The sequence below is a fragment of the Cynocephalus volans genome, chromosome 6 (assembly GCF_027409185.1).
Source record: "Cynocephalus volans isolate mCynVol1 chromosome 6, mCynVol1.pri, whole genome shotgun sequence".
Taxonomy (NCBI): Eukaryota; Metazoa; Chordata; class Mammalia; order Dermoptera; family Cynocephalidae; genus Cynocephalus; species Cynocephalus volans.
In genome coordinates, this window is record NC_084465.1 from 40,473,395 (window position 1) to 40,617,573 (window position 144,179).

Sequence of the window (144,179 nt, forward strand, 5' to 3'; positions counted from 1 at the left end):
TACCTTATAATCAGTACTTTACATGCAAGGAAAGTGTGAATTCCACTTTTTGAACAAAAAGGCTGTAATTTGGTATTTTCAGGCAATTATATCCTTTATTAGTTAGAGTTAGGCTCAATCTTTCAGAGAAGTTTACCATTAGAAGAAAAAAGGACTGCAGATAAGCAACTTCCCACGTGAATAAGTTAAAGTGGCTTGGAAAGGGATTATGTTTTAAATATCCTTATACTTTCATGTAAATTGAGTGTGCTAGACTCCTTGCTGTGATGCTGATAAACTCCTTGTATCACCCACAGTCAACAATATCTTTTCTTCAGCTGGCCTGATTAAATGAGTGACATTCACTATTGGTAAATCCCCCATGGAGTAACTTGAGCTCGCATGTGCCTAGCCACAATACCAGTAATGACATGATTCTGAGGGGATTTGAAACCCTACCTCAACAAATTTATTTCTGTTTTTCAACATATATTCAAAGCAATACTTTGGCATTGTAATGTGATTCTTGACAGGGCTAAGGTAAATTCATCATGCTAAACTGAAATGTTTCTGGCAGATGTCTACTCTGTAACAATCAAATTGTGTGTACTGTAATATATGACAACCACAGTGCTACTTCCAGTTGTAAAACTTACAAGTATAATACTTTATTAATGCAAACCTGGAATGTAATTATGCAATGTATTATCCAGCCATATTTTTTCATTAGGAAAACTTTTAAGACAGTCTGCCAACATACAAATAGTGGGAATTTTTTAATGAATAGAGAAAAAAATGTAACTTTCCGTCACAAAGATTTTCAGGCATTTTTGATACTTTTCAAAATTATATACTTGTTGAAATTTAAGAAAGCATAAAAATGAAATGTTTTATTAAATATTAACTTGGCTCCCCATGAAAATAGTCATTTGTACTAGGAAGATACTCTTCTTTAGAGAATAAATCATTAAAATGCCAACATTAACCATTGAGATATTTTTTAAATGTATAGGTATTGTAATAACCTCTCCCTAAATATCTGTAACATATATATATATATATGCACATATATATGTGTGTGTGTATATATATATATCGGTACAGTTTATCATATTTTAGGTCTAAGGGCCTAAAAACAGTTTTGCTTAAAAGAAAATGTAATCCCAGTGAATTTTACTTTATAGCAAATGGAAAGCATCAGCATGTGACTCCTATTCTGTGACATGCTCAGTCAAAACAGAACACTCATGGAATCAGAATATAAAACCTTTTAAAAATCTGGCAGGTTTAAGTTTTTATATTATGGTTTTGATCCCATGGCCTTGTCTCTCATACTTTCAACAGTTATTTCAAAATAAATATTTGCATGAACCGATAAAAGCCCTCAGCTCCTATTTGATGATCCAGTTGCCAGATAGAAATTGAACTTCTGCCTTGGGAGCTGTGTTGTGATTCACTGAAAGTACCAGCTTTTTCTACTAGGGACAAAAATAATCCAAGTGGCTTGCTTTTGACCTGGTGTCTCCCCTTTTCCCTTATTATTCTTAGTAAGCACCTATATTTTAAAGACCTTCTTGAAATTTCATTGGTATTTGCAATGTAAAGTTATATGTTTACGTTTTAACGTAATTATTTTTTTAAATAACAGAATGTTACTTTATGATCCTTTTGTAATTTACTGTGAAAATAGAATAATTAAAGCAGGTTTAATCATTTTATTAGAACTAAGAAACATAATCTGTGACGTACAAAATTTAAGACAAATTCGACAACCTCTCAGGACCAGTAAACACCCTCTCAGACTAACACAAAAATTGGAACATGCCCAATCGAGAATTTGAATCAGGTTGTGCAAAAAGACAAAGCGTGGCAAGAATATAACTTTAGAAGATTTACTCACTAATTATAGAACTGCTAGAGGCAGACCAAAGGGATTAAGGTTATACAGTACCTAAGACTTAGACTTACTCATTAAGCCAGTTAAGAAATGATTCATTTAACCAATCACTTAGTAAACAGTAACTGGTTAGTGATCTGTTGATTTCATTAAAAACAGTCAAGCCAGAATGTATATACAGCCCAGTGGAAATTTTTCTTCTCTTTCATTTATTATGCTCATAATTGTCATCCAGTTTGCTTCTTAGTACTATGTATTGGATTCTGCACATTATTTAAGTTATTCATAGCATACACATGCATACATATTCATTCATTCATTCATTCACTTAAAGATCAACAAATATATAATTGAATACCTTTTACATGCCAGGAACAGTGGATGTCCTTTGTCTATGTCTCCTTGCTAATTGTCTTCACCTCACTTCTCCTCTGCCCCCCAATAATTCCTCCCACCCCATTATCCCCCCTGGCTTACATACAACATTAGCTACCAAGGAACTGGAAGATTTTACTCTGGCATTTATCTCACTAGTTCACCCACCTGAGCACCACATATATTATTACCATTGCCACCACATAAACCCAAATAGAAATTATGATGAAGGTTCCTAAAATTGGTGAAACTGCTTACATAGCACTTTCAAATCCATTATCCTGCTTAAGGAAAACATGACTTATATGATCTGAAACATGAGTGTACTTTAAAACTACTATGAACTTGACTTTTATTTAACATTCATACAGTTGGCTTTGTAACATGAAAACACTGACCACATTTAACATGTCCATTTACTTGAGATAGTCTTCCAATTCTCTTCCAGATGTGTGTCTAATTCTGTTCCCTCTCATCCACCTATACCCAGAGCCAACACCGTAGTTCAGGCCCTCACCATCTTTGATGTATGTAAATGATTGCACAGTCTCTCAGCTGCCTACCCAAGTTCATTCTTCATTTCCTCTAGGCCATCATCGTACTGTTGTCCTAATAAAAATGTAATCAAAATATAAATTCGATCCCTGATTAAAATTTTCAGAAAGCCTCACATTGCTTACAGGACAGACTTCAGAAGCCTTCAGGGAGGCATTTAAGGTGCTGCCTTGGGCTCAGCTCTGCTTCTTCCCATCACCCCCTATTTTCCCTCCTGGTGTAACTGAACTGCAACTTCAGAATGCAATGTTGAATATTTACTTTTTCCAAATCCCAGTTTACATGTTTCCTCTCCTGGGAAAGCTTCCTGACTCTCCTAGGGAGCCTTAGTCACTCACACCAATCTACTCTCATAACAATTATACTTGTCTCTATCCTATCTCTTTAATTCTATCAAATTAATGTACATCTTCTCCTTCTAAATTCTCATTCTAAATGAGACTGTGTTGATGGACACCTTGCTATCATTACTCCCTACACAGGGTCTGGACCACACAGGTGTAAATGACCCTTGGCTAACTGGGTGAATATATAAGATGTCAATTAAAATGTTGTGAGTTTACTAACTTGGAGTTGAAGTGGGTGTATAAGGCTTGATACTATACCTACTTTAGCTTAGAAGTATTAGAAGCTGAAGGCATATAGATTGTCATATTAACTTGTTATATTACCATTGGTTACATTTATATGGAATCCCCAAACAGGACATCTCTTGAGGCATTAATTTTCAGGCTAGGATTTCTGCTGTGTTCTGCTTACACTGATAATGATGTTGAGTCATTTCAGGCTGTGGGGGGAAAAGGAAAACTGCACTACCCCTAGGAATCCTAAAATCTGTAAACTTACTTGTAAACTTTGGATCACTCATGGTAATGATACCCTCTCTCTTTCCCTCCCCTACCCCCAGCTTTTATAGTGTCAAATGTTAGAATGCAGGACTTGTGATCATTGAACCAAAATTGTTGAGTAAATTTCTGGAGTGTCTAGTGTAGTTCTTGCAATATTATATTTGACTAACTACTCATGTCAAAGAGCCACAAACACCCAAGAGACCTCCAGGATTTACATTATTTTAATAAATCTTAAAAATGCATGATAGCAAGATTGGACTCAGACAACATGTGCATATGCACACACACAAACTCACTCTTCCTCACAACCTCATCATTCAGAGTACTGGCAGGAAACAGAAGTCTCACTCAAAGGGTTTCACTGAAGAGAGTTTAATAAAACACTGTTTGCAGATCAGCTGTAAGGGAACCAACAAGGGAGTCTGAAGTTCCAGGCACTAGCAAGAGTGGGAAACCTCTACTTCCTCATGCCTGAAAGGGCAAGGAGAGGGAGCTGTAGCTAAGGGAGAGGAGCCACTGCACAGGAACCCCCAATGTGGAAGAACAGATCCACTATCAGATCACTGCCTTGCAGGATGGGAGCCAAAGGGTGGGGAGGGAATTAATACCTTGACCTCTCTCCTCTCACCTGCTGATTTCCCACGAGGGCCTCCCATCAGCTAAGGCCAATTGGAAACCAGAAAGCAAAGGAGCCTGGCATAAAAACAGGCAGAGACAGAAAACTAATATGGAGGGGTAAATAGAGAAAGAGGGACACATAATCTTATAAAGAATATCTAACTCTTGACTCATCATCTGTCTAGGAAAAATAGACATTGTTGATAAGTAGGCATGGGGCAGTAGCATATTGTGGGTTCATTGGCATTTGGGTCAGTGCATGCAATGAGGGATAAATGGCAGAATAGCTATGATTTTCGGTCTCCCTTAGAGCCAGAGCCAGTATATCCACTCAAAGTAGGGAAGATGGGAGACAAGAAACAAGGCAGGCAAGACTTCAGATCCCCATGTCCCATCCAGAGCACTTGTGATTGAATCTATTTTTTATATTAAGTAATATATGTAAGATTTTATAAGAAATATGCCAATTTAATAGAAAGATCCAAGAATAGAAATTAGGTTTCCTAGGTCTATCAGTAATTAACAATGTCACTTTAGAAAGTAAATTTAAGCAATCTGTCCCAGATTTTTCATCTGTAAAATGGAAGTAAAAATGTATATATCCTAGAAGAATTGTAGTGTTTTAAAGACCCAATGAGAAAATGGATGTAGTTTCCTTTTGAAAAGTTAAACAAACTCTACAGATGTCAAACCCTATCACTTTTGGATGCTATCTTATAAAGCTGGTCCCTGGGTGTAAGCTTGCCAATCATGACTTCCTCTCTTTTTGACTATCTTTCCTCTACACATGGAGCACTTCACTCAACTCCAACTTAAACATCACATACATAGGAAAGATAAGCAGTAAGAAAATCCAAATGTGTTGGCAATACCACTGCATGCTAAAAAGAAAGAACTAGGCTCAGGTTGAAGTTCGTTTTCGTGGTGTATAACTTCCCTTTCCATAGGTCCTATTAACTTCAAAGGGAGCTCTGTGCATGTAAATGATTATATTTATTGGATGCGCCAACTCCTTCCTATCCTCCGGGCACAATTAGAAATATCATAGAAAAATGAATGTCAGAGACTTGGATTCATATTTGATATTCTACGGGATTTTCCCATAGTTACAGATATTAAAAATCCTGCCCAATGGTCTAGTTATGAATTTGTCATTATTCCTCTTCTGTATTTTTGGAATTATTTTTCCCTGATTTTAGAATATTCTTTTTACATTAAAGAAAAAATATTCTCTTTAGGTCCAGATAAACTAGTGATAAAATCTTGGTTTGCTGTACAACTTGGCATATTAATAAAAATTGACTGCATAACTCCTCCAAGAAACTCTTAGTGTTTCCCTGAGATTATCTCATTAATACTTACAGCAACCTTGTTCCTACTTCAAGCTCACTCTGGGAGTCAGTGTCTAGGAACTAAATTCCCGGATTCTGTTTAATATTATATCTACTAAACCACAATGTAATTTCAGTGTGCATTGTAAATACAGGCCATTATCAATATTCTTGTTAGGTAGCTATAAACTCAGGTTTCTTCATTTGAAGTAGCCACAATAAGTGAAAACAGATGGTAGGTGTTTGGAGCCCTGAACTTTACACACCAATCCATTGTTTTTACTTTAATATCAGTAGTCTCATGGCTCATGGTGGAAGTGTCTCTAGTACTGACTCTTACAAACAACTTCATGTCCCCACTCTGTCCTATCGGTGAAAATATAGACCTTGCACGTGTTATAGATATGGCTCCTCAGCAGTGTTATATATATTACATCTAAGAGGCCAGGTTAACTCTTTAACTGCACTTTCTTTTAGACAAAATCAAGGAGAGAAGAAAAAAAGAAGCCTCTCGAATATTTAGAACTACTGTGAAATAGAAAATGTTACTGTGAAATGATGAAAACCTTTACTGGAAATGTACCAACACGTGTGATGGAAGGATTGAAAGGTACAAATACTTTTTTCATAATGTTTTGATGAGCAATATGACTTACAAAAGATTCATTCTAACTAGCCTATAGACAAACAAATAAACACATATCAAAGTAATTTGGATCCATTTTGAATTATTCGTAAGAAATAAGTAAGCAAGGACAGTCTAATTTTAGTAAATATTTATAGAGCAAAACAATCCAAAGTATACATAACAATCAGATTTCTAGTGAAAATGTGTGTAAGTAGGTTTATTTTGAAAGGAAACGTCCTGCTCCCAGTGTCATAACCAATTAAATTCTCCAGGTAATGACCCCATTTGCATAGTGAGCGGAACCCACAAGTGGGAATTTTAATGGGTACACCACCTGAGTACAGTAATTGAGAGTGACACAACTTGAACTAGTTTTGTGCTTACCCCACTGAAAATTCTACTCATATTATTTTTAATGTCAAGCTACAAGTCAAATTTCAAGATGATGGATTTGTTCTTTTTTAAGCACTGAGTCTGAATAAAAGAAATGCTTTAATTCCGTTATGCATTGCATATCGTTGCTTTAACTAATCTGCAGTTCTGATTCTCACCATTGCTTCATTTTCTTCAGTGATTGGAATTTATTCATTAATTTGTGAATAATTAGATAAAAAAAAATAACATCAACTGCTAAATTGCTTTTGGATTGCCACTTAATGTACTTTTACCAGAATACGTATTATAGTGAAGTTGTCATAATAGTTTACTAAAATGTAATTGTGTAAATATGCCCAGTTATTCTTTTTGATGATCTAACAAAAATCTAATATAATAAGTTTTCATGGGTATTTCACATCTCCTTCACCTCAACACCAATAAAGCGCAGTTTCTGCAGAGCTGATCAGAGATGCCTTGTCATCTGAAAGTGTTACTTTTAAAAGATATCCTCCTTATCTCTCAGGCGCTATTCATGTCCTTGAAAGAATTGTGCATTCTGATCGAGGGATCATATGATGTCCATGTTAAATTATATAATAAAGGTGATTTCAAGAGTCTAAGAGTCAGACACACATGACAAACTGTGCTTTCTAGGTTTTAAGGTGACAGTGTAAAATTTCCTTTGTTTCACTCTAAGATTGCTTGCCACACTAACTATTTGTAGGTGCTTGACACCACTCCACCACATCTGTAATTGGCATAGCATCCAGCAGACAGGCTCTGTACAGCTTTACACTGCAACCTACCAAGTTAAGAAATGTATTGGTTCAATATAAAACAGCAGGCTGTTTTTAGACATAGTTACTAGTGCACAAGCTTTAATATGGCTTGGCTTCATCCTATAATGAGATCTTTTGGTTCCCTGCTCAACAGGCTTTTATTCCTTTGCAAAAGGCTATGAACTATGTCAAGTGGATCAGCTGCTTTTGTACACCCTCTTTCTTGGCTTTGGAACGTAATTCCTTTGCTTCTGTCGCTTTATGCATCAGACAGAACTTAAGAACCTTTTCGATTTTTCAAGCTAAACTTAGAAAGAATTTGTTTGAATTTGCTTTTCACCGTTTTCTTAATAATTAGATTCTCAACTAAGTGTCACACAAAGACCTGCCTGAAAGTGAACACCTAATTGCAGAGCTACATTTTGTCTTTAACACATATATCTATACCCCACGTTGGTAACATATCAAAGTATAGTTATTTAAAATGATTTTTCACAGTCACCTCCCAACTAAATTAATGATTCCCATTTAGCGAGCACTAAATGGAATAAAGGGAGGGATCGAGGGCATAAATAATGAACAAACAAACAATGGAACTAGAACTACTATCCACAGTTCAGTTGGAAGGCAGGAAACTACTCAGATTGCCATCTGGCTGTTTAAGAGCTATAGTTGTTGCCTTAGTGAAAAATGTCATGCTATTGCCCCAGCTTGATGAAGAATGGAGTGGTGCATATTTCTGCTTGCCTAGATACCCTGCTTCTCAGGTGGGAGTTGGCCGTGGCTTTGTTTATAATCCTTTTCACCTCCAGATTGCCTACTGACTTCATTAAATTTGATCATACCACATTTTGGTCACAGTCTCTTAATGTAAAGAGAAGTCAATGGTCACTGGGAACTCTGCAATGTGAAAATAGATGGTGGATTTCATTCCCAGTGATAGTATTGGCAAAATCCACCCTCCACATTAGGGCTGCATCACAGTGTTATCCCCTCTCCACGACCCCTTCCATTTTAACCAAAGCCTCTAAAAGTAATCTTAAATAGGTAAGTAAATACTGGTAGCCTCACTGTCGGAACTAACATTTTTCTCATGAGAGGTGTCAAACTTCTTCCCTGAGTTTTAACTTCCTAAGGGTTACGTGACTTCCTTGAGGTACCTAGTACCAGTTCAAACACAGAGAAAGCATCCACTATACATTTATTGGTTATAGCGTGCATGGAGATAAAGGGTTGAAAGGACTCCCTTGCAATACCCAATCCTTGATTAAACATATAAATAGTAAGTGTGGAATAAACCCTACCAATATATTAACCATTGTAAAAACAAAAATGGTATGCTCTATTTTATTCATGTAATCCATCGAAAAATTGGTATTATAGTATTTGATGAAATTTTATCTTGCCTGCCAGATTAGATGCAGCATTCCTACAGGCCTACAAGTCATAGGTAATTGGAAAGGGCATAAAGGTCTTGAATGATTTGAAAAATAATCTTATTAATAAATAAACTCATTCACTAGGCAATTGGGTAAATCTAAGCATTTTAGCTGGCTTTTAAGAAGGCAAGCCACAGAGTCTCTGACTCATCTTATTTATGTTAGGCAGTGATGTTTGATGGTTATAACATCAGAATCTAGGACACTGATAGAGTTTGTATGGATAAAGAACAGAAAGTTATTACATAAAGTTGCCTTGGTTACTCCTTGAACTGCTCAGGTAACACTGACTATTCAGGTGAGGAAAATGGATACAGTTGATAGACTGTAAGAATACAAAAATAATTATTTTTCTAAATAAAAAGACGTTTCCTAAATAAAGTCATACTGTATTATTTTAAACACTAACTGAAAAAGATTTACAAAAATTGTGCCACTAAAAACCCTAAGTGGAAATACTCCCGATGACTTACTTTTGTGTGAAATTCATTAAACTTAATACTTAATTTCATAGATCTTTGAGTATTTTTGACTTGGTGTTCAGTTCTGCACATATAAAAATATTCTTAGTTTTTGTAAGTTGAGATATAATTCCAAGTAATAAATGAAATCAATCTACTGAAGAAAAATGTACTGAACTTGTATTTTGACATACTGTGAATTTTAAAAAGAAATCTTTGTTTTGAAATCATACATCAATTATAATTTACACTATAAATTCATCTGCATTTTCTTAGCTCTTTTATGGACATGAATCATGCATTTACATAAGGAGACTAGAAAATCTTCAGGAAGAGATATAAAAGTATAAAGAAAAACCTCAGGTTTTAAATTATAATTGAATTCATTTGAATGTAAATCAATTAATATATCAATTAGATTTGTATAAAAGTATGCTAAAGCACAATGAAGTCATTTTTTTTTTATTTCAAAATAGTGTATTCAGGATAATACAAGTCCAGTTTTCAAATCATTAAGATTAAGTTTCCACATTTAAAAAGAGAACAAATTTATAACTGTAAATTATAACACTTCGTCATGTTGGCCATATATTTCAACAAAACATTTTACATACAGAAATTCTAAAATATATTGAAACTATTTTCACATTTGCCTACTTTTTTTTAACTATACAAGATGCTTTATGGAATGATTGCCTGGAGCGGACCACAGAGGAAAAGTACAACGAATATAAATATGAAAATAAAATTCTGGTATCCATTTATGTTCTCTGTTACAGAGAAACATTATTTCATATGTGCTAATATTTTCATTGCAAATAGTGCAGGATATCTTTAAATATTAGACAAATCACTCGGTTAAAAATTTTTGCAGGATAAAATGCCAAATATTCTAACAATTCCAGGTCATTAGGAGGCTTTATATGACTATAAACAGATGGCATTCTTATATCCTAATACATAAGAATAAGTTAACTTTGGGTTTATGTAAATATTCCGATTCTGGTTACTGTGAAATAGTACAAAGATTTCCTTGCATTTTATGTAAAAATGAAAAACACTCTTTAGAGGAGGAAGAGGAAGACAGCCGTTTACTAGAATTCTATTTAAAACCAACAATTTAAAGGGTGTGTGTGTGAGTATGTAAATAGCACTGAAAGGGGGATTCAAGAGTTTGTTCACTGTTTTTCATTTTTAACTCTTTAAACAATGGTATAACTAGAAACTAGTTTTCATCTCAAAGGAAAAACCATAGGTGACATTCCGATGCTTCAGTTTAAAAACCTGTCATAGAAGGGTAGGTTTGCTAAAAGCTTCCTAAAAATATGCTTTTGTTGTTACTATCAATTTGATATTCAGCCAGAAGAACTGAAAATAACTATTCATCCCAATGTATACTTTCAAGGTTCTACAACGCTCACTACATTAAATCAAAACAAACCACAATTTTGGAGAGATCCAACTCAGGAGAGCACACAGTATGAAAATTTGCTCTCCCTTTCGTCTTAGCTCCACAAAGTCTCTATGTCTCAATAACTATATAATTAGCCTTGTAAGTGACTCGTTTCTTTACACTTAAGAATCTTTATAACCTGCCATATTAGTTTAATTTAACATAAAGTTGCAATAATGAAATTTAGTCACAGTATTAGATGTCTAGATACCCACAGCACTGGAAAAAATAGTTTAACTGTGTCATAAGATAACATTGGTTACGAAACAAACCAAAACCATCTCCCCCCCAAGAGAGAGTTAAAGCTCTAAAAATAAAAGAAAGCCTTTGAATGAATCAAAATCAGAATACTGGGAATTTAATATAAAAAACCTCCTAATTTAAATGCAATTTCTCAAAAGTATTTCATATTCCTTACAAAATATATTTTGTAAGGAATATATTCCATATTCCTTACAAAACACAACTATTTTAATAAAGCATCATGTTTCATCAAAAACTTTATCGTAACATTTAAATTACATAAAAGAAAATGCATATTTTTAGTTAATTTAAATTTTATAGTTTTTTTTTTTTGTTTTAAGCTGTATTCCTATAACTAAACATAAGGGTGCTGAAGGCACTTTTCTTTTAACTGGCGAAGGGCACGTGCAGTTCAGATTGTCCACTTAAAATTTTGTCCTTAATCTAAATACCCATTGAAGCAGCAGATGAATTGGTCATCTTAACAGGCCTTCTTAAATGCCCCATCCCCCTTGAAGTCTTCCTGAATATTCTGGCAGCTCTTTTCTTTGTATTCCTATGGCCTTTTGATTTTATCTCTTGTATAATCCTCACTTCAGTATGCCTTGTGGTAGGATTCATTTTTACAGGTCTTTCCTCTGCTAAACTGCACATTTTTGTGGATGGCAGCGGAATGATAACCATTTCCGCGGTCTGGGCAAGAGAATGTACACAGTAGGCACTCGTCTGCTGAACAAGTGGGGAAGGTGGAGGAGAAAGTATGCATAAACACTGGGTACCCAACTATGGTGTGGGTTCGTTCCCCAAAATTTACTTTAAAATAAAGAATGCTTGCTTTTAACCACTAGTAGATAAACATCAAAAATGAGTTGTCTGGTTTAAATACCCACTGAGAAATAATATATTTGGAGTAAGAGGCTCCTGAGAATGGTTAGAAGAAACAGAAATATAGATAAAAAGAGGAGACATTTAACATTTTGGGGGCTGGGTGTCAAAATGTCCCTCATTTTTTGTAACCTATTAAGTTTAAAAAACTAGTTGAAGTAGCTAAAATTTCACATATTAAACCATGTAGATTTGGTTAGAGAAAAAAGGCTGTCAGAGATTACTTAAAATAATGAGTTAACAGTGCAAATACTACATTGCTTCATGAGAATCTTACCATGTGCTTTTCTCCCCCCTAAAAGAAAAATTTTGAAACACTCTCCAGTTTTAACACAAACTGAAGATAAATATTTATGAAGGAAAACAAATTCCACAGCATTCCATACAGATTTCCAAACAGTCTGATGATTCACAACAGGCATCCATGATGCCACAGTCCATGTCACAAGGGCAGTTACAGTCCTCCCCCATGTCATCTCCACAGCAACAGCAGCAGGCTTCTGAGGTGCAGATGCCACATGAAGCTTGTCCCAGCACAATATTGCAGAGAGTCAGGAATTCACAGAACAAGCATGCCAGGATACAGTGGACACAACAATCTTCATTTTCAGTTGTGGGGAGACCATAGAGTGCGAAAAAAAAGGAACACAAAACATATAAATCATCAATAAACTGCGTAAGAATTGATCAAAATAATTAAATAATCTGCAACCCAAATGATATGCAGTCCTAGAGATTTGCTGTGAGCTGGAAGCTCAAAAAGGAGCTTAAGTTAAATTCTAGATGAGTGGATCGTTAGAAGTCAATACTGCATTTTAAAAAATTATAGGTGTACATACGTGTGCATGCACGTGTGTTAGTCTATTACTCTGACACACTCTGCAATGGCCCTTGTTCCTAGGTACCACTTCTGAATGCTTCTTAACCGGCTTCCCTATCTCCTATTGTTCTCTATAACACTGGGCTAAAACAATTCTATGACATTTATTAAAGTCCTACAGAAGCAGAAATTGCCTTCGAACTGCTCCACCTACATGCTCAAAATTAGAAAGAAAAAATATTAAATGTGAAATATTTGGTGTATTACTGAATAATTGATTCAATAGTTAAAACGGGATCCATTAAACTGGGATACACATATTTTACTTTCCAATTGACTCAATTTTATGGTTTCAAAGTTTTTGATTTCACAAGAATTTGAAGAAAAACAGTGAAAAAAAAAAGAACCTTAAGTAGGTATATAACATTTTCATTAATCAGAAGGTATTAATCATGAAAAGACACTAAATGTTTGACTAACATTACTGTTTTGTGTTTAAGACATCATTCTCTAATAACAAACAAATTTTCAAAAAAAGATTGGGAGAAAAAAAAAAGAAAGAAAGTTAAACAGTGAGACTCTCTGGTTGGGTCCAAACAATGTTTCTGGAATAGTTCTTCTGCGTATTTCTAATAAAGGGATTTGCACCTTAGCAAATATGAATAGTGACATGGTAACATTGCTTTCCTACTTCCTTTGGTGGCAGAGTATTTTACATCTCTATGATTTCCTGAAGCATCTCAAATAATGTCTTTCTAAACAACAATATTTACCAAACTTCATTAACAAATAAAAAGGTGAGAAATCAAACAAATTATAATCTAGTAAATTTAGTATACCATATGTCAGAGTTCTTTCCTTTAGAATTTTGGGGCAAGTGGGAGAACAATTTAAGGAAATTTCTATTTTTGGAGGACTTTAACACATGTAATAAAATCATTTAAGAACAAAGTTTAAGAGATTTGCCCAATATCAGAAATATTTGTGAATTTTCAAAAGGATTATGTCTGTTTTTTTCCCTTGTATTTTATACAATGCAAGTTTTAATATGGGGATTCCACTTCTTACAACAGCAACAAGACACAATAACAATCCCCGTCATCCTACTGCCACATGCCCTCTGTGTTTCTGTATTTGGCATTAAAATTGCACCTTAGATGGAGTTTCGGCAAACTGTGCAAAACCAAAGATGAAGGAAAGAAAAAACAGCTTGCTGTTTGGCAGCCCTGCTGTAATAGAGAAGAATACTCCTCTCTCTATAATGCCACAGAACTCTGCACGTAAACATGAACTGACAAAATTCCAGCAGCATCACTTTTATAAATGCTTCACGTAAGGAAAACAAACATCAAGTACCTGGAACAATCTCACAACTGTACAGGCCTAACTTTGTAGAGAATTCAGACTGAAAGGAGGAAATGTGGAAATCAAAGTCATGGAGGATGGTGAAAAGGGGGAGGGTCAGAAAAGAACTCAAAAGGGAAACATAAGAGTTGTTTGTAGAATTAAAGGCCAAAAGAACCAATCTTTCCTTTCTTCTTCTTGCCAAGCCCACTCTCACATACCATGGTCCATGCAGCAATTGGAAAAAGATATGGACTTGTGAAAGTAACCGGGTCTCTCCACCTTCCCCTAATGTTGATTTTTGGTAGTATCCAGTCATTCCAAGAGAACCCTGAAATCAACTTACATGAACCCAAATCCATAGCCTTGCAGTTCTGGGTTTCTAGAATGTCTGTGGTTTCCCTCTACCTACATTCTCCCTATAAACTTTCACCTCACAGTCTCTCATATATAATTCTGTTCATTTGAGCTTTTCCAGGACTATAATACCATGATTTGTAAAATATTTGTAATATTATGAAGAGCAAGCTAGCTTTCTAATTAAGAAATAATGCTTAACTGGCAGCAAGCCAGTTCTTTTCAATGTGCCTTCAAATGAATACTCATATTAACTAATTCCAGCAATACTTCATTGAGACTTTAACTTTCTATTCCACTGTGGAATGCTTAAATTTCTAAACAAATAGAGGGTGTCTGCAAAAACCTTCTTGGAGGTTTTTGAAGAACCTTTAACTGAGCGTTCTTAAAACCCTAGAAATAATTACTGAGCATGTAGATTCTTTATATACTAATCATAAAATACATCACACATAGAACTATATGTAATGGATCTGTCAATTTTATAAGGGAAAAAAAATGTTTATTCTACCCAGCTTTAGAAATACAGGGTTATAATATCTTTGAAGCCACCCTTGGTTCCTTGCTATGTATATCTTCCCCTCTGGAGAGATAATCACTTTTTTTGGATATTGAGCGGATCTTTCCCTTGCATTCCATTGTATGTTTTTTCACAACAGTCATGTGCAAACATCCCTACACAATCTATCATTCATACTGTATGAATTTCCTGTGAGTAGCATTTTTTGCTCAACATCATGTGTTTAAGATTTGCCCATACTGATTCATGTAGTTGTAGTTCACTCATTATCCGGGTGGATAGTATTCCATTGGATTTATATACCATAATCAATGTATCCATTCTATTATTCATGTATATACATATACATATATATATATACATATATATATATATATATATATATATTTTTTTTTTTTTTTTTTTTTTTTTTTTTTGTCTTTTTCATGACCGGCACTCAGCCAGTGAGTGCACCGGCCATTCCCATATAGGATCCGAACCCACGGCAGGAGCGTCGCCGCGCTCCCAGTGCCACACTCTCCCGAGTGCACCATGAGCTCGGCCCGTATTCATGTATATTTTGATTGTTTCCAGTGTTGTTGCTGTTCTGAACACTGCTGTTTGAAACAATTTTGTGAAAATCTCCTAGAAGCCACCTGCTAAATAACTAGCAGTAGAATTTTGGGGTCACGGGATTGCATATGTTTGATCTTATTGGGTAAAAACAAATTTATTCCCAAAGTGATTGCTCCAAAATGTACTCCCACCAACCAACTATGAGAGTGCTCATTGCTCCACATTCTCACCAATCTTTCAACTGTCACACTTGTATGCCAGTTAGTTGAGTGTGAAATGGCATCTGCTGGTCATTTTTCTTTGCATTTCCTTGCTTACTAATAAGTTTGGACATTGTTTCGTGTTCATTGTCCATTAATGTTTCCTCTTCTTTAAAAAGAATGTTCAGTGTGTTTATGTTTTCCCCTGGCTTTTCTGTTGAGTTCCCTCTTTTTTCTTATTGATATGTAGAAGTTTTTCCTATATTCAAGATACTAGTCTTTTCTCAAATATGATTGTCTTCTCACATATGTGACAAATCTTATTTAAAATAAAAGACTGATGAGTTAATTTTTCCACCTTCAGAGTTTCAGGTGATAACTAAAATCTAAGTGAAGTCTTGTAGTTAGATGGAGATATGGGATTACATGGCTGAGGAAGTGAAGTGGCACATAGACAAATCTGACAAATTAATCAGTGAAAAGAAGAGGAAGCATTAACAAGAGCTAGTAGCAGAATGAAACTAAAAGTTTTATTGTCTGATTCAAAACAAGGGAGTCCAGCCATGCCTATATACAGAAAAGGGGAGGGAACCAATAAGCAATCAGGAGAAAGAGGCTGAATGTGGTCGGCATGAAATCAACAGCCCTCAGGATGGAAAGAGAGGGGCGTGACATTCCAAACTAAACAACTCGCGGCTGCTCATAGGATATATGCATTTGAAAATTAATACCTCTTCCAGATCTTAGACTACAATGACAGATGTCATGCCAAAATTAAAAGCCCTAAGCCAAGAAATGAATTTCTCCAAACTCCTACTTTTAGCCAACAAGAGTTACAGATTAAATCTGTTAAAACGTTGTATTATTTTTAGTAGACAAAGAAATTGAAAAAAAATAATTCTTAGCTCTAAGGAGATCAAACTTTCCTTTTCTAACCTATCTTCTTCAACATAACCTGATTGCTATAACTAACAGTTATAAGTGGCTGTTTTACATACAGTGGAAAATCTAGTATTAATTCAGGAAAAGTATTTACTGGCTGTTTTCAAAATTAAGAAACGTGTTATTTTAGGGAAAGAGAAGTTTCAGCACTCTTTCATTTATTAAAAACATATTTAAGAACCTTACTTCATACTAAACTCATCTTAAACTCTTTATAAATATTGATTCATTTAATCCTAATAATATTAATAAGAAGTAGTTCTGGTATTATCCTCGTTTTACCAATGCAGAGACTGACTTACAGAAAATGTGGGAATTTTTTCTCAGGGTCATAGAGGTGCTAAGTAGCAGAACCAAGATCAGAACCAGGCAATTCACCTCCTGGGTCCACGCTCTAATCCGGCCACTACAAGGCTGGGTCATTTCTGATACTTGGTTGATCTTTCCTGGAAGATCAAATATAACTCCAAAACTTTCTGCTGATTAGTTTTGTTCATCTGTCTGTTTTTAGCCTTAACTCACTTAACTTCCTTTTCTTTTCTAAAGATTATTCTAAATTACAGTTTTAATGAAGAGTTGATAGTAAATGTTAACCTTCAACATGTAAGAACAAAGTCATTGCTGAGTTGAGAGAACTAGAGAACTGTCAGTCACATTATATTGAAATGAACATAAGACGGTAGGCAGCCTAGAGAGAGATGATGTCTCCATCAGAAGAAACAAATCTGTAAATTTAAAACATAAAAATTAAGGTCCACAGTTATATGAACAAGAGCAATGTAGATATTACATAGGCTCTCTAGTGGTAAAACATATGGTAGAGACAGAGACCTCAAAATATTAAGCTTTTTTAGAAATCATCTTAAAACATAGTCCTAAACAATTTACTAGAAAAGCACTTTGGACTTCTCCAAAAAACCAAATCTATTAACAGGCCCCTAAAGAAACCACAAACCACAATGCATTTTAGAGAGTTTAGAGATATTAAACAAGTTATATCTACAGAAACATCTACCAGAAACACATTCATTTTTTATGCTTTATAAGTAGAGAAATAACCAGAAATCACAACAAAAAACAAGCAAAAAAAATCCCTAAATTCTATCAAATCAATTAAATAATCTGATTTTTATTCTTTGCCAAAAAAAAATTCGTTTTTAAGTTGTGTTCTATAATGAGTAATTTGTTGTGACTCAGGGTAATGAAAAGGTGAAAATAAACTAGGAAACAGTTGTTTTAGTTGCTATCCCTACCAAGGAGAATCAAGAGTCATAAAAGACATTAAGATTGGTGGTTTTAGGGCCGGCCCTGTGGCTCACTCGGGAGAGTGCAGCGCTGGTAGTGCCGAGGCCATGGGCTCGGATCCATATAGGGATGGCCAGTGCGCTCGCTGGCTGAGTGTGGTGCGGACCACACCGAGCCAAGGGTTGCGATCCCCTTACCGGTCACACACACACACACACACACAAAAAAAAGATTGGTAGTTTTATTTGAGGCAAAGAGAAAATTATAAAAATTATCAAACTCAAAAAGACTTGAATAAAGAAACAAGCTTTAAAAAAGATGGTTCCTCTCCATCCATGTGGTTCACTGTCCAAAATAATTTTTCCCCCTGTTCTTCAGGTTTTCAGTTTTTATGGTTTATTCAGTCATTATTTGCAGTTTTTGCCAAAAGTGTTTAACCTTTGAGAAGCCAACTGGGTTCTGGGAAGGATGCCTGTCCTAGGCTGGGCCAAGCAAGAACTGCACAACTCATTACACTAGAGAACTCAGCACAAGACTGACAGATACTGCAAATTTAGGAAAATGAAGGAATATAAGAGCAATCAAGTAGCTAAAAAGAAAGCATACAAGGTAATCTTTAGCATATGTTTGATTTAAGAAGCAAAACCAAAACAACAACAAGAACACACCCTGTAATGAATGACTCCAGATACAGCCCCAAACGAAATCTCTGAGTCCTGTGAAAGGTCATCAGTGTCAGGCCCACACAGCTGGCACATCTGCAGAGCTTCTAGCTCCTCAATGCCATTAAGGTAACAACTGAAACCGGCTTAAAGAGCATCTTGGATGACTGGTAAAAATATCTGTGACTAATCCAAGGTTTGATACCCAATTAGTGTGCAGCCAAAAATACACTGGGAAATCTGAGGAGGGTAGTTTGCTAGAGTGAAAGGAACCCTGATTAAGAATCATCAAAAAACTATGTGCAATAAGTTCAGCTCTACTCTGAACAAGTCTCTCATATTTCTTTAGTTTCCTTCTTTTAAGATGTGGTAGGACAGGTGTTCTAAAATTTCTTGGAACAAAGATACCAAACAGCTGAAGTAGAATACAGGAAAGGACAAAGAGTGGTGAATTCTGAGAATTACCCACAACCCATTTTTGAGCGAATGCAGATCTGTATGTGTCTTATCGTGACTAATCTCTAATACAGTTTCCTATGACTTAAAAGGCTTGAAAATACTTTCTTAATCGGGTCCTCATCATGTAAACTATATACTGAGAAATGGAGGTTCATTAGCATTTAAAAGGCCAACAATATGCCAAAAAGCAATTGCAGACAAGATAGAACACGAGCAGTCAGAGTTATGTGTAATTAGCAACTTAGGAAATTGATTTGACATCAAACCTGACTCTGTACCTTTACCAGCAAAGCTACAGAGCATTCACATTTGTTCCCCACTCCTTAGCTGCCGAGGCACATCTGCTCAGTGGTGGTACCATGTGGCTTGTACAGGTGCCCCATTGGGTGGAGGCATTCCTCTTCCCAGATACTGTTTTACTGCGACTGTTGTTTCTCAATACAGAATCAAAGAGCAGGCCAGAAGTGGGCTGTGATTATCCTGAATCACAGCCGAGATGGCTGAGTATCCAGCCTCTGCGAAAATCCAGCTGTGAGGGACGAGACACAGACATCTCTGGGGAGTTCTGTCCTTAAGTGTGTGGGGGGGCGGGAAATGTTTACTCATACCGCACAGTAGCTCAGCTCCAAGGAGCTCTATGTCTCCAAGACAGAGGACGCACAGTGATTCTGGCCAACAGCCCTAGACTGACCTGCTGCCTGAACAAATTGGCCTGAATTGTGCCTCCTACACAGAACTCTTTGGCACATGGCTGTCCCGAGGGGCCACATGTCTTAGCCAGAATACAGTCAACATTTTCCTAGTGGAGAAGAAAGTGAGATAGGTCAGGAGGTAAAAAGAAAGTTAGAGCAGAGCTACATTTTCCACTGGAGCACAAAGAAGGAGACCACACTTTGAGCAACTGAATACTAATCTTTACCATTATCTTTCTTCTCAACAAACTCAAAAGGACCTTGGGAAAAAACCAGCACCATCCTCCCACACCCCACAAAAGGACCCCTCAATAACTTTACCGCCACATGTTCAAATCCTGGAATCCATCCCTGTCCTGCGAGAGGGGTGTACATATTTTAAATTACAGCAAGTGGATAGCAAAGGTTTTTTCTGCTTCTCTTTTTCATGTATCCTGTTGCCTGATCTGTGGTTGATTCATTACAAATTCCAAACTCAAAGAAATTTGATCCAGTAATTGTTCGTCATGATTTAACTGCGGCACGGGTTCAAGCAGTCCTTTCTCAAGAGCTGCATTTTACAAAGTCTAGGAAGATACCCTAATATATCAGAAGACCTTTTGTTTCCCAGATGCTTAACACAGAAATCCGAAGAGGAGTGAAAGTCTAGTTATTAGAAGTATTTATTTAAAACATTTTACATGTAAAGTTAGTATTGGAGCAGAGAGGAGATAGAGAAAAGCTAAAAAAAATTCGTGGTACAAATAATATTTACATTTGTTTACTGAATCTCTACAACATTTTAAGATCATGGCTTTGATAGCTGTTAATGATGTGACTGTCCTCACAGGGTTTTGATGAAGATTAAAAGAGATAACGCATATAAAATGCTCAATAAAGAATTAAACATGTAAGTGCCTATTCAATATTGTTACTGTGATAGCAGTGGACAATGACAGCAGAATCCATATTCTCAGAAGGCTACACTTCTGCATCTACCTATGTTTCATTCACCCTGATTACCACAGCAACATAGGGTCCTCTCTGTTCACAGTGCAAACACTTGAAAAGAGAGAAAGAACCAAGAAGGCGACTCCAAGAGACAATTTGCAGAAGAGTGAGAGAAATCTGCCCAGAAAGAATTAGTACTCTTGTGCTTGGCTACAGCAAAAGTTTAAAAATAATAATCTACTTTTTCTATATTTCAATTATTATCCATTTATTTTCCCCAGAATCTAGAAAGCAAAAACAGAGTAAGACTACACTTTACTTGAACCTATTCAGTGCTATTTTAAATTGGCCAGGTGGAACATCTCTAATACGAGTTTAATTAATAACAAGGTTGAATATAATTTTTGGATAGTAAACTCTACTTTAGATCTTAACAGTACTGTCCTAGAAAGAGTCAATGTCTAACAGTCTGCTCACATTGGTAGAAATACCATTTTGGGCTGGGACAAAATATATGAAAGTAAACAGTCTAGTTTTAATAAAAATGTATATTTGGGCCGGCCCCGTGGCGCACTCGGGAGGGTGCAGCGCTTGGGAGCGCAGCAGCGCTCCGGCCGCAGGTTCGGATCCTATATAGGAATGGCCGGTGCGCTCACTGGCTGAGCGCGGTGCGGGCGACACCACGCCAAGGGTTGCGATCCCCTTACCGGTCACAAAAAGACAAAAATAAATAAATAAATAAATAAATAAATAAATAAATAAATAAAAATAAATAAAAAATAAAAATGTATATTTGTATAACAATGATCTGAACAATCTCTCCCAAATGCTTAATTTAATATTTTTTGCAATTTTATTTTCCCATCAGTGTTCATTTCACAATTCACATTTTGGCTAAGGTCTTCATATTTGTCCTTAGTTCAAATACTGTGCGAGGCATACTATAAAAAGAAATCAGTTTTGCTTCATTTTTTTTTAAACCATAAGGTACGCATTGGGTGATTTTGTAAAAGGTTACAATGATGATGATGATGATGAGTAAATAACATCCTGGCCATATCTGATGCTTTAGTCATTAATATTAGCCTGTTGCAGAGACGCAGGAGGTTGGCCAGGTCACCCACCACACTACATGAGGTCTTCATGGCAGCGTAGGAATAAACAAACACAGGAAGAGGAGGCTGACGATATTCACAAGACTGGGATCATGCACAGTTCTCCAGGCACTTGGCCATCACTCAGCCAGAGTCCAAAGGGCACCTTTGCCATCCAAAGGGCTGCGAGGTTCCCGGCTGTGACTGTTCCTGCAGGCCCCCTTAGAGGCAGGGGCAGCATTCCCAGCAGTAGGTACAGGCCGCAGGCAGGAGGAGCCTCGCCTGGAGAAGGCCAGGAAGAGCTGCCCAGCCCGGACAGAAGGGACAGGACTCAACCAAAGAGGCACAGCGGTCTAACAGACGTGCCAGGCAAGATGAAGAGAAGCAAGCGGGGAGAAATGTTACAGCAAAAGGAGCCGCCAAAGCACATTTCAAAGCAGTGCACGGGAGGTAAATCCTATTATTTATGGAACTAATTTGTGAATCAATGATGGCATTGTTACTCTTTCCACATCCCTCCCTCTCCACCCACATTATCTATTAATCCCATTTGATTTTTTAAGGCACTATCACAAGCCTTAGATGAACAGGACAGCAAGACATTGAAATTATAAAGTACGAATACCTCCACCTTAATGCAGTGTACAATTCTGGAGCCAAGAAAATTTATGAAACATGTTGTTGTAAGTACGCTTAAACTGATGAAACAGATAAGCCTGGTTTTCTCATACAATAAAATCTTATAGCCTGTGTATGATTTTAAATTGTGGAAAAGATGATAAAAATAAAAAGCCTTTTACTTGAGCTGCTTCCCACTCCCTGGAACTTCATCCGGGCCACCCCCCAACTGAGTTTTTCCTGAGTCACAGCTTATTACCTACTATTACCATTTGGATAGGGAAACGCCAGAGCTACAAAAAGAATGCTATAAGCGTCTGTGGTTGTAGTGCTGTTTGTATGTTTTGTTTAAATGAGGCTGTTAGCAACAGGGAAATAAGATACTTCGGGACACAAAAACAAAGGTATTTCAATTAATGATCACCCTTCCATCTTCATGAGAGGCACAGACAGCCAAGTATTACCCTATTTACGAGGACTGTGATAATGGAAAATTAAACCCAGCTTTCTAGTCTTGGCTCTGTCACCTATTGGCTGAGTAATCTTGAAGGAGTTATTTCACTTGGTGTCAATATGCATCCTAGGAATGAGAAAATGATCTCTAAGTTCTTTTCAAGCACTAAGAGTCTAGGATGATATAACCTACCATTATCTATAACCAGTAGATTTTTAAATCTACCCGAGGGTCTTTTCTTGACCTTGAACAAGGTCATTACTGGGCTTAATGCAATATTCAAAGCACAATGGAAAGTTAATTAATGCTGAATACAAGCTGACTGTAAGTTGGCCAAGCCCCAGGAGCACCTGACCGTACTGTGCAGGAACCATGAAGGCAGGGGCAGATGGCCCCGGTGCAGAGACTGAATGTAGGCCCAGAAAGTGGGACTCAAATAAATAAAGGCCAAAGGTCAAAGCATAAACTATGTACAGTGGTCCTAGAAGACGTTAAGAGTCACATGGTGTTAGCCACAGAAGACTTGCTGAAAGTGGTGAGTTTAGAGGAAGTGTAAAAAAAATGAAAGGGATAAATAAAGTCTTCATTCCTGACCAGCACAGAAACTCGGAGACAATGTCTTGGTGGTTAAATGTTCATTCAACAAAACTTCATTGAGCATTTGGCTACATGCCAGATGCTGCCCTAACTGCACAGAGGCAAATCTCAAAGAATCCAATGTGTAGTTAAATTTTTTTTTAAAAAAGGTACAATGCAGTGTGGTAACTGTTGTGATTCAGATAAACCCACAGGGCTAGGGGAGCAAGTGATAGCAGGAGAGCTAACACGGTGAGCACCTCATAGGTACTAACTCTTCATCAGAGACTCTCATGAGGTGGGCATTGTGCTCACTTAACAGATGACGAAACTGAGGCTAAAAAAGTTTATGTAACTGTCCTGAGGTGCAAGAATACTAAGGGGAAGGTCCAGGATTCAAATGTAGGTCTATGTGATTCCAAAGGCTATTCTCATCACCAAGTATATTGTCTTCATGTTTTATTTTATTAATTTTTATTTTCATTTAGCAACCTTTTATATAATGGTTACTATGTTCCAGGCACTGCAGTAAGCAATTTACAAATATTTATTCATTTTAAACAATTTTATAAGGTAGATGCTGTTATTAGCCCCATTTTACAGATGAGGAGATGGAAGCACAATGGATGGGATACTCAATACCCAATTCAGACTTGTGAGATGGAGCTCTGAAGGGTGGGAGGAGTGAGCACAGGGTGAAGGGAGGAAGTCAGGGTGATTCCTGAGCTATGTCTTGAAGCAGAAGCTTACCTTAGCTGAAAAAAAAGTGAAGGTTGTTCCAGCCAGTGGAAAAGTTATGCAAAGGCATGGAGGCAAGAATATGATAGTTTTAGAGATGTACGTGGCTCCATGTTGTTGGAGCTGGAGAAACCAGGTACAACACCTTCAATTTTCCATGTGAGAAATGAGAAAAACAAGGACAGCATAGAGTGATAATGCAGTGTCAGTGGGGTCAGGCTGGGTGACTTTGAGAAATCTATAGGAAATAAGATTAGCATGAGTTGATGAGACTCTGGACAAGGCACTGACGGGAAGGGAAGAGTTAAGTGTGACTCCCTAGTTTCTGGAGCCATTAACCAAGGAAGACATCCAGAAAGAAAAATTAGTTTGGGTTAAAATATATTGACTGTGAGACATGTTAAGCATGAGGATACTCTAATGGAAACGTTCAGGAGGTAGCAGGAGACACGGGTAGTTAGATCTGGGCTACAGAGTTGGAGTGGCTGAGACTCTCAAGAGAAATAAAGTCATTCAGTTGCCCAGAGAGGATGTACTAAGTGAAAAGAGTAGAGAAGCAAGCAAACACAGCATTTAAGGAAAGAGATGAAGAAAAAGAGCAGGCGGGGGAACACTAAGGAGTTAACAAGGGAGCAGAAACTGGGAAAGGGAGGTGCCGGGGAAGCAGAGGAGAGAAGTACTTCAAGGAGGTTGTGTCAGATATTCTGTTTGTCCTCGGACATTCTGGCAATATGTTAGGGATGGAAATGAATAACAGAGAGGTGAGGAGTGATTGACAAGTGGGGACACAGAGACCACGACGCAGATGTCCTTTCATGAAATCTATCTGAAAGAGGAAGAAAAAACGTGAGGAAAAACTACCAAGGGATGCACAATCCAGAAAGAGATACACACACGCTTACACTCAGGACACATCATTTTGGGATGGGAAAGACTTGCATATGTTTACCGTTCTCTGGAAGTGGTTCAAAGAGAGTATGAAAGGCCTACTCAATGGAGAGTCTGCAGCAGGATCTGCAGTCACAGGATGAGAGATATGACGGGGAGAGGGGCATCTCCTACTTGGAAATGGGAGAGAAAACCAGGTACAGGTTTAGGTAACTTCACGTGGGGGGCTGAGAGTGGAGACCCCGAGGAAAGCCTGGATGGCCTCTTCTTCCCCTGGAGAGTGAGAGAAAGTTGCAGAGAGCTTCTTTAAAGAAAGTAACAACAAAATGAGGTAACCCTTGTGGAAAAAGGGAGAAGGCAGGGGTGCGTGTCTCCGTGGTCCTCTGCAGTATCCCAGTACGTGGAAGAGCACCTGCCACAGAGCAAGTGCCGGGGATGATCTGCTGAATGAATCTGGAACATACTGAAGATCTGCTGAGGGATTCTGAGAATCTAGATGAGACCACATGTGTGTAGTGATAGCGATTTTTATGGTCGCCAAGGTTTCCTCTGTAGTGTTCAGCTCCTTGGTATAGACAGAAGTTGAAAAGACAGACAATTTATATTTTGGGTTCTGGAAGGCAGATATGCCAGAATGACAGGGTCACAAGCAAGTTAGGACTTCCACCAAGAGATTCAAATCTAGATTAGGAAAAAAAAAATGTAAGGGAGGCCAGTTTAAAATACGTATTCATACATTTGTTCATGATCAATTAGTGTTCAAGAGCTGGTAGGTTCATATGTATTTCTAAATAAGCGTATTTTTTTAAAGCAACAGAAAAAAAAAATGCGATCTTCTACAGACTCTAGCACACAGGCCTGGGCATATGGCAGACCCTTAATAATTACCTGTTGACTTGATGTGATTCATTTGTATGGCCTCGGGTAAAGATGACTTTCAGTTTTACTGTAACTTCTCCTGTCACTCCACAGAACACATTTTCTAAAAGATATCTACCATAGATGTTGAAGTGTTCTTTCTAAAATAACTACTCTTCTGTCATTCCAAAATGCAATTTCTGCATCCCTCACTGAGCATAATTACTAGGAAAAAAATAAACTTCAACCTCTACTGTCAACTTTAAATTATGTTATGTTATGGGGATATTATTCCCCAAGAGGTCCAGTTCCTCCAGTTTGATTTCCCAAGAGAAGACAGAGTAGAAATTTAGGCAGGTTTAATATGTCTTTGGAAAACTAGTATATTAATCCACTTTGCTCTTTTCTTTCAATTATCTTCACATTTCCCCCAAACTCCTGGATTTTTCAGTCTTCTAAGAGACAACTACAATTTATTTGTACGAACATTTTTTCTCCTTCAAAATGCAGTATGATTAATTTCCCTGAGCAAACTGTTTTATAATTATTCAATTTTATTCTTCTAATTGCCTCCTACATCCACTTGAGAGGATGCCTACCTACTACCTTCAATCTTCCCTTTGGTCAAGCGTAGGAAAGGAAGGGAAGCCAGTACAAATTACCAGCGTCCTGTGCTTGGAAGGGGGCCTGAGGCCACACTAGGTTACACATCAATTCAAATCCCATCAGAAGATTTGCCTGAGAATCCTAAAAAAAAAATGTGTCACCAGGTTGTTAACTTCGAAAGAATTTCCTCTTTCTCCAGTACTTATTTATGGAGAGTTAAATTAAGATTACCCAAACTGTAGCATACAATAACCATGAAGTTAATTTTCTCTGTTCTGTATCCTGGCTTTGCAGACTATGCATTGGTAAAAGTATGGTATTAAAATGTAAACATAAAAACGGTTATTTAGGAATTTACCGATTAGCATATTTTTTAAGGTGGAAACCTGGATATGTTTTTTATTATCATTTCCATTTAATGGGAGCAAAAAAAAAGCTACTCAAAAATAAAAAATAAAAACAATCTGTGTTCTCTGCATTGTGAAAACTGCACACAGAAATGAAAATTTACAAAACAAGAATGTTACAAAAGAAATTATTTTTACTACAAACAATGCTTAGGATGCAAAAGGGCTAGAGCGGGTATTTTTTATTTATTTATTTTTTGGTGCACCGTGGGCACAAAATATTTTTAAATCTGTAAAATAAAATATACAGGATTTTGAACGAAACCAATTGCCAAAACAGTTATAATACTAAAACTTGAGGTATAAATTGAGAATAAATATGTGCTTTTTAAAAACACATTAATAACAAGATCTAGTGGCAATCTGATTACTAGAGTTTTAAGACAGTGATTAGCATAAAAAACAACTTCTGCAACAACTGTAATATGGTATGAAAATATCAGGGACAAAGTCATAGGTACTATTGACGCTACTGCAATTGAGGGAAATACTAAATTTCATTGAAAGTTTAGAGGCTAGTGAAATTAAGTTGATTATTTTTCTTCATCCAAGGCATGGACTCCCCAAAGCTAAGGACCCCTGAGCTGAAGGGTCATAAATGAATCTTTCAAATAGCTTCCTAGTGTATTCAACTTATTAAACCGTCTATCTAAAAAATTTCACCTTGGCAAGAGTTTTTCAGAAAAAATGACAATTTTATACCATGAGCTCTCCTTTATCTTATTTCACATTGTACTAGTTGAGAATTATACATATTAATTATAAAAGGTTCTCAAAACTGTAATAGCTTAACACTATAAAAGAGGTCTTCAAAAAGTTCATGAGAGAATTTGTATTATCTTTTAATTCTATTTTTCCACTAACTTTTGAAGTGCCTGTGCATGTAAGTATTTTTAAAAGAGAAAACATTTCTAAGAGAAACTAGTATTTCTATGTTACTTCAATTAGTTTTGGGACTCAGGCAGGGTCATTTAAGAATGTAATTTTTTAAAAAAGAACTCTATGTATTCTGAAAGACTAGAAATAAATTTAAATACCATGAGAATCTAATTCAATCTAGAAAAAAAGTCATTATTGAAAAAGTCTTGGGGCTGACCCCTTGGCGCACTCGGGAGAGTGCGGCGCTGGGAGCGCAGCAGTGCTCCGGCCGCGGGTTCGGATCCTATATAAGGATGGCCAGTGCGCTCACTGGCTGAGCGTGGTGCGGCCGGTCACAAAAAGACAAAAAAAAAAAAAAAAAAGAAAAGAAAAGAAAAAGTCTTGGATCTTAGATATTTTTGGAGCTATTTCTTTTAAGCTATGCATCCATACTCACAAACATACAAGTTAAGAATAAAACTATCTGAAAAAAGTATTAAAATGTTATTATTGAAAACATCATGAATCACTGCCATACGGATTCCTATGAATTGTAGTAAATAATCAAATAAAATCATGCAAAATTTTCAACTGAAACAGGTAATGAGAGGGGAGAGAGAGAAAGTAAGAAAAAGAGGGAAATAAGGGGAAAGAGGAAGAAGAGACAAGAGAGACAGAAGTAGAGATGCGGAAGGTGTACTTTGGAGTAACAACCTAAATCAGACAACCAAAACTCTGGACTTGGCAGGCCAGATCTTCAAAGATGGAAGCTTCTCTTACTAGAGCACAGAACAGACATACTCCTTGTCATGAATGGCGCCCTTTCGTTCACGTTCCTTCAGAATCTTCTCTTCTTTTTTTAAAACTCTACGTTCAAAGTTAATTTTTTGTAATATTAAAATTATCTGTTCTTAAACATATCAGTGTTTATTTAGCCAGGAAAACAATTGATCTTTTGTGCATATAAAGATAGAGATGGTGGCACACATTTAAAAAAGGAATTGAAAGAATGTAGTAATTAAACACTGGGGGGGGGGACAGGAAACTTATGAAGACACTGGAGACAATAATAAACAATAACAAATACCACATCATTAATGTTACAGTTAAAGACAAAGGAACATGAATATAATCCAGTTAGGTTTAAGATTTAGAATATCCTTTTTCCTGTAGATTTCCAATATGCAGACTACATGGGATATGGACATGATTTAAGGCATGGATTACACATCAATATATTTTTTCAGTTCAATAGCTGATTTAAATAATTTTCTCTTCTACACTCAAAAATGCAACTCATTTTTTAAAAGGTAAAATACTTTAGCTAAAGTGGTAAAATTCAGGCTACACTGAAACACAAAACATAAAGAAAATGTTTTGATTTATCATCAGCATCTGAGATAAAGTTTTACAATAGGTGGTTACCTCAAATATTAGAAGACAAAAATTATACTCATTGAACATTATAGTGACACCATCTTTCTCTATGTACACTCTTTATGAACTACAAGACACTCATTAGTCATCAGCCAGGTTTTGTCAAAAGATTCGGAAAATCCAGCACATTCTGTATCTTTTCCAAAGACTTCCTCCTTTGAATTGTATTATGCAGTGTCTAGTGCTATTACTGCAACTAAGAAATAAGGATTTTTGAAATCCTTCTAAAATGGATGGAAACTTTTAGCATATTTAACATCATTCAAATGATAAAATATTTTCTTAGGTGGAAGGTCTCCAAAACCGTAAATATGCCAAATTCTACAGGTCATTTGAAAGACCTCCAGTTAAATAAGTAGAACATGCCTCATATGTAGAAGGCAGTGTACTAAAGAAGGCCCTGTAAGAGATAATGTTCTCAAAGAGTGGCGCCTTTCTTCTGATGATCTAAAATCTATGAGGGATAAGACACACACACACACACACACACACGCACACGCACACGCACACGCACACGCGCACACACACACACACACACGCACACGCACACACACACACATGCACACAACCAAAACACAAGGTATTTTGTAATGGATCTCCTCCCCTCTTGCCTACTTGAAGACATCATTTTCCTACCTGTCTCCCCTCTACCAGCTTATTACCAACAGCACTCAACCAATATACCCCATTTCTAAAAACATTTCTCTTTATCTCCCAGCCCTTTTCCTATTCCCCTTTTAGCAAAACTCCTTGAACAGAGTAACCTAGACTTGTAATCTTCAATTTTTCTTTTTCTCATTCTCTCTAGAGCCCACTTCAAACAGACTCTGTCCCCATCACAACACCAAAAGTATGAAGCTCACCAATGGCCTTCACATGACAATTTCAGTGGTCACTTTTAATTCATCTCATTGGACTTCCCAGTTGCTTTGACACATGGTCACTCTCTCCATTTAAAAAAAATTTTTTTTCATTGAAATTTATTGATTGTACATATTTATGGGGTACAAAGTTCTACTTTAATACATGCATCCAATATGTGATGATCTAATCAGAGTAATTAGCATAATCATCACTGGAAAACTTACTCATTTATTTCTGATGTGAACATTTGATCTCCTCTCCTCTAGTTGTTTGATCACATGCAGTAAATCATTGTAAATTATGGATGCCTGGGTCAACTGTGTAGCAATAGGACTTATTTTTCCTATCTAGTTGTCATTTTGTGTACATTAACCAGCTTCTCACTAACCCCACCTCTCCTCCCCTTCCCGTCTCTAGTAACCACAGATCTTCTCTTTCCTTACAACGGTTCACCTTGTTATTATTGTTTTGTTTTGTTTTCACTCCCTCCACTTTAAAACACTTTCTTCATTTGATTTTATTCTCCATCACTGGCTACTCATCCTCACTTTTCTCATGGTTCCTCTTCATTTTCTGACCTTTACATAATGGAGTGGCCCAGGGCTCAGTGTTTGGAATACTTCTGCACTTTATCTACTTTCTAGGCAATAGCTCCTAGCATTCATATTAGAAGTACATTGGGGGCTTGTAAAAGATGCTTTTGTCTTGGACTCACTCCATTCCAAGTGAATCATAATCTCTGAGGGAAAAGCCCAGAGTTGTATTTCACTTCCTGTTCCCTTTGCCCTGAAGCTCTTACTCCAAATACCCAGACGCCAGGGCTGAGAAGACTAGCCCTAGGTGATCGCATCCACCATACATTCTGTACCCTGATGACTCACAAAACATATCCCAGGCTGCAGACCTTTCCTCTGAACTCCAACCTCCCTTATCCAACCACCTGTTCCACATCACCACTTAAACAGATAATGGGCATCTCAAATCCAGCATGTTCAAAACCAAACCTGATCTTCCAAGAACCAAACTTTATTCTTCCCATAGTCTTCTTATCTCAGTTAATAGCAACTCCATACTTTAAACTGCTCAGAACAAAAAACTTGGAGTCATCCTTAATCCCTATTGTTGTCTCACACTGAAACCCCATTCTTCAGCAAATTTTGTTCCACCTTCAAAATACATCCATATGCAACATCTCACCACCTTCACCTCTGCCATCCTGATCCAACCCCATCATCTCCCATCTGAATCACTGCAATAGTCTCACAGCACGTCTCCCTTCTTTGGCACTTGTGCACTGTAGTCTACTCTCAGCACAAAATAAAAATGGCAAGTTGGATCCTGCTCAAAACCTGCCACAGGCTTCTTACCTCAAAATCAAAAACTTTACCACGGCTCATTAGGGTCCCACTATCTGTCCAGTTCTTAGAGACATTTGATTTCAATATTCAATATCTGAAAGTATCCAATCTCTTTGGTTACCTCTAAGAATAACGTAAGTGCTAACAGGATTTTGTTATCTTTCTTAAAAACCTGCGGGAGAAATCGTAACTTTTGTCAGATTCTCAAAGAAAGCCACGAATCCAAAAATGATCAGAATCACTTTATAAGTGACTATCACAATTAATCAAAACTCCAATTTATTACAGGTTAAGTTTTAACCTTTCAAGTTTTTGTTTGTGATAGTAATTCAGTGAAGAGTAGGCCACGCTAAAACATAAATTTACTTAAATATATTTTAAAATTGACCTAATATCTCCCATTTGTCTGGATTATGCAGTGGTTTCCTTACTCATCTTTCTTACACTTTTTTTCTAACTCTTTAACTGTTTGTTTATCTATTTATGTTTTGTTTTATTTCTTATACTACATTATGTATAAAAGCTATGATTAAATTCAATCAAGGGCCTTATCAATCTAAAGTATAAGAAGCTATCAACTTCTATCAATTTGTGGTCCAAAACACAAGTCAGAAATTTATAAGTCAGAACCATAAGGTCCTTTCAGTTCCTTCCATTCAAATGCAATTAATTCTCATGGAAAAGAGATAGGATTGGGACTTGAGATAAGCTTTTTAATCACCAAAGGTTTTAGTTGCTCATTTGCTCACACCAAGTCATTCCATAGGAGATACTCAGAAGTCTTCTAAGATCAATCAACCACACAACCCATGAGGAGCAGGCCCATGGAAGTTAACAATTCAGTAAATACTTTCCCATTACTCAATTCTCTTGCTTTGATAATGTATGTGTATTCACTTAGTTCAGTGTATTGAACTCTAGATTTAAATTCTAAAGAAACTATAGGCTGTTCAAGAAGGAACCATTATTACCTTCTTATGTCCTTAAACTTTCCCTCTCTCCTGGATCCTTCCCATCCAAATGTAAGCATACTCGAATATTTCCCATCTTAAAATATAACAAACCAAACAAAACAACCTCCCTGAGCCTACACTTCTGCCTAGGGCTTTGCCCTTTCTGGAACTTCTGTCATCAGTGTGTTCCCTCACACTCCACAACACAGGTCATTCTTGCTTCTCCATGAAAATGGCCCTTAATAAGGTCACCAAATGACATCCACGTTGTTCAATCCTACAGAATTATTTCAGTACTCGTCTAACTGAACCCATCAACAATATCTGGTGCAATTTGGTACCATCCTCTTCTTCTTACAACATTCTCTCCCTGGCCTCTGTGACACCCCCCTCTCCAGTTTGTGTCTCCTCACATCTTTCTTATTGTTTCCTGTCAGCCAGATAACCTCCATCTTCTCTTTGCCCTGTGACCTCTTTCCTAGGCTTTCTTATCAATGTGCCTTACTCTGACTTACTGTCTGTCTAACCGACATCACCTCTGGAGAAAAATCTGAATGCTCCATGGGGCTGTCTCCCAAGCACTCAAGATGAACATACACTCCCATCCTACCAAACTGGCCAGACTCCAGTGATCCCTGAGTCACTCAGTTCTCAGCAATGTGACCTTTTCTCTTAGGTCTCAACTTAAAAAAAAATAATAATTCGTCCAGATTCAGGGTTTCAAATATCTCCTCTAAGAGAACAAATATAAATAAGGACACTTGGTTCTAACTCCTTCTCTCAAGCACCAGTTGTATATTTCCAAGTGCATCTTGGAATTCCCCTGTTGGATTGTGCATCATCATTTGAAATTAAGCAGGCCTAAAACTCAATTCATGATCATCCCCAAACTACAGTCAGCTATTGCTCCTGATTTCCTAACTTCTATTCATTTTCACAACTAATTGAAGTAAAAAATTAATGATAATACTGCTCAGAATGTATGTCTGACTGTTTGTTGCTCCAATTCTACCACCGATTTAGCCCTAAAGAAAAAGCCCTAAAGGAAACCTTCAGGTTCTCCACTGTCCACTTTTGGCACCACTCTTGGGGTTGAAAACAAACTTTCATCTACAGCCTGGGTGTTGTGCCTACATATTGTTGTTTGACCTAAAAAAAAATCATCTAAATTTTTCATCACAGTATTAAAAATAAATAAATAAATTAAAACCTTGGCACGTTATAACATTTATTCAGTTTTTTCCATTTCGCTTATTATTCTGAAGTCCGGTTTCTAAACAGTCTCTTCACCCAACCACCCACACCCCAAAGCTTCCTGGCCGATCTATCCATATCTCCATTGTTTTATTTCCTCCCCACCCATCTCCCTAGTGAATGTTAAGCTAATTTAAATTGCTAGAGCAGTGGCCTAAGATAGCTTGTCTAAAAAATAAAAAAAAAATTAAAAAAATTAAAAAAAACCTTTTTTTTAAAGTGGCCTACAAAACTGTTGGTTATCATAAAGAAGAGCCATAAGATATGAGGCATATTTTAAGTTCTTTCTCTGTTTCAATGTCACACACACACACACACACACACACACACACACACACACACACACACACACACACACACACACACCTACCTCTGTTATTACTGTTGTTCCATTTAGTGTGTTGGCTGAGCAGCGAAATTTGCTAAATCCTATTTTCCAAAGGACTGGCAAATATTGCATTGGAAAGCAGAATTCTAAACCTTTCTCCCACACTGTTATTCTGACATAAAATGGAAGGCACTGTGCCTAAGAAAACACAGCAAAACAAAACAAAATACCATCCAAGCAAATTAAGTATTTTGAGGAATGCAGTGACATACTTGCCAAAGTCACAGAAAATGTGTTTCTGGAAGCTCTGGTTTTAACATTATGGTCATATCATGAAGTCCCATTATTATCCTTCTACTAAAATACTAGTACTTCTACAATTATAGGCAAAACTGAGAATTTTATTATGGGAAAAAAATGAATATAAGATTTTAATGGACCCACGTACTGGCCACCCACAGGAAAAAAAAAAAAAAAGAAAGAAAGAAAACGATTTAAAAATACTGCTCAAGCTAAGTACAAACGACTCAATTTCAATTTTAACTTTCTAATATTTTTTTCAAGTTTTTGGATTTGGGAATGTGTAACTGTCTGAATACCATATGGAATAATGAGAAAACTTCATGGAGTCAGGAGGCAGGAGTTCTGAGTTCCAATCCTACCTCTGCTGGATCCCTTTCTGCATTTCTTTTAGTTCAAATATTTGCACTCCTTTTTTATCTTCACATTCTTTCCCCTTGAGGATTTCAGCTATTCCTGTGGTTCCAACAACAATATCTACAGAACGTTAAAGAATAAGAACCTGTGTCCTCCAGTTTATACTCCTCACCCGATTCAACTATTATCAATCACTAAAAAGCCAACCACTAGGCTTTGTGCTGGAAATTAAAAGATGCATAGGACAGAGTCTTTGCCTTCCATGAGATTACATTCTAGCACAGGAAGACAAGTGGGAAAACAGAGAAACTTCAGTATAATTTTGTACAACCAGGGTGCTGCAGAGACCCAAAGAAGAGGCAATTAGCCCAAGATGGAACATCAGAAGATGATGCCTGAGGTAAGTTCTGAAAAAAAAAAAAAAATGTGGAGAGATTAAGAAGGCAAAGAACAGCATGAGAACATTCCAGGCTGAGGGGAGAGAAGAAGCAAAGGCATCAGCAGTGCCACCTAACCATGTGTACAGAGACTTTTAAGCATTGTCATGAAGGCACAATCCCAAGTGCAATGAGTTGGATGGGCGTTTGAAGATGATGGTGAGGGAGGCGGAAGTAGCAAGGTCAAAGAAGATATTTTTACCATTTTACCAGTGATTCTCAAGGAAGAAGGAGGCAAGCCAACTCTGAGTCACCTAGTGGGCTTTTCAAACTGTCCTCCTCAATTTTGCTGCATCCCTTTCGAAAGCTGTGTGCCCCACTCAGACTATCTCCAGAGAATCCTGGTGGTACTTCTCCTACTGATGGAAGTATGCTCTATCCCTCTGACATATTGTGAAAACCTACTACACCACAAATACAAGGGAAAATGCACTGAAAGAGGGAGAGAGAGGAGACACAAAAAGGTCATAAAGATCAGAAGCTAATAGAATAGTTTACCGAAAAGGAAGCAGAAGGAACCAGTAGAATAAGGACCGGGGCTTCAGTCCATCCACAGGCACAAATGCCTCCTGGAGAGATTGTTAAGCATCCCAAGCTCAAACAATCTAAAACCAACTCATTATTTTGCTTATAGTAATGGTTCATTATTAAAGCACAGAAAGATTGTAAAGGCAATCAGAGTGTAGGTGCTTAACGTATGGCAGTATTTGCTACAAGTAAGAAGGCACCTTGGTTCTACATAATTGCAACCATAGAATTTTTGTATTATGGAGAGAAAAGAAAACATGATTTTTCAAAGCAGTATATACGGGATATAAAATGATGTCCTTCAGAGAAGTCACATAGGTCTGAGCTATAGCTTTAGAAGAACAGGGCTTCCCAGGCTGCCTATGGACTCATCCCTTCCTGTCCTTCCAGTCTCATCTCTCCTAATTCAGCTTCTCAGCAACAACAAACTGTTTATGATTCTCTGAACAAAACACATTAATTCATAAAGCTCATCCAGACTTCAACACCTGCTTCTGTCCTCAACTCCCTAGCCTAACTCTACCTGACTCCAGGTCTCCATCCAAGCACTGCCTTTTCCAGGAAGCTAATATTCCTTACCCTCTGTGCTCCTTAATAATGATGACCATAACAGCAGCTAACACCTATCAAATATTTCATTTAGGCCATGCTGTGTTCTAAGCACTAAGCAGTATCAACACATCTCTTCTCCATAAAAATCTTAAGTAGGTACTGATAATATTATTAGGTACTCGTAATATTCCCATTTTACAGATAAGACACTGATGCATAAAGAGGTTAAGTAACCTGCCCAAGGACACATCATTGGTCAGTGGTAAAGCCAATATTTGAATCCAAGCAGACTAGTTCCAGAGTCTGTGTTCTAATCACTAAACCATACTGCCTTCTCTATGTGATTAAAAATGAAACAATCCTGGCTACTGCAGTGTACACAACGCTCTTCCTGCCTTGTTCAGCGTTTATGTTCAATGATATGCTAGGATTGGAGATATTTCTGTCTATAAGTACTAAATCTAAACTATCAAGTATTGAGTATAAATTAACTATCAAATATTCCTGAAAATATGAAATTTCTTTAAAAGTATTTTTGTTGAAACTTAATTTTTGCAAAAATATATAGCTTTAACAGACACACCTACAACACATTAGGATTTATCATTCCTATGATAAGAAAAGTGTCTTAGAGTCTAATGAAAACCTTTGGCAATCTGAATACTATATGATACTAAATTATACTATAATTATCTCAAAGGTCAAGAATCTTAAACATTTAGTCTTAAAACTCTCCACCTGGGTGATACAATCAGAAAATTAAAGTATGTATGAAAATATTTAATTATACAAAAATAAGTAGAAATCTTCTAATTTAATAACCTTTTAATAAAATGTACAATATTTTCCCACACGGGTGTTTTTTTCCTCTATTGCAAAAATGTTCTTAAAAGAACATTTTTTAGTGAATATAAGCATGCATTTTATTTTTTAGTGCTAGTTTCAAGGAAGAGTAGGATAAAGTGGTTTGGAATAAAGCATTGTATCACTTATTAGCTCATGGAAAACTGTGAAGCTGTTATGCTGGGCACCACCGTAAATTAAAAAAAAAAAAAATTAACTCATACTCATTCCAGCCTTTTCAAAAATTTACAGTCTAGAAGGGAAGAAAAATGAACAGAGAGCACAGTTGTGAGAGTTCTTTTTAAAATTGTTGTGTGAAGGGCTTCAAGAAGGCAAATGTAAACTCAGAAGAAGATCCCTGCCTGATTGATAGCTGCAACACCATCGACATCTCATGTGATGTTAGAATGGCCAGTATATTATCTTTTTCTCAGAAAACTTTACTGAGGTCAAATAGCATAGTGGTTTGCACCATGGACTGTGGAATCGGAATGTCTGGTTTTGAATCTCAGTTTTACCATATACCAGTTGACTGCGGCAGCTTCATTTAACTTCTCTGTGCCTCAGTTTCTTCATTTATAATTAGATAATTGCATATTCATAGAATTGCAATGTTGTTGTGAGGATTAAATAAATTCCCATGAAAGTACTCTGTAACTGCATGAATCAACAGAGCTTAAAACGAGTCTGATGAAGTTCACACCTATATACTCTCAGGTCTCAGGTAACCCACAGTTAAAGGCATATTAAAACATCTTGCCAACCCACACTCTCAATTACATGGCTGGTTCAGTCTTCATCTCTGTATAAGCATTGGGCCCACAACTTAGCAACGTTTTTCAAACTTGGTCGGCAAAGAGGTCCTTAGTGCTCTTAATGAAATACTATGAAATAGTTAAATGTTTAATTCCGTCATCTGAACCAGAAAAATGTCAACATTTACATGCAATATGAAAATCACAACCACAAGCACCATGTACCCAGAAATAATACACATTGTCAAAGTGGATGTGATCAGCTGCTTTCGAGGTTTTCAGTTAATAATATTTTGCTACTTTCTCAGTTGCTATCGAAGAGTAGGTGTAGATGATGAAGTCTTAAGAAATATGTGAGACAGAAAAACATAAAACTGAGAAAAGCCTAGTGCTGTGATTTGAATGCATCCCTTCCAAAACTCAGGTGTTGAAACTTAGTGGGCAATATGATGCTATTAAGAGGTGGGACCTTTAAGAGGTGATGTGGCCATGAGGGCTCCTCCCTGGTCAGTGGGATTAAGGCCCTTATAAGAGAGCTTCACCCACCTCTAAGTCTCTTGCCCTTATGCCTCCTGCCATGTGAGGACACAGCCTTCCTCCCCTGCAGGAGATGCAGCAACTAAGGCAACATCTTAAAAGCAGAGAGAAGACAACCAAACCTGCCAGCACCTTGATCTTGGGTTTCCCAGACACCAGAACTGTGAGAAAATAAATTTCTCTTCTTTATCAGTTCCCCAGACTCAGGTGTTTTGTTATGGCAGCACTAATGGACTAAGACACCTACCCATTAAATCCTCCCATTGTTATTGCTGTTTTAAAAAATAATTTCTACCCATTTTTATTTGTACAACAAATCAATCCTGATCAAGGCCTCCTGTTCTGACATATAGGCCTCTTGAAACCTGGGTACTACTGCTATTCACCAATACTCTTTCTGCCATTGCCCTGTTCTGCTCAGAGCAGTAGGTTTGAGATCTCACTTCTCAACATACTCTGCAGAGCAAGAGACCTGTCCTGAGAATGAAGCTGCTTTGCTGTAAAAAGGGGATCACAGAATCTTGACACTAATTTAATTTTAAAAATTACCTAATCCAAATGATTCATTTTAGAAAAAAAGCAGGCCCACAGAAACTCAAGTCCCCCAGCTAGCTGGTGGTGAGTTGAGAGTATTTTTCCTTTTAATTTGCCATCTACCAGTTCAGTATTGGCTTTTTAAAATTATTATTTCAGCACACTGCCAGGGAATAAGCCTTCAAAATTAAAAGTCAGAAGAAACAGAAAAATTTGGGGGCATAGTCTTAAATAGTGGCAAAAATCATGAAGATACCAAAATTACCAACAAATCAGAAAATAAAATTTTAATCTAAATTCAAGCAATAACAATAAAAGGGACCTACAATTAGCTAAATTCTCTCACCTAACAGTGAAGATATAGATAGAACTCTGTACATATATTTAGACATTTTCATTAGTACTTCATAATTTTCATGTCCCTAACCCAATCTGGAGCATCTGTTGTCATAACAGTTGACTACAAAGGACTTCCTTTATCCAGATCTTTGTGGCTAGTTCTAAGTGTGAGTATGCATCAGAGGGGGAGGGGAACAGGGGGAAAGGAGAGGAGGAGCAGGAGGTGGAGAGGGCGAGGAAGAGGAAGAGTAGAACCTTGTTTCATTCATAGGCTGCTGACTTTCCTCCTCCTTCACATGTTACTGATGAAGCTTCATTCTTACATTAGAAATAAATTCAGACATGGTATTAAAAGCAAGCAATAATGAAAAGTTTTATAAAAATTCCATAAGCTATTTTAAATTGGATTGATATGCAAATGTTCCCATTCTTTAATACTAAATAAGTAAATATCAAATGGAAAATAAGAGGTTAGGGATGTAATAATAAGTACATTCAAATATATAAAACAAGGAGATTTCAATCTCATTCAATTATTTCACTCAATCACCTAGAAGCGAAGATCTTCTAAAGAAAATTACATTGCCTTCCCAACTCCTTGGAGAGCCAGTTTAGTTAACAGCCTACCTATGCTTCCGAGATGACCATGCAGCTTATGTGTCAAACTCATTTTAAAGTGTCAATCATGTCCCTTTCAATCTAATTAGTTTGGAAAGTAGTGTCACTGACCTGGAACTATGCAGACCACTTATTATCATATCATTTGATCAACCTAACACTTTACCTCAGTTGAGTTTGAGACACCTGTAGCCAAAATGTAATATCCTCTTTCCCACTCATTACTGGTAACTCTCAATATAATTTCCTATTTACAACTCAATTTATCTCTATGAAAAAGCATGGCCAACATCACAGAGGCATTTCATTGAATTTCCCTTACTTAAAATTTTATGGTCAAATAGAAAGGCAAAGGGAATAAGAAAATGTGTGTGTGTGTGTGTGTGTGTGTGTGTGTGTGTGTGTGTGTGTGTGTGTGTGTGTGTGTGTGTGTGTGTGTGTGTGTGTGTGTGTGTGTGTGTGTGTGTGTGTGTGTGTGTGTGTGTGTGTGTGTGTGTGTGTGTGTGTGTGTGTGTGTGTGTGTGTGTGTGTGTGTGTGTGTGTGTGTGTGTGTATCATATTTATAGAACAGATTTGAGGGTTTGGATGACCAAGAACTGCTAAAGGGGCAAAGGAGGAACAGCAAAGGACCAGGGATATTCTGGAAATGTAAATATGGGGGTAGATTTTTCTTTGTTATCACATGGGTTTATTTCATAATAAAGAAAAACTTTCTCAGGTTCTTAATATTTAACCCAACTTTACCCTGGCCAAGAGCAGGATGAGGTAGAACTGAAGAGGTATTACCTCTGGGTAATAGTTGCCCAGAGGTCAGAGGACACAGCCAAATGCCTCTGCAGGAGGAGCTAAGACCGGACCACAGTGAGGTTGGAAAAGGGCAGGCAGAGGGGAGTGGGAGTGGGTGGGGTGGTGGCAGCATGGTGGCCGGAAGATGCTGGCCAGTCAAGCAACAGAGATCACCCATCACATTCCCTGGCAAGAGCATAAAAATTATCACACCTTTTTCTCATTTTAGCTTTGCATATTTAAGAACTGATTTGCAAGACAAAAATACAAGCAGGTAATTTTATCTTGGAACTATATAGGATAACATATTGCATCAGAGAGGGATAAAACAGTCACACGCACACTTATATATGCCACCAAAATGTTGTGTTCAAAAAAAGTATAGCAGCTATCTTTAAAGTATTGACTCTAGAAGACGCTAATCGAAAAGCAGGGTGTCAGCTGCCAATGCTTCTTTTTCTGTCCTGTGCTTTCCTTTGGAGAAGTTAAACTGCATTTGACCAAAATTTCTGTTTGTCTGAAGGATAAGCAAGATTCTTCAGTTATGTATGCTTGATCAAATAAACAAAAACATACCTAATAGTGAATATGATTTTATATCTGGTCAAATGAATTATGCATGTATCTCAAACTTACCTTCAGGTGAAGAGCCTGTCTTTTGGGAAAAGACAGCATTTACTTTATTCTTCTTACTGATATCGCTGTTTACAGACAAGCTGGACTGAATTTTTCTATGCATTTTTTGAGAAACAGGTGCCGAAAGTTTGTGATTGTCTGCAGATACATGCTTGGTCCCGTGGTGAATTCCACTGCCGTTGCTCAGACTTGTGTGGCCGTTCTTTATCTTGCCGATTTCCTCCTCACTCGGCTCCTGCACTGAAGTCTGAAGCTGAGGCAAGCGCTGAGGTTGGGCTAAATTTAAAAAACAGGAAAAATGTATCCAGTTAAGAAACAAAAATGACTATTTTTAAATAATGAAAATGCATTCAGGAACAGAGATTTGGGGTTTTACCCATGATATTAAAACCGAAGAAGCAAAGAAGAAAAAAAAAAATGAAAATACTAACAAACATGGACTCAGAGAAAGCATAATTATGAAAAGGGAAAATGGAAGCAAGGTCATCAAAAGTGACTTTATACGATGATATAAAAAACAGAGCAGAGAAATACAGTTTTGGATATTTTCAAAGTTAAGTAACAAATCTGAAAAAGTAATTCAAAATTTATTCAGCAAATGTTGATTGTTTTCTATGTGCTGGAACCTCTTTTGAGTACGACAGACACAACAGGATTATCTCAATACCCCTAGTAATGATAAACTACTCAATCATCTTTTGAAATAAATGGAAAGTAACAATGAATTCAGATATCCAAAGCTGGACAATATCAATACAGAGGGCAATAGTTTTTCTTTTTTAAATTCCATTTTGAATCCTGGAGAAGAAAATCTTTTCTACATTCATTTCTTAATTTGATTTTTTTTTTTTTTTTTTTTTTTGTCTTTTTCGTGACCGGTACTCAGCCAGTGAGTGCACCGGCCATTCCTATATAGGATCCGAATCCGCGGCGGGAGTGTCGCCGCGCTCCCAGCGCCGCACTCTCCCGAGTGTGCCACAGGCTCAGCCCCTTTAATTTGATTTTTAAATAAACCACTTATGAAAAGTTAGGAATACAAGAGCACTTTCTTAATGTGATAAAACATGTCTACCAAAATTAGACATCAGCACTTTAGAAGTACTCTCATTTGGGTCAGGACCAAGCAAAGAATGTCCACCTTCACCTCTTTTATGCAACATTAAACTGGAGGTCTTGAGGAAAGCAATAAACAAGAAAAAGAAATACTCTAGGTTTGAATTCTGGAAAGGAAGAAACAAAAGTTTTGAGATGTGCATAGATTTGAATGTTCTGGGTTAATCTAAGAGACTAGAAAAACTAAGAAATCAGGAAGATTTATATCAACCATATAAAAATCAACAATGTTCCTATATGCCAACCATAATCAATAAACAAATATACAAGAAAAAATTAACTCTTTGCAATAGCAAAAAACAAGCAAAACAAACCAACCAACCAACAAACAAAAAAACCCCTATAGGCATCTAGGAATTAATTAAGAAAAAATGGACAGATATTGTGTGGGGAAAATTACAAAACATTACTGAAGGGCATAAAAGAAACCCAAATAAATGGAGAGAAATACGTTAACATGTTCATTCTCCCCAATTTACTTAGTTAAGGTAATTTCCATAACATTCCCAACAAGATTGTTAATGGAACTTCACAAGTTGATCCAAAAATTTATAAGGAAGCGTAATCAAGAGCCATCAAGGACATTTTAAGAAAGAAAAAGAGGGTTGTGCAACTTGACTTACTAGATATGAAATCATATTATAAAATTATAGTAACTAAAACAGTATGGTGTTGGACCAGGTGTAGACATATAAGCCAATGGAACAGTAGAGTCCCAAATATGTTCAGGTGTGCACATGTATATGCATAAAAAAAAATTCCAGATCTATTAAATGCCTACATATGAAAACAAAACTTTTTAAAGTAAAAATATAAAAGACTATTTTAATAGCATGATACTAAGAAAGCACAAACAAATTAGATCCTTTAGAAAATGAATCATATAACAAGCAGGGTGAAAATTAATCATCTGTGTTGCCCAACATTTCTAAACAAACAGATTTTGGTAAATTCCCCTATTCCATCCCTTGACTCCTTGGCAGCTAGTGAACAGGAATGTGACCTAAGTTCTGCCAAGCAGAAGTAAGGCTTGCATTCTGAAGTGCCCAATACCAGGTGTCAGCCACATCAGGGAGGTGGAACTGCTCAGTACAGATGGCATAAAGGTGTTTGTTGGTCTCGGCAGTGGAGTGCAGCTTCTGGTGTCCACTTCCTGGCAGTACAGCAGTCCAGTGGTGTAACAGTGGAGTTTTTATCAGAGAGGCCCTACTGAATGGATGAACATGTTCCTTGGCTATGTAGATATGGGAGAGTCTATGTGCAGCTAGTAAATTTATTTTCTGTTTAAATCAGCCAAGATGGATTCTGGTTTTTACAGCTAAAAGCCCTGATCCCCGCAAAAAGGTATCTGTTTACATTGCTTAAGTAATGAGGCTATTATTAAAATCAACATTTACCTTGTTTGTGTAAATCTTAAGCAAAGCTATAATTCATACCTTTTTAACGAAAATACCAGAAACATTCACTGTGAAAATTTTACTATTGTATACTTTCCTGGAATTTCAAAATCTAAAACTATTGTTTTAATTAGTCATCTTTTCTGTTTATGATTATGAACAATAATGAAATATAAATTAAATATGACTCTAAACTTAGAAAAAGTATTGCACGCAAAGCTGTATAACAGTTATACGTGGGGTTGAAAAATGTCTATAAGGGTCTGATTATCTGTAGTCTGGGGGATAGCTAAGACTTGTCATATTTTTGACAAAAAAAGAGAGTTTGTACCTGAGTAAGTCTTCAACATACCATTGCTTACTTTAGTTCTTGTTCACATATCTTAAGTATCATGAAAAAAAAAAATCTTAACATATCAAAATATTCTCCTGAATGTACATATTTCAAGAAAAAGGACAGATTCACTTTTTACTTAATAAACATAAGTATGCTTTTATACCAAGTCTATTAACATTAATTTACAAATTAATTATAAATTTATAAAACTGATTTATAAAACTATAACATTTTCTTACAGTTTTTCAGTTATTTGGTGCTAAATAAAAGGCAATAATTGTCTAAAAAGTAAGTATCTGTTTAGCAGCTGTATATGCTCTTCTCATAACTAAAATCTACAATCAAAGCATCTATAAAAGAAGATCTGTTTCTTCTGGGTGTGCAATCATTTGACTTAGAGATTAATTTACGGCTCCTGCAACTTCCTGTATCAACTAGACTGACATTCTAATGACTGCTATTGAACATAAAGCTAGTTATGCATATGTATTTAAAAGGATGCCAAAGAAGACAGTTAAACCTAATTTGGGTTTCTTTTCAGAGCACTTTCCAGTAATCTCACCAAATAAATGGAATATTTTGGGCCACTTTTTCTCTGAAAAGAATAATTCAAGTAAGCTAAAAGCTTGGTGAAGTCAAAATGTCATTGACCACTGCTGGGGAGACTCCTTATCAATCAAAAATGTCCTGTCATATTCCATAACCCAAGATTAATTTAGAATTAGTATGTAATAGATAAACAGTCTCAATAAATAAAAATACAGGTGGGTAAAAGACAACTGTGTACTGCCATCAAATTTTTAAATTGATAGATTTGACTTTTTTCTACTATCAAAAATGACTATCTGCAAATTACTGGGTATGGCTGGAGCGATATTCTAACATATCCTTAATGATTTATCTACATTCATTCTTCAAAATGATATCTATTTCTATTGGCAGATAAATGATAGTACATCATTTTTGTTTCACTCTCACCTAATTATTTTTACTTTAGTTTGTATTATGGTCAGGTAAGCAAGTATTATCTCTTCACTCCAGTTTTTTAACATTAAAACAATTTCTTATTTGAATGATTTTGCCAGATACATGTAGTAATTCAAATCAAAACTGGATAGACCCTAGATATATTAGTTATCAAAACAGACATTAAATTTAACTTTGTTGAGAATTTTTTATGGATATGGCTTAAATCTTATGGTAAAATTACAATGAAAACCAAGTAGGAGACATAATTTTATTTTCCAATAAGGAACAAAAATGCCTGACCGATTAAACCACGACTACTTGGCTTTAAACAGATTCTTTTGCTTATTGTGTAAAAGTTGTCTGCGGCTTTAAAAAAAGGGGGGGCACGCTAATATGGGAACGACACAATGCTTCTTAAAACACAAGTGATGCCTAGGGACTCTCACTTTCCCTTTAATGATCCACTGCTCTCATTCAGCTGTCTTTCTTTTTTCAAATCTTTACATATGTGACAGCTCTCAAAAGTAGACCATAGACCATCTGGCATTTTCAGAGGTGTAACTTGTGCAAATTCAGCTCTATTGGGAGCACACTGCTATCTTCCGCCTGCGTTATAAAAGGACAATAGAATGTAGAACTTATGAGTTGTTTTGAATTATTCATTTTTTTGCCTGTATATTCAAGAAATTTTACAAACTCTGCATTTTGTACTACATAATCACATGCGTTAAAGGTACAAAGAAACTTTTTGACACCTCTTTTCTACAAAAAGCTGGCATTTTGTTTGATAGGTGAACATTCAGCATCTGTTATATCATTCTAAACAGGATGGGTGCTGCTACAAAAGATCCCATTTTAAATTTACTCTATATGAGCAAAAAAATGTATTCTTGATATTCAGTAACAAATGCAATACACATCAAAATTTCAAATACCAGTTATAAGAACATTCAGCATCTCCAAACCTGGATAGCTTTGGTCACCCGCTCACCACATGTGTAAAGATTTTTTTTTTTAATCATTGCTTACACAATGCAGCATGATTGTAATTTTAATATCCATGATGAATAGTTACAAATGTCTTAAGAAATTCTGTGCTTTCTAGGTTCAGATGTTTTCAATCAGGAAGGAAACCAATAGAATTAGGTCTAGTGATTTTCAATAAGAATAATAAATATGGGAGTAAATGAGTCAATAGCATGAACTTCTTTTGATAACTTTAAAAAAAAACTGGGTGATATTGCTGCTAGTAATAACTATACTTGAAACTGCAGCTGCTGGAACAGTAATATACAGAAACATTTTGTTATAGCATATAATCTATTATCATGTGCAAATCATCTTCAGTCACTGGTATCTTTACACAAGTCAGTTTTAATAAAATTACAAAAGAATTCTCGTGCCACTTAGTTTAAATGGTTGTTGTACACATAAAAAATCAGATTAAATGCTTAGGATTTAAAATTGCCAGTAACAAAATGATCAATAGAGAATATGGAAGGGGAAAAAATGACTCGGTGTAAATCTAAATTACTTTTCCCAGGGATAGTTACAAAGCTTTTACTGGTGTCCAGTATTATGCTAGTCCATGGTCACTATGGGACATACACACACACATACATATACACACATGCACACATACACAAATAGTAGTGTAGTGTATATATATATCAACATATATATATTATACTCACATATTAAATGATTTATATTAAAATATGCATCTACATACAAAAATAGCTTTAAAAGGGAGATGAAAAGTTATTTCAATATGCTCAAATATGATAAAAGTATATTACTTTTTTATTGGTATATAATGTGAATTTAGGCTAAAATCAACTAAAATAAACCTGCTAATACCCTGCTTTTTTCATGAACTTGATCCAAACCTTTCTCAATATGCAGACCCTGATTGGACTCTGTATCCTAATACTTAATGCAGTCTGAAAGATCCTGGCATTTTCTGTATCTGTTTCCTTAGTTCCTCTCTAAGGGCCTTCTGAAATTTTTATTTACCTCTTGAGCTTCTGGACTCTTTGGTTACATATCATATTTTTCATCTTCACTTCATTTAATGTATATATTAAATATATTGAAATCTATTTTGGAATTCTGACATTTCTTGGAAGGCGGGTCAATTTGAAGATCCTAATCACATTCTGTGACTACATGACTGGGAATTCACAGAGTGGAGGGATTGTTTTATATTTACATCGCATCTAGCAGCACTTTTAACATTAACTCAATTTTAATTATTGCAAAATAAATCACCAGATGGCAATGAGAGGTACTACTACCCAAAAGAAAAGGATAAAACTTAAGAAGTTGTTTGGAGAGGCAATCACTTTTCTGCATTTCATAAAGAACATTTAGAAAGTACTTAAACATATTTAAATCATGCCTGGAGGGGGAGACTGCTAGCTTTCCCCCAAATCCATTGTCTCCACTGTCCTGGGCACAAGTCTAAATCTCCTTTCCCAGCCTTCCTTGCAGTTAGGTTCCTGTTTTCTGAAGGAATGGGAGTAGAAATTTTTTTTGCCATTTCTGGGCCTGGGCCTTAAGACTTGGGCGTGCTCTCTCTATATTTTCTTTTTTGCACTTGGCAGCAACCCAGCTTTGACCACAGCTGAAGGAAATATCTTAAGGGATGTTGGAGAAACCAAACAGAAGGAATCTGCACAGCAGCAGGGAGCAGAACCTCTCACTGACCTGGAATGTTCACATCCTACTGTTACATAAGAAATTAACTTTGATCCTATTGAAGCCACAGAATTAATGCTGGAACTCGTTATAAAACATTAATAGCTTCTATCAAGTCCTGTTAACAACTTTGTACAGTGAATATACATATAATATACATAAACTGCCCTTAACCCTAATGACTCAAGTGACACCAAATTTCACAAGAAAGAAATGTTTAAGTGATGGTCTGATACTAATATAAACAACCTATTAGTCACAGTAGAAAGACTGCTGCCAAATCCACAGCCTGTGGTGGATATTATTTTTATCATTTTTTATTTTTTTATTTTTGGCAGCTGGCCGGTACAGGGATCCAACCCTGGACTTCCGTGTTATAAGCACCACGCTCTGACCAACTGAGCTAACCAGCCACCCCAAATGTTAGAAGAAATATAGGAGAATGTTTTTATGTATGTATTTATTTATTTATTTGGCATTGTGGTGGATCTTAGAAAGCAATCTTTACAATGCAAGATCTGGTTATTATTTAGGTAAAATAATAGTATCATGTAGTTTGTAGGAAAAGTATCTATCCCAGCCTTACTTCACCATCAAAAAACAATTATGTAAAATTCTCACAAATTTCCATTCTTACCATGCGTAGAAGGATATCAGATAGGGTGACCAACCGTGTTTGCTCAGGACTAAAGGGGGTCCTGGGATAAGGAACTTTTGGTTTTGGAAACAGGTCAGTCCCAGGCAAACCAAGATGAGGTGGTCACGTTTATATCAGGAGCAATTTGTGCATAACTGCAACAGCTTCCCTCAAACAAGATATTGGTAACAAATGGTGGAAAGTATGTAGACTCTGAACAAGACAAACGAGGGTTTGAATTCTAAAGTCAGTATTTTCTAGTTCTTTGGTCTTGAGAAAGTTACGTCACCTCCCCTTGGCATTAGGACCTTCTCTTGCAAAATGAAGAGGAAATGACAGATCTTCACAGGTACTGACAGTCCCACACCCTTGTCTTTCCTTTTCCTTACTCTCCCCTACATAATTTTTCCCCATTCCTTTCTGATTTACTATTTGGCTTTCATTTTTATTTTACGCTGTTACTAGTTTTTTCTTCTATAAATCAACCTTTTTATAAATAAACAGGTTTCAAATGAAACTGTAAATATTTTCTTTCATTTTTCAGAAAAATTGCAACTTGATAGAAAAATAAATTCAAAAGTAAAGATTTTTAAGAAAAACAAATGGCATTGTCTTTTAAGATCTGCATGTATTACTACAAAGTCCCCAGACAGGAAATCAATGAAAAACAAAAACCTCTTTTATATTCCCTCGAAGTGTAGCTTTTCTCTAATGCTTGTTTTTATCCTCAAATGAATGATAAATTTGGCCTTACATTATGTCAGCTATTTTACATCATAGTTTCTAGTTAACTTATCTGGATAATATGAGTTCAGCATTCATGTATTTGATAACAGAATATTTTCAGATTAAGTGAACAGGGTTCATTATGGATTGCTGTCTACAAGCTTTATTTATGTACTAAAATATCATATTATCTTCACATCTAATACCATAGCAAAATGATATTTATGTTTGCTGTGGTATCTTTTTGTTCTCCGACTCAATATGTGTATCCATCATATGAATCAACTGGTAAAGTTGTCTCTGCCTGTAATTATCTTTAATTGTATAATAAATAGATCTAAATAAATAAAAGCACATGTATTTATAAACATTTTGCAAAAAATAAGTAGACTAAACAGCATTGTATGATAGAAAACATTAATTCAATAAAAAAGCTAGCATGAGGCATGCTCTTTCTAAAATCTATTTTACATTCTGAAATTCGTATAATATAGTAACTTTACAAGAAATAATGCCTTCATGTTTTCTTTAAGAATCACTCCTTAGTTTTCTAACAGGTAATACTTATAATGGGCATATTCAGGACAAATCCATCTGTGAGTTTAAAAAAATATATAAAAGGCAATTTCTGTTTTTTAAAGAATCAATTAATGGGCAAGCATAAGTTTGAAAAGCCCTACTGTTACTATATTATTACGTTTCAGCAAATAGCAGCTTTCCTCACAATTCTCAAAATAGCAAGGCAATACATATCATATGGCAACTACTTGTACTTCAAGCTCCAGACCATCAGTTAAACAATTCTTGGACTTGCTGATGTTTCACTATAAAGTTTATAGGAAATGATTTTGAAAAATTGTTTTGTATTTGTTCTAAATAAATAATCACTTAAAGAGTATCTGGTAGTTTATCCCAATGGGATAGGATATCTTCAAATATTATCTTTTTAAATAACATTTCAGAAATACTTCACTTAACCAAGTTCAATATCTACAAACATTGAGCAATGCGTACTACAGTAAAATTAGGGGGGATAATAAATAACATAAGTGGATAATAATAAAGCACACACCAAAGTCCCCATATGTTTGAAACTTCAGAATTTACACAGAGGCTTTATACACTGATTACAGCATTCAAGGACCACAAAGCATGTAAGACCTCCCATTAAGAAGTATATGTAGCCCTGTTAGGTTTTAACTTAATAGATATGCTAACACACTTAGATAGATGCAGAATTGCTTTCTGATGTCTTATGGATTGGTCCTAGCCCCAGCCCTACTTTTGGGTCCCCTTAGCCTCTTCTGTGTGATACAGGCTCTCTGATAAGGCAAGGATACAAGTCAAAAAGCCTGAAACCAAGCTAGTTGAAACTAATTTAATATAAAAACCTTCAACAGGAGTAGAGATTATTGAAATGTGAAACTACCTAAGTAAAGACAAAAATGGGGGCAATGAGATCACTCCATCCTAGCCTGGAAAATCAGCCGTCAATATTAAACAGCACAGTAGTGAGTTAACACAAGTTGCCAACAGGGTACACTAAGATTGGAACTTTAGTATACTCTGCAGAAAACTGCCCATGTATTGGTATATTGGACTTCTTCTGGCCTTCAGTAGTTACTACAACAATACGACAAACTCCATTCTTACTAGCCAACTAGAAAAAGCAGGTAGCTTTACTAAAAGCTGTTTTTACCTGCAACACAACCATAGCCAGCAACATGCAAATAAATTTGCTATTGGGTAAATCCAAAATGGTGTTCCCCTCTGTGCAGACAAATGTCAAAAAGCCAACCTTGCCAGAGTGCAAGCCTGAATGAGGAGAGGAAGGGCTGGAGTGGAGCTTGCACTTGACTTTGTACCATGTGCAGATACAAAACCATAAGCGACAGCCCTGATAGGCAAGGCAAGGGCCCAGAGTCAAAGATTATTTGACACAATTTTTTTGGTGCCAGTTACCAGAAAATGAAGGCCTCCACCACCACTTCCCAAAAAGGATACTGATAAGCAACCAACAAAAACATTAAAGAAACTGTATTACTAGAAAAATCCCTAGCCTAGAAAATAAAGGCTAGTGACTGTTCCACCCTAAGGCAATCCCTGAATCTAAGTCCTTGTTACAAGAAAAGAGCTGCTCAGGCTCCTCCAAGGGAATCCTCCCTGAAGCTCTTCTCAGAGATGGCCATGAAGGACACCAAAGAAGGCAAGTCTTGTTTGTGATCCTGTGGTAAACAAATCCACTAGCATGGAACCCAGGCCAAGGTCAGGGAAGAAACTCTACAACGAGATGCTTATGATAGTCCCTGGCCATATCATCTTCTGTGCCATACCTAACCAGGGGAATACGTATATTCCCTAGACCAAGACCATACTTCAGAGTTCACACTGCAGTTATCCTATGCTTACATCAGATGTTGCAGATATGTTTTAAACTGTAAGTTGCAGGATCATGAGGACCTACATCCAAATTTCATTTAGTTCATATTTCTGAATCATTTCAGAGGAGGAATAAACATCACCTAGTGGAGTGTAGGACAACAATACACTAGCTCTAGATGCATCATCTGGATGGAACTTTGATTTGTCTCTCACTGGGGACAGGAGAAGTACATATATGTTTGTGTAAGAGATAACTGGATATCATTAAGTAGAAATATTGTAAAAATATATGTACAGAAACAAAAAGTATCTGAGTATATACACACATATAAATGCATTCTGGTTGGCCAAGGACAGAACCATAGTAGACACCTATTCCTGGTCTATCCAACATTACCTCTTTCTTCTGGTAGCAGTATAGACATTAATGAGACTTGGATTTCAATTTACTGACATGAACCCTTCACAAAAATAAAGTATTTTTAGTCATCTACGTTTTGTACACAGAGTTTGACAACATTGGACATTTGCTGACTTGCCTTGATTAGACAGAGAGTTCCTAAAGGACAAGATACCATAATTCTTAGAATTCCATCAACCTTATCAAGCACATACATGCTGACAAAGAGCCTTGTACGATGTTCAGCACCCAGTAGACACCCAGGGAAAATTAACTGATGATGATGAATTATACCAGCTTTTAAGCTGTCACTTGATCCCAGCATATAACAACCTTTCTGAATAAATCAAGCAACAGTTTGGTATTCAATACCATTATAAACTTCATCCTTTGCCTTCACGAGTCTAGGGAATTGCTGTAAAAGCATAATATAAGGATGGTGGAACTGCTGCAAGGATTTAAGAAATTCTCTTAAGGGAATTAAAGATTCAGTTACAGATATCACACTATGTGCAGAGAAATGCATCAAAAATACTGGGTAAGTAACCTCTTTGAAAACAGCATAAGAAAAGTCAGCTATATATCTAAAAATTGTTTTTTTTCCTCCCTGTAATAAAAGCAAACCCAACTTAATGTACGAGTGGTACTAGTATCTCCTTGAGATTAGGGCAGTGGAAATGCAAATTAAGTTTCAGTTACGAGATATGGAATTAGGTAGAGGAACTTATAAATTGCTAACTAAACATTTAAAAAGTAAATTTATTTCTGGTAGCTTATATAAGGTAAGTCTCGGAAGAAAAGCAAATTCCATTATTATGAAGTCCCCAGAGTTTTAATAGAGCTGATAACCCTGAAAGTTCAATGGTAAGTGGTTGTTACTAGGAGGGCTTCAATAAATTCCTTCAAAATATGGCCTGAGACAAGGAAATCTTTGGTTCTAATAATAGTTCTCTTTATAGATTACACTTTCTCTGATATAATTTGAAAATTTAGGACTATAAGCAAAGTTCTAAGAATTGACTCAAAGACTAGGATGGTCCTAATTATCATCTCATACCCCTATAGAAGATCCTGGTTACTTTTCTTTATAAAGAAGTAATGGACAAGCTGCTTATCCCACTTAGCAATGTTCAGAAAAATGATGAAATAAAGTTTTTCAAACCCACAAAAGCAAATTCACATATATGACTTTTAAATTATTTTATATACGAACAATAGATTATAGTTGAACATAATGGAAATTTTTCAATATGTAAATAAGTAAAAATTACACTTATTTTCTCATTGTTCTCCTGAGATTAAAATCCTGCCCCTCTTATAGTGCTCCTATAGTTTTTTGGAGACTGATTTGGAGAATGAAAGTTTTAGATTCTCGAATTCATCAAAGTATCAAGAAAATTTTGGTATTTCTGGGAATAAAAAGTTATCCAAAACATTGATGGATCTTGGACGTGACTTGTACCATCTTGGATATGACTAGTGCCATTTTACACACACTGAGCACAAAATGGCCACCAGCCTTTTCCTTACGAGAAACCTCATGGTTTCTGAGAAATAGAAACTCCTCTACTTCCACATGGGTGCAACCTTCCACCTGATTGCATCAGCCAGCCTTATTTTCCACACCAGCACCAAACCCCTCCCTGATTACGTCAGCCTTCCTTACAGCCTATGTGAGCTCTCCTACCCCGACACTGACTGCTGCTCTCCATTTTGAGTGCAGCCCAGCAGATTCCTTTCTTTTAATCAAGCTTGATTGGTACCCAGGGTTTCAGCTCACTTTCTTTCATTTTGGTGCCAAAACCTGAGAAGAGTCCTGGCCAGGACCTTTGGAGGATCCCCTCTCTTGGGTTGACTGGCCCCGGCCGCTGTTCCCAGACGGGCCAAACCGGGTACCTCCGGGACTCTCTCCTTTTGCCATTTCAGACCAACACATCCACCATCAGCCTCAATTCAGGGTGAGACAGTGGGTCTGTCCTACTTCTATGGGTTCTCCCGACTACTTTCTATGACTACAGTCTACTTCCAGAAGACCAGGCACCTGGTCAAGCGAACCCCTCTCATGCCCACCAGCTATTAGAGGATGCTCCTCTAGCCAGTCAGTGGCTCCTCTCTCGAAAAGAAAGTGCACACCAATGAGGATGCTCCTTGGTGTTACCCTTCTTCTGCTGGGACTGATCACCTCCTTTCTCACCCTCTAAATCGGATCCTCACAATCCAAACCTCCATGCTCTACACCTCTGGGCTGTTTCCTGGCCAACCTCTTGGCCTCCAGGGAGACATTAAGCACAAACGCCTCATTTTCTACTGCAGTCAGGTTTGGCCTAAATAATGGATCCCAGTGACCAGAAAATGGCACTTTTAATTTGGATACTCTCAGAGATCTAGACAACTTTTGTCACTGAAATGGCAAAGCTGGAGAGATTCCTTATGTTCAAGCTTCTATCTCCAATCACATCCTTCTCTCTGTCAAACTGTCCTACGTCTCAAATTTTCCTAGCTCATCCCCGACCTCCCCTTCTGGACTCAGATCAATCTTTTGATCTGTCAAACCACTCTGCTCCCTGACCACCTCCTTACTCCAGATCCTCCACCAGCCCCTTCACCTTTTCCCTCTCTTCCCCATAACTGGTCTTGAGATGTTTGTCTTCAGCCACCCAACCCTTCTCCTTCTTCCCCTTTGTCAGGTGGCAACCCTGCCTCAGCTCCAGCTCCATTATACCCCCTCTGTAAAGTGGCTGGGACAGAGGGAATTGTCTGGGTCCATATCCCCTTTTCTCTTTCCAATCTCTCCCAAATCAAAAAATGACTGGGATCTTTCCAGTCTGACCCAGACACATATCTTAAGGAATTCAGATATCTCACCCAGTCTTATGATCTCACCTGGCATGATATTTTTATGATTCTCACTACTACTTTGTCCCCTGAGGACAGGGAGCAGGTCTGGATAACTGCCTAACAACAAGCAGATGAGGTACATGCCCAAAATAATAGGCAGCCTGGGGGAGCCATTGCTGTCCCTCACACGGACCCAAATTGGGACCACCAGGCTGGCCACGGATACTGAGATCTTTGGGAAAATATGATCACACACCTACTTCATGGCCTCCAAAAAGCTACTCACAAGTTGGTCAATTATGACAAGCTTAGAGAAATCACACGGAGATCCACCAAAAATCCCAGCGAGTTCCTAACTCGCCTCTCTTGGGCTTTCCATAAATACACACGTATAGACCCAAACTCCCCAAACTCCCCTGCAGGCATGACCCTCTTACACTCTCATTTCATTACCCAATCAGCCCCTGATATTTGAAAAAAACTAAAAAAACTTGAGGATGGTCCAAATACAACCCAATGAGAACTCCTCAATGCAGCTTTCAAAGTTCTTAACAATAGGAAGGAGGAGGAGAAGAAGGATCAATACAAAAGAGACCAGGCCAAATACCAACTCCTGGCTAATGCTATCTGAGGCTCACACATCCCTAAGCCAGTTGCCCCCAGGGGCAAGCCACCTGGGAACTGCTTCAAATGCGGTCAACTGGGCCACTGGGAAAGGGTTTGTCCTAACCCTGGACCCCCTCCCAGGCACTGTCCTCATTGCAAACAGCCAGGTCACTGGGGGCTTGACTGTTCCACTCACCAGAGAGGGCGTGGCCCAGTCCCTAATCCACAACCTTTAGTTCCATAGCCATCCCTACCAGAGCTTCTCAGCTTTGCCCAGGAGAAGGACTGACAATGCCCAGGACCCAAGGCCTCCACAGAGATCACCACACGTGAGCCCAGGGTAACTCTCCTCATAGCAGTTAAGCTGATCTCTCTTGTCATCAGTACAGGGGCCACTTACTCTATCCTTCCTGAGTATGCAGGACCAACAACCCCATCCTCTATCACAATGGTAGGGGTCATGGGATCAGAATACCACCCACAGATCACTCAACCCCTTTCCTGCACCCTACATCACACCCAATTCACACACAAATTTTTTTTTGAAGATTATCGTTAAATTTATTAGTATGTAAATAGTCAATTATTTATTTATTTATTTATTTATTTTAATTTTTTTTTTTTTAAGTTTTATTTTGTCGATATACATTGTGGCTGATTATTGCTCCCCATCACCAAAACCTCCCTCCCTTCTCCCTCCCCCCCTCCCCCCCAACAATGTCCTTTCTGTTTGCTTGTCATATCAACTTCAAGTAGTTGTGGTTGTTATATCATCTTCCCCCTCCCCGGTTTGTGTGTTTGTGTGTGTGTGTGTGTGTGTGTGTGTGTGTGTGTGTGTGTATGTGTGTGTGTGTGAATTTATATATTAATTTTTAGCTCCCACCAATAAGTGAGAACATGTGGTATTTCTCTTTCTGTGCCTGACTTGTTTCACTTAATATAATTCTCTCAAGGTCCATCCATGTTGTTGCAAATGGCAGTATTTCATTCGTTTTTATAGCTGAGTAGTATTCCATTGTGTAGATGTACCACATTTTCCGTATCCACTCATCTGATGATGGACATTTGGGCTGGTTCCAACTCTTGGCTATTGTAAAGAGTGCTGCGATGAACATTGGGGAACAGGTATACCTTCGACTTGATGATTTCCATTCCTCTGGGTATATTCCCAAGATATCACACACAAATTTTTAATAATGCCTCAATGCCCAGCCCTCTTACTGGGACGGGACATTCTTTCCAAATTCAAAGCTTCCTTCACCCTAAACACTTTAACTCCAGCTACAATACTCTTGTTACAGGCCTCCCCAGACCTGGCCCCTGAGGCTTCCACCTTCCCCTTCCCCTCAGACAACATTAATCCCACAGTATGGGACACTTCTTCTCCCTCCATTGCTACGCACCATTCCCCTATCCTTGTTAAGTTGCAGAACCCCTCTTTGTTCCCTAATGTTCCCAGATTACATAACTCACAGCACAGGCCTTACATATCAAATGGGACTTACCTATACCACACTGGCCTCAGTCATCAGGCAAAGTAGAAAAAGCCAATCTCCTCATAAAAATACACCTCACCAAGCTGTCCGTGGAACTTCACCTCCCTTGGACCCAATTTCTCCCTCTAGCACACACTCGCTTGCAAGCTGCCCCCTGCAAACCCACTGGCCTCAGCCCCTTTGAATCTCCCTACTCTTTCACTCATTAGGGATCTTCTTTGGGAACAGGCCAGCCCTCTACTACCTCATCCTTTCCCCACCACTCCCTCAGACTTTAAACTGAGCCCAGGACAGCAAGTGTATATTAAAACCCAAATCCCAAAGCCCCTCTCACCATGCTGGGAAGGGCCTTATACAGTACTTCTATTCTTGGTAAAACTAGCACCTGAGACTTAACCCAAAGAATCTGTTCACACGAAGTCAGAGGGGTCACTCTGCTCAATCCCCAACCCAACATCTCCTTACACTTCATCCATTTTAGTACCCACAAAACTGAAAATCTCCAGGACCTCCACTCTTCCCCCAATCCCAGGAGAAGGATGATCTTTCTCCTGGCGATTATCCTCTCACTCTTGCAGGCCCGCTTCACGTCCTTCGCACGGGAGCTGCTCCAAGACTGGTCCTGATCCGCCACCTCCAGTGTTGAAGACATCCCTGAGTGGGTAACTGAATTAGCCTGGCAGGGCGCCCTCTGTGATTACACCCTCAACAAGGTTACCCTCTACTCCTTTTTCCTACTATGCACCCTCTCAACCTCTCAGCTCCTGAACACTTGCCTTTTCTCTTCCTCTTGCTTCTTTTCCTAACGGAGACATATGCCACACCCTGTTCACAATGTATAAGCAAGGTCTTGGTGGGTGGAAGGACACTTTCCAACCTCCTGGGTCAGCCACCCAGCATCTTCAGGGGAATCCTATAGAACATATTCACATCACTGACATACGTTCCCACAACATGCCACGACCAGACAACTGCCACATCATGTTCTTATGGGGATAAAAACTACTGGATAGCTCTTTCCAAAGGGGACTCTGCTGGAGTTCAATGCCCCCCCCACTCCCGACAAAAACATTTCTGCTTCACCCAAACCACTCACCTAGCAATGGGGGAGGACTTCAGGACAAAACACATTGGACCCCTAACCATGATGGGACTTATCCTTATTCTTGGTCCCTGCCTCTTTTGGTGTTTCTCTAACTTAGTACAGGAACTGATGCAGGTTTTCACCAACCAAAATGTCACCGAATTGTTCCTGGGAGGAGGATATCAGCCCCTGAGAACCGTTGACCCTTCCCCAGAAGAATACAGCCTCCCCACACGAAACCAATACCCTGCCACCTAATTGTTTAATTTTTTTCATATCTTCGCCCATCTCCAGCAGGAAGTAGCTTCAGAAGAATGAGACCTTTGCCCTTTTTCTCTTCTCCCTATACTTAAAAGGTGGGAATGATGGATCTTGGACATGACTGGAGCCATCTTGGACATGACCGGCACCATTTTACACATACTGAGCACAAAATGGCCACCAGCCTTTCTCTTATGAGAAACCTCATGGCTTCTGAGCAGTAGAAACTCCCCTACTTCTGCACAGGTGCAACCTTCCACCTGATTGCATCAGCCAATCTTATCTTCCACACCAGCACTAAACTCCTCCCTGATTACATCAGCCTTCCTTACAGCCTATATGAGCTCTCCCACCCCAACGCTGGCTGCTGCTCTCCATTTTGATTCTTTTCCTTTTATAAAGCTTGATCAGTACTCAGCATTTGGGCTCACTTTCTTTCAAAGATAAGCATCAGAAAATGGCTAAACACAAAGGAACACACTCATTAACCACATTTAAAGATTAACATGGTTGAGACCATTTATACAAATGTGTCTTTCACTCATTTTGCCATTAAAACCCACTAAATCTGTCAAGGTAACTTTGGCTGCAAACTTGCATAAGTCATTAAAAATACTTGTTATTTTATACTGTGGTGTCAGGCATGGTTCTAGTGATAAGGGATATTACAGTGAACAAATTTACAAAGACCTTGCCCTCACAGGGCTTATGGTTATTTATCATTTTGCATAAGAACTCCAAAGATAGGGCACCTGTAGAATTATTTATTTCACAACTAATATCATTAAAAAACAAAGGTTCTATATTTTCCCAGTCATCTCCGGCATGTCAACCTTCCCATCTGACTGTTCCCCTCATAGTTAAAAGATTCTTTGATGCAGCTTTAGGCATCTCATCCAGGGAGGACATCAACCCTTGAAAAAAGAGGACACTCTTTTTTACTGTCTCTTTTTAAGAATATTTTTAAGACCCTTTCCCAGAAACCTGTCAGGAGATGCCCTCTCACATCTCATTGGTCAGCACTGGGTCACATGCTTACCACAAAGCCAATCACTTTCAAGGGGAATAGAATGGCCGTGATTGGCTGAGACTAATCAGAATTTTCCCCTTGACTTCAGACATCTGAACAAAATCTGTGATCTGTTAAGAAGGTGGATGTTCAGAAGGTAACAGTTTCCTTTTAAAAAAAATTAAACAAAAAAAGTACTACTAATAATAAATAAGCACCCAGCTATCCACCAGCATTTTAAAAAGTTGACTTTTTTTATATATTTGCTTTAGGTAGTTGTTTTTAATTTAAAAAAAAGAGCCTATGCACTTTCTTGAATGACTGGACATTAACCTTCTCCTTTTAACTTTACTAAGAAGCTAAAATTCTGTTCTTTAATCTCCTAGATTCTGTCTGTCCTGCAAATCATCCTAACTATTGTTACTAACGCTGCCTCCCAGACAAAACTACTACGTAGACTCCAGTGGCCCACCCCTGCCCCACTGCATCGAAATCTTCCAGAAAGTGGATTCCAGAAACAGTATCTGAGAAAAGCTTTCCAGGAGATCCTGATAATCAACCAGATTTTGAAACTATTGCTCTAAAGTAAGTTGTTATACTGTGAATATTCTCTTTTACTATTTCATTATAGTGTTTAGTGACATAAACAACCTGTTCTTTTAGATATATTGTTTGGTGGGGAGCTGTAATCATATGAATTTGAATTGTAAAATTCCATGATAAAAGCTTCATCAGCCTCAAGTGCATGTGGGTGCTTCAAAAATGTCGCCTTGCTAGTTTAATCCCAAAGATATGGAAAGTAACCAGATTAAAATGATATCACCCAGTTTGGTATTTTTCCCCCCTGCTAAGATATCAGAGTAAGCACAATGACAGCAAACACTCCCAATCATAAACCATAAGCAAGGGCACGCTCATAATTTCAGCACAGTCAAGCCCAGTGGCCTTCACTCCTTTGGGGAATTCACTTCAATAACATGGAACACTAACTTCTATCTTTGATGTTTTGAAAAACTAACTTTGTTACAAAAAAAGAAAATCATATATACCAGTACAACAGAATTTTTTCTCTAAATTTACTCAAAATTTGCTTTTATTTATGAAATTATGAAATTTAGTCTATCCTTATTTTCAACGATGATAACATCTAGTGAATATGTAAAACACACAAGTTAATTTAAATAAATCCATAGATTTTGGTTTTAAACATTCTCTTTAGAAAGAGCATCCTTTCCAAGTATACATATAGAGAGAAATTATAAACTGAAGCAACATTGGACAGAGGTATGTTATTCTTTTATTCCGTATGATACATTTTAATCAAAGTATTCTTCTGGAAGGGGGAAACAAAAACAAAACTAAGAAACTGTCAGGAAACAAGGATAACATGGAAGTAAAAAATGAAACAGTAAAGTAGGGAAATATACAACAGAATGAGAGATAAGAAAAGATGATTCATTCTCATGCAATAAACTTTTAGTGAGCATTTAATAATATCCAGAAGACTGTGCTACAGGCTCAAGGTCAGAGAGAGAAGGGACACATCTGGAAGACAGTCCCTGATTACAAAACTGGCCCTTCTCTAAACCAGTAAGCCCTTTAGCTATGTGGTTTGCACACAAATATTTCTCAAATGTCACCTGTGCCCTAAAATCCATCCTTTCCCCTCCATCTTCCACACCTCCATCTTGCCAACATCAGTTTAAGTCCTTATCATCTCTTTCTAGGTTATTTTGGCCTCCTAACCAGGGCTGCCTGCCTCCATGTATTCTCCCCACCCCCCGCCACTCCATCTTCCACACCTCTACTAAAATATATTTCTAAAATATATAACAAAAACAAAACAAAATCTATTTATATTAATGTCCTAGTTGAAAGTTCCAATATTTGCTTATTACCTCCTGGATAAAATCACAACTTAGTAGACTTTACCAAACCCTTCACAATATTGTATCAATCTCATATTCCATCATTTTTTCTTATTTTCCCATGCTCTAGCTGCAATGAATTTCTCCTAATTTTCAAACATATCATAAACTTTTCATGCCCCCATGCCTTACACTTACTAGACTCCTCTCCTCAGAATGCCCCCCAGTACCTCTTACTCTTACATCAAACCTAAGTCAAATGTCATCTATTCTCCATCTTTGCTAAATGGTTCCCATGAGTATCTTCTGGCTCCCTCCTCTCTACCCCCAGAACAAAATTGGTGTAAAAAAAAGGTCTCCCCTCTCCACTAAACTGCTAGTTCCTCCGTAGCAAACAACATGTCATTCATTCACTCATATAGTCACCAACAAGTGTTTATTAAATGCCACATGCAAGTGCCATGTACATACAATGTTATTCTTCTGATTATCTGCTCCAGCACCTGGAACAGTGGCCACTTAGAAAAATCACACAAAGGAAAGATAAAAACAATAATGTTCTTCTTTCTGCAGCTCTCAATTTCAATTGTTTGAATAAAATCTTAAGTACATATTGCTTACCTAGAAAAATAAGGAAAACATAAGCATGATTTCTTTCCCCACACCTCCCTGATAGAATCTGATTTTTTTTTTTTAACCCTGATGGTTTTTACAACCTATAGCAAGTATCTGCATCCTCTGATCTCCTACAACCATCCCATACATATTCTGTAATTCATAAGGCCAATTACTATTTTTAATTCAAATGAATGGAAAAGTAAAAATCTCCAATTTATTCATCATTGTAAACCTCATATTAATTCCATCAATATTTAGAAAAATATTATTCTGTATTCCAACGGTAGACAAAAACCAATAAATAATAACCAAAGCTAATAAAAAAATAAAACAAAAAGATTTTAGCACTTGAAAATAAACAGTGGATAGAAGTACCTATTATATATAAAATTATGTTTTCTTTATGTTATACATTCTCTTCCCAAATATTACTGAGCATCTACTATATACCAAACACAGTGCTAAGACTAGCTACATAAAATGAAAATACATTAAACATGTAAATAAACAAGGAAGAAACAGAATATATAATTTTAAATTATGGTAATTGGTATAAAAGAAAAGTACTATTGGCAGAGACAATAATAAGGGAAAATATTCTAGTTTGGAGAGCTAGAAATGGCATTTCAGCAGAGACCTGAAGGGGAAGGGGCTTCCCACAGAAGGAGGAACAGGGTTTCAGGTCAGAATAGAGCTCAGCACATTTGCTGACCTGGTGGAAAACCAGTGTGGCTAGAGAATACACACACTGTCCTTCAGACTGTGTATGTGCTGCCTAATTCAAATTATAAACATTAACAGATATATTAGAAAAATCATAGAATGTGCTTCCATAACCCTTCCTGGCAGTATTCTTCCAGATATTGTGTTTCTTTACCATATAAGCCATTACCATAATAAATTATTCATTTACAAGACCACTGTTGGTTTAAATATTTACTGTGAATCAAGACACTTCCAATAAAAGTGTTCTTAGGAAGTTACATAAAGGGACCATCAACTGTATATAAATGTAAAATACAACCTCAATTTGGAATATTAGGAATCATTTATAGAAATCTTATACTTTAATTGCTTTCTGGGAAAGAAACATACATCCATTTCTCTAAAATGTACAAACCTATTTACATTGAAATTGAGTGAAAATTGTTCTTAGGCTACAGAAGAGCATGAATGATTTGATGCTCTTTAAGTAACGAAGGGGATATTTGTGAGGAAATCATGCTGTTGTTCTTACAAATCTGCTCAGATTTCAGAAATGAAACTATTACTCTGAGGTGTATTTAACTTCACTTTTTATTCCAATTTCCTAAGTCAGATTACTATACTCAATTAAATACATAATTCTCTAGCAGTAGCTCTCGACCCTTTTCCAAGTCCACAGAGTTTATTTGAGCAACATACACCCTTTAGTAATAACTTATGTGGCTCAAAAAAAACAGCCTCCTCCTCCAGGGATTCTCTATTCTTTTGCCTTGTACACTCCACTGGAGAATCATAATTCTAACCTGGAACCCTGGATGCTGACCAAGGGCGATTTTTTATCATAAACTCAAACTCTTAGGGGAGAACAAAATGGGCAATTCAACAGTGAACTGAATAAGTTTATCTACCTGGGGCCTTAAAAATTCCTATTAATTTCTAGTAATTATTTTCTATTAATATAGCCTTTCAAATCCCACATTGTGGTTTACAAATTGCATGTGGTTACTACATATTTCTTGTTGATAATAAAGTTCTGCCACTGACTACCTGGGTATCCTTGGGCAAAACTGCTTACCCTACATCCTCAATTTGTCAACTGAGGAACACGGAGGTTGAACACATTGACTTCTAAGGCACCTTCCCTATCTTTACTATAAGGGTATAGGTCCATGATTTATTGTCAACATGTAAAAAAATAATGCGTATATGACATCACATCTAGAAAACAATCTGGAAACAATGTAAGGACTCACTTTGTTAGGGCCTTGCAATTTAAAATCTAAGTTATCTAAATAATATTATTAACATTATTATTAAAATTTTCCTTTTTCTAGAGAGTGTGGAGGGTAGGATACCTCAAATAGAAACATTCATGGGAGTAAGATTAACCTATAGGAGAGACATTAGTACTTTTTTGTCTACCTACAGCCAACAGTTATTAACTGAGCAAGTGTCTTATTCTCTGCTCTCAGCCAGGTGTCAGGGGCTCAAGGCTGCTACTAGTGATGATGGTAACCAGCAGGAGGTAAATATTAAATCTCTTCCATTTTTTTTTTAATTGGAAAACTAGTGAATAAAAGAGAACATGAAAATAAACACTTTCTCTGATTTATAATATCTGGTTCATGAACATCAATGTTTAAGAGGGCAGGAGGTTAGGACTGTGATTATGTCATAGTGGGAAGGAATGTGTCTTATCATTTATGTTGTCGATTTCACTGCCCTGTACTCACTATGACACCTGGAGTCCTGTGCTCTGCTTTGCCGAGGGCAGAGTGGGAAGGGATAGCGCAGAGGACACCTGGTGGCCGAAATCTTGGGTATCTTCTCCTCAAGTCCAAATTACATCCCAGGTTCCAGGAGCCCTGGTACTGCTGAATCTTGTCTTTTGGGGTAGGTAGTACCATGTTGTGTCATGGTACTGGTTCTGGCTTCTCAGTGCTACAAAATCAGTTATGATTTCTCCATCTACTTACCATCTTCCAGAAAATTCTTGATAGATCTCATCCATCATTGTTTCCTTGTCTGTTCTCTCTCTCTTTAAATGTATGCTTTTTAAATAAAATATTATTAATTTGCTATCATTTAAGTGGGATTTTGAAAAAGAATAGAATATATATGTTCAACCAGCCATGTTGAACAAAACATGCTCTGTCTTAATAAACAAACAAAAAAACTCAAGAAAATTTAGCAAATTGTGAACACTCGTTAAATGAGTGGTTGGTACCTTGGTGCTTGTAATATTCTTTTATATTTTTTTCTATCTAATTGAGATATTTCATTATATTTAAAATTGAAAATTAATTTTTAAATAAAGAGAACTCTATTCACTGTGGTGGCTCATTTCCTCACCTTGGTGTGGGAAACCCTGGTGATAGGCTTTTGTGGGCTTCTTTAGGATCAGATAAAAGAGGCTGTGGTATGCTGACTGACTCTTCCCCCTAACTCCTGGGTAATCAGTGAGAGGATCCAGGGGCTCACACTGCACTCTTCCCTCTGGGTTCTCTGCTTACTATCTCTGGATCAGTCTGAAAGTGCACTGATGAAGAGGTTCTCGCTGTATTTCTTCCTTTAACCCAAGTGTTGGTTATTCTCATCGTTCTGTGCAACTAATATCCATCTAGAGACTTACAGTCTGAACAACATATTTCCATTTAGATTTTCATGTTTCACCAACTGCATGAGGTAGTGAAGGAAGGGATTACTTCCAAGTGTATTTCAAAGATGCAGAAGGTGCAGCTGAAAGACCAAGTGACCTGCCCAATGTCCCATAGCCAATGACTTTTAGTCAGAATTTGAATCCAAATCACAGGACTCCACACCTCCCCTACCTTGAGGACATACAGTCTTTCTCTATGTCCTGGTGTTATGTGCTACCTACCATTTACCAAGTCTAATTGGGAGCCTTACTCCTAACAAAACTGGAGCTGGCTGACAAGTCAAGCTTTTGGTCATTATTTCATTTTCGCTTTTTCTCCAGATGCTTTATTATTATTGTCTTTTGTCTATTTAGAATATGGGAGTCAAGCTATACCACATGTGTACCTTCTCCTATTTTAAAAAAGTACCGTGTTTCATTTGTATCTGTCGTCAGTGACACCTCCAGTTCTTCCAAAGTCTTCATGCATAATCATTAACGGCATGCAAGTTCTCAGCAGTTAGTTCCCAAGGCATGACAGAGTGGACTGCAGCAGACATGGCTGACTGGAAGCTCTTTAAGTTGAAGCAGCCCGTAGGAAAACTTGGAAAAATTAAGTTCTCTGAATAATAAAACTTCTTTATGACATTTTCCAAAGGACTGAATTTTACTGTTTTATGCCAAAATAATATTGCAGGGATATGAGAAGGGTGGAGATGCACATGATAATGAGCCTCTCCTCCAAAGAGACCATCCACAAATATTTTCGCATTTGTATTAACATGCAAAGAAGTAAAAAACAATACTGTACCTTCAATTAAGAGGGAGAAGAATAAAACCATCCCCAAACAATTGAACGTTGTCTTTGCCCCTGAGAAATGCTATTCTAGGACTATAAACTACCCATTTTTCAATTCACTGTAATTTAGTGTTTCATACACTAAAATGGACAATAAAATCTGTCATTATTACTGACCAAGCTGTAATTGCACCTACTCGGCCACGCCAGAGCTAAAGATCCTGACTCTGAGAGCTTAGTTATCCAATTTTGTTTTTTAGACCCAAGAAGTGGTGGTTGGGCTTTGTTTGTTTGTTTTTAGTGAAAAAAAAAAAAATTAAATGCAGAAAATGAACACTCCCACACATTTTTGCTTTTTACATGTTAAGTATGTACTCTGTGAACTGTACCGTTGAAATATTTTTACTTTAACAATGTAGATGTCATCAGGAAAGAAACTAAATTAAAGACTTCTTCCCAGTGAGTGTTATAAACAAACCCCTCATTTTCTTTAGGCTTAATGAGGACAGGGAACTGATGATGAACCCAATGTTTAGCAAAATAAGCAAACCTGAGAAAGATGATGACTGAAGAGTGATGCATTCTCGGCTGAGCAGTGGGCTCCATTTCTCAGGAAGAAAAGTTTTGAACATATTTAAGATAACGATGATAACCTGCACCAATTTCAAAGTACAGATTTCAAAGTGCTGTGCAAAAAATGAGAATGGACAATATTTTGTTTGTGTGTCTCAAAAAAATCAGGAGGAAATGGTAAACTGTGCTTGCAAACGGTCTTATACTACATATACTGTGCAGATTGTAGCCGAATGAGTTTCCATAGCAAAACTGAACCTGGGAAGGAAGTAACTGCCTCAAGGTGAGAGTGATTAGCTATTCCACTATGCAAGAACAGTTTAGTTTAGAATATTTATTCCTGATAGCAAAGTAGTTTCCTCCACAGATGCAGTTCCTTCACTTTTACTTCATAAAATCAACTTATTCCAAGTTCTGTTCCACCTTCTCTCACTAAACTCTAAATCTTTTTACTCTGTGAGTACTAATTTTTCTGGACTAGGCCCAATATTAAGTGTTTTATAAAAGAGCAATTCTTAATAACTAAATGACTAAGCCCTATTAAATGCTTAAATATTGTGATGCAGATTATTTTTATACAAGAAAATGATTATTATTGGTTTATTTGCTACAAACAATGGTGCCAGAATTTGCATAGGAGTAATGTTTTCCCAGCAGGCCTATAAACATTTGCTATTTTCCTTGTTTTAGTAACTACTCCTAAATGAACAAACTATGAACTTTTATACAGTAAGAATGGTTTAAAACTGCCCCTAATAAATCTTCTCAGTCTTAAGCTATATTTCCATACCATTGAAAGAAATAGCTGATATTGCACAAAGTTTTGAAATACACTGTTCTCCAAAGTATATGCTTCATCAGCAATTTATTTTAACATCCACATCTCTCTCTCAAAGGGAATTGAACCTAATTATGTATTGTCCCTTATGCCTAGATACCACTGGTATCATATGAATTCATATATTATTAAAAAAGCTGATCTTTTTTTTACTTATTAATATGACTCTTAAGTAAACTGTATCTCTATTATAAGACACTTTGCTTTACTCTAAGAAACTCTAGCTATAATAGTTAGGGAGATATTCTTTCCAATATATCTACAAACACTTAATTGGAAGGCTCAATATGCAGAAATTTGTAACTGAAAGGGACAGCTTACTCCAATTCAGGGCTCCAATCAACTAAAGGAAGATGAAAGAACTCGGTATTTGTCTTCATAAAAATAGTAAAAAGAGTTTCATCCTTAAAAATTTTACTCATATATAACAGAAACCTAAATTTTGGTTTAACCCATCAAGAATCCTAAAATAATCAAATAATTCCTTATGACTACATTAAAAGGATTTTGAAGCTACATGTACAAATTATAATAGTTCTTTTCCAATATTATAAAACTTAGATTAAAGTGCTCCACAGTGAAACTAAAAGTAAAAAACACATTCTGAACAATGTTAACATCTCTTGATGTTGAGAAAACAACTTCCCAAAAAGTCTAAGCACTAAAAGAAGAAGCCAGTACAGGGGCCCTCCCAAACAGGCAGCCATACCTAACAGTTCCTACGGGTTATCAGTCATAACTATAAGAATCCACTTTCCAACAACAACAAAAATATTCAAATAAATGACTAATATTCTGCTCATTTTACAAACTTAACTGCTCTAGGGCAATATATTTGATCAAAAACCTTATTGGTTCTCCATCTGTGCTGCCCATCAGAATTAACTGGGGACCTTACAGATAAATACCTAGACCCTATGCCCAAATGATTCTGAGTTAATTGGTCTGGAGTGGGGCTGGACATCAATATTCTTTCAAACTAATGTGAAGAGTGAGACTCACTGCTTTGCACAAAGGGACATGACTACAGAATCATATTCCTGCCCCACCCTGTATCTTTAGCTTTAGTGATCAAGATTTCTTCTTGCTGCAGAAGAAAATGTGTATCTTCACATTACCAAAAGAATAGCAGATGCGAGGACTCTTTATCCATCCCTTGGAATGAGACCAAGTTCTCCCGAAGGCAATGAGTAAATAGCTCTGAAAACTAAAGAAGCCACTTTCTAAAATGTCAACTATATAGTCAGCCCAGGAATTGTCTTGAATTTATCACAACAACAAAGAAAAAATTCTGAAAGAGTGTATTGTAATTTCTCCAACTGTTTTCTAACCCAACACAAAAGTAGAATAGAGTCTCATTAGTAACAGTGGCAAAATACAGCAGTAATTTTCAACCAAGAAAGTGGACTAGAACTTGGGGCTTAGAATAAGATTATAATATGGAAAAAAATGCCCCTTCCTCTGTGATTTTAATGCAACCTCTAGAGGACCACAAACATCACAAAATCCCTACTATTGCCTGCACTCCACCCCCATTTGAGACTCATTCTAGGGTTAACAGCTGTGTGCTGGAAACCAGAATATTAGCTGTGTAGCCCTAGGCAAGCTGCTTGACTTTCCTGAGCTCAGTCTTATCTATAGATAATAATACTTATCCCACCAGTCTGATAGAATTGCTGATAGGCCAAGTTAGATCATCAATATGAAAAACTTCATCAACTATAAAAAGCTGTAGTAATAACATTGTTAATATTCCTAATAAAAAAAAAATCCTTTAATATGCATGAACTGTAGACTGAGAAAATTAGCTCCTTAAAAGAAGCAAAGATAGTCAATTAACATTTTAAGACAAATTCCTACAGCTTAACTAATTCAAAGCTGTCAGTCTCCTACAGAGAAGCTAAATGTAGTCAAAAGGTAAAGACTTTCATTTATTCAAAAATAAGCATAGAGGTATTGGAAGTAAACTCTGTGCATAGCCCTGAGCTAACCACTGTGAGGGCTACAAAGCTGAATAAGACCCCAATACTGCCTTTAAGAAGCCTTCAGTCCAGTGATGGAGAAGAGGGTCATGAAAACATGTGCTACAATTATGAAATTAGTGTTTCTTTTAGAAGAAATGAAGATAAACATTGCAAGTCCAGAGGAGGGGGAAATCACACAAGGCCTTGCTTGCTGAGCTGAAGATGTCAGGAGACAGGTCACATGAGTGAAGTATGGGAGAAGGAAAACACTAGACATGCAGCGAGAAGAGCAAGTAACTTTTGGCTATGGCAAAAGTTCACGACAGGAAGTGTGGGGGGGAGCAAAATTTATTTTATTCCTAGAATCAATCATCCAAAATCGTTTACTAAAAGTTAATTGTGGTCCTGGAATTATCATTTACTGAAAGTTTGTGGTGGTCTAATTATGCTAATTGCTGGGGATGCAACTTGGAGCCAGCAGACATTAGCCATGCAATTGCACAAATAAACTACAAATTGTAGCAAAGGCTAAAAAGGAAAGGTGCTGTAAGAGATAGGAAAAAGCAATTTAGATTATTTTAGATGGGTAGGTCTGGGAAGGCCTCTCTTCAGAAGTGACAATTAAGCCTGAAGGAAGACCTGGTATACTAAACCCAAAGGCCTCTGAGAGACTGAAAGGAAGCCAGTTTAACTAGACACAGAAAGTGCGGGAAGAGCAGCAGAAAAGGAGGATATGGTCTGTTGAATGCTACAGTTAGAATAAGGACTGAGAAGAGGCCACATGACTAATTGAGAAAAGTGACCTATCAGTACCAAAGGACCATTTTAGTAGCCAAGATGGGCTGAGGAATCAGCCACATTGACTAGAACTGGGTTTGAATACCAGCAACTGGTATTTAAATATAACCTAAAATGACCCAATGATGAACTACAATATAATCTGAGTCTTTATAGAACAGTAGGTGTCATAAAATCAAAAGGCAAGAATGAACCAAAAATGGAAATCAACTAAAAATTGAGAAGCAGTGACCTATCAACTGAGATTAGAAAACACACGTCTATACTAGAACTAATCCTTCCACTACAAAACACTTTTCTTCTATGATCCACAGCCCTTGGAACCTGAAGTAAGAAGACTGATGGTGTGGTCTGTTACCATAGTTTCAGTATAAGCATGGTAGATGTGACACAAAGTCATGGAATTTAGGGAGATAATGACTATTTGCAAGTTCCAGTTGTCCATGAAAAAAGTCTTAATATCAGTTGATATTAAGAAGGAGATGAGATACTTTGGAAGAAAAAGACACAGTTAGCAGATTAGGCATAATTATTATTAAGGTAAAGAGCAGGGAGAAACGAGAAACTAAATTTCTGACTTCAAAATCTTACAATGGAGCGGATCTCAGTGATAATAAGGTCCAAAGTGTGTCCATATGTGGAAGGCAACTAAAGTTAAATAGATAAGGTCATTAGAGCTAAAGAAGAATCAACATTAATTCAAAGAAATGAAAAGAAGCTCTACATCAGTAAAACTGTGGAAAGTCTTCATTTAGAAGGTCAAATATCATACTAGTTAGGGATCACACAGGTTAAGCTAGAAAGCAGACCAGAAGACCTGGATAGAGTCGTAGCCATGTCACACTCAAATGGCTTCATGCAATGACTTTAACTGATTTAAGGTTCTGCCATTGTTTTTCAGTGTCACCTGAGAATTAATGCACTATCAACATTTCTTCACATCAACTTGTTCAGGTACCAGATTAGCAACTAGACTCAAATTTGATGTTGAAATAATCAGAAGATCTTGTAGCCTGAAACTGTTTCCCCTGCCTTGAATTAGTCCAAACAAATTTGGACTCTATTGCAAAAATCAGAATTACTCGAATCCTCTATAAAAAAGATTTTTATGAAATATATTTTTTATTGCATTGGCCTATAATCGTTGAAATTTAATAAATTTAAAAGAAATCATTTTATTAAAAAAATTAAAAGGCAAGTTATGTACATTTAAGTAAAATAATACTGAATGGCTTTTGTGCTGTTTCTTTAAAATATATAAAGCCAGACCAAAAATCAACTACCTTGAACTGGCTGAAATATTGAAAACCTAAATTTGTAAGAAATATCATTTTACATTTTCAGTAGTACACAGAACTATTTGGTAAGACTTTTAAGAATATACTGGATATGACTGACGTGCAGTAATAAGAAGCTAACCCACAAGCAATAGGAGGAAAATGATAATTACTCATAACCACACCATTCATTGGGTGTGTTGTTGCTGCCACCGCTGCCTACATTATCACTCACCTTCGTGACGATGACAGCACCTTTGTAATGCTGAAGGAATATTGTGAAGATAACCTGCAAAGACAGGCCTCCACATAAATGATACATTAATTTCTTTTCATAAAGACAAGGAATGTTGGGCAGCCTCCGAAGTTGAGACGTATGGTCTGCTGATGGTCACACTGGCATGAATCAATTATTCGTGGTAATTTGATGTGGTGGGAATTTTTTTTTTCCCCTTTAATTTTCCAATCCAAGTTCTCACAAGTTCTCAGGAACCTTGGAAAAAACATTTAATTAAATAACGTTCCAAATCAGAATAAATCTCTCCACCCCGTTCTCTTCTGTGGTTTATTTAATGTAATTTTCACCATCAGATACCAGCATCTGAGCATTTTAAAAGAGATTTCCCCTGACTTTTGTGTATCTTGCTGCAGAACCCAGGGACCTGGGAAGAATCCAGCTTTTGATGGAGAACTGTGGAACATGGATTTATTGCCAACTCCTGAAGGACTAGTTGAAGGAAACATGGGCCAGGTTACAGTACTGACTCTCAGCTTTTCTGAGAAGAGGAAACAGAGCTCCTGAAAGCGGCAGAGAGGGATTTCTACCAACCCCCTTCATTCTGAGACACCCCTCACCCTCTGTACGAAGCCTCAGCTAAAGCTGGAGGCAGGTCTCACCCCTTCTGTAGATAAGGCTGGATGTAAGCTGAGAACCTCTGCCTTATAGAGTTTGCCAGTGGCAGTTGTTCCACGGAGCTGTACGAGCTACTCATGTTTGTGACTAACACACCAACTGATTTGCTCAAGCCCAGAAAAACTCCCCCATTCATGAAATTCAGGGACTTACTGAGAAAAAAATATATAAAAATAGGTAGAGAGTATTATTTTATGTTTACCAGAACCGAAGCCCCACACTTCAATGCCTCCAGCCAGGCCCAGCCTTGTGCGCATGCGACCTGGATAGTCTCAGAGAGCCCCGCACCAGAAGGGCCCCACGCTTGGTTTAATGCTGGACTGTCGCTGTCTTGAAATTCCTAATAGTTTTTGAACAAGAGATCCTACATTCTCATTTTGCACTGCCCTCCGTCTCCCAAATTATGGAGCTAGTCCTGTCTCCTGCAGAAGCTGAAGCAAGCTGAATCTCTTGGCCTGCCTGTAACCAGACGCATCTCCCACCTCCTACAGGGGACCGGGCTCTAATGAGGCTTTGGGAAGGTGGGCCCTCACCCTGATTTTTTTGCTATTATGGAAGAATTTTCTTTTTAAAATATTATTGCTTTTCACATCATAAAATAATTCACTTCACGGGAAAAAGTCAACAATACAGAAGAGAGTATACTAAATATTCAGTGCAAGTCCTCTTCACCATATGTCCCCACTTGGTTTCATATAACTCCCTAGATATAACAACTGTGAAGAGACGAATTTATAACTTGCATTAAGGAAAAAAAATACACATATAATTTGATATTATTTGTCCTTCCTATACATATAGGTATATATGTATATATGTAAACACACACACATACTGACATCTATCTTTTTTTTTTAATCCCAGTGTTGGCTATCTATTGGATTAGATGGAGAAGACCTTTTAGAGTGTTACAGTAATGAAGACCGCAGCTCCAAACAATCTGTATTTTTTTTTTTCAAGAGCCTTAGCTTAGAGAATATCAAACTACTATTCCATTCACCCACAAGTGATGGAACTTAGGGCAAGGCAGCAAAGAACCATTGTCCTAAACCACAAAGGTTCAACGAAGAATCTGAGAGATTGAGACTCAACAAACATAAAAGCCCAGCTTTGCCTCTTACCAGATATGTTGATTGGAACATATGTTGATTGCTTCACCGCCTGCTAAATATGGCAATTTTGATGAAGCCTACAAAAGTCCTTCCAAATCTAGCACACTGGGTTTGGGAGGAACTATTTCAGCCACCCGTCCTCATGACCATACTTTGGGCCTTGACCTCCTCTGGGACCTTAAATTCTTATTTCCCATTCTTATGCTCCATCTTCTCTTTCCATATTTCCTATTCACTTACTACATCTATATCTGTTTTGTTTCATTTGGTTTCTTAAACGATAGAAACTTTATGGACGATGAAACCCTCTGTTTTTCTCTCATTTGTAAGGCCCTTGAGTCTTTACTTTCTTCCCTATCCATCTTATATCCTAGCCCATCATTTCGAACCCTCTTTGAACAATGTCCTTAAATCCTTTGCCCCATTGTCCTTTTACCACAACCATCATTTGTCCAACCTAAAACCCTGGCCTCATTCCCAGAACATGTCATCCCCTTAACCCCATATGTCTTAGTGATTGCACCCCATAAAAAGCTGAATCCAACTCCTTGCAATTCTACCTGCCTTTACCCGAGTCCAAGACACCTTCCTTTCTCACTGGATTAATACAAGTCTTCCAATTGATTTCTCAATGTCTTCAGTTCTTCCCATTCTTATTCTTTTCTAACTATTGCAAGAAGAATCATCCTAAAATATAGCCAAATTAAAATACAAACACGATGAGGTCATTAATGCCTTCAATCCCTTCCATCTTCCCTTAACCCTTTAACAGATTCTTTTGCTCTCATCTCTCTCCACCCTTCTTCTAACATATTACATCTCAGCTGACACAAAATTTCTCCAACTGTCCTCAAGCTGGCCATGCCCTCTCTTACCTCTAGACTGGTAGGTGTGTTGTGCTTTGGGCTCGGAACACTCCAACCTCACCTCCTCTATGCCCTGTTTCAGTTGGCTAACTCCTTTCAGTATCATCACAGACACTTCCTCCAGGAAACTCACTCTGACCCCATCTCCATGTAAGCATTTGGGCTTCTCCCCCATGAACATACTGCAGCCTGCACTTCCCACTGGAATACTCATTACGCACTACAATTTCAAGATAAATTGTCTGTCTCTCCCACAAGATTGTAAACTTTGAATGCAGAGACCATATCTGTGTTGTTCATCACTGAATCTCCAACATAGCACAGTGTAGATAAACTGTAAGTGCTCAATTTTAATGTGTTGATTTTATTCAGTTTTCAATTATATTTTGACTCCTAATCCTGAAAGTCCAATATAACAACAAGCTACAAAATATAATTTATGTGTAATTTCAGAGAGTGTTCAGATCCAGGAAGTTTGAGGTTTGAAGACTAAAATTATCTAGACCACAGCATTTGTGGTCTTGATCATTAAATGTTATTTATTTCTTCAGTGGTTAGCATTTTCAGGACAATCTGTAAGCTAGTTCACCTCTGCTCCTCCCTGAGGTTCAAAGAACTTCGAAATGGGAAAGGAATAAATCTGGTTCCCTCACTGAGCCCTTGTCCACCACTTGCACATCAAATCCATTTCATTTTTCCCTATAAAGACCAAAAGAGTTTAGGAAGATCAGGAAAAAAATGAAACCCTTTGGCCAAAAAGAAGTATGATATAGATTAAAAATCAAATGTCATGGTATATGACAAGAGTGAATGGTAAAGCAATAGAACGATAATATTAATAGTAGTGATAAGAACAACAATAACAGCAACATACATTGTGCTAAACCATATACAAAGCACTTTAAAAATATTCTTATACAATCTTCACAAAAACAAATCTGATGGCTTACCTAGGCATTATGGAAAAGATCTAGAAAAAAAAAAGAAAAAGCTTCTGTATGGGGAAAAGACAAAGAGGTATATATAGAAACATCTTCTTCTGTAAGTTGCAAAGCAGTCTCTTTCTCTTTTACATTCTGCAAGTTAGTTTGTATACAACTTGTCACTTCACAACCAATTAAAATCCACAAGAAAATTCAAGTTTATAAATCCAGACAAGCAGAGGTAAATATGAGAAGAAATTCATTACCAATAACAACCTCTAAACAATAATGAACTTCATTATACATGCATCTATACAGATGAATAACAGCTATGTATGCAGTAGGATTACACATATCTATTAGAAAGCCAGAGATAGATATGGGAAAGAAGGGAAAAGGGGGAGAGAGGAGAAGAGGGGGAAGAGAAGAAAGGATGGGAGAGAGAGAAGAAAGCAGGGAAGAAAAGTAGAGAGTGAGCAAGGGAGGGATGAAAAAGGGAGGGAAAAAACTAAAGTAGGCTCAAATTTTTTTCTTATAGGCAGGCAAACAAAAAAAAAAAAAAAAAAGGAAATGAGGACAAAAAAAGGCCAAAATAAAGTGTCATTCTTACCCATGACCACAGAAAATAATGTAATGAAGAGCACTGCCACAAAAACTTCACCGTAAACTCTTCATAGTAGCCTTATCAGTGAACAGTAATCAAATTTAAGACTGATTGCTTTAATATCATGAGAGTCATCTATAGTACATGGAACTTGACACAAATAAACAATGTGTGGCTTAGGAGTAAAAAACGGGCTAGAAGGAATATAAGAAAAAACGTAGTCATTTAGAATATTCATCACATGACCTTAAAGTCTGAAATGATAGAAGCAAGATGAGTAAAGCATCTCTTCCTTCCTCTCGCTAATTCAATACACTTAAGTCATCACACATTTATTAAGCATAATCCATGTAGCATCCAATGTGTTCATTATTGTCATGCACATGAATATCAAGGGTCTCAGAAAGACGTGGTCTGTGCATCCTGCCTGTCTAGGCACGTAACCCAATGGAGCCATGACGAATAAGATAAGCAAGGCCTTAAAACTGATACTTGGGCTCAAGGATAATAATAACGAAAATGGATAAATTCATTAAGCATTTACTCATTTAGCTCTGTGCTAATTACGATTGTAATTTGCATTTTCTTGTACAATTCTCAAAATAACATAATGGGGTATTATAGTGTTAGCACCTCCATTTTAAAAATGAGGAATTAGAGCTCACAGAGGTTAGGTGACTTGCCCAACACCACTAGGAATGAGGCGATCAGGATCTGAACCTGGCAGTTTGTTTCCATTGGCTTCCTGGCCCCTGAATTTAAGATGCTCAAAAAAAAAGAAAAAGAAAAAAAGAAAAACATGGCACCAATGGTTCTCCCCGGATTCTGGGCAAAACCCAGATAAGCATGGAACATGCACCCCGAGGAAGAAGTGCGTCAGGGAGCTTGATCTCCATTCTAGAACACCACCTAATGGTTGCCATATACCAGTAAGATAAATACAGTAACCCATCAAAAATGACTCACGATTATCCAACCTATCCTGAAACCAAACAATTAGTTTGATTTTGGAATAACTGATGGCTAAAGATTCCTCTCTAGAACAATAATCAAAGCATCTGACTACAGCCACATAACCATTTGGTTAGCATATGGAAAAACAGAGAATTCTTCTGGGAGCCAAATGGGGGAGGAAAAGACACTGAGCAAGGCAAAGGTCAGAAGGACTTGCTCCCAGTACATGCTCCCAAACATGAAATGAGCATGAAATATTAAGGAAAAAAAATCCTAGATGTAACACAGCATGAAAGCTATGCCCCCTAGTCTTAACTGGGTGGTACTTATCTGGGGGCTTGTTTATGGCCTCTTTTTAAACAAAGTAAATTCAAAAGAAATCAAATAATACTGAAACACGCGTTAAATAGGACAGCCCTGAAAGAAATTTAAATCCAAACCTCTCGACACTCTTTCCTTACCATCAAAGTAAGCAATGTTCTAATTATATAAATAGCACACCTGAATATCTGCTGTTCTTTCAGTGTTTTACATAAAGGAGGCATTCCCTAAAGTGATGAAATGGTGGCCTTTATTAAGGGGTGATCAGAGGTAAGTTGACAAAGGCTAGGAAAAGAAATAATAGAGTTCCTAATGACAGAGCCTGTTGATGTTGAGAGGAAATTCAGATGATGCCAAAAGGAAGGCTTCAAGTAGTAGAATGAGAGAAATGGCGTGATACTGCAGCTCCACAAGGGTGGGCAAGCATGCATCAGAGAAGGGCTTGCATTCTACTGCCAATTAAGTGCTTACTATTGTGGGAGCTAAAAACTCTTCAAAATGAATAAATGGGTTAAATAGAATGGGGGATTACCATTTAAGTAGAGCATTCTAACTTTGCTTCAGATCATGGGAATTCTACGAAATCACAAAGGAGAGAATTAGCTGAGCAAAATAGTTTAACTTAATGGGAAATTTATTTCAGAAGGGAAGCTAAGAAAAATTTCTGGAGTTAACTAATGGCATTTAGAATTAGAAGACGTTGATGTAAAAGCAATGTCCAAGAATAAAGTTAAGTAATAAGAATTTTCAGAAAGACCTAGAAAAATCTGAGATAGAGACCTGAGGCATTTTATAAAGAGTAACAAAGAAAAATGTAAGCTCACTATAGGAAATAATTGGAAGAGTAAAATGTGACCTAAATTAAAAGAAAATATTACACATGACTGAGTGTAAGCACAGGAATGAACACACATACACACACACGTTCCTTTCTACCTTAGAAATCCCCTCAAAGACTGAGATCAAAATGTTACTTCTTCTCCTTTTCTAGTCTAATTAAAACATGAAATGTTGTCTATTGCCCATTATCAGTTTATGCATATCATGGGTTAAATAGAAAAATTAATATTAAGGATGTCACTTCGCTGCAACATTTATTTTACTATAAGTCAGAGACATAGTGATTATTAACACAAGGCAGAGCTCCAAATTATATACTATACCATATACACTAATTCGAGGGGAAAAACCAGTCTTCGCTGGTGCTCTCATAAAAAGGCACTCTTATAAACTCCAAAATTTAAGCCCCATTCCAGAAATTAAATTATACACTCAAATATTTTATCAGAATATAAAAGCCTTTTAAACTGTAAAGAGAATTTTAAAAAATCATAAAATAAAGGCACTTTCCAATTATAAAATTTCCTCACAAAACCTCCATTGTTTTTATTTCTTTACGAATTTGATTTAGATTTTTTTTTTTTTTAAACTTAAGTGGCTGGAATCATCTTTCTAAATTTAAATTTCATAAGAAAGAGAATCACAGTGCTCATTCCTTGACCAGACTGTGCGCAGCCTATTTATTCTAAATGTTTGATTCCATACGGATTTCTTCTCTTTTATTTATTACTTCCAAAAAGAATTCTCTCTACTAAGTTAGCAACTCAAGGGAAACCCAAGCCCTGAAAGACCACAGTACCCTAGGTCTGCCACCTGCAATGTTTTCTAGAAGGACCAGGGAAGCAGACAAAAGTGCAAACTTCTGCACGGGGTGTGAAGCGTGAGCCACCAGTGGGTGGTCTACTGGAGTCAGGGTGAGAGTTCACAGAATAATTTGGAAATTATTCTCAGCTTGGATCTCGTTTATGAGGCCCAAGAATACACCCTTTAATTAGAATACAATTTCCAAAGCAGCCACTCCCTGCACTTTCCAGAGCTCAGTTATTCTCAGCAAAGTAAAAACAGCCTCATCACACTGACAGCTAACGGTCCCCTATAAATTACACTTTAAATGTCCAACCCAGAAGGCAGGAGGCATCCAGGACAATGCAGATGTGAGCTGCCAGCCCTCACTAACCACTCCCAAGAACAGATAAAGAAAAAGAAGTCCTGTTTAACAGAGTCACCCTCCTCCACTTCTTGCTATGCAGCTGAGCCATCCCATGGAAGCTTGGAAAAAAGAGTGGGTTGTGCATTCGAGAATGTTCCCACACCCCAGCCAGCCTCATTTTTCTGATAATCCCTCCATCTAGCCAACTTCGCAGTACGGTGGGAAGAGTAGCATCAATTCCATGAGAGCCAGCTGTCTGCCTCTTCCACGGTGCTCAGGGAGCCACACAGGACTCCTGGATCGGGAGCCAGCCCAGTCCTGACTCACCACAGATGCTCTCCTCCTCCCCCATGGAGCTCTGAGCCAGAGACTCCCTGTTCAGAGGCCTACTGTTATTACAAAAGATTTACGGGGTCCCCAAAAATGGGCTTGATGCTGAAGCAAGAGGAAAAATAGGAAAACACACATCTCCCTAACTTCAAGGTTAAGAGAGACAGACATTAAATTATGCAGAGCTGCTAACAACTTTATGGAGACCAAAGAGAAATATCAGGCAGCTATACAGAGTTTAGTATCAGGGAGTTGGAATAGCAGAATCCAAACTTTGAAATGCTGTCCAGAATGGAGACAGTTATAAAGATGATAAAAAATGCTCTACTTCTGCAAATCCAGATATCAACTTGTTTTCTGTAGATCCAAATAAGTAGCTTTTGTCCAGAAAAGTGTGACCAGAAAAATAACAAAAATAGAATTTTTGAAATTTCTAATCAGAATTCAGGATCAGATGTCACCCACAAATATTCAGAAACACTTGCCAGCTTATGCTTTTGGCAGGAGTGGCATTACTGCCTTTCGCCATTAGCTTTTGTATATCCATTTGTCTGTCAGTTTTCCTAGCAGCACTCTCAGAGGGGGAGAGGGGGCTGTAAATCTCTCTCTCTCTCTCTCTCTCTCTCTCTCTCTCTCTCTCTCTCTCTCTCTCTGTGCATTCCTTCAGTGCACAGTAGTAGGAAACTAGACAGTTGTTCCCAAATGCTCCTGTGTCCCATGGCACAGGTTGCATCATTATCTCAATAAAGTCATGCAATTTGTAATATTTTCAATCACTGGTCATTGAACCAGTATAGACAATAGAGAGAGTAATTCCTTTTAAATCCATTTTTTTTATAGCAGTATGAATTCTTTGACTAAAATGAGCTTCATCAAATAGCACAAATTTAACATATTAACATGACTTTCCATATCCTTATGCAACAGGGTTTGTTGTTTTTCGTTCTAAGAGATCTTATCCACGTTCCTGGTGCAGGCCTTGGGAAAGGAAAAATATTTAAGTGAAATAAATCAATTAAATGAAACACACACACATGTAAAATTCTGTTATTATGAAAAAAATATATCTATGTAAACAATCATGCTTCCCAACAAGTGGAGGTAAAATTGCCTCTAAGACCTTTTCTAGCACTCACTCACTCTCTGGTTGCTAGGAAATCACACATAAAATATGCCCATAGCTCACAAAACGGTAAGCCTCACAACAGCAGAGTCAACATTAGATAAAAGACAACAAATATATATTTTGGGATAAATGTTTACTTGAAATAATGTTTATTCGATTCTAGGAGAAAGCTATATAAATCCTGCTCGTCACTAATTTCTGAGTCTCATTTCCTTCCTTCCTACTCCCTTCTCCAAGACCAAAGTGTACAAAAACCAAAATGGTTCTAAAATTAAACTAAAACATTCATTGTTGGAGCATTTGTTTAAAACAGGAAATTTCCTTCAATAGTGGTTTTATCATTATTGTTTATTTTCTGCTAAGTTGGTCTTTATCCTCTTGTTTTTTTCCTGCTATATCTGTTTGGTTTTCAGTTATGGTCAGATACTGGGCATTCTAGAAAGGTAAGGAATGTTCCAAGTTCTAAAGTACATGTAACAAAAAGAAAGCGTCTTTTATTATGAAGTTGTCCTAAAGAAATAAATTAAAAACAGCAACGACCACACTTGATTCCTAGAAATGAATTCTTCTCTGTCTGCTCTAGGAAAACAGAGAAAGAGAAATGGTAATGTAGTTACCATGAATGAGAATTTCAAAAGATTTATTTTTATGTTCTTCCAAGTGTGGCCTTTTCACCTACATGTTGGCTACATAGATAACTCATTATGTAGCAAATTCATCATGACAAGAACATAAGCTCTGGAAGGTCGAGAGTAGAACCTGACATGGAATCAGATTCAGAACAGCATCCAAAAGATAAACAGTATTTCAGGGCATTCCTAAAGTAAAACAAAAATACACCAAAGCTTTTGTAAATATTCTACAGAGCAATTTTAGAAAGAAGGAGAGTATAAAACAAACAAACAAATAGTGACAAAATGTTAATTGTGAAAAAGAGTTTGGAATCATTTGGCTAGAAGAACAGGGACCACAATAGCATTATCAAGATCCTATTTGATGCCCTTTAGCTCCATTTTTCTCTTCTTTACTATCACAGTCCACATATACTTAGAGTAGCCTGACTTCCACTTAATTGCTGCCCAAGAAGATACTAAGTTTTGACTAAATCTCTCTGAGAACAGAGTCCAAAATTTACAGGACAATTCTTGCTTCCTAAAGAATGGATGAAAGCTAACAGACATTATTTGCATCCTAGTTTTAGCTCTATAATTTCAAATACTAATGAAAACACTTTCTGATAAATTCTACTTATTTGTAAATTTGCAGCAGAATTATATGGGACAATTAACTGAGAGCATACGATACCCAAATCACTCGAATATTCAAATTACAAATTTTCTTTTAAAATACTTACTTCTGATGAGTTCACCATCTTCAGGATTTCCCCAAATGGACTGGTCTTGCATCTCTTCATGTGTGAAGTGGCTGTTGGTAGCTTGAGTTGTAGCTTTCTCAGTATTGTCTTTATCACATTTTTCTAAATAAGAAAGAATATATACATTTATTATCATTGAATGTTCCATGTTTTATCTTTCTTTTTTCTTTTTAGTTTACAGACTTTTCTAAATGATTCTAAGTCTGCCATCATTTAAGGAAATGGGAGAGGTACACCTCTGTTGACTGTGGCACATGTCATTTATTGGCTCAATAACCGATATTTTTGAGCACCTACTATCTGCCTAGCATTAAATAAAAAGAAATGTTCACAGTAAAAATAATCTGTTAAAATTATAGTAAAAAAATAATAATTTTACACAGCAAGTGATCTGCCGTGACAGAGAAATGTGGAACGGTTACATCATCTAGGATGAAACTCAGTGAATCCATACAAGTGCGGTAGGAGGGAGACGGATGGGGTGAGGGGAGGTGGAGAAGTGGCCAGGAAAGCACAAAAGAGAAGAGACTCCCATGAGTATTGGAGAAGCAAGTCAGACTTCAGGTGAATGACAAGTAACTGATAGAAAGAAGGTATAGAAAGTAAGGTCAGAGTACTCTCTGTAGAAACCTAGGAAAAGGTCAAGGATTGTGTGATGCATCCCTAGAGAAGGAGGTAGTCTAGGATGAAGATTGATGTGTGGGTTTATGAGTTCTCAGGGAGAAAGTCAATAGTAAGGAAATATAAAGTCTTGTTGGGAATGTAAGTCAAACAAAAATCAAATTATAACACAAGGTGAAATGCATGCTATGAGAGGTCCAGTGCACTAAGGAGGTTCAAAGGAAGAAACAAAAATCTTATCAGGATTCAGAGATCAAGAAAGGCACTACAGAAAAAGGTGCATGTTGGATTGTCTTTAAAAGGTTTGAGGATTTCAAAAAGTACATATGGGAGAAAGATGGAAGAACAGCCTGGACACATTCCAAAAGCAGACACTTGGGCAAAGGTTCCAACTCTCTGAACTGTCAAGTACTTTATGGGGGACATTAGAAAATAAGACTGTAAAGCTCAAAGACACAGTATAGATATTTGAATGCCAAGGTGAGAAGTCTACCTAACTCAAAAGCAAGATAAGTAAGTCAAAGTTGCCATTGAAAATATATGAACTGCCTAATCAGAACCATGCATTAGGAAGATTATTAAACTGTGCACACCAGTGGTTCCCAATCCTGGCTGCACCTTAATTCACTCGGAGAGTTTAAAAAAAAAAACAACACAGAGATCAGGGCCACACCACCAAAGACTCTATTTCAATATTTCAGTTGGAGGAGGAGGAGTTGTACTCAAATGATCCCACTGCACTTTTGTCCTTGAGAATCAGTGGAGTATGGGTACATCTAGTAGGGAATATAGAGGAAGGGAAACTAAAAGGGAGATTTAGCAAAGCCCATATAGAATTTGATGAGAGTTTAATTAACTGGATAAGACGATGGAAAAGGGGGTAAATGTGAGAAACAAACTAGAAGTTGGTTATTCCCGGAATCAAGGAAAGTGGGGTTGGAGATGACTGAGTTCTCAGTCTGGATGTGACTGGGAAAACCTGGAGAACAGGAGAATAATTTATTCTTTAAAAAAATATATATTTGTATATAGTAAATGTTTAGGCATTGTGCTAGGCTATGGAGATACACTGAATTATGAGATGCAGCCCAGGCTTTCGTGGAATTTACAGTCTAGTGGATGGGTTCAGTATTGGACATTTGAATTTGCAAGCCAGAAAAAAGTTACAGCTAGAAACAGTCATCTTCCTAAACTTGACTGCTAAACCCATTTAAATTAATGAGCTCATCGAAAGAGTGAACATATTAAAAGGAGAGTACCAAGAAGAGTCTGTACAGTTAGGAAGAAGTTAGAGAAGAGAAACTGGATGATGTCAAGCCATGGAAGCCAAGAAAGGAAAGAGATTCAAACAGAAGTTGTTAGTCAACCATGTTAACATTTCCAGTGGAAGGAAAAATTTTCTGCACATGCAAAAATTTCTCATGAGCCATGGGGATTTCACAATGATTGAAAAGTTCTGTCATGAAACATATTTCAACACACAAAAGTAAGTGAACACCCACTTAGGACTAAGTCCAGAGGCTAATATGAGATCTCTGGAAGAAAAGGATCTTCTAAGTACTGCTTCCTAAAAATTCTGAGTATTTTTAGAAAGCAAAATCATATTCAAACAGCAGTAAAATATAAATTTTAAAAAAACGCTAAACCAGTATGTTCTAGATTTATGCAGCATTTACTCAGCATTATCATAGAGAAAATGTAATCTTCATGAGATGTGTTAGTTTCAATTAACATCTTTACTTTTTTAAACAACTCCAGAAGTCCTTCCACTGCTATAGTCAACTCAAGGCCTGAGATTATCAATAAAAGAGATTTTTATATAAACTCACCAGTGCACATGAGCTAGCTCGTCAGCTAAGTCCTTCATACTTGCTGCTACTGTTATGTAGCTGACTGCCGCCAGGTGTCATGCTAGTAGGCTTCATTCAATTAGTAACTTTAATTGAAGCTGAATGAAATTAATTATATAATTTTGAGCTGTTCAAGTTTAATTCCATTAAAATTAATTCATGAAACTAAGGCATTATGGAGCATTGCTGACTAAAAGAAAAAAGGTATGAATAAAGCCTCTAGACACACTTGACTCCTATTTGAATCATATCCAATAGTATTCGAGTGCTAAATACAGACCCTCTTAACCTTCCCGTGAATAAATCAAAATGCCATGTGGTCCATATACACATGGGTTTACAATTATGAAATCCACTACAAGGGAAAATACAGTTCTTCTGCTCTAAATGTTTATGAAGGGATGATTTATGACACTTTTTTTTTTTTAAGATTCCTTATCTAGAAATTCCAGAATTAGAAGATCCTGCTCAGGTCAAAAAAGGCAAGAAAAACTATCATTCTCTGACTTATTATATTCAAGAAATAATAAATAATGTACAATTACTACTAAATCACAATCATTAGTCTATCCAACTTTGCCTCCTTTGAAAACTAAATGTCTTGACTGAAAAGTTGGCCTCAGGCTCTTGCTATGAATCGTAGCACCCAGACCAAAACAAGGCTCAGAAAAGGTTCCAAGCAAATAATTTAAACTGACTTTTGCCAGTTTTCTGCTTGTATAAACTAAACTTCTGTGACCACTTGACTGTTCTACAACTTTCTAATGTGCGCACATATTTTATTAATACCTCCTTATTCTTTACTCGGTGTAATGGGATACCCACACAACAGCCTCATAAATGGTGGTCAGTTACACATACACTGAAGAAGTGCACTGAAGAGAGAACAGGATTTAACTGATAGACGATTGTAATATGGGCAACGTGATGCCTAAACACAGAACCAACCTTCCTACCACTTTCAATTGGTTGGGTCATTAAGATAACAAATGGCAGTTTCTAACAACAGATTTCTGTTTTCAATGTAGGTTCGCTGTGTCACTTCTGAATCGAGAATTGAGAAGTAGAAAGCTCACTCCTGGTTTAATCAATTCCATTCTGGATATATGAAGGTTTGTAGCTGTGATTCAACTACTATGTAGGCCAGAAGGACATAGCCCACAAGCAATCAGGTGATTTCAGTAATGCATGAAACCAGTGTGTACCTTCCTACAAGATTTCTATATAAGAGGGGACTTCAAAAACCCATGGAAAGATTCGTACTATCTTTTAATTCCATTTTTCCACCAATTCTTTGAAGGACTCTCCTACATATCCAACAGGTGCTCCTCCCCAATATAGCAATTTTCTCTTAAAGGGGGCCTTCATCATCTGAATGATGCCCTTCTTCTAAGCTTCTCGTGGAGCTCTTTAAACATACAGATGCACAGGCCCCAACCTCAGAGGTCCCAATTCAGATGGTGGTGGTGGGAGGAGGTGATGGCATATCATGATATATGGCCAGGTTTCAGAGGCACTGTTCTAAGTAAGCTCTTCTCCTGAACTACATAACTCTTTTGTAAAAAATATAGAAGGGCATATCAAATATTGAGATACAGATTGCTACTTATCACCTTGCAACTAAATATGCCAAGTAATCAGGAAATAGAATTGTATTTAATCATCTAATTAATACAGAGGTATTTAGTTCTGTCTCCATGTCAGGACAACTATCAAAATACAAAACCTGAATAATACAGAATGCTAATCAGTTTTGCTAATAGATGGGATAAAAGAAATATGCTGTAGATATGAAAATAAAAATTGGAGACGCTTTAAAAATAGTACTAAAGCAAAGGATAGCTGTACGCCACTGGCATCCGTTTCCAACAGGCCAGCTCCCAAGCATTCCAGTGTGCCTACTCTGGACATGAAAGTGAGGAAGAATCCTTGGATGGTGGAAAAAGGCTAGGTTCCTGACAACAAATCTTCTAGCTGGAAAACCAAACACACACACACATGCACACACACACGCGCGCACACACACACGCGCGCACACACACATATGAAGCAACCAAGCAACTACAAAACAGAAGGTTATGAAGCGCCCTGGGTCATAATTCTGGCTCAGAGGCTGACCAGCTGTGTAACCAGGACCTGGCTCATTCTCTTCATCCTCTTCATCAGGAAATGAGGGCACTGAGCTGGCTGAGTGCAGAGGCCTTTTTGGCTCTAACATTCCGTAAATCTGACTCTGCACAAAGGCTAAACAATAGAGCCAAAATCTCCTATGTACACTGAAGGGTGTTTAGAATGGAGTAGAGGAAATCATAGAAAAGCTTTTGTAAGGCATTGGATTTAAGTTAATTCTCAAAGAAAGTGACAAGCATGAATTAAGCAAAAGAAAGAATCAAAGAAAAAAAAAACAAGGGTTCTGAAGGACCAATTTAAATACAATATGTCCTACTCAGAGCTGACTATCTATCTTACAGAAGCAATACTCTTTATTTTTTGCTATTTTTCTATAGAAGGGCATGAATGTTGAGAAGCAATCTCTCTAATCTTGATTATTCCTGTTGAAGGAAAATGGAAAAGACTCAGGTAAACAGAATTTTCATTTAACTTAAAATTCTATAATATTTTACCTAGTTAGCATTATCCAAATTTAAAACTAATAATTTTATTTATCTCACTTAGAGAATAAAATAATTGAGTGGTGATTAACAAGAGAGAAAAATCTAAGAGCATTAAAAATAAATAAATTGGATAATAACTTATATAAAATATTATGTATGCCATATAATAGCCACTAGGCTGGTATGTGGTCGTTAAACAAGTTTAAAAAAAGAAGAAAAAATTGAAAATGCTTCCTTTTGTTGAAAGAATAAATTAATGACTTTTTGCAATTATAGTATTAGCAATTTTCAAAGGACTTGAATATGTATTTTTTGATCTTCAGAACCATTAACAGTGTAAGAAAGAAGAAAACATTTGCTCAATTTTACTGATGAGAAAACAGTGAATCTCAGAGATAAATACTCAGTTGGAAATAAGATGATAAAATGCGGAGTTGGAAAGGATCTTGCAGCTCAGCTAATTTCATATCCCATCCAATGTGGAAAGCTCTAGTGTAATACTCAGCCCTTCTCCGAAATTTCAAGGAATGGTATCTTATCAGAGAATCCATCGTATTCTTGGTCAGTTTGGGGCATTAGCAAATTATTCTTCATTTTGAACCTAAATCTGCCATCAGATAATCTATAACTAGTCCTAGTTCTGTCTTTTGCAGGTAGAAATAGTAAGCTTAACCTTTTCCTTAAGACAACCGTTCAAACTATTGAAGAGAGATATTTTCTCCACTAGCTTGTAATCAAGTAAATGTCTTATCTCAATAGCTGAATGCTTTTAACAAATAGTAACAGAAGGACCTAGAAATGTTGCTTCAGGATGAAATAAGCTTGCCCAAGTTACTACAGATATATGTTTAATGGAACTTTAAAATATATAAAGTTCTGTATATGTTACAGTTTTCTAAGAAATAGGGACAATATTACCATTTAAAAGTCCAGATACTTGAATCCTTGATGAATAAAAAAAATCTCGTCGGGGTCTTTGGGATGCAAATACTATCCCTACATGGTACTCTGCACTAAAGTGATTAAGAGCACAGGATCTGAAATCAAGGTACCTGGATCTACCACTAATGACATGGATCCTGGACAGATTAACCTTAATCAAATTCATCATCTTTAAAATGACAATAACACCAGTACCTACTTCAAAGGATAGATGAAGAAATAAATGGAATCATGCCCAGAAAGCATAGTATTTGGTATATAATAAGGGCTTATTCACACTGGTTGCTATTATTAGATTAAGTTTTATTACCATAAGCACCTTTTAAAACCTGCTATAAACATATCATAGGTAGGCCATTGAGGGAAGTATCCATTCAGTAATCCCTACATGAAAAGTCATGCAAGAAATCTATTGCCAGACTGAATACAAGGAAAAATATCACTTCCTCTAAGAAGCCATATGGGGTTTTTTTTTTCGTTATGGACTTTAAAATGTTTTGTTTTTAACTCAATTTTACAGACAAAATTGAATAGCTGGATTTGACCCTAGTCTATATTTATATATTCTGCTTATACCCTGGGTTTAGATCTCCTAGGCTACCTATATTTTCCATTATTATGTTTTAATTGTTTTTTAAATGTACTCTTATAAGCCACCTCATATATTCTGCTGAACTAGGCAGAGATTTGTGTAAATTCACAAGTCAATCATCAAATACATTTTCTACTTGTTTATATCTTTGTGCTTAAATTTTAGGATTTTTGCATGTTATGTCTCATACGCTTCAATTAAATATTTGGATGATAATCTAAGATAGATCATTTATAATCTGCATAATATGTATATTGTTACTGTTACGCAATCTACATTTATATCTCCTTTATCTTTAAATAAAATCACTCTAAACAATTTCATTTTTACTCTCCCATTAAAAAACCAGCATTATTACAGATCATCTACGGGCATTCCAGTTTCTAAAATCTCAAGTAATTCAAGACTAAAATCTCTGGGAAACGTAAAAAATCTGGGTCTGTATTTTTCCCAGAGGCTCAGAACAATGTGGAAATTCTACAAATGCTTCCCAAATGTAACCTTTAAAAAACCAAAGATAAGGCAGCTTTCAGGAAGACCTGAGGCTCTGGAATTTTACTTCTTCACCGATCCAAAAGAAAAAAAAATAAAATAAAAACCCTCAAGCCTAATGACCTTTACGGAACATTACAAAACCAACCTGCTTTGCCTAACATTGTAAAATGGATTAAAATCTCATTGTTCAAAAAAAAGTTAAGATAACCAACGCATTTTTAGCATATGAATGAACATATGCATAAAATTTCATAATTTTGTAAACACAAGAAAGTTGTTATATAATCACAGATACACTAAATGTTTGTTGGATGAATTGAATGCTTAAATCAACTTAATTAATTCATTGTTATTATCAGTGTTTTGAGAAATCATAGACTTCTAAGCAATATCTAAAAAGCATTCCTTCAAAGGCCTTCTTATGTATTTAGAAGCTTATGGTCTGTTAAGATTCAAAAGAATAAAAAAAAGACACTGATTCAATCAGTCCACAGGCTTGGGGTGGGTAGAGAAGAGTGTGTGATACACACAGCAAAGTGGAAAATGATTATAAATTTACACATGTATGCAATTGAGTATAAATATGCAAGTAAACAGGTACAAAATGTAGCAACAGTTTAAAATATATCTCAATAAATCAGAGCTCTAAATAAATGGGGAGAGGAGAAGGAATTCTGCACTTTCCATTTTTAAAAAAGGTGGGAAAGGTTAGAGAACAGCAATCTGATATGGGGGACCAGGATCTTAATCTCCCACACCTTTTACAGCTAAACCTACAGTTTCATACCCTAAGAATATATTTTCAGAATGACTCTCCCTGAGACACATTAAACTCATACTTCCTCAAATACAGATTCATGTTTATTCAACCAGTAAGTATATTCATGATAGAGTCAAACATTCACAGACTCATGGAATTTGGAGTTAGACAAGCTCTTACAGGTCCTTCTGATAACCTGATAATATGAATTCAGATGAAAACATTCAATATCCAACACCCCCCAGAACAGCTCAAAGACTGTAGGCAAAAATACTTCAAGGGATAGGCAAACAGCCTCAGAAAATAGCTTACTCCAGTTTGGGACTGCTTTATTTACTCAAAGACCTTCTTCACATGTGGCTAAAACCTATTTCCCTATAATTTTCACTGATTCATCATATTTCTCTTTTTGCAAAATCAAAGTAAACAAATCAAACAAAGCAAAGTCTAATCCTCCCTCTATATGATAATGTTTGATTAGAAAACATCTCATGTTCTTCTATCTTCTCTGTGCTAAATACCCTCAGTTCATCAATGGTTTTTCAGAGGCTTCACATTCTATTCACTCTTATAGGCACAACCATCTTCTTAATCTTGTCTAGAAAGCTATCATGGAAGAGTCTGTGTAACCAATTGCTGAAATCCAGAGAAGCCATATCTATAAGAGTTCCCTTCATTAGCAGTCCATTAACCCTATTAGAAAAAGGAATTGAGATGGACAAAGGAGCTGAATAGACATTTTTCAAAGGAAAACATACAAATGGCCAACAGGTACATGATAAAATACTCAACATCACTAATCATCAGGGAAATACAAGTCAAAACCACATTGAGATATCATCTCACCCCCGTTAGACTGGCTATTATCAAAAAGACTGAGAATAACAAATGCGGGTGAGGATGGGGAGAAAGGGGAACTCTTCTACACTGTTGGCAGGACTGTAAAATAGTACAGCCATTATGGATAACAGTATAGAGGTTCCTCAAACAACTACAGACAGAACTACCATACAATCCAGCAATCCCACTTCTGGGTATATACCCAAAGGAATGGAAATCATCATATTGAAGGGATACCTGCACTCCCATGTTCACTGCAGCTCTATTTACAATATCCAAGATATGAAACCAACCTAAATGTCCATCTACAGATGACTAGATAAGGAAAACGTAGTATATACACACAATGGAATACTACTCAGCCATGAAAAGAATGAAATCCTGCTATTTGAAGCAATATGGATAAGCCTGGAGAAAATTATGTGAAGCAAAATAAGCCAGGCACAGTAAGAGAAATACCACATGTCCTCACTCGTAAGTGGAAACTAAGAAGGAAGGAAAGAAAGAAAGAAGGAGAGAGAGAAAGAAAGACAGACGACAACAAAATGTTGAACTTTCAGTAGGAGAGAACAGACCTATAGTTACTAGAGGTGGGAAAGGGGCAGGGCAAAGGGGATCAGGGAGAAACTGGATAAGGGACACAAAGAATAACTATGATTTGTAATAATGAACATGCTAATAATATTTACTTGATTATCACATATTGTACACAAATACTGATATTCAACATGGTACCCCCCAAAATGTGTAATCAATTATGCTTCAATTAATAAAAAAAAAAAATTGTTGATGCTGAAGAAAAAAAAGGAAAAGGAATTGACTATCATCTTTCCCTTTTTAAAAATGATGGTACATACCCGTCTTTAGTCTTTCAGCATGATTACTCTTATAAAGTGCCACAGTTTTAAAAACTTTCTGTTAACTCTCAGTTGGTTATTTTATCAACAACATTTTCTTTCTCAAGCTCTCTGGTTAGGTGATAAACCCTTATTTGGCACAATTATGCAAATGCATGCCAATGGAAATCAAAAGTGAACCAAAGGAGGTTGTTTGAACTGTAAAGGAAATTCGAAGTTACAATTTGAGTCTGCTCTTGAAGTCAATATATGAGAGGATTAAGAAGAGCATTTCAAATGTAGTGAAGGCACAAACAAGATAAGTGAATTAGAAGGATATTGAAATTGATATCTTGTACTTCAGAAAGAGGGACATGGACTCAAAGTCAGGAAGTGTGTCTTCTCTGTTAATTCTCATAAAGGCTCAAACCCAGAACCTCTCATGTGATTCACTTGCCCAGCCTCTCACCGTCTGGACTCTCTCATCCCTAGCTCTGGGACACTGTGTTCTTTGGGTTCTCCTTGAAACCCACCAGTCCATTCTCTTCTGACTCTATTATTTTTACAATCATTAACTTCCACAGTTTTGGTCACCTCCAAGAGGATAACTTGTGGATCTATTGTCCTAGCCTTGATCCCTGTTTTGAGCTATAGTTTTGAAGTTTCAACTTCACATGGATTTAAACTCAAACTCAACATTTCCCAAATTCATCACCACTTTTATTGTCTCCCTGCCTGTTTCTCCTCCTGTGGTCTGTATCTTGGTCAACAGTAGCCATAGAACCATCTTCAACTCTTTATTTTCCCCTTATTTCCCCTGTCCCAGCAAAATCAATTACCAGATCCTGCTAGTTACAACCCCCCAGTTTCTCTCAAATTTATACTTTCTTTTCCACACCCACTACAGTGCCTCAATCTCTTTCCCCTCCAACCAGAAATACTTTCCTAACAGAGACTGAGATGGAATATGTTACTCTGGTACTCAAGTAAGAATCACACTCATCTTGCACACTGATGAAAAACTGATACAGTTATGTTAACATTGTACATGTCTTAACATTGCAGACACCTATACTTTTCCCATTCTTGATGATTTCATCTCATATCTCAGTGAGAAATAAACAGTAAAATGCCTCAAAAAGTCTTACTAAAGATCCTGCTTATTGCTTAGATGATGAAAAAAATAAGAACAGAGTAGATCTATGTTTGTAGAGACCTAAAAGATCAGTGGCTGATCCATTATGAAAAAGAGTTAGGAGGACTATGCCTAGGAGAAGAGAAAGTAACAAGAGGAAGTTGATTCCTTTGTACTCTGCCACCAAGCTTCAGAATGCCTGTCACCTGCTCAACCACAAGTTTTCTTATTTTTAGTGCTCAGCTCTGTATAATTCAAACCAAAAAACAAACAAAAAACCCCTACAATCTGCATATTCCTCAGCTGGAGTCATTAGCAGCCCAACCCAGTCAAAACTGACTCCCTGCCATCCTGAGATTCTCTCAGTCTCTAAATTTATATGTTCCAGAACTTTACCAATAAATTGGCACTGGCCATAAACTAATCTGTCACATGGTTCTTGCCGTAATCTTGAATTGATATTTAAACAAAGAATTGCAATTTAATTTGGTATACTTTTATATCTCATTCTCTCTCATCTAGTTTATTAATTCCTTGTAGGCAAAACTATGTGCTATACATTCTTAATCTACACAGGACCTTCTACATCGCACATAAAAAATATTTGTTTAGAGAGTTTTCCCCTTCAAATGTTTCAATAGTAAAATATACGTGATAGCATAAAAATTAATTTCAGGCTTTATTTCTGGAACTACTAAAAAACCAGGCATAAAGGCACATGTATATGAATCATCTTATTTCAGATCATGTGGGTGTGAATCTGAAAACAGAAGTGGATTGCAAAGAGAAACCACAAACAAAATTAAATTATCATTAAAACAACTCTTTTCCTAGTTCTTACTTCGTGAACCCTAAGTGATTAAAAGTAGAATCTATAAAATATAACTCGATTTAAAAAACTTAAGGTTAAAAAGCCTTCCTCCTTCAAGATATGTTTGCTAATGTAAAAAGAAGATATTAAAAGTTTAAGTAACTTCAATAAAATGTTACTGGAGAGGGAGAGAGACAAGGAGGCGGAAAAGGAGAAAGTGAAGAGAGCAAAAGCGGGGGGGGGAGAGAGAGAGAAAATCCAAAATACTGATGCACGTACATAGCACTGATTAAGATAGAAGGGCTGCAGCATTTCTGATCTACTCCAATGAAGCACCAAAGTTAAACAATCCAAAATCCAGAATCTAGCCAGTCCTGAATCAATCTTGCCTTTACAAAAACTGAATAAAGACTTTTAGAAGTAGAAACATACAAATCACTTGATTTGTCCTCTGCCTTTATTCAGGAGAATACTTACATTATCTCAGACAGACAATTTGGTTCAAATTTTGTTTATCTCTTTTGTTTGTTGTTGTTTTCCATTCGCAATGGCACACTTCAAATTGTGTCAATTTATGTCTCCTTATTTTCCCCAAATCTTTTATCATTATAAAAATATAGCACTAGTAAATAATTGCACACCGTTATTAGGCCCTCTTTCCATGAAATCACCTCAACAGGATTCAGGAAATAAGGTCCAAAGAAACAGGAAAAGCCCTTACACACCCAGAAATTCCATAGCTTCCCTCCTAGCCCTGTAAAGGTCACTCGATCATATGGATTAAATCCTTGAACATGAAACTGACCAAACAAAGCAAGGAGGCACAATCTTTGCTTGCCAGAAGTCTTAGCTGCCAACTGCATTTCTGGTCTTTCTGGCCTCCCTACCCAGCCTGGAATGCAAGGTCAGTTAGTACAAACACACTCTTCCCACGCATGAGTGATACATGTCCTTTGTCTTCCCATTGCTTCAACCCTGCCAACCTCCAACCCTGTGCTAATTCCAAAATCCATTCTATCTGCTTCTATTCCCAAGCTCCTTGCTGGGAAAGGCAATCAACCATGCTGATCGTGTCCACTGGAACTCATGCCATTCATTCTTAGTTAAGCCCTCAGTGTTAATGAGCAGCCCTTTTGTTTGTGCCACATTGACTCCCTCTGGAATTCTTCACTCTTGCCAAACTTTTCCACACCTCTCAAATTTCTTGACTCATCCTAACCTCCCTTGATCTCAGCAAATGTTATCATCTACTTTACTGAGAAGATTTAGACCTTCAATATTCTCTTTTTCATATCAAACTTTCTCGAGATTATCATTCATCCTTTTCTCCCACCCGTCTCAAAGAGGAGCATTCCCAACATTCCTAAGAGTAGTCTCTTCATCTCATTGTTTTCCCAAATTTTACTCCTTTAATTACAAACACCCATCTCCTTTCACTTTCACCCTCTCTCTATCCCCTGGCATTCTTCCCATTCGTACATGGTGAGCACACTCAACCCCGTCCAAGAGAGGTCCTGGAGGACCTTATTCCTCCTTCAACAAACCACTACTCTTCCCATCTTTTGTAACCACCAAATATCCAATGCTTCTGTGACCAATCACTATTGAACTCTTTTTCTGTATCCTTTTTCTTCTTCTCCCTAAAGTATAGCCATTCCCCAAAATTTGGTCCTCAGTCCTTTCTCTCACTCTCATGCCCACCCATCCACTCCCTGGTAGTAAATTCTTCGTCCGTAAGCCCGGCCCTCCCACTCTCCTAGTTGCAAATTCGGTTTTGCTGCTGCCTATTGGCTATCACGGTGAGGGATAAGTAACCTGGAATCATAACCTGGACTCGACAGCTCCTCCTATGTTTCCAGTCAGGCAAACCTATGGACCACTGTAAATGTTTACCTTTCCACCATCTCCCACATTAAATATTTTACCCAACTGTATCAATTCAGTTCATCAAAATGTGAACATTGCACTTGGTCATGGGAGATTCAGAGATGAACAGTCAAAATTGATGCCTTCCAGTGGCTCTCACGGCCATGCAGAGCTCTACCCTACTTTTGCCATTGTTCTTAAATCCACTTCTTCAATTCCTGTCCCACTGGTGCTGCCCTAGGTCCTCTACTCTTTTGTCAGGTTATTGCAATGGCCTCCTGGATAAACGCTGCCTCCACTCTTGCTCCTCCAGTCACTTGAACTGCTACCACATTGGTTTTCCCAAAAACACCAATTTGGACCTGTCCTTCCCCCTTCTCAAGAACCTTCAATGGCTCACCACTGCCTACAGACAGGATATACAAATACAAGCTCCTCAGCAGGAGAATCAGGGCTCTCTTGAAACTGACGTCAGCCTGTCTTTACAACTTTACCTCATTCCTTGCTCCTTCCTATGGTCTTAGTGAAGTTCCCAGCATTCTGTGATCATCCCTCCAAGTCTTGCTTTCTGCCACTCATCTCCACAGAGCTGAGTCCTATGACCACACTTCTTGGTGCAACTCGAACCAAAACTCTTCCCTGAAGCTTTTCCAGATCCCCCACTAGAGTCGCTTTCTCTCCCCTATGTTCTGCCTTCACACTTTTTCATTCCTCTATCACGATGCCTGTTTCCTTAACGTGCCCGCCACACATTCAGCTCACACCACGCTATCCCTTAGAACTTTTTTCCCACAGTTCTCAACTCAAAGTTCAGTCTCTTCAAATGCTTTCGTAAGTGTACAGACCTATCTGCTTTAAATACCTCCTTCCTCCTTCCTCCCTTCTTAGTTTTCTCCCACTTACATCCTTCTCTTGCTCATTTTATTCTTTTTCTTAGCAAAGGGAAAATGAATATGCCCAGAAGATAAGACACACACTTTTGTAACTCAACTTATAAAATAAACATTAGTTCCTTTAGACATAAAAAACTAGGAGTATAAGTTTAAGGTGCTTGAAAATGACCCCAAATGCTTTTCCAAGTCTAGACACGTCTCCCTACATTTTTCTAATTAAGTCTGTTCTTCCTCAAGCACCTATATTCAAAAAGTGTTTTAAACTTGTTTCTATTCAGTTTAACTTCGCTCTTAGTTATTTATATTTGGCTGCCAGTATTATAATAGTATGTTCTCTGCAATTTATCATTGTAAACATGAAAAATTTAATAAAATTTAATTCCAGCAATCATGTCAGATTTCTTATGGAACTAAATAGAATTTATCACTCTGTTTCTATGAGAAAGTATAGTTCAGGTTCCAAAAGTACAACTTACAAATGAACACATCTCATGTGAAAACTGAGGACTCCTTTCCTTGTTTTGCCATATGCTGGGGTCTCCAAAGAAAAGTGTAAGGTAGCAAGACAAAAATACTGAGCTGGTTAAAGAAAGTCCTAAAATTCTATGTATTCATTATCTCGTACTTTTCAATTATTATTTTTATATTTCTTTTATGATATTCAAAATATACTTGTATTATGGTACATATAATTTTGAAAAGAAACTTTTTTGAGAATCAATACTCAGGAGTATTTTGAGGATGAATTGGGGTATACGATAAAAATTTTGGAAAGCAACAGGAGAGACCACACGATTTAAATTTTGGAACTTGAAAAAGACTTTTTAAAGCTTTTTGAAGCCTTTCCCCTCCAAAAAGAAAAAGAAAAAAGCACTGTTTTTAAACATTTATCAACATTACATGTCTTTTTACAGAGAAAAGCCCCTAAAACAGGGATTTACAACTAGCATTAAGGAGCACTTGGAGCTTGTTTAAAACACAGATTCTCGGGTCTTAGAGGTTCTGATTCTACAAGTCTCGGGTGAAGCCAAAAACAACAGTCACCTTGAGAGATTAGGACAGCAGTTTCTTCATCTCAACACTTCTGACACTTTGGGCCTGATCATTCTTTGTTGTGGGCATTGTCCTAACCCCGGCATTACATGACATCTAGCTAATCTGGCCTTCACCCCATAGATGCCTGTCGCATACACGGCAATCCCTGTTGTGACCACCAAACATGTCTCCAGATATTGCCAAATGTCTCCTAGAGGGCAACTGAGAAACATGGCAGAGGATGTCTAAAGATGACACATTTTAAGCAATGTCATCCTTAATCAAAAGGATAAAACAATATGACAAAATTAGAAAAATATAGATTTGTATGAGTATCCATTATTCAAATAAACATGCTTCCCAAAAAGGAAGTCTGATTAGCCACTATAAACTCCTGACAACTCAGCTAAGCTTTTGAGTCAAAGCTCTTCTTACGTAATTTTAACTTGAAGATTCTCTTCCTAGCTTCTATTTTAGATTATTTTTAATTAACTTCACTGGCATTTTGCATCCTGCTATGAAAAGTCCGCCTAATAGTCTCAGAGGACTCTCCCAAGAGAGAAGAGTGCATTAAATCACACATTATCACATTAAAGTATATTCTAGCACTCAGCATCCAATGGTCTACATCTTGGCAAATGCAATAGAGTGGGGGTTGGGGGAATAATATGGGGACAAGAACAGGCGCAAGTGATTCACAATATCTAAAGCCTATTATCTTCAATGCATCCACTCCGATGAAAAAGTTGTATTGATTCTCTACTTTAACCACATTTGTCACAATGACATATAATATATTTTACAATTTGTGCTTCCACCCTGATTTCTTGCCACTGACTGTGGGTGAGACCTTGGACATGTCATTTAAGTTCTTTGGATGTCCTTTCCTCATCTAAAAACCGAGCAGTTTGGACTACATTATTTCTAAAGATCCCACTAGTTACAAATCGCAAACTTACAAATAAAGCACTCAATTCAAAGGCTCTCTCGATTATATATATTCTAGTAACTATGGCACAAAAGAGCAAATATCTACATTTTCAATGTTGCTTGCTGAAGCGATGAATTTTAAAATGCTTAATCAGAAAAGAAAAAATGACAATGAGGAGAACCACATACGAAAGACCTACTCTTTCTTAAAACAAAAACAGGTATGGCCCAAGTCGGCCTTCACCTATCAAGACAATTATACAGGTACTTTTCATGAGAAACTTTCAGGTTAGTCATAAAAAGTGAAATAGTTTTAAATTCCATATTTACTCTTTTTTTTTTTTTTTTTTTGGCAGCTGGCCAGCACAGGGATTGAACCCTGGACCTTTGTGTTATCAGCACAATGCTCCAACCGAGTAACTGGTCAGCCCTACTTTCTATTTTCTAATAAAGATCACAAATTTGCTGCTCAGAGGTCACATCTAGCCTGCGTCTGTGGTTTGTTCTGTTTTGGCCTGGACAAAAATTATATTTATAGTTGCCAACATTTATAAATGGAGACATGATACATAAAAATCCAAATTCCCAGTATCTCTTGAAATATTGTAAGAGATTAACCCACATGGCAACAATTAGCTAGAATGGAGGAATGTTGTTTCCTGGCTCCTGGGCTCTCCACTTCCCCAAACTCCCCACTGCTCCTTATTGTCTGACACCCACCCTGGTTCCTTCTTACATCCTAGAGCATGTAAGCTTATGTCCCTACTCTGTAACAATTTTCAAAATACATAGAAAAGATCTGTAATGCTTTTTAATGCTTTCAAAGCAATAGTAAAGCTTGCAGAATCACAACAAAAAGTTAGAAGTTTTAAGGAGGCACAGCTATGCTCTCAGTAAGGAAAACCTTCCTAACTCTTAATGCTGATACATGGAGTGGGTTATGCTCTAGGTTTCTAACCAACCACCTAAAAGGAGATAGGATGGAATCCCAGATGTGACAGGGAGTTCAAACTAAGGAATCACTAAAATTACTTTGAACTTTAAGTTCATCACAACATAGTAATATGAGTATGTGTACAGATTATATGTCTTTATGCACATACACATCTATGCTTAATTTTGTTTGCAGGGGAAGATATGATCATATCATTCCTCTTCATGAAATGATATTTTCTGTTAATTTTCATAAACCATTCAGTTTTTCTCACTGAGTTTAATATACAGAATTTTAAAATTAAGTTTCAATTAACTAAGCGCCACATCTCACAGAGAATTATTAAACTATTCTTCAGAAAGGATAATAAAGAATCCAAGGGCAAAAGGAAAAGGACAAAAGAACTTGAGGAAGGGCTTAAGGGTAGAGTGACCTTCAAGCAAAGCTTCTTCACAAATGTCTTTACCAATAAAACCAACCTAACCGTGGCAAGCTACATCTTGAAGCTTTTTCCTTCCCACTTACTCCAAAAATTTTTTTTCTTTAAATACAGCTTATAAAATCAACCCATCTGAAATACAATATTTTAACAAGATTCTGAAAATTTCTTTTTAAAAACTCAACTTTAATAACATTTATAATTAAATTGATCCCCACTTAAAGAATGTTTTGAGTCAAAGTTAAACTCATAAAATAGCAATGTCCAATTAAGTCGCTGAAGAAACTAAAGCAATTTTCAGGTACATTATAAGCCAAGAATTTCCACACTGACAATGTAAGTGTTGTACACAGCAAACATGATACTCCAGGCCATTCTAGATGCCCTGCTCCTTAAGGTCAGACCACCACGTGAGGCCATACTGCAGGTGCATCAAGTACCACTGCAGGTTCTTCCAGCCGAGTTTAAAAATGCATAGTATTGAAGTGGAATATTGTAGATAGTCACTATTTCTAAATAAAATTGTTTTCCTTGGGTGCTTGATGTTGATTTTTGACATAGGCATTGTTTAACCATAGTGATTAACAGCTCAAGAGTGAGCATAAACAGCCCATCAATGAGTCGATATGACTAGTGAGGGCGTGCTTAATGACAGGAAAATGATCGTGTTGACAATACAATGTGTAGAACATGGGCTGCTTCTGGGAAAACATATGTTTATCATTCTAGTTCTCTGATTTTTTTTTTGCAGCTAATCTTTTTTCTCTGTTTAGAGAAAAGAAATGAGTCACTCTTTAGAAGCAAAAAACAATGATGAACATAATTCAATTTAACAGTCCTGGATGCCAGAACATTTTAATTTAACCATGGATGTTTTCTGTTTTTACCTATTGTGACTTGAATGTTAACTTCTTCTTTTCCACTTTTTGCTTCCTTCAAAAAATCCCAAGAAGCTCACTACATTATCATTACGGAGGGGGGGTGGGGGAACTATCAGATATGCTTAAAATCAAGAGTATAAAGTAGGTTTTTGAGCCCTGGAAAATTATTCAGTTTATATTGGTGTCAGAACTTTTTAAAATTAGAACCGTCCTCATAGAAAAATACATGTGAAGTGTAAGCCCCTTGTTCTCTGTCACTAATGAAAATCTGAAGTATATTACCCTCAAGAGAAGAAAGATTGTCTAACTTGTTTATCAGCTTGTTATGGAAGTTTCCCAGAAACCAGAGTATTTTCTTTTATAGGCTGTATGTGTTTACACTTTGGAAGTACACAAAGGAGCTAATTCATTCTTGGAAAGTGTTTCTTTTAAAGCATGTTTATTTCAAAATAAAAGTTATTGAAAACATATGCATGAGCCATTCCAAAGCAATTGGTCACAGAAACCTGGATTATCAACCGGGTTGCAGGGGAGCCTGCAAGAAACAGAAAGATGGAACGAAGAGTGCATGCTTGTTCAGAGAGTAGCAACAGTCCTGGATCTCATGAAGACACAAAAACTGGACAGACCTAGAGCAGAAGCGTTTCAGAACCCACACATTTGCGACTCAGGCCCAGAAATGCATACGCTTGATAAAGAAGCAATCCTGTCATCCAGTTTCTCCGCAACCAAAGAAAGGGGGAGTGGAGGGACCAACGGATCCCTCCCTCTTATCCGGTTGTTGATCTAGGGCAGGAATCCTGGAGAACTTGCTCAAGTAACGCAAAGCGTGCAAAAGTTCACAACGACACTACGAGGGGGAAATCAGTCCTCATGGCCCCGAATCACCAACCCCACCAGTACCACCAGTACCTGTGCCAGCAAATTTAGGAAGGCGACCACGACAAAGAAGCTTGCAACTTGCAAGCGCGCACTCACCCTGGGCCGGGGAGCCGGGTCGGCCGCAGCCGTCCTCGGCCGCGCGCTGCGGCCCCGCGGGCCCGGGAGCGAGGGCTTCGCCCGCGCCGGACATGGGCCGCGCCGCCGCCTAGCTGGCCGCCCCGCGGGGCGCACGCAGGAAGGGCCGCTGGGTATACGGTGCAGGGAACTGACTGCTTCTGGCGGGAAAAAAAAAAAAAAAAAAAAAAAAGATGGTTTTCGATAAGAGCGCGCCACCCCAGCGGGACATTCCCTCCGCCTCCGCGTCCTTCCCCCAAACTCCACCCCGGGGAAGTTTTGATTTGAAACCAGCGAGGAAAACTGTGCCAGCGCAAGCGGACAGCGGCGGAGTCCCGGGGTCGGAGGGGGTAACGGAGCGGGGAGCGGCTGGGAGCGGAGATCGGGCTGGGGAGCCGCTCGGGGAGGGGACCCAACCGTCCACGTCCCGGCCCGGGGACCCCACCTACCTCGGCATACCCCACTCGCTCCAAGCCCCTTTCTCCTCCTCCTCTTCCGCCCCAGAAAGTTAGCGGGGCTCGGGCAGCGGCCGCATCTCGCCCCGGTGGCCTGACGCCGGCCGCCCCTGCGCGGCCTCCCCGGCTCCCTCCGGCTCAGCCCAGACGCCGCAGTGGCGGCAACGGCGGCTCCGGTGACTCCGCGCACTCCGCCCCCTCTTTCCAGCCAGCTCCCTCCGGCCGGCTCCCCTCCGCAGGGGACTTGTCCCCGCTCTGCCTCTGTTCCTCCTTCCACCACTCCTAGGCGCCTGAAACACTTCTCCCTCTGTGGCTCCTTTTCATCACATCCGGATCGCGGAGGCCTCGAACTCCTGGCGGGCGGCCCGGAGGCAAGGGGCGGCGCGACCCGGGCTCGGCCGCGCGCCCCCTCGCGCCCCCTCGCGCCCCGCGCCGTCTGGGTCAGGAGGCCAAAGCCCGGGCGCTCTGTCCTCCCGGGCTGCCCACGAGCAGGGAGTGGGCTGGTCCCCCGCGGCCCAGACGCCCCCCACCCCGCCCCGAAAGTCACCCCATCCCCTCTCTCCCAACTCCTCGTTCCAGTCCTGCCCCCAGACCAACTGAAGCTCTGGGAATGCAGAATCCTTTAGGGTGGACAAGGAAAAACGAAATAAACATGACGTATGACAGCTAGCTTTCCTGGTGGGACAGAGAAAGAGCGCACTTGAAACCTTGACACACACACACACACACCCATCCCCCCAGTTGGATATTTAATCTCTTAATCTCTAACTCCAGCATGACTTTCATTCTATTTTTCGGTTGCTTATTTCGGTCAAACAGGATCCCTGACCAAGTAAAACCGGTTGCAGCTGCATGAATCCACCTGAGGCATCCGGACAAGCAAGGTTGACACCCTTGAAGATGCCCTGGCTCAGGTCCCTCCTAGACCGGCCTGTCGCAGGCTGGATGCTCACTGGGACAGTGGCATCTGTGGGGAGATAAACTTGTGGTCGGAAGTAAAAAGCTGATCAACTCTGTTTCTAAATGAGTCGTTCTGATCATAGCTTAATCTAATGAGCCAAGAATAAAAGAGTAATTTGCAGATATAAAATACTTTAATAATATATTCAGATAACTTTTGCTCTTTATTGTGAATGAAATGCAAAATTCATCTGTAGAAAGCTAAAAGGAACTCACTCTTCTACTCTCTAGGACAAGACAGGAATCAGAGCGATGTTATCAAAATTGAAGAAAATGAACATTGGATTCACCTTCTCTCTGTGAAGTATCAATAATATCCCAGAAATTTAATTTCTTCAAAAAGCCCATTGGAATTGATTCCAACTGATGGGAACGATCCATTTCTTACCTTTAAAGAGTCAACACATTCAAACTTGATTTCAATTGTCCTGAAAAAAAACCAGCCTTCGCAGTTTCTGATGACAGTCATTCAGACCATACTCCCCAAAAGACAAATGACGTTTTGCCCAATGACCTATAACTAACAAATGCCTTTTTTCTTTTTGAAATTCGGAGATTTCAGAAATACTAGGTATAAAAGTACCTTAACTCTTCTGAACACTTGTCTAGGGGCCTGGACTATTTGGAATCTACTTGATGGAGGCAGATCAGTTCTGAGGATGACTGCATTTACATTCCAGACCAAACATTTAGGGAGGCTTACTGTCTACTGCAGCATAATCTCTACTCAGAGTAGTTGGTTAGAAAGCAGCTGCTCTAGAAAATTCTGTTTTATCTCCTTTATCATATATTTCCCTGCCCTGTTTTTAAAACTTTCTCACAAAGATGTTAAGGTCCATGATATCAAGAAGTTATAGTACTCAGCTAGGAAGTCATAGTCAGGGATAAATATTTGTTCATTTAATTCCACACAGTATTTAATGTTGCGCAAATGGTGGGTGATTCAATAAATATTCCTTGAATGAAGTGTAAACATCTTACTCTTCAATGGGGAAGAAATAAAATTCAAATAAAAATATTAGAAACAAATGAGAGGCTGTGTCGTAGAATTACCAAGATGGTCGAAAGCCGTATCTTGTTCATCTGTGTGACTTCAGGCAAGTGAGTCAACCTCCCTATGCCTTGATTTCCTCATAAAATAAGAATAAGAGAAACTCTTCATAGAGTTTTCTTATGAGGACTAAATATGATAAGTCTCCTATAGCATTTGGAAGAAAGTCAGATATGGGGAAAAGTGCTAAAAATATTAACTATTATTACTATTGCACAGCAGAAGCATTTTGATGGGTAAAGTTGAGCATGACATAATGACTATATCACAAGAGCCATATCATGATACCAGGTAATCATGCCATGCACTTTACATAAATTATCTCAATGATTTCTTACATCAATACTATTAGTTTGCCAGGATTGCACCTCTAGGATTAGAGAGCAGGGCCATCTGATTGCAAGGCTATACTGCTTTTTTAGGTAAACTCAGGCCTTCTCTCTGGGGGCACCTAGGAGTGGTCTTAGGGCCATAAGCCCAGTATCTGATAAGCCAGGAGTTGAGTGTGGGCTCCTGAGTGTTCCCCAAGCCACCCGTTTGCCCATCTCTTGCTGCACTTGCTCATTCTGTCACTCTGATGGGCTTAGCTTGGTTCCTGATGAGCACTCTGGTACCCTCAATCTCTCTTTCTCTCACTCAGTGTCTTAGACTAAATGTTTGTCCCCCTCCCCCAATTCCTATCTTGAAATCCTAGCCCCCAAGGTGATGGTATTAGGAAGTGAAGCCTTTGGGAGGTAATTAGGGTCATGAGAGTGGAGCCCTCATGAATGGCATTAGTGCCCTTATAAAAAGACAGAGGGCTTGCTTTTCTGCTTTCTGCCATGTGAGGACCTAATCACCTCCCAAAGGCCCTACCTTCTAATACTGTCACCTTGGTGATTAGGATTCAACATATGAACTTTGGTAAATCATAAACATTCAGACCATAGCCGGGGGTATATATTACTGTTTATAAAAGCCACTGTATTATAATGTGTAAATAATTTGGAGGCACTGACATTGGACGTAGGGAGTCCAATTAAGAGGCAAGGGATGGTACTGGCCATGCAAATGGAGCCAAATACCTAGGCATAAAAGATAGAGGACCTTCTGTGTCCAGGTGGATGGTGGTAGTGCCACCTACAGAGATGCAAACATTCAAGAGAAGTAGGTTTTGTGGTAAGCCACTAAGTTAATTATGTCAATAATGAGGTACCTGTGAGATGGCTAATTGGAACTCCCCAGTAGGCTGCTGGATATGTGTCTGGAATACAGGCCCATAAATGGTTCTTTACTAGCTAGCAGGCTATAAGAGAGCCAAAGGTGAGTGTGCAGAGTAAAGGCAGAGGGCCTGAGACATAGCTAGGCCCTGAAACTCAATCCAAATTGTTCTCATTAGCCCCTCTCTCTTTCTGCACATCCTCTCCAGTGTCCATAATACTGCCTGGCTGGGAGAATCATCTTTTTTTTAGGTACTAATATTGCCAGTGCCACTTACTATCCCAGATACCTGTGGATGGGTTTCATCAAGTGAGATTTTGCCGTATCTCATACTACAGTAATTTGGATGGGTAGAAACTTTCCATGGGAACCAGCCTTCTAAGTGGAGCTACATGTCCTAGTCTTGGATCAAAGTCCCCTGCCTTTGAAATCCCAGTGTGCTTTACAACTATTCCTGCCTAGTGATATGCACACAAATGATGACATAATAATATGCGACCATGTTGTGGAAGAGGTCTGACATGAGCAAAGCAAATAAAATAAAGTATTTATTAAAAGAGTTCATCAAGCATCCCTATGGACTACTTAATTTTCATCATTCATTCATTAAACATTCATCAAACATTTATTGTGCACCTACTATATGCTAGGCCACATGTTAGGCCCTGGAGATAAAGAAATTTTGTTTGATGTCTTGAAAAGTAGCTAAATTAGTTTCCACTTGGGCAGAGGCTTATCTGCCTAGCTAAAGTCAAAGTTAATAATACCCTTACATAAATGCTCTAAGCCAGAGGTCTGTAAGTGGAGTGTGTAATGGTGCGTGCACTCCAGGGACAAAGACAATCCTCTGGAATGTGGGCAGAAAATATTAGAATGAGCATTCATATTTGCTTTTATATTATTATTTTTAATTTCTATCTTTTGAGTATATTTTATAAGGTAAACAACATATCAATACAAAAGTACTTGTGTATAATTTATAAGTAAACATGCATTAGGAGTTCAAACTCAAATATTTTATCAGTTGCTTTGTTTTCAAAAAAATGGCTTAAATGCTTTAAATCATTTAAGATACATTCATTCAGTCATTCCCAGATTGAACCAAGGGTAGTTTTTCCAGAAAACACATATACTGCATTTATTTAGAAGCACAACTTTAGCAATCCCGAAACCCAAGGACCTAGAAATCAGGAAATAACACCAACCTACTAAATACCTAAAATAACCCTTACAAACTTCGCAAAGTGCTAACAAAAAGCCATCAACTTTCTCAAATCCTACTTTTTTGCTTGTGAACACACACTTTTAAATAAACTTCATGTTCTATTGTTTTAGCTCACAGTATACCAGGAGAAGAAAATTTAGGGCACAGGGGCTGTGAGGAGATGAGATTAGCTAAGGGAGCTATTAGGTCAGGAAAAATGACAGCAGGAAAAATGACAGCTGACAGACAAGGAAGATACAGGAAAATAAACATGTCATAACAACACCTTTGTGAATTCAGCTCAGTGAAATAGTCAATGTTCCTAATGAGGGCCTGAGTCATTAAGGAATGAGTCAGTTATGTGACTGTTTTAGGGAGCCAGGTCAATATTTTACATTTTAGAAAAAATTCCATCAAAAATGTTCAAATAAAAAGTGTTACTACTTGAAAGAGTAAATTTCACAGAATGACAATTTTATAGCTGCAATGGAAATTAGCCAACACGATTCTGGGCCAAGTTATTTTAATGGTATTTCTCCACCACCTAGTACTGTGTTCTAAGAGGAGAAGTCAAATGAACAGGTTTCTGGAGTCCCATTCTTATTTCAAATAGAACACTTTCTTCTTTTTGTCCATAATGTGTTGGTCCTTCTCTTAAATTTTTAACAAAGAAAACTGGTTCTTCCATTTTTTAAAAGTTTGAAAATTACCGATCTTGCCCAACTCCTTTATATGAAATATAGAGAAACATAAAAACATAAAATTCATTCATTAAGTTCAACAAAAATGTGTTGAGTGTTTACTATATGTCAAACCACAAGAAACCATACCACAGTTTCAAAAATAGAGGAAATACTGTTTCAGTCTGCTGGTAGCCACAGTCTATTTGGTGAGGGTCAGGGGAAGGCAGCAGAGTAGGATAGGGACTGGCACATAAATAACTACCAAACGACAGGAGCACAAAGAAAGTAGCACCTAACTCTGCTCAGGCGTGGGTGGGGGGGGTCAAGGGATGTTTCAGAGAGATGATACCAAGTAGAGTATTGCTGATGAGTCAAAGTTTGCCTGGCAAAGAGGTTAGGGAATTCCAGATAGAAGAAATAACACCTGCAACGGCACAGAAATGTGAAAGCCCCAGAGAAGTTAAATGACTTGGCAAAGGTCATTTAGTTGGTTAATTACAGAACCAGCACTAGGAGACTACATTTCCTGACATTCAGGCTTCTTGCTCCATTATCTGGACAATGCATGTAAATGAATCCATCACATCTAAGTGGTAGAGAAACAAGGGCACACCTGATGTATATTTAGGAGTTCCAAAGATTTTCTGTTGTGAATGTGTGACCTAAGAACTGGACACAAAATCTCCTGTTGCTGAATTAGCTTGACTTGTCCTTCCCCTCCAACCTCTCAGTTAGTGTCCCTTTCAGTTGACTGACTTCTCTGGCCTGGGGCATTGGCCTTCAGGGTCTCTCCTTGCTGTCACTGTACTTTCCTGCTTGTGATTTGAAGGAAGGGAGGGAGATGTGCACAGTGGCATATGTCAGGTAAGAACAATATGACTGAAGACAAGAATGAACATGGACATAACATAGGCAGTAGACAATAAGATTTTTACTTCTTACTTAGAAAGTGAACCTAGATATAGCAGGGGAGTAAGAATTGTGGAAAAGAAGTAAATAGAGGAGGCCCTTGAAAATGATTGGTCTGCTGAAACTGCGACTGGAAATAATCTTAGCATGATGATCACGACAAAAAAATGATGTAAAAGATGAGGATTCTTTTGTTATTGTCACCCCTAAATGGTTTTTGATTCTTAGGAAAAGAGAGATTTCAACTCTGACATTTAAATCAGTGTCTAGATTTCTCCAAATTTTGTACTAAAAAATATATACTAAATAAAAAATGCAGGCTTGTAACTTAACCATATAGTTCACCTAGTCATGGGACCTTTAATCAATTCTGGGAAAAAGGCACCATTTTCTTCAATATCCTACTACCTCCTGTAATTCTTATCTTTCCTACTTTGAACAGCCCTGTCTGTCCCCAGGCACCTGAAGCTTCATACTCTTCTCCTGCTACCCCAGGTTCCCAGCTTTTGAGTCTGTGTGAATATATGCCAGGCTTTATAAGGAACGAATCCAATTTTACACATTAAACACAAAGATAGAAATAATTCGTAGTCTTCCTAACTCCAGGAGTAAAACTTTTAAAAATGTATCCAGTTCTAAAAGGAGACATAAAGATGTTATTGACACATTATTTGTGTGTCAGGGAGTTGAAGTCATCGTGGGCAGCCATCCCTGGGAGAATAGGGAGTTAATCAGGTGGATGCAGAGCATGGGGTACTGTGTAGCTTTTAGAAGGAACAGATTACATGCACATGGAGAAACAAAATGGATCTTAAAAACATGGAATTTAGTGAAAAGAGTAAGAAACAGAATGTAATTTTAGTGCAGCACCAATTAATAATTAAAGGTAAGTGCACACAAAACTACAGAACACATTTTATAAGAACACACACAAGCAAGGACGTACATGAACATCTTAGAATGGTAACCCATGAGGAGACGAGAAGAAAGTAGAGAAGGGAAATCAGAGAGAACAAATAAATACCTGCAGACAAATACGGGAGTAAGGAAGGGGCTTTGCACAGACCAATGATGACAATGTGCCATAGACCAAGGTACTGATTAACTCAACTCTTTGCTGTAGGTGTCCAAAACAATGGCAATGACTACGATGACAACAACTACAGCTCCTACTACCACCATCATCAATAGTAATAATAATAACAAAAGTCTTACCTGAATTTGTATTGAAAGATCATCAGGCAGTGAAATGAAGATATTGTTGGGATGTACATTGGGTGAAGAGTACCTTACATATATCCCTAAATTCACTACAGAATTGACTGCCTAATTTGTCTTTATGTAAGATCAGCCACACCTGAACACTTGGTTAAAACAGCCAACCTGTACAAAGGCATGTTTTCTTTGCCTAAGCACATATAGACTGTTGTAGTCAGCTGAATGGTGGCCCCTTAAAAAACACGTCCATGGCCTAATCCCTGAAAACTGTGAATGTTACCTTATGTGGGTAAAGAGTCTCTGCAGATACAGTTAAGTTAAATATTTTGAGATGAAGAGATGGTCTTGGATTATCCAGGTAGGCCCTAATTTTAGTGGCAAGTGTTCCTTTAAAACACACACAGAAGAGAAGACATACATAGAGGAGAAGGCGCTTATAAAGATGGAGGCAGAGGTTGGAGTTGAATGGCCACAACCACTGGGAACCAGAAGAGACAAGGAGCAGATTCTCCCCTACGGCCTCCAGATGGAGTGTGGCCCTGTCAATTTATTTGATTTTAGACTTCTGCCCTCTAAAATTGTGAGAGTAAATTTTTGTTGTTTTAAGTCACCAATTTTGGGGTAGTTTGTTACAACAAGTGTAGGAAACCAATACAATTATCTTTAGGAGTAGTAAAATTAAGGCTACTTAGGCCTAGTGTTAAAAAATTAATTTTTTAATTTTGCTAATCTCTCATTATCAAGGGGAAAAGCAATCTACTCTGAATCCCTTAAGACACTCAATCCTTTCATTGAAAGCCTTTCTCTAGGCTGATATTTGTCCATCCCAATACCTCCATGGCTATAGCCCATCTTTTAGCATTAATTATAATGACTATCATATACAAAGTCCTTTAAAATATATACATTCTTTATCACTCACTCCTCGATTTTAACCTTGGGATAACTCCGTGTGAATAGGTATTGAACGGATTGTAATCCCCTACTCTGTAATTTGAAAAGCTTGGACTTTAACTAAAATTAACAACTATTTATTCATCAGATATTTTTTGAGTGCTTACTGTATACCAGACCTCCTATTAGGTCTTGGCAAGACAGAATTCATTTGTTCAACTACAAGATGCCAGGTACTTTACTAAACACTGGAATAAAATGGAAAACAAAGCAAATGTGTCCTGGCCCTATATAATTTAGAGTCTTAAGGCAGACAGACATTAATCAAGTAATCACACATATAAACATATGAGTAGAAATAGTGGTTAGTGGTGAAAAATGATGGAAAGCTGTGAGAGTATGTACGAGAGGTATAGAATTAAAGATAAAGTCCCTGCTCTGAAAGAATTTAACAGTAGAGTAGGGTCAAGCAAGGAGAAAATAAAAATATAGTATGATTCATACTGTAAGGTAGGAATTAGGTCCTGTGACAGAAGAAGCAGTCAAAACCCAATCTGAAGAGAATGAAATTTGAACAATAAAATGGGTTTGGAGAAGACACCTGGACGAGAAGGAGTTAACCACAGGAAGAAGGAAAGGACAGACAAAGGCAGACGAAAGTACAGAGATACAGGAGAAGGTGGAAGCGGATGCATTCAGAGAACTCCAAACCTTGTGCCTGGTCTATTATATTTCTTACCACATGTACGCCTGTATCAAAATAGGACCTCATTTATACATTACAGAAGTTTTTAATTCATCTCAGAATTCTATTAAAGAACTTTCTATACTAAAATTTTTAGTCTCTAACAATGAGATTGTTCATTCAATTTCTCCCAAGTCATCAGACAAAAGCCATTTGAAGTATGCCCAAGATACTATTGGCTATATGGTGTTTGAAAAAATCCACCTGATAGCAAAAAAAAAAAAAAAAAAAAAAAAAATGAAGAAAGGAAGGGTGTATGCTTAGAAGGGTCACTTGTATTTATACCATAAACTGCACCACCAATATTAGAATGATGTTGCTTCATTTCATAGGCTCCATAGTGTTGCCGGAGAGTGACATAACATTGGTTAGAGGACCTTGGTGTCATCTGTCTCTTTTTATCCTAAACTCCTTACCTTTTAGTCTTTAAAGAGCAGAAAATTTCTCCTGGATTTCTCTGTAATCAAGAAGCTGTTATTTGGAACACCCACTAGTGAGTAAAAGATAATTTTTTAAACAAAAGAAAGAGAATGGTGCTTATAAAGATATAATTATTAACCTATGTCAAAAGATGATCTTTAAGTCATATTAAACATAACCATTAATGCCAAAGATTATTTTAAAAGGTAAGGTTGAAACAAACCATTACAAAATGAAACCATGCCATTTAAAATTGCTGAAATGACTTTTGAATATTCCATTTAGACTGCACTAAGACCCAGAGTGATCTTCTCTTAGATACTGGCTGACAGACATTGTCTGTGATCACTCAGCATTACAGACACTAAACCTCTTTCACACAGGGCATGAATGCCTTCAAAACCAAACAGAGGCAACTTCTTAGGGTCACCCAGGTTGTTGTTGTTGTTGTTTTCATGATAAATCAAACCTTGCAGAGAGTGGGATTCTCTTAGCATCACTTTTTAGAATCCAGTTTTAAAATTTAGTGTAATTCCCAAAATAAGTATAACTATCTTCAAAACAAAGCAATGAAAAGTTCCTAAATAATTCAAATTATGATTCTGAATTTTAGTTCAGCCTAAGGAACAAAAATCATTTCCTTTCTTCAGCTGTGCTAAAGTCATGCTTTCTAAGACTCAGTGGTTCTTAATTCAAGGAGCTACATCCATCGCCCAATTCCTCTTCCCAGGTGGGGTGGACAGTGGAGCAACAGGGAATAGGAGGACTTTTAATTAATTAGAGAATCCTAAACCTTAATTCAAGAGAAGGCTGAAATACTGTAACAAAACAACCAGCAGTTTGAAATATTTCCCAAGTGGCCTTTGACCTAAGGCAACAGATACATAAAAAGTTGCACATTTCAAATAAGGTAAAAATGAAGGAAACTCGTTTTTCGGTCTCTGATGAGTTAAACATCAATCCTTTGTTTTGTTAAGATTCCTCCAAAAAGTGATAACCTCTATTATAAGAATCTTACTTTTATGATCATGGATGATACAGAGCTTGACTAATAAATATATTAATGAAAATGTTTTCTTATGTGCATGTAGTTTAGTGTATTCAGTAGAAGCCCAATGGTAATTTAAAATATTGAATAAAAGAGATACACTTTAGTCTCATGTTAGAAATATTATCAAACCATTTTGTTTCCCTAGATATTTTAAGTGTATAATAATAAAACTGTGCTTAATAAATTTTTTAAAAATCAATACTTTACAAAACCAACTTTACGATTACATTGCATAACGTTGAATATACTAAGTATCTGATGTGAGCATCACATGTTGTACACAGGTATTGATAGTCAACTCTGTACCCCACAGAAATGTACGAATGACTACATTACAATAAAAATAAAGTGAAATAGTGATTTCTGATGTTTTGAGTTGAGTTCTTTCATTGAAATATCAAGCGAATAAGTAATCAAGTGTTCATATGATCGTTATATCTACTACATTATACAAACTATTAAAATGCACCATGTACAAATTTATATTTCTAAAAATATTCTAAGCTAAAAAAACAAATTAACTTTAGGTAGATCATATTCCCTTTAGTATTTAACTTTACAAATTGTAATTCAAATTTCATAATTTGTAATTCTAAAAAATTACTTTGTTTTCCTGTTGATTAACATTCATATTATACATACGAGTATATGACTATGCATACTATATGTAATATAGTATAGTATATGTAATATTATACATATTATACATCTTATTAGATACTAATACATCTTAGTATGTATTATACTTGTATGTATTATACTTATATGTATTAACTATACATTATGAAGGTATATTTAAAGATTGTTATATTTTCTCTATGGCATCATGTGAATTCCTCAACATATGAGGTAAAAGAACTTACACATACTGAAGACCAGAAAATATAATTTCCCTTAAAATAGCAACTTACACTTAGTATTTCCTGACATAGACACATTATAAGTGTCTTGCCCAGTAGCATTTTAAGTCAATCTTTACTGATCCTCATGTCTGTGTAGACGGTTCCTTCCCTTGAAGACAGGCTGGATATAGTTTTGCCTTTTATGAATAAATTTACTGTGAATATTTGAGTACAAGTGTTTGTGTAAACATGAACTTTTTGAAGTTCCCTCATATATAGATAACTTTATGGAAAATTGCCAGAGTTTTTCAAAGGCATTATATCATGTTACAATTCTATTAGAAATTTTAGAGAGTTCCAGTTGCTTAACATCTTTGGTAACATTTTGTCTTGCCAGCAGTTTTTTCATCTTAGCCATTGTAGTAAGTAAAAGTGATATCTCATTAAGGTATTAATTTGAATTTCCTGATAACTAATGAAGTTGTACATTTTGTCATGTGTTTATTGATCATTTATATATATATCTTACTGCTTTTTATATTGAATTGCTTAAATTTTTACTGTCATTTATGTTTATTTGTAAAATATTATATACTATACAATACATTATATATTTATTCTGTATTTATTCTGTATATTATTCTGTCCTTTGTTAGATATATGCGTTGTGAATATTTTTCCTCAGAGAGTGTGTAGTCTATTGATAGTCTCAATAGAGTCTTTTCATGTTAAGTTTGACAATGTCCGATTTATCTTTTTTTGACCATTATGGCTTGCGCGTATTGTGACCTGTCTAAGAAATCTTTGCTGACTTTGAGGTTATGAAGATAGTCTTCTACGTTTTCTTTGAGAGGTTTTATGGTTCTGAGTTTTAAATTTAGGTCTATGATCTATCTCAAATTGTTCTTTCTGTGTATGGAGTTCTGTTTCATCAGTTTATTTTTTCTGACATATCATGGATATCACACTGTAGCTGCAATTTTATTGTATGTCCCAAAATCATATAGCATAAGTCCCCCAATGTTTTTTTTTTTTTTTTTTAATTTGATTTGGGCTGAACCCATGGCTCACTCGGAAGAGTGTGGCACTGGGAGCGTAGCAGCGCTGGTAGCGCCAAGGCCGCGGGTTCGGATCCTATATAGGGATCACCGGTGTGCTCACTAGCTGAGCGTGGTGCGGACGACACCAAGCCAAGGGTTGCAATCCCCTTACCGGTCACAAAAAAAAAAAAAAAAAAAAATTGATTTGACTGTTCTGAATATTCTGAATTTTTATACACATTTTAGGATAATCTTGCCTATTTCTTTAAACTATCCTGCTGGAATTTTGGAAAGGATTACATTGAACCTACATACTAATATAGGAAGAATGGACCTCTTAGCAATATTGAGCCTCTCAATCAATAATAATATTATATATTTTCATTTATTTATGTTTTCCTTAATATCAGTAATATTTATAATCTTGAATGCAAGCATCACATGTATTTTCTGTTAGATTTATCCCTAAGTATTTTTGTCAAGAACTATGAAGGATCTGAGATTTTAACCTACTTGAAAGCTAACAAGTTAGTCTGCCACAGTTTCATGAATTTTGGTGGAAGACAGGCGACTCCTGGGTCAGAGACAAAGGATAGTTTATTACTCACAGCAGTAGACAAAGTGTCAGCATTTGCACCATTTCTCCAAGCTACAATTGCATGAGATGATGCAAAAAAGGCCACATGATAACTGTACACACTTAGGGACCAAGTATTTTCTAATGAGCAATATGCTTGCCTACACTATGCTCTGTAGAGAGACACTATCATCTCTGTCTTTTCTTGTTTTTTGTGACACAAACATCCTTGAAAAGATGGTTTGGAACACAGTCAATGCCTGAACTGGTTAGATAAGCAGAAATGAGAGAAGTGCATAGAGAATTGTCTCCCAACAATGCCATGTGTTTTGATGCTATTTTAATTATGAGACTAGGACATTTAATTCCATGCATGTAATTCCTCTAGTTTTTTAAATCTGTAAGAAATGAATGACTTTGTAGCAAAATATAAACTACCATAACTAATATAAGAATGGAAAAACTGGTCATACTGTTGCCAATGCAGAACCTACAAAAGAGATTGAAGAAAAAGCACTTTTCAAGACACCAGGACTAGATGGGTTCATTGCTGACTCCACCTAACATTCAATGAATAGATAAATGCTGAATACACTATATTACAAATTGAATTGTGTCCCCCAAAGTTTAATGTGTTGGAGCCTTCGTACCCACTGGGACAGTGTTAAGAGGATGGAAAATCCTATTGTGATAGTTGAAAGGTAGGGTCTTGGAGAGGTGATTGTACTGTGAGGACTGTACTATTGTGAATGGATTGTTCCATTCTTAGAATAATGGTAGTGGTTCTGGTGGCTTTAAAAAGGAGAGTGCATAGGGAGTGTTCTCTCTCTCTCTCTGTTCTGCCATTCAGCCATGTGTCACTGTCACCACCAAGGCTCTCACCAGATGTGTTCCCTGGACTTTTGGATTTCCCAGCCTCCAAAACTGTAAGCAATAAATTTTGTTTTCTTACAAATTACCCAGTTCCACGTACTTTGTTATAAGCAACAGAAATAGAATAATACACACTATTATAGTCTAATGTAAATGATAGAAAAAGCTACTAATTATTTCATAAAAACTAAAATAACATTAATTTCAAAATCTGGTAGACAATATGAATATATAATACTACAGATAAATCATACTTGTACATTAAAATTCTTAACGAAGTTCTACCATATAGAATCTATCATGTTGCAAAAGAACAATAATACACGACAGAATGAGATTTATCCATTAATGCGTGGGTGATTCCATATTGGGAAATCTATCAGCTTAATAAAATACATCAGATAATTTAAAAAGAAATACCACATTATCACTTCAAATAATGCCAAAAAATCATTTGATAAAATCTGGTAGTTTTACCTCTGAAAACATTAAGTAAAAGGAAGTGAGGAAACTACTTAAATGCAGTAGACTCTTTAGTATAAATCAAGAGGAAATGTTACTCTAAATAGCTAAAACTAAGCTCATTTTAATAAAAGGTATTAAATAATGTTATTATCTATCATTTAATACTGTTCTCGGAGTCTAGCAAATAAAATGCAAATGAAAATTATTACAATCAGTGTAAACATGGTGGGAGTGGGAACGGGTAAAACCCTCTTTTTGCTGTAGTTGGATCATACATCTAGAACTACGAGACTACTAAAAACAGTAACTACCATAATGGTAATGTGGATGGATACCAAATAAATGTACTTTTTAAATATTATTGACTTTTCACTAATTGTCAATAAGAAACTAGAAATGAAAATGAGACAATTATTTCATTCTAATAGTGACCAAGATTATGAATTCACTGGAAATAAGTTTAACAAGAAAGACACAAACTTATATGAAGAAAATTGTAAAATCCTATTAAAAGATGTAAGAAGGAACAGAGAATCAAGATGGTGGAATAGATGGTCCCCAATGTCACTCTCTCCCACAATCAACAAACTTATAACTATTAAAAAGCAAAGACAGCCAAGCTGGGGCTGCTAGAGATCAGGGGAGGAGGAGGAGATACCTATAGAGTTTATGAAGGTAGGAGAAGACACGATGAGAGAAAGAAGGGACCACTCTCACTGTTTTGAGCCTCGGCCATTTCAACGCTGGGCCTGGTGAGCACATAGAGCAAGAGCTGGCAAAAGCCACTGCTGTGCACTTTGTGTGAAGTTGCTTGGAGGCGGCAAGGGAGAAGAGGACCTTGGTGGCCCCCAGGCAAGCAAGACCACTAATAGGCTTCCTGTAGACCCACATAAGAGCAAGGGGCCACAGACAACTGAAAAAAGGAGCTACTCAATGGCCAGTGTGTCACTGCAAGGGACCAGTGCATGGCTGATCCCATGGGAAATGTTTGGAGTGCAGGTGTTAGGTGATATGGGCCTACCAGGGGAACATTAGGGCACAGCATGGACACCAGTCAGCACAGGACCACTCAGTGTAGACTGGCAGGAATATAGAACTGCAAGGGGTGTAGTTTGCTGAAAAGACTCAGACCCAGGCCAGAGTTGCCACACAACCCAGTGTACCAGACCTCACAAGACCCAGAAGTGCTTGCAAGATCAACAGTTAAAACATGAGCTGCTCAAAAAGCCTTCCCCAGGGAATCAGGAGCGAAGTAGTAATTTAGCTCAACTACAGGGCTCAAGTGTTGGTCCCCACAGGAAGTTCCCCCATTTTAGAAGTAAGCAAAGGACAAAAAATTAGTTCCAGTGCAGAGTTTAGGTGGCAGAGTTTCAATAATGAAGTGAAAGAAAACACAAAAAACCCACAGATCAGAGACAGAGTTCTGATATTAATCAGTAACACCACCAAAGAACACCTATAAAACCTAGAAGAGCAGGAAGCCCCCAGGCTCCCAAGCCAGGGTGGGGGGCATCATGTGCCTCAGCCACGCCCTCTGCCCTCCACAACCAGTCCAGCAAGTGAGTATGCCACGTGGTGGGCCAGCCCCAACCCCTCCCCACCTCTGTCCCCCCTCCACCCCAACTGCTTCACAAGAACATCTTAGAATGTAAAAAAATAATAACTAATTAATTTTTTTTTTAATTTTATTTTCTCGATATACATTGTGGCTGATTATTGCTCCCCATCACCAAAACCTCCCTCCCTTCTCCCTCCCCCCCTCCCCCCCAACAATGTCCTTTCTGTTTGCTTGTCGTATCAACTTCAAGTAATTGTGGTTGTTATATCTTCTCCCCCCCCCGGTTTTGTGTGTGTGTGTGTGTGTGTGTGTGTGTGTGTGTGTGTGTGTGTGTGTGTGTGTGAATTTATATATTAATTTTTAGCTCCCACCAATAAGTGAGAACATGTGGTATTTCTCTTTCTGTGCCTGACTTTTTCTGCACAGCAAAAGAAACAATTAACAGAGTTAAAAGACAACCAACAGAGTGCGAGAAAATATTTGCAAAATATACATCTGACAAAGGATTAATATCCAGAATATATAAGGAGCTCAAACAACTTTACAAGAAGAAAACAAGCAACCCAATTAAAAAATGGGCAAAAGAGCTAAGTAGGCATTTCTCTAAGGAAGATATACAAATGGCCAACAGACATATGAAAAAATGCTCAACATCACTCAGCATCCGGGAAATGCAAATCAAAACCACACTGAGATACCACCTAACCCCAGTTAGGATGGCTAAAATCCAAAAGACTCTGAATGATAAATGCTGGCGAGGTTGCAGAGAAAAAGGAACTCTCATACATTGTTGGTGGGACTGCAAAATGGTGCAGCCTCTATGGAAAATGGTATGCAGGTTCCTCAAACAATTGCAGATAGATCTACCATATGACCCAGCTATCCCACTGTTGGGAATATATCCAGAGGAATGGAAATCATCAAGTCGAAGGTATACCTGTTCCCCAATGTTCATCGCAGCACTCTTTACAATAGCCAAGAGTTGGAACCAGCCCAAATGTCCATCATCAGATGAGTGGATACGGAAAATGTGGTACATCTACACAATGGAATACTACTCAGCTATAAAAACGAATGAAATACTGCCATTTGCAACAACATGGATGGACCTCGAGAGAATTATACTAATTAATTTTTTTTTTTGACCGGTAAGGGGATCGTAACCCTCAGCACGGTGTGATCTGCACCACACTCAGCCAGTGAGTGCACCGGCCATCCCTATATAGGATCCGAACCTGTGGCCTCTGCACTACCAGTGCTGCACTCTCCCGAGTGAGTCACAGGGCTGGCCCAATTAATTAATTTTTTAAAAAAGACATAAGAAGATCTGAACAAATTGAAAGACAAGCAATGATCTTAGATGAGAAGTCTTAATATTATAAAATGGCATTTCTCTCAAATGTAATCTATACATTTAAGTACATATGTATTGTGTAACCTAACCTCTGTTGTTGCATAACTCCAGGGGCACCTTTCATATATGTGAAGTTTTGCAATATGTTGACCATATATTTTTGTGTGTTTGGCTATAGATATATAGATACAGATGTAAATTTAACCCATATGTCCATGTAGATATAGATGAAGATAAATTTAAATATGACTATATGGACATAAAAATACAGAAACCTAAACTCCAAGATGGCAGCATGGGTTACTCTGGGTAGAGAGGGGGGCACTGCAGGAAGTCATTTTAGTAAGAGGGGGGAGGAGAAGGAGAGAAAAGGAAAAAAGAAAAATACTCCCTGTGCACACATATACATGTTGCCAAGATGTACAATTTTATATCACCTCAATTTCTTTTAGGACCCATGAATTATTTAGCAGTGAGTTGCTATTTTACAAACATTTGTAGTTTTTCTGAATATCTTATTGTTATAAATTTCTAAGTTAATTTCCTTCTGGCCAGGGAGCACACTCTGTGTGGTTTCATTTCTTTTAGACATATTGAGACTTGCATAACTGCCCTACATATGCTTTTTTTTGGTAAATATACCATAAGCACTACACTTGAATACAGTGTTCTGTAAATACTAGTTGGTTCAAAATTTCATAGTATTTTTCAGGTCTTCTATGTATTTACTGATATTTTGTCCAGTTTTTCTATCAATTGCTGAGAGAGTGGTGTTAAAGTCTCTATGGTGAGAAACAGTTCTCCTTTCATTCCTATATATTTTGATACATGTGCCAATACTGCAAAGCCCTGATCCCTCATTTACCTGGGCCATTTCTTTGAGTTGTTAATGCCCCTGGTAGCCTTGAGAGATGAAGTACCAACCCCCTATCCCCAGAAAAACAGCATACTCACTACTTACTATAAAAGCAGTGAATTCCCTAATCTCAGTGCTCCTCAGATACCTTGCGCACCCTTCCAGGTTCATCTTGCTTCCCCTATGGGACTTGAGGGCAAGGAAAACTGATGCAAATATGCTAATGCTTATGCTTCTTGTTGTGAAAAATAAAGTCCCCTTTCTTTAACCTAAGAGTCTTATATTTGCAGCCAGCATCCATGAAACAGTAACTGACTAATTTAATATCTTATGAGTAGAGTAAAATCAAATTCCAGACCTAATAGTCTACGATGATTATAGAGTTATTTATTTCTTCTTTTAATTCTATCAATTTTTGTTGAGGTAAGAAGCCATATTGGATAAGCCTATGTGGCAAGGAACTACTGGTGGCCTCTAGGAACTATAGAAAGCCTCTAAGATCTGAGGGTGACCTCCGGCTGACAGTAACTTAAAAACTGGGGCTCTCAGTTATACAAAGAAATGAATTTTTCCAACAACGTGAATAAGCTTGACAACAGATTCTTCCCCAGTGGAGTCTCTGGATGAGAACTCAGCCTAGCTGACACCCTGATTCCAGCCTTGTAACTTTGCATAGAGTACTTAGCTAAGATGGAGCCAGACTCCTGTCCCATTGGACCTGTGAAATTATAAATGTATATTGTTTTAGGCTGCTAAATTTGTGCATGAAGCAATAGAAAACTAATTTGTGTTATGCAGCAATAAAAAACTAATACATCCTCTATTGATTGTCTTTTTCTTGAGAATGTGTCACAGTTTCCCAGGTTCAGGTTCCTGATGTGTCAAATAATTTTAGATTGTATTCCAATATTGTGAATGTTGTATTGTGGAGACTGTGGATTCTATCATATTCCTTTGAAGAGAGTTGATATTTTTGTTTTGACAGGCAATTAAGTTGATTTGATTTTCAAACTCTGCCTCACTGTTGCATCCAAAATTTTAGTTGAGTCTTTTTGTCCTTATGCATGGTTCAGAAACTTGGGCAGAATTTATACCCAAAACTTGGTCTTCCCCTTTTCTGGCTCTTTCATTGTTAGTGTTACCCCTCATTTTCCTATGGCAGTGGCCCCCTTGAGCTCTGTGTTCTGTTTTCTTAGGCCAGAAAGATTGTGGGTTTGCTCTTGGAGTTTCAACTTTCTGCCTTTAGTCCAAAGATTGCCAAAACTCCTACCATGCCATTTTCTCCATTCAGGGTCTGACTCCCCTCCCAAATCTCTCAGCATTTGTCCATAGTCTTTATCAACAGCCTTCACGTAGTTGTTTTTTGCATTTTCTCTGAAATTTACAGCTATAATCTGTGGGAGGATCCATCTCTTAGGAGCTTTTCCCTCCATAATAGAAGCAGACTCACAGGTGCAAATAGTTTCCAAGTATTTCATTTTATTAAAATGTGAGTTATATTATTCAATCTATGTTATTTCTATGTTTATGGACTAACTAATGTACTATAAGGAAATACTGCTCATCACATTACTGTACAGTATGAATGACCTCATAAAGTCTTGCTAAGTTTGTGGTGTATATTTAATACGTATTCATACTTATACCATAATGTGTCTCTTTTTGTTGCTTCAGTATTTTCAGTGAGTAAGTATTAACAAAACCATGCATTCTGCCTTTTGGACCCTTACTATATATTGAACCCATAACATGTGTCTATTATTCTTCATACATATTCAGAGTATATCTTATAACAGTTCCTTTGGAACCATTATCCACGTACAACGTGAATCCATATTAACAGTAGAATACATTTACATATCATGAGTTCATCATATTGAATGCATAATAAAATTTTTATGAAAATATAGTTCTAATATTCAAAAGCTATTTACTTAAACATGTTACTTACTATTCTACTACCATTCATTAAATGTTATTTCTAAATCTTGTAGCAGGGATAAGTAGAAAACCCAGCTTTCCAGAGGGCTACGTTATCAAATCAAAAAAAATTTTTTTTTGTTTTTTACAGGATCCATCTTGCTGATACCCTCAAAAACAGAATACAGTCTATATAGGTAAAAGAATTAGTAACTTTGGGTGTAATAAGCACGTATTTATTATGAGCTCATTTCAGGGCTCTTATTTTCAAAGGCCCTGTAATAGATGCAGAAGTGTAGATAAACTTCTGAAAGTCCTCAAATTCTGCAAGATGTAAATGAAATGAAATTTGTAGCCATCTAACAAATAATATGATGTAATAGCTAGCTAGCTATTCATCAAATAAAAGAATCCAGAGATGACCTAAACTCATAATGTGAACACAACGTTTCCTTTAGTTTCCTGAGGAATCTTTGAAGTTTAGCTGGTTACTGAGAAAATAAAAGCAACAAGAGCTATGAGTTTTTGTGTGACTTAAAATACCTTACATAGTGTTACAGCGTCACAGGCTAAAGTCTGAATGACTTTAGTAGCTGAGAAATGCAAGAGCTCTCTAGAAAAGCAAGTATTTATGTCTCATTACCACAATGAAATCAAATTTCGCAATAGCACAAAATGAAAGAGACAGACTTCTGCACTCAGGAAGCATTATTAACATGACCCTGAAATCTAAGTGATCCAGCCAGAAGACTCCAATTGTGTACTGTGTTCCAAAGTCACTTCATAATCTAGATAACATTGCTTCAGGCAGTAGTCATTCATTCCACTCGTGATTAATAAAAAATGCAGTAGCAAGTGTTTAATTCTGTAAGTAAACATAGTACTGTATCAACTGCAAAATAAAGCCATCACATCATCCCAAAAGAAGGCATTCTCTTAAGTGCAAAACCTTTGTAATTATAGGAAAGTAGCTCTTTCTTCAACATGGATCTAGTTAGTAATAAAATTATTAAAATTATCAATATTATCTATAGGAGTAAGTATTGAAAATAGGGACACATGAAGATAGAAAACAGAAATGTGTTTATAATACATTTACATTTTAGAGAAAACAGTGTCTATCAGTATAGACTCATGGTGACAGATCCCTCTTTTATCCCAACTATATTCTGTTTTCTATAAGTTAGTCTATTCCACTGGACTAGATTTTGAACCCTTTCTTCAAGTGAAATTCTCCCTAAGACCATGTGCAAAACATATCAATGAACGGGTCACTTTAGAAATTTTTATTGGTGTGTGGAAACTTTTTCAGTTTTTAGCTTAATCCTTGATGTACTTCCATGGAGCTGGAGGATTTAAATAAGTAATTGGAAAAACAGTGCATGAGCCACTCAGCTCACAGAAATTAGGGACCATGTCTATCTTACACCTCAGGGTACTCTCTGTACCTTGTAAGATGCCTAGCCCATAGTAGGTACTCTGAATATTTCTGAGTAAATGAAATAAATGAATGTCTTAAAATGTTTCTTTTTGTAACCCCATCTACTGTCAGTAGACAAAGCCATCCATACCCAATTGCATTAGAATTGCTGTGCCAGTAAAGATGCCTGTGGCATATAAAATGGAATTCTAAAATATATTACTTGGAATTTTTCAGAAACATAATGTAAGACAAAGATCCCCAGACTAGATGAGAGTCATGAATTTGGGATTCCGTTCAAAGTTCTGCTTTTACCTTGCAAGTTTGTCGTCATTGGGACTCGTGCCGGCGTTTCCTCTTCTGTAAAACTACCTGACCAGAATGTTAGCTGTCAAGTCCTTTACAGCAGTAAAACTCATATGGTAGTGCAATCTCAAATGTTGCAGAATATTTCTGGATAATGTCAAAATAAGTACCCCAAATTGTTTTTTCAATACAATTTTGAGGTATATAGGTAGTGTAGACTCATAAAATGAATATTCACAGACATTCACATCTTAGCTAGGTAGTATGGATCGTCATATCTCTATTACTTCCTCTGAATTATTATCATGTCACTTGTCATCTTTGTATTTAAAAATATCATTTAATTTCACTTTCTTTTAAATAGAAAAAGAAAAAAGAAGTAAAGCATGAAAGTAGAAATGACAGATGTAGGCAAATGTTTCCATTCCTACAAAAATTGTCAGATTATAGAGAATGAAAAACTAGATATACCCAAGTGGTCTTTGAAAATAGACACCCAGTAGGCAAATAAAAATTGAGATACAGTTGACATTACGAGACATGGAAGTTAGTTCTTCAAGAGCAGGTACCCTGTATTTTGGTATTTCTTTCAGTCATTTTCTTAAATTTCTTAGAACTTATCTCAGTGTTGGACAAATGTATTCAGTTAGTACATGTTTATCAAAAACAATGAAAAAACACAAAAAAAAAAACGAGCAAATTTTTTATATAGGACATGCATTGAATTTGTGTATTTCGTATAACATTTGATTTACAAAACGTTAGTGTATTTAATTTAATTTGATTTATTAAGTATATTAAAACACATGCAATAGTCTAGGGATTGAGGTAAACACTACGGGGAATTTCAAAACAAATAAGATGAAATTCTGCTTTAAATTATTTAACAGTAAGCTCAAGGTTATTTGTAATAGGGTTTGTAAGAGAGATAAACTGTGCAACATACAATGGTATACACAAAAAATTTGGAGGTGTCTCAGAAATACCCACAAATAAATAGAATTAAGTGGCTGTGGTGCTTTAAGGAAGAGCTATATTTTGCTCACCCACTAACTCAGCTCCACCTTATAGTCATTGTCTCTTGGCTCAATCATTTATTCTATAGGAAATGATTTATCACTTCACCATCAGCTTCATTCCCAATAAAACAGCATCATATTGCTCAAGGAGGAATTTTTTAATGTCTGGAACTAGCAAAAAGCAACAAAAAGACTGTCTTATTGCTCAACTTTGTCAATACCATAGTTATACTAAAACACTTTGAAAATGAATCATTCATAATAGATCATTTCTCAGGCTTTTACCAACCAGTCATCCTCTGTGTGTGTGTGTCATCCTGTGTGTGTGTGTTTGTGTGTGTGTGTGTGTGTGTGTGTAGTGTATAAATTATTGACTGTGTTTAATTCTTACTAATTATTACTCAAGTTTCATCTTCTCTTTGACCACATATATGCATATATACACACACATACACACCAAGTCCTTTTTTTTTTTCCTCCTTTCTTTTCTCCATCTCTTTCTAAAAATTTTTGAGAAGCTACCATGAAGGTCTGGCATCTGGGTGTAAATACTAAAGGACTCAAAACTTAATGGTAGTGACTGAAATTGTGCACCAAACTAAGACAAAATGTGGTAAGAGCTATAATAAAGCAATACTCAAAGGAAATAATTAAGTACAATCAATTACTCTGTCTGGGAAGGAATGGGAGGTTGCCTAAGTCAAAGTAGAAGCCCTGCTTTCCCAAGTAAGAGAGACGTTTTCACAGAGCTTAGACCTTATGGTGCTAAACATCTGAAATGAAGTGAAATCACATAATTCATGAAACCTCACAATTTTCTCTCCCCTATGTCCTCCCTCCTCACTGAACAGCCAGGGAAGAGTAGTAAGGGCTAGAAAAAGTCAGAATAAAGCAATTTAATGATCCTCTAATATCAAGTAAGCCCTCAAAAATCATGCTTTTAAACCTGGACAACAAAAACAAAAAAGGATAAAGTCACAATTCTTTTGTTTTCTGTTTACTGTTGTTTCTGTTACTATAGAAAGTTCACATAGAGTAGGAAGCAAAGTCAAGAGGGACATAATTGTACAAAGCTCCTCATCTGTTGGCTCCCCACTAAAAGAAAAACACATCAAAGGAGCACATAGATTTGACCAACCTAAGGGGATGTGAGTCACTCTATTTCCCAACCATCCTGACTTTAACCTATGACTCATCAAGCTCTTAGCATCTTGCTCCAAGTGCTTTGGGAATCAACATCTTCCTTTTTATCCTCTCCACCACCCTCCAAGCACTCATTACTCCCTTACTTGAATTGTTGCACTAGCTTTTTTACTAGTTTTCCTGGCTCTGTTTCTCTGTTTTTCAGTCCAGTGTAGACACAAAAGATGGGTTAAGTCTTCCTGAAACCCTGAATTATTATTAGTCTCTTTTCTGATATTTTCTGTTTAACAGCTTCATTCAAGATAAAGTTCAAAACCCACAATCTGTCATTCAAGTCTCCCATCTCACACTCCTTTTTGACCTTTGTCTTGATTTTCTCTAGCCCAGGATGGTCTCCACCATTTCTGTGGTCCACCATGGTCACTCGTGAGTGGCACCCAGGCTCATGTCACACCTCTGCATGATAGATTCTTTTCCTTCTCTCCATCTTTCCAAACTCTGACTATTCTACTGTTTTCACCAGTCATCATAGCGCATAGAGAAGTTTCCATTTTCTGAATCATGTATTCCTGGGTGAGATGTCATATGTGAACACTGACGTTTAGAGAAGAACATCAAAGGCTATAGTGTTTAGACAGTGCTTTTTTGAGAATTTGAGACTGGGAATAAGTATCAGATGATGAACACAATTTGGACAAAGAGGAAATGGACACCACTATTTCTCTTACAGAAGAAGGCATTTTAGGAAGGTGGGAAAGACTGAAGGATCCTATTTCAGGCTGTTTGTTTCAAATTTTGTGTCTGTCACTTACTCTATGTCACTATGGACCAGTTACTTAATATGACTCCGGCTCAATTTCCTCCTCATAGGGTGGTTGCAAGGATTACTTACTCAGCACTTAGTAAATGTAAGCTATGCACAGTACTATTAGTAATAAAACAAAATTATATCAATGATATCAGATACTTCAGCAGTACTGGCCAATAGAAGATTTAAGACATAAAAGTGAAGGAATAGATTGCTGAAGAATAAAGGTCCTGAGAGATAAAAAGAGATAGGATCAGGACAGGGTGACAAGTAGCCAGGGAATGCAGTGATCAGGAGAGTCTAACATAGTGGCCTTTTCTATTAGACCCTCTTTCCTGACAACTTTATTTACTCCCATCAAAGGATCAGCTCTTTGAGCATGACACAAAGCTAAGCACACTATAATAGCAATTAGGACTCTGACAACAATGGCTCACTAGTCAATAAGAACAGGGCAAAGAAATTTTCCTATATAAATTTGTAATCCTCACAAAATTCAAATAATTACATATTATTTCCCCTTTTTCAAAACTAGGAAAATCAGGATGCTGAGAAATTAAGTTATTTGCTTAGTCACATAGCTAAACATTTGTAGAATTTGATTTAAATGGATGACTCCCATATTTCGGCCTCGAGCAGAAATCTCTGTTCTAATTTCCACATTCCAATTTTCAACTTCTGGATGGATGTTTTTCACAGTTAAAATTGAAAATGTCCAGCATTGCACTTATCTTCTTCCCCAGTTTGTTTTTCTATCTACTCTGTTCCTTCAAAAATAATCCCTCCTTCCTCTCTAATCCCATAATACTTGCTTCCTCTCTTTGGCACTTGCCATGTTATGCCCCTAGCTGTGCTTTAATGGGTAACACAGAAAGAGCAATGTATGCTTGACCACTTTATGCAAAATGAATGCAGTCTTCCTTCCTCTGTGGTGGTTCATTGTTCAGAAGGCATGGAAGTGCACAGAACCTATTGCAAACACAAGCTGACTTCTCACAGTTACGTTTCACTGTAATATATTAAAAAGGGTTTTCTGACTTTATTTCTATAGTATGTTATGTATTGCATGTGAAGGACAGAACTGAAGGTGTGACTGAAGTAAATGGTGAGAATGACTCAAATCACTGGATTCAAAGAGTGCTGGGCATGAGGAAACTGTATGAACAGTATCATTATGTAGAATACCTTGCAAAGGTTTCTCTTTCAAAGGATGCATTTTGCCAGGTGTCTCTGCATAAGTGTATGCTCTTCATGTTTCTGACATGTGATAATCAGTACTTTCTAGTAATTACACTTCTTACCTAACTTTGTTGGTAAGAATGTCAACTCCATATTTATGTCTTGGGGGTATTGAGAAAGAATAAACTGTGGTTCTTAACGATTTTCTATTACGATATAAGAAATCAGTGGAAAATTAATCATATCATAGGTGTTGCATTTTTGTACATCTTCTATTGTGTACCAGCTTCTTGAGGATGGGTAAATCTATTCCTCACACTTACGCTCTCCTGTGACAGGTAGATAGTGGTGATACTGATGTCTAAAGAAATCAACTTACAATGCTTCTGCACAGACACACTAGTTGAAGCTGTGTGTAAAGAAAAGCTATTTGTGGGAGAGAATGTAAATTTTTAAAAGAGTAAAATGTTAGAGAATGTCTAATTGAAAGGCGGGGTGTAAGAACAGGATGAGTAGCCAAGGCAGTAGCTGGGAAAAAGAAATCAAAGATGTCAAAGGGGAATCAGGAGCAATAAAATATTTCCTTAGATCCTTTCTTCTTCCCCCCCCCCCCCGCATCCTTTGGGGATTAACATTCCCCTCCCCCAATTCAACATGGTTCTGTTGTGGTTTCTAACTATAGTTCATTGCCTCATGGTCACAGGAATGGACGTGGCATTGCCCTGGGAAATGGTGGTGGCTCAAAGTTGATCCCAATGAGAGCCCTTCCCAGAGATTTACAGAGAGTTACTGGAAAAGAGAAATTCACTTTACGCATGATTCACAAACTGTAAAAATATGACTCAAACTGCAAGTAGCCATAATCTCTGTCAAATGGAGGGTTTCTGTTCATAGTGGGAGAAAAAGAACCTAATACACAGAAAGAAGTAGATAGCAAGACATGAGAAGATAACAAGAGCTCCAGTAGTTTACAGATTTAATTTGCCTGAGAATGGAAGCATCTCTCTTCTTCCCAGTTCCATGAGCCAATACATTCTCTTTTTGCTCAGGCAAGTTTGAGTCAGGCTTTTTGTCACTTGTGACCAAAAGTCCTGGTGGATATAGAAAACAGATGCTGAAGATGTCACATATGTTACTATGAAATCAAGGAGATTGAAGACAGAAAAGGAATCATTTCCTTTGACTTTTCATCTTTACCAGTGATCTCTGAAAGTGTAATTTCATTATACTACTGAGGATAAAAGCTAGTTTTCAAGTGATTTATTAAATAACATGTAAGACTAGAGGTACTTCAAAAATTTTTTTCTTGATCCTCACCATCCCCTCCCCAAACACACGTGCTCCACCGAATCTCTAGATAGCTTTGTTTACAAATAATAAACTGAATTCCAGTATTCCAATCCATCTAATTTAAGATTAAGAAAGGAAACTGTGAATATAAGCTATATAAGAAATTTAACTTTTGTTCAGTCTAAATATTCAGTTCAGTGACTAGGAAAACAGTTCTGACATAAACTAAAGTTATACATTTATTCAGAAGTAAGATATTTAAAATAATGCTTGTGTATGGGAAACATACATTCTTTGAACCCCCAAAATCACCAGAAATTGCCCTTTTTAATAGGCCAAAGTATAGTAAATTAAATACACAGAGAGTTGAACGGCTCAGGTTGATATTTGTCAATATATGAAAAGTACCGTAAATATGAAAGATAATTCATATAGCTTCAGCAGTGTGGAGAATAGAAATCTTACATATTGCGAGAAACAAAATATATCAAAGAACACTTGGAGAAACTATTTTTCTCAGTTGGGATTGTCGTGTAGACAGTGGATCTTTTGCTCTGAGTTCTTTTGCTCCGGGTGGTGAATTAATCACTGCACTGATCTCTGGGGCAAAGCAGGAATCCCTTTCTCACTCTTAGGATATTTTTGCTAAAGAAACTTATTATGACTCAAAAGTAGGCTAATGTGAAAATTTAATAAATTTTTCCCGTAAGATACTTTGTAGCCTGAATCTAAATCTAGATCAGTGTAGGATATGCTTTTATTTTGTAAATGAGAGTTAATCATACCCTTCTCTTTTCTTTCTATGACTGGTAACCTCCTTGAGGCAGCCTCTCATAATATTTGTTCGGTATATCCTTATTGTCTAGCCATTAGCACACAGACTGAGCACTTTAGGCATCGAGAATTCCATTTCAGAGCCAGAGAGCATGAGTTTTTATTCTTCATTAGACTTGTTACATGCTTTAAGAAATCTCAAATTTTGATTGAGTTTTCTGATATGAACTCATACTGTAGATGTACTTGTTAAACGGGAAGGGTCTGGGCACTAGGAACATGTATTTAAAGACATACACTTTGAATTTTAAATGCTTAATTTTCTATTAAAACAATATCCAGTTATATTGGTCATAACTCATCTGAATGAAGAGAGAAAAAATAATTTGAGACAAGCAACAGCCAGGAAAATAAAAATCGAGGACATCCAATGTGGTCTTTTCAGTGCCTTGTCAATAAAGTATAATATGATGAAATAATGAGAAATAAATTAGCCCAGAAAATAAAACTGTTCATATATGCCTGTCTACAAAATGTGAAACTAGGTTAAATTTAACAAATGTTTAATGCCAAATAATTTAGCACTGTCAGAATGGGATAAAACTACTCTGTACTAACATTGAAAGATCTCTGAGGCCAGTTGCTGCATGAAAGCAGCAAGACGTAGAATAACACATTTTTGTGGAAATATAAGTACATAAAAATGTAATGGATGAAACACACCTAAACTATTACTGCTTCTGAGGTTACCTCGGGGGAAGAAAATACAAAAAGGGAGTTGGAGGTAAGAGACGAATTTTCCTGTTTTACCTTGTATTATTTATTTTTTGCATTATATTAAATCTTCTATGTTGAGAATGTGTTTTATTATCATTTATAACAAGTTTTAACCAGTATTAAACTTTAGTCACATAATTATTTCCTTATATATTTATCTATAAATATATACTTGTATGGAAATTCATTTTTATGAAGATTCTAAAATTTTATAAAGTTTAATTCCCTCAAGGACTACGCAGATGAGGAAGTTAATTTTAAAAATTTATAAGCTATGTCTTCTATTTATTTTGTATCTCTCCAAATGCCCAGTATAGTGTTCTATACATAGTGAAGATTGTTGATCAACTAAGAAAAAATAGAAATATAAATGAACTCAAAGTACATGTCTTAGTAGAACTTCACTCAATGATGAACAAGACCAAGTACCTGCCCTGATGGAATGAGCACTTGTGATCAAATACAAAAATAGTACTGAAGATTCAAGTAGCCAAGAGAAAGGGTAAAATGATGACATGATGGGTTACCACCTGTGGGAGGCTTGATCAGGCCCATTCTTGGCCCATTAAGGAGGTCAATTAGAGCTCAGAATTATGCTTCTGTAGCATAGTGACAACACAAGGGGGACATTAAATGCCAGTGTCCTCTCCTCCCACCTACTCACATCAAGCCTAGTATATCAAGCCAATATTTTATATTTGATATCTGAATGCATATATAAATATTTTAGTATTTAAAAGAAGTTATTTAGGAGTATACTATAAAATTCATTGCAGTATTTTATAATGTTAAGTGCTATTACCCATTGACAAAATTTTTTTTTATTAGTATGAATGTTCATGGGGTACAAAGTTGATTGTCAGCACTCATGCCCAAGATGTGATGGCCAGATCCATACTGGCAGCATGCCCATTACCACAAATTGCAATTATACCCTGTGTCCCCCACCTAATTATCCCAACTTCCCTCCTCATCCCTCTTTCTCCCATTCCACTTTGGATCCCTAGTTATGTTCTCTCCCTCTGCAAGTCCAGTGCACCACTGTGGTCTTCCTTTCCTTCCTTCTTTCTCTCTTAGCTCCCACTTATGAGTGAGTACATGTGGTATTTATCCCTCTGCGCTTTGCTTATTTCACTCAATATAAGTTTCTCCAGGCTCATCCATGTTGTTGCAAATGGGAGCATTTCATTCTTTTTTATGGCAGCGTATTCTATGATGTATATATACCAAATTTTCCTTATCCAATCATCCGTCGATGGACATTTAGGTTGTTTCCACATCTTGGCTGTTGTAAACACAGCTGTGATGAACATGGGGGCTCCTCTGACTTAACCGATCCCTTACTCTGTAAAGGCTTCATTGATCGCTGAAATGCAGGTGCTGTGAGAGAGAGGGAAGCACCAGGAGATATGCATCATCCACTCCCATGGTTCCCTAAACTCATGGAATGTCTGCCCTGTTGGTTTGCTGAGTCAATGGTACAAATCAAAGATAAAGAAACCCTACTCTGAGTCCCTGTTGTTATTCTTGACAATCTTTGGACTCAGATCAGTATTTGTGTTCTTTCCAGGCTCACAATTCATCAGGAGAGAGAACCTTGTCATTATCTCTGATTTTCAATTGAAATTTTTTATTTTTTAACTTTTAAAAAAAATTAACTGAAACATAATTGATTATACATATTTGTGGGGTACAGAGTTGAATATCGATACCTGTGTACAATATGTAATGATCAAATCAGGAATAATTAGCATATTCATCATTACAAAACGTAATAATTCTTTGTGTCCATTAACCAATTTCTCACTAACCCCTCTCGCCTTCTCCCTTTCCCACAGTCATGAGACATTAAATAGAAGTTATTTACTAGCCCGGGTCATTCAAAATTGAAAGAGGTACAGTCCACATTAGCGTTTTAGTCTCCAATATAGAAATATCACTGAAGAAGCAAAATTAGAAAAATTTCAACAAATCCAAAATATTTATATGTAATTAGTTAACCCTTTCAGCACATACAGAAATCTCATTTGAAATAAAAATGTCAAAAATATAACTTTGGTGACCTTCACTCCTGTTGTCTCAGAGCAACTGTCTGGAGCGGGTAGATCTTCACCCTATCCATCAGGCCTGTGAATATCCAATGATACTCTCCTTAGTAATAATTTTGCAATATAGGCAGAAATACTCTATATGCTGCCATTTCTAATAGTCATTCTCAATAAAATTGAAGGACAAGTTAAGTTTTGATTCCACTAAGAAAATTCTACAAATCAGAGTATTCTAAGGAAACAAATAGATACTGTACTTTTCAGACTGGCAGGTTCCAAACACAAAACCATGGACTAAAAATACAAATTACCAGGCACTGCCTACAAGGATTCTAACTCAATATATATAACTTGGAGTCTAGGCAATTGTGTATTTTAACAATTATTCGGGTAGTTCTAATGAGAAGACAGGTTTGATAACCACTGCCTTTGACTAAAACTCTTAAGTATACATTATTTTAGGCAGGGTATTATTTTATTATTAATATTTTGGTATATCCTTCTGGTCCTTTTTTTTCCCTCAAGCATAGATCCTTTGTTACATAGTCACAATCACAGTGTAATTAATTTTCTTTTTTTTTCTTTTTTAAAGTTGAAATGCACCAATGTCTAATATATTCTAAGTCATTTGATTCCTCTAAATGTTAATGTAGTAAGTAATTTACTGAACATATATTACATTTATAAACTAAAATATGGAAGGATGGTACCAGTTTTCAACAAACAATATTCACTGACATAACAGGCTAAGAATTTTTAGATTAATGAAAACTCTTAAATCTACACTCATTTAAACATTCAGTGATAATGTTAGCCAAAGCTACAATCTCTAAGAAGTTTAACAAAGTAAATGGAAGAGATAGAATTTCAACTGATGTTCTGTGTTGTAGGTGAAAGAAGTTTTAGGCTGACAATAAGGACTTTTAGAACATGATTCACAAACCTTGGTAAGTGATCGATCATCTTTTACAGATGTGCTGAAGTGGGATGTTTAAGGAATTCTATGTTGAGAATAAATTTAAATTCCAAAGAAATCATGGAAGACATGATAGTAAAAGACTTTTTTTCTTTCCTGTTACTATATACTGTAATAATTGTCTATTTTATAAATTACATGGAAATAACTACTCTTCAACTTTCTTACACTCTGTATGCATACAATTTATTAAATCAAATTTAATTACTAAACAACTGGAAAAAAACAACATTGTTTGTTCCATTGCATGTATCAACTGGTTAGTTACCAACCACTAAAGTGAGTGGTATCTAAAATGAATGTGGTTAATATGAGAAAAAAATACTCCTTAAATTACTCTAGGGTATTCTAAACAGTAGTAGCTGCTCTGTTTACAGAATTTTCTAAAGCAACAACAGAGACAGAACCATTCAGCTAGGCTTTTGTAGGAGATTTACAACAAATAAACCCATTTAAGATCACTAATGAAACTCTTAAATATTGAAAAAAGTTCCAACTTAATATGTACAAACGTTCTTTCAAGAATGACACAAATAGAATATGTTACTAAAAAGCCAAGAATTTTCCCATAGAATTTAGATATTTTAAATATGTTTGAATATTTGAATGCATACTACACCCGAAATTTGTGTCAAAATACTTTATAATACTGTCTTCACGTCCAGATGCTTCCAATTGCACCGGTGTGCAGTACAGTGTCAGTGAAACTCACCGCCGAGACTCTGAAGCATGCATTTTTCATCCAGATGTTTTAATTGCATAGAGACACCATCAGTGACTATTAACACTGATGATTGAAGAAAGGCATTACTTTTCGAGTGAAGGTCAATTTTAGATGTTGTTAATCTCCTTTATTTTTGTCTCATTTTATTTTATTCTGTAATATCTTATGACAAGAAAATGAAATAAAAGGAAAAGGAAGTTTACACACATTTTATTTTAAGTTACAGTTTATATGAGCATCAAACATGAGTGTTTTATTTAATTCTTTGGGTTGATACCTTTCTGGTTTCCTGAAATATAATACCCATTAATCCCTGTTTGCAGACACCTTGAAATATTTATTGAATAATACAATACAGATTCTAAAACATAATCTTCTTTTATGAATACTGGCACAATTTCACCCAGCTCTGTGGAAGATTTAAGAAAAATGGCAGGGCAAGATCAGACACTGTTTACATCTCACCTCCAGCAAGATATAACTTTACTCTTGGCTGACCTTTAAGTAAAAGCAATGGTTATGTAACCAAGTAAGCTAAAAACTAAACAGGAAAAGACAAGCAAGGGGTCACAGAGCTGGGAATGAACTACAAACTTACTCTATTTGTTAAACTTAGATTTTTATCACGTTGCTCAAAGAAACACTAAAGTTTTCCAAATGGAAAAATGTGACCAATATTTTATCTTTGCTATCTGAATGTATACATAAATATTTCAGTATTTAAAAGAAGTTATTTAGGAGTCTGCTATAAAATGCATTACAGTGTTTTGCAATGTTAAGCAATATTAGCCAGTGACAAAATAAAATTTTTGAATAAACTGCACTCTATCTTCATATAAATATTGCTTATAATTAATGCCTATGCTATACTGTTCCTGAAATATACATTCTGAAGTTACTCTGAAGTTAAACAGATTTATCTTTGGAAAGTTTTAAGTGCAGCCTTATCAAGGGGCAAAAGAATAACTTAAAGCCTTTTTTTAGCTTTGTCATTTGCAACACATAAATCAAGTTAATAGTGGCTACATTATATGTTCAATAGAAAAAAATTCTTGCCAAGGAGAAAAACAAAACAAAAGGAAAAATAAAGAGTACACCCTAAAAATACTCTAAGGTTTTTGAAAGACCTTGCTTTTAGTATTATATAAATACTCATATCTTTAGCAAATTAAAGCCCCCTTTTGACTCTCCCGAAATATGAACATAGAAAGAAGACAAGTTATGGTGAAGGAAGGTGGTAAATACCGTTTTAGACATACTGCCCTTCTCTTGAAAATCCTGTATATGAATCTCTACAGGCATTATGGCCTTTGGATATAGAAATGAGATTTTTTGAATTGTCATCTTTTCCAAATTTGCATATGCAGCTCAGCGAACATCACTATCTAAATACATTACATATCATGCTTTCACTGAACTAATGAAATTCAATCAGGAAGGTAAATGATGATGTGACCAGAATACCCTTTTGGGAGAGGAATTGAAAGAGTATCAATGAAACTTAACATTTAAGAAAAAAAAAAAAAAAGAAAGAAAGAAATACAATAAGATTAGACTGAAAATGAAAAATGTAACAAGGCTATTTCCAGAACTGGTCCTTTATTCAATACACAAGACCTGGCTGCTGTCTTGATGTTGCTCTTGTGTTTTGTTTTTCTGTTTGTTTTTGTTTGAGGAGTCAGTGGTCTTGGTAAGACCACTCAGCTGTTATAGTGTTGTAAGGTGATTTATATTAAAAACGAGCTATAACTATCTATTTCCCATGGAGGAAAGATCCATAAATTACAGCTCAGGTTATTTGTCAGTTATGTGGCTTAAAAATTCTTTGGCAGATAGGATTAAAGTGTGAGAATTGATCCTGAACTCCAGCTGAGGGGCCTGTGAAATTATAAAGATAATACGTTCAGTACAACGTCTCCTGCTGCCCAATTTAAAGGTGCTGGGTAGCAGGTCACTGGAAAGGGAAGACAGTTGGATGGCACTATTTGAAATATTTTAAATAAATGTTTTGTAAGAGACTAAAGTATTATGTAAAGCAATGAATCTTTTTTCTAAGCACAATCTTTATCTAATCATTTGATTTATGAATGAGAGATTTCACTTAGAGTCTTGGGTCTTCTGGTCAATCCAGTTTTCAGCAGAACCTTCTTTTCCATGGTATAATTTTTAATACCTTGTATAATCCTTTTTTGTAAAAAAAAAGAAAAAAAAAAACGACTAATAAGAAAGGCTTTACTTTTCCTTCACTCAATTTCCTCAACAAAATATTCTGTGATCTAATAATTCTCACATAGAGAAAATTTTTTACAACTTTCCACAGAGATACTTAATCTTTTTATGTCATGTTTGCCACTCAGAGCCAGTCCTAAACCTCTTATAAATCCCAGGGATGTTCCACTATAAATTGGCTGGGTGAAGCAAAGCAAAATAAAAAATATGACATCTCTGAGGTTTTCTTTGGAATAGCTTGGTATTAACTACATAACAAAAGCTGAAATTGCTTGATTGAGTTGTTCTAGAAGGGTTTTAGGTATTTACAAAGATGCATGCAGTACAGCAAAATAAAACTAATTTCAAACTTATAAGAAAAATGAGAGAAAAAGAACATGAAGGAAAAAAGGAAGAAGGAGCCAGAAATAAGGGCAAGACACAAGATGAATGAGGTAGTGGCCACTTGCTAAAGAAGAACTCAAAATGTCTCTCAGCTTGTAACATCAAGGGGAAATTCTATTTAATTATAAGGTTGACAGTATCCATGAGGAAAAAATGAAGCATTAGGGCAGAAGTCCATCAAGTTTTGATTTGCGATCTGAGAGGAAGAGAGGGGAACATTTATAAAAGACTGGACAATACGTTCACATCATTACAGGAGACATAGTGAGAAGTTTCCCCTGCTGTGTCTAATGATGTCCCTCATAGAGGCAGGTGGCGTAATGCCTGTGCTGTAAGAGGAATCTCAGGAGTGAGAGAGAATTAGGTTTTGAATTACTAATACAGCCCTAGTCGGTAAAGGTCGAGAGCTGCAAGTATATCACTACAGTTGTTATTTATTGAAAAATAGAAGGTAATAAAATAAACAGGATGGTGTACAAGGTTTTTGTGTTGTGATTTGTTTTATAGCTTAACAAACAGGAATGGTCAAAGTTAAAAAAAATCGCTGTAATCAACTATGGCAGAGTGGAAAGAGCTCTGCGCTGGGAGTCAAAGCCTGAGTTTGAGTTCCAGCTCAGCTAACTTCTAAGAGTACAGTTCTGCTGAGGCAAGGAATGAAGGATCCCACTGAGCCCAGCGGCACATCTGTAAAATGTAGGCTGCTTCAGACTAACGTTGTGCTTAGTATTTTCCTTAAAAACCATGCCCTTGGCACAGTAAATGTAATCTGGTACTTTTCTTCACTTATAATAATAATAATAATAATAATAATACCAATTCAGAAGGCTTTTGTGAAGACTATGCAAAATATTGCACATAAACAGTTTTCCTCTACATTATCTTTAATACCCTTTTCTTTACATTATCTGAAAGATCTTTTAGATATATTTTGAAGATGTATTTCAAGTACATTAAAAATTGTTTTATAACTTCCCCAAATGATAATTTATCTTTATGTGACTTTACAAATAGTTATATGATTAGAATCCTATTAAAATATATTTTAATTGTTATTATTAATAGTAATACCTACAATTATTTGAGCTCCCAGAATGGGAAAATCAATCCACTGAATACTTGATGTGTTTTACCTTATTTATCTTTAAAACAACATTTGCAAGGCAAGTTTTATTAGTCTACCCATTTTGCAAGTTGTAAAGTTAAAGATGTGAAGTGACTGAACTGGAGTTAGATGTGTATATTTTGTCAAAAGAGGACAAAACTAAGAGAAACTATACCGGAGGGGGAAAAAATATTTAAATTTAAATTTTAAATGTCTGTTACAAAATAAGGTTAGACCCTTTTAAGTTCTTGGTGCTTGTTGATATTAGATGTGGAATTCCTTTGCAGGGGAATATTTAAAAGCCAATTTTTTAAAAAAAAAGTTATGTTGGGTATCTGGTAAAAGTTTTCAGGTAACTTGTAGACCATCCAAGTCTTCAGTGTCCAAAACTCCAGGAGCCCATGGCATGCCTGTATTGTTGATGTCTGCCACTGAGAGGTCCAGGCACCACTGGGAGATTGTACCAGGGCCCTCCAACAGCAACCATAAAGCGGTGACAACACAATCATGTTCTACTCCTAAATGCTCGGTTTTTTGCTATATACATTTTGGGAAGAACTCTTAATTTCTTTCCAATTAGAAATCCAGCTTTTAAATTAGCCCAAATGAAAATTTATCTTTACATATATTCACAACCAGTTATTAGAATGGACATCATTTGCATGGCCCATTTTTGAGCAAATTGTGTTCCAAGCAAGGAGACTAGTGGAAACAAAAATATACCGTTCTTTCTGTCCAATGATTATGAAAATCCAAAGAGACAACCAAGTGGAGTGTTGGGTGATAAAATAGCACTGAAAAATGTAAGACAATATTGTTTTATCTTGAATAGCAAGCTTGTCCATAAAATTATACTAGCCCAGGTTAACTATATTAGTTTTCTAGGGCTGCCATGATAAAGTACCACAGACAAACAATAGAAAGTTATTTATTTCTGAATAAATTTCATAATTTATTCTGGAGGCCTGAAGTCCTAGATCAAAATGTGGACAGGGGTGGTTTCTTCTGAGGCCTCCCTCTTTGGCTTGCAGATGGCTGTCTCCTCCCTGTGTCTTCACATGGTCATCCCTCCAAGCTGGTTTGTGTCCTAATCTCTTCTTTTCATAAGGACATCGGTCATATTGGATTAGGGCCCACCCTACTGACATTTATTTCAACTTAATTACTTTTTTAAAGATCCTGTCTCTAAATACAGTTACACTTTCAGGTTCTGGGGGGTTAGGGATAAACATATAAATTGAAGGTGGGGGCACAATTTAGCCCATAACATTAATATAGTGAAATATAAAAAATAATATCATATGTTATTAGCCTAAACATTTCATAATAAATATTAAGAATAGCCTTTTAAATATACATCATCAGTATTTAAATAATTTTTATTGATTTATTATCTTAAAATGCCTGACGAATATCAATTTTTTTGTATGTGAACAGTTGTTATGAAGGCTGGCTGCTCAGAAGATTGGTTCTCCACTAGTCCCATCATCACCCAACCATCCTCATTTGCTGGGAGCAGTTCATCGTTTATTGCTAGGAGCTGAGAATCAAAAGGGAAAGAATGTACAGACACTAGCGACTTAATAGCTAATTGCAGCAACAGTATGGATGTATAAAAGAGAAAGAATAAATAACAATACAAGTTAGCATGTCTTAAATTCTAAATGAAAGATTATCTGTCTTCCTGATTCTGAGGTCATGCCAGCCAACTCTGCATTGATTTCTATAGGATTCCAAGAGAAAGCTAACACTATTTAAATGTGCAGATAATTAGAATAGAATTTCAGAAGAAGAAACAATAATGATGTACCTTTTGAAGGCCTCTGATTTCACCTTGCTTGCTCTTTTTTTGCTTCACAATGAGAGAGAAATAGAATATTTTCCCCGATTATTTAAAAGTTCCATTTGGGGTATATTCAATTGAGGTTTTGCTATAATAAAGAAAGAATAATTAAATTAATAAAAAAATTTTTAAACTTAGTTGATGTTGATTCAGTAAATAACATTTTTACCACACAAGAGAAAGAAGGGCTGAGTTACTGGATGACCAGAATCAGCATTAATGTCTTTTTACTGGCATGAAGATTTGGCTTAAATCAATTCTCTATATCACTGTCAAAAGTGGGAGGGGATGGGAGACAACTTTAGTTATGTTCTATGTGTAGAACTAGTAACAGAATTCTCTAATAGAGGAGATTTAAAAATACAAAAATATCTTTCACTGTTCAAAATACTAAAATACTGTATTTGATTTTGTAAAACTTAGCATTGAAGTTAACTTGGTTTCCTGTTTGTATTTATAGTATAGTAAATATAGATAATATGTTACTTTCAGCATACAGAGTCTGCCAAAAGAAGAGTTTAGGGAAGCAGCATAGTATGATGGTTAAACGCCCAAGCTCTGGCATCAAAGCACCTAGATAGGAGCCCCCTAAACTACAAACTGCATGTTCTTCAACCATTTACTTGTTCTCTCTAAATCCTTACTTTTATCATGTGTAAATGGGGATGCTATGGTTTGAATGTGTGTGACCCTCCAACATTCATGTTTTGAAACTTAATCACCAATGTGGTAGTAGTAAAAGGCCTGGCCTTTAGGAGGTGATTAAGTCAGGAGGGCAGAGCCCTCATGAATGGGATTAGTGACCTTATAAAAGAGGTCAAAAAGAGCACCCTAATCTCTTCTGCTATTCCATCCCTTCAGCCAGGTAAGGATGCAGCAACAAGGTGCCATCTGTGAACAGAGAGAGAACCTTCACCAGACACCAAATCTGCCAGCACCTTGATCTTGGACTTCCCAGACTCCTGAACTGTGAGAAAATTTTCTATTATTTAAAATTACCAGTCTCAGATATTTTGTTATGTAGCAGCACAAATGGACTAAGACAGGTATCAATAGTGATACCCACCTCATAAAATAACCATGAGGATTTGGTAGAGAGTACAGGAGGAAAATGTTTGGCACAAAATTAACAATAAATGTTAGCTTTTATTCACAGCCAGTAATTTAGAACATATTTAACACTTTTTCTTACAGTCTCTAAACAATGATTCTCAACCCCGTCAGCACATTAGAACCATCTGGGAAATTTTTAAAAATTTTAATACCTGGCCTTCACCCTACAGATTTTGATTAGATTGGTTTTGGTTGAGGCCCAGACATCTCTGAGTTTTAAGAGTTCCCCAGGTAATTCTGACATGAAGCCAGAGTTGGAAAGATCAGATCGAAATAGCCCAGCAGATGCACAGCACAGTACCACTCTCTCAGCATCTGAGCCTGTCCTAGAGTAGTTTCCTCAAACTGTATTTTGTATAACACTGTCCAGCAAGATGCTCCCGAAAAGAAAATAATAAGTAATTTAAAAGGGACAGGTGCATAGTCAACTAAGCTTGATGATGTATATATCTCTCAGAGATTCGCTTTGCGCACTAGCAATTAGTTATAATATCAATTAATTAATAAATGTATAATTAATGTAACATATATTTTGTAACATCTTGTTGTCCTAGGTACTGGGAATTTAAGGCTAAAGACACAGGATTTAGCGATTAGAATCACCTATGTAGTCTTCTTTTTTTTATATGACATGCCCCTGGACTTGACAGGAGACCTATTACTCTATCAGAGCAGACCTACCCATGAGTATTCTCTAACCTTTCACTGGGATTCTGATAATGAGCTGGGTTTGGAAATCACTGACTCATTACCTAGCCTTTTATAATAAACCTTCAAGCTTCCATCTGTTTTGCAAATATCAATGAAGAAAACAAAGCTTGAAAGAGAAACCACTGACCAACCCTAGGAAAAGGAAGGAAACAAAGGAGGATTGACGGCAAAGGAGAAATAGGATGTACTGTGGAAATGCGGTGGAGTGTGCAATGTGCGTGTGTGCTGCATACGTGTGTGTGTGTGTGTGTGTGTGTGTGTGAGATGAGGCTGATGCATTGGATGCAGAGCAGCAGGAAAAGAGGTATACTTTGAATCCACTGTGGGCCGAGGAGGAACAGAGCTCTATCCTTTATCAGAGCAATGACAAACAACTCCCATCCTTTAGCTAAAGATATTGAGAGGAGTGGAAGAGGCAGGAAACTGCGGGAGGAACAAAGTGATGATAAACTTAGGAGATGAGTGGTTAAGGACAGTAGACCTCAAACTTGTTCAGATGACCAAAGGAGTTAAGAATCATTTTGATGTTCAAGGAACCAGATCAATGAAATGTTGATATAATCGATTTGCAATACGTACACACTTTTTTTTCTAAGTCCAGTATTACCAGTTCCTAGTGGAAGCAGGTGATGGTGCACAAGGTAAACACACAAAAAAGGGTTTTTGAAAATGCTGTGCTTCTTTGAATACAACTCTTTTAAAGGCGGGATCTTGTGGAGTCCCAGCTTTTACATTTTGGGGGTTCTTTAGAACTCTAAGGTGATATGCTTCACTGCAGATTAAAACTCAGATTAAAACATTACTTTCTAGACTTGGCACCAAAGAAATGCTCCATCTCATTGTTTGAATTTCATGGGAAAGAGGTGCCCCTTGTTCAAACATGAAAAGTTATGGTTCTAAGAATACAATGTCAATTAGAGAGACACATTAGACCCAAGACCAATGCTGGAATTTCTATTTTGGGGGAGAATGCCTAATTATGACTGGATCTTTGGGGGGAAAAAAAACAGATTTATGTGGCACTATTTATAATTTTCAAAATTAACTTATGAAGTTGTGACATAAAAATTAATGTTAATCTCAACCTCTATGAACATCTAGTTTAGGTAGAAAGAAGATGTAAGTGTCAGAGCTACACAAATTGGTTTAGGGATACTGCCCCATACTTCCACACAAATGGAAGCCCTGGGACATGGCTGCCATCTTGTGGCTTACAATCAGGCAGGCTTTGGAACCACTCACAGTGGCTACTTCCTACCAAAAACTAAAGAATTTTAGACAGTCCCGTACCTGGGATAGGAGCAGAGACTTAAAGTTATGTGTAGCTCAAGAAATCCAAATGTTGCAAAATTGTTAGGACCTGAGTGGTGAAAAACGGCAAAATCTCTCAATTTTTTTTTTTTCTGTGTCTACATTGGTCCCCACTCAGTATACAAGTTTGGTGGAGTTCAGAGTCAAGACGCCAGGAAGAATTTAGCAAGTCAAAAGGATGTTCCAGTCTCTAGTAGCTCAGTATACGCTGATTCTTCAATCTTCGGAAAGAATTTCCTCCAATCTTAGAACCATCCTAGCTTTAAATTGAGGGCTGGTGCCCTAATTTACTTTTATTTTGCAGAGTGGATTGTACTGAAACTCTCTTTATGCGACTGGCTACTTGCTCCTAGCATTTAGCAAACACTAACTATGAATGAAATAAATTCAGTAATGACACAAACTGGGTGTAGAAAAAATATTTTTTTAGCTATGATTGTTATTTGAGGGATAAAGAGAGCTAAGTGAGGGGCATCAGAGAAGCTGCGAGGCCATGAAATTGTGGAGGAAATGAGAGGGGGGTTAGGAAGCATGGCAGTGAGTTATGAATGAGGGTGCATTTTATGTTCTTGAAGAAATACGATGAAGATCTAAATTCTCTACTAGTGCTTTGGCTTGGGTCAAATGTAAACACACAATTTTGGAGCTTTTGTCTAGGTTATAGAAGACTTACTGAGTCCCATCTACTTTGGGCAAACACTGGGTTAGGTAGGCACTTCGCATGTATGAGGGGTCTTCAAAAAGTTCATGGAAATATCGGTCTTAGCTGTTAACTAGACCTTTCCACGAACTTTTTGAAACACCCTCATATTACTCATTTCATTTTCAAAACAACTTTATGAAGTTGAGAGAGGTAACTTCCTCAGTATCTCTCCTCTAGTATGTAGCATAATCAAAATTTAGGAGTAGATTGGACTAACTCTATAGCATATGTTATTTCCACTATACCAGGAAGTCATGAGTCATTCTCGCTGACGTATGTTTTTTATTACACCTAACTAAGAGCAGACTTTCAGAAGAGCTGATAATAGCTATTAATTACTGTCAAAAGTAGAAGCTTAGTAAAAATTATTTCCATGTATATTTGGTACACATTCTATATTATCCAGGTACGCAATACAAAAAAAAACCTTATTCAACAGGTCAATTCATTCAGCTACTTTTAAAGAAAAATGTAGTCCTTCCAAAAGGTATCTTCTTGGCCCACTTCCAAGTACAAATGAGCTGACCTTTTTTAAAAAAATACATCTTGAATTCTTCACCTTTTACAGCTGAGTAATGATTCTGCATCATCCACATCTGGTTGATAAAGCATGTAGACCTCCTTTCAGTTAATAACAAAAAAATCACCCATGGATTGGATTGATTTTCATCCTAGACTTGCCAAAGTTCATTAACTACATGCATTCATCTCTCTAGATTCTTTAAGCTTCATCCCTCTAATGAGCTGCATCACCAGAAATCAACATGCTTCAACACTATTCTTTCAGCTCCCTGAAGCAATGTTGACCAGAGCATAGGGTATGCGTGGACCTGGGGTCATGTTCCATACTTTCCACTTAAATGTGTGACCTTGAAAGAACTGGTTACTCTCCTTGAGCCCAGTTTCCTCACCAGT

General features: G+C 37.0%; 1 protein-coding gene across 1 annotated transcript; it reads right to left on the reverse strand.

Moving 5' to 3' along the window:
* Positions 1–11,229: 11,229 nt before the first annotated feature.
* On the reverse strand, positions 11,230–103,013 carry MDFIC (MyoD family inhibitor domain containing). Its single transcript, XM_063101037.1, is given in 7 exon segments — positions 11,230–12,471; positions 41,112–41,387; positions 81,638–81,760; positions 101,112–101,213; positions 101,216–101,290; positions 101,579–102,188; positions 102,933–103,013. Coding segments are annotated over 7 exon segments (1,515 nt in total). The 3' UTR covers positions 11,230–12,223.
* Between the last annotated feature and the right edge of the window lie 41,166 nt (positions 103,014–144,179).